Source organism: Hypomesus transpacificus, chromosome 5 (genome assembly GCF_021917145.1).
Source record: "Hypomesus transpacificus isolate Combined female chromosome 5, fHypTra1, whole genome shotgun sequence".
Classification (NCBI taxonomy): domain Eukaryota; kingdom Metazoa; phylum Chordata; class Actinopteri; order Osmeriformes; family Osmeridae; genus Hypomesus; species Hypomesus transpacificus.
In genome coordinates, this window is record NC_061064.1 from 4,438,465 (window position 1) to 4,571,975 (window position 133,511).

A 133,511-nucleotide genomic window follows, 5' to 3' on the forward strand; every position below is an offset into this window, starting at 1 on the left:
GTCCTACAACTAGGTCACTGTAGAATACTCACCACTGCTTTTGTTTACCAAAATAGATTAATAACAGGTTAGTAAAATGAAGTAAAACACTGTAGAAATCCTGAGAACAGAGATGGAACAGCACTGCAGCAGTCTGCATGTACAGTAGGCTTACTCTGGTAGTAAAACTGTCAATCACAAATCCTCATGGATATTTTTTATTTATGTAATTGTATTTATATTCACAGTATGCATATCAAGTATTAATTTACAACTTATTAACTTATTTCAACATCAGGTTTTTTTTACATGAAAACATCAGGCTGTCACACTGTACCAAAAGGACAGAACTTTCACCTTCATCTTTATCAAATATTTTCAGATAAACACTAATGTGTCTTCATAATACTATAAATAAATAAATACATGAATAAATAATATTCTATATAAAAATACCAATAACATTATCAACATTACTGAGTTTAAATATGACATTCAATGTCATCCTTTATCCCTCTAGCAATTCCAGTTCTCATCGTCTGAGAGGAGGAGCGTCAATACTGACGTCAGCAGCACTTCCAGTAAACTCCTAGCCCCATTATGATGGACCCAGCAGGCAGGGCCCTGGTCACCACGGTGATGAGAAAGTCCACATTGGCAGGGGAGGGGAGGGGGGGGGGGGGGGGGGGGGGGGCATGTAGTTGAAGGATAGAGTAAATCCTTTAACAAGTGCCGGACACAAAAGCCATATCTTGACCCCAATGCTTAGCCCTGAACCAGATGTGCATGCTTCATCTATCGTTTAATGAAAGAACTCCGGACAAAAGAGACTCTAAAAGGGGGGGGGGGGGGGTTGCCAAGAGGATGTTGGGGTGAAAGAAGGGAGAGCCGTCAGGGCACACCCGCTCACGCTGAGGCAGACACCCTCTCCACGTCCCCAGACAGGCTGTGCAGGAGAGACCTCTGGAAGTCCTCCTCGGAAGACTCGGGGATCAGGAACTCCAGCAGCAGGTCACAGACGCAGTAGACAAGGTGCCTGCACAGAACCACAGAGCCGGGCCGACAGATTGACTCGGATCACAACTCGGTGCAGTCGGTGACGGCTCAAACCGACGTCGACCGGTTCCCGCCCGGTCCAGAAGGCCGTGCCGGGAAGGCACACGTCATATCTCACACACGTGTTTGTGACTGGAGAGGGGGGGGGGGGGGGGGGGGGGGGGAGAAGGGACTTACTTGTTGATGTGGGGGTCCTGCAGAGACTCCAGCACTGTCTCCAAGCTCTGTCTGTACTTCTCTGTCCCCAGCATGTCAGTGATGAACTCTGAGCTCAGGCAGGAAACACAGGTTAGGAAAACAGTGTCAACCAAGCAACACAGACCCAATAGGTTTTTTGTGTGCAATGCCCCTGCCTGGATAAACTGACCTGGAAGCAGCTGCAGGAGACAGTTGAGACACTGCTGTTTGGTCTCCTCTCTCTGAGCGGGGCTGCGCTCGGAGCGAGGCTGGGCGGGGAGAGTTCCCCCTGGCCACACTGCCTCCTGCATCACCTGCAGGTAGATCACCCAGCAGGGGGCGCTGGTCAGGTGGGCCACGCCCACATCCAGCCACCTGAGTGATGCACAAGGTCAGAGACGGATGAAACACAATTGTCTGAAACTCCCGGCAACAAAATGTGGCAACTACACTCGTTTGATCAAGCACACATGCGCTGAGTTGAAATAATTTGAAAGCTGAGCTGAAAATGATATGCAGCATAGTAAAACAGATGATTGTGAAAGTAGTGTTGCATCAGACACCAGAAGAAGCGACCTAAGCCCACCACAGGTTGAATAAAGCTAGAAGCAGCATGGCAAGATTTTGCACATAAAGCAATTATTTTTCCTAAACTAGCTAAATGTTTTCAATTTTTCCCTTAATGCTCTATAAACCATGGTGAAAGTGAGGATTTACACTTTTGTGAATACATTAAGTGTACTTCAAGAGTCCCAGAACAATGTGTAAGAGGCTCCTGTCCAAGAATGTGGACGGAAACTACCGGATGCCTGGACTAGAACAAAGACCCAAAAACCACATTAAAGCCATAAATCCAATTTAGTGCCCCAGAATTATAGTTGCATACATAGTACAGTGCAACCATTTAATCCTTGCTCTGTTTCCCCCCCCCCCCCCCCCCCCCCCCCCCCCCCCCCCCTTCAAGGATTATACAAGACCTTAGATTCACAATCCATCATTTCAGATAGAAGGAAGACAAGACCAATGAAAACTAAAGTAACGCATTACAGATGCGGTTATGTAACGCAAAAAATAAATCCACGAAAACCATTTGAGTGTTAAAAAAAAAAAAAAAAAGCTGATGTCTCCTTCAATCACGTTTCCCCCACACTAGCTGCCCTATTGTTCCCGCTCCTTGAATGTCGGATCTAATTACATGTTTCAGCTGTTTTGACTCTCTGGTCTTTGGGCCGTAAGAGGGGCTAGGGCTGCAGCTGCTCTGGTGGAAGGGAGCCCATCTCAAACTCCACACTCCACTGTTCTTTCCATGGCCCGTTCTAGAAAGTCGGAGGGGCGTTGAGGCTGGTCCAAGCGGTTACAGTCGAGGCTGTCATCTGGCCGATATGAAGCCACGTTGCCATCGGTCCCAGGAGGAGAAGCGGTTATTCTGCCAGAGCACCTAGGTTTACGAACCTAGACGGCAGTGACAGTAGTAGGTAGGTTCAGAGGCCGACCATGGCAATTGTAGGTAGGTTCAAAAGTCTAGCACAGCATTAGCACAGGTGCCTGACCTAAGGCAGCTGTCATCTACCTTCTACATCATACCCTCGACATCATCAGCAGCACCGTGGGCTCATTAAGACCACATGATAACGGCGACGGTTGATTGGTTGAAGATCAAAACATGACAAGCTGTGAACGACGTGTATAAACTCTTGCAGCTGCAGCTGGGGAGGATGGGTGCATAGGTGGCTGGAATTGTTTCCAGAATAGAAATCGTAGCTAGCATCCCACCATTGGCAGTGAGTGTTTATTTTAGTGACCCAAGAGTTTGGGAGCGGAGCAATTGGGAGCCTGCTGCTTGGGTTGAGGGGAGTGTGGTAGAGCACAGGGCTGGGAAACAGAACACCCTCCGACAGACCAGACACACAGCAAGCATTTTTACTTCTCCGAAATCAGATTTCTCAGAATGTTCCAGCCCTCACCTGCACATGGCTCTGCTTTCGTAATATTATCACCAGTCCCTCACGGCTACCAACTCATGCTAGCTAGATGTCATCTCGTCAGTGACACTGCATTAAGCTTTATGGGTCGCCTTTTTCATGTTATGTGAGCCCTTCTGTGTCCTGTCCTGTCCAGTCAGTACATACCTGGATAGTACTGGCCATGTATTTGATGCTGTTCTTCTATCTGTACAGTAAGTACAAACACCTGTGCCTAAAGCCCAGAACAAATGTTCTAGTTGACCGTCTTAAGCACAGAAGGCTTCCAAAGGCTGGCTTTGAGTAGCTACTTTCCTGACCGTGTGCAAAAACCTTCAGTCTCCGGTCTTGAACTGATGGAAGGTCTAAATCGTCAGAAAAACACAACTAACACTGAACTGTGTTGCACATTCGTATCGAAACGTAGATTATATTAAATGTGTTTTACATGACAAGGTTCTTGGGTTTCTATACCAATGCAGGCCATAAATTGAGAGGCCCTTAGATACCAGCAATAACCTTTTTATTTATTTTGGCCCATAGACACATTTCAATGCCAATCATATAAAAGAAGAATGTCTTTCCCAACTTTCTTTCTAGAAAAATATCAGTTATATAAGACTGATTTTAAGGAATCCTTACAAACAGTAGTCAAATATTATGTATCCTCATCATTGGTTTAGATGTGACATTTTCATTTATCAGTTAACTGAATTTCAGACAAAATTCTGTGATCTAACTTATTATGTAATATTGCGAGTTCAGTATGCTAAAGTGTAACCTTTTACAAAACGTTATTTTTATTTTCTTAATAATAAAATAATAAAAGTTTTTCATTGTGTAAATAAGATCTGCTCCTCAGGCCAGGAAGAAAAACATTCACATACATCACTAGAATCTAAATGAAACTCACCAAGCCGAGGCTTATCACACTGTTACATCAGCCGGTACAGTGAAGATGGAAACTATTATTGCAGCGGTGTGTGTGTGTATGTGTGTGTGTGTGCGTGTGTATGTGTGTGTGTGTGTGTGTTGGCAGCGCCGATTCCTCTGCCTCCCTCCTGCTGGGAGAGTGAATAGACACAGGCCTGTGTTACGGATCACAGCTTTTTCCCAACAGCACTGGTCTGGCCTCAAGGTGGTGTCTGGCCCCGACCCGGGCTGCCCGCACACAGCGGAACAGGCCCGAGACTTACACACAATCTATGAAAGAGTCCAAGCGATGCAAGTGTCCGTTTGTGTGGTCTGGCTTTTGGCACCAAAGGATCAGGTCAATGACGCAAAGGCCTCATTCCCAACCTTATCAAAGGGGCCCTGCGGGTTCCTATTACGCTGCTGCTGACTGACTCAAACCACCTGCTCATCTCACACAACTACAACCAAATGCTAAACCCTGTTCTCCCGTCTGAGAACAATAGTGCAATGGTGCCTTTGTATATTTTAACTAATGTGATACATAAACACAAGTCAATGAATAAAGAAAACATTTAAAGTATGAAATTAAAATGTCTCCATGTGCCTTATATTCCGTGTCCAGGGGCCTTCTATTCTAGAAAAGTCCATCCTACCTGTCCTGTGAAATCTGAGCTTGGTGCTAGTATAGGCATATGCTGCCTCCTGGTGGTAGGAAATGACACCGCAGGCAGGACACTGCGGGGGGGAACAGCAGCTGCTCTGATGATGACAGCTCATCCAACCAAAGCCGCCCATCCAAATACTCTGTATCTAATAAAACACCCTCCTACAGGACACACAACTCCAAACAAACCTTCTTGGGTTTTATGGGTGATTTACAGGCAGCAGTATAAGAGATTTTCCAGAGAGAATCTCCCAACATCTTTACAACCTATCCAGCCCAGTCTAGTTACTACTATTGGCAGAACAGCAAGGCCAGGAGATCTGAGGCAGCACTCTCCCGCACACAACAACAGCTCAGGCGGCCTGGTTAACAGGCTGTGCTGGAGCCCACTTTCACACGGCCGCCATCATCATATTCACCTCCTAATAGCTGAGCCCCTTGGACACGAGGCCTAGCCTAGCGTGCCTCCAGCTAACAGACATCTTTGCCTCCGAGCAGCTGATCACCTTCACAACATCCAGAACAGAACTCCCGACCCCCAGACAATGGAGCACCTGCTTGCCACATGTCAGTGTGTACGGAATAAACACAGGCTTCCTGTTCCAGCGGTGAGTCCAGCCCACGGGCCTTTCGACTCCCCGCCGTCCACGGCTTCTGTCCGAACAGAACCGCAGGGTGATTAGAGAGAGGACAATCACTCACTCACTCGGCTGAAAAATGTCTGGTCATTAAGCACAGGCCAAAACCGCAAGGCCAAACAGCAAAGCACGCCACTGCTACCATTTTAGGAGAAAAAGAACCTGACCGTGCCCTTGGGGTCTCTCGTCAAACTGCTCTCTGGGAGACAGGGGTCAAGGCAGAAATAAACCGTCATTTGGTTGTGGTCTGGTGATGAGAGAGAGAGGCAACAGAGAGGTGAGAGAGAGAGAGAGAGAGAGAGAGAGAGAGAGAGAGAGAGAGAGAGAGAGAGAGAGAGAGAGACTACACGTACACTACAGCTGGGGCAGCTCTCAGTTCCGGGGGTAGCTGATAGGGGTGCATTTCAAAAGACACATTTACTGACTTCACGTCATTGACAGTTTATGGTGTGAGCGTTTACTGCAAAAGTTCCTAATAGTACCCTGCCCGAGTCCGGTTTCTGTACCACATTTTTTCGGGAACATAACCATACTAACCGTGGACTGCTGTCAACTAGGAATCTGACATCATGTGTCTGGTGTTTACTATCATGGCCTGAGGTGGGGTCACATTGGGGCATGTATAGACACTTAACACCACACCGAGCTCATCTAGATGAGGTCTTAAAGAGGAACACCTAAGATAAAAGCTGAGGTCACATTAATAATATAACCCTCTGAGGCCACTGTGTATCTCACATGACCACGCTGAGCTTGTCTTATGTCTTCTTCGCCAAGTCTAGTTAGGAAGGAGGGGAGGGAGGTGGGGAGAGGGAGGGAGGGAGGGAGGCCACGTGCGCTGCCCATGCTGGGTCAGTAGCTTGTTCCATTTAGGCAAAGCACAGTGTGTACACACAGGGATGAAACACCGCAGTGTGTGTGTGTGCAGACATTAAACAGATCGGAGGCATTGTGTAACATGTCTCCTTAGAACTGTTCCACAGACGCAATGCCAAAGTATGCATCGCCGTGTAGCAGTGCCCTGGCTGCGCTCGCTCCCAGCACCTGCTAGGCCTTGTGCAGAGTCTAGGCTTGAGTGTCCTGGAATCACATAAATCTGCACACTAAAGGTGAAAAATCTCTGTTTTGGGAGCGGTAATTTGATAGGGGTGTAAGAGAGAGAAATATTTTCAAACCGATACAGCATTCCACAACCAGGAGTATTGTCCATAGCAAAAGGTTTCCAATGCGTAAAAGCACTTAAATAACTCAGTAACTAAGGTCATCCGTTAACCTGGGTCCAGCATACAGCAAGTCAACATGGAACACTCATCCCTTCCCCATCCCCTCATCACTCACTCATCAAAGATGTTTTTATTGATAGTATTTATTGAAAATAAAGTGGGGGAGCCTTTGAAATGATTTAACATGTCATTCCATTGATTCAGTATTTCTGGCCAGTAAGTGTGTCTCAACTGTAAACACGGCAGGAAGAGGAGGTAAGAGCTGGACATATCACTAAATATGTCCACAATCTTTCAGACTTTGACGTCATTCTTTAGCTCTATATGACTGAATGTTGAGAAACTTCCCAGACAGTAAATCCTCAGTGGAGGTGGAGCCAAGGAGTACTAATTCCCCTGTGGATCTAGACAAATCATGTACCGTCTTTTACACGGATGACAGGCATGCTGCACTAGACAGAGCGCGTGGAAACAAGTCCCTATTAGGGAAAAGTGCTCCCTTTAACAAAGGCAGCCTGTTAATCTGTTAATCAATTCAAAGCATCAGCTATGGTATTTACTGTGGTTCTCCAGTGTAACACACGGGGTCCTCATGGTTGTTGAGTTTATTCGATGTCGAGATACGACAGGGTCACATCAGGCCGCACACCCTTGGTGAATCCTGCCAAATGGAATTACACAAACCAATTCCCTTCCCAGTGGTCATTCACAGAGAGAGGTTGACCTCATGACCCAGTCCAAACCCAAGCACTGTGTAAGGATAAATACAGATTCAGAACATTCTGTGCCCAGACACATTTTAATAAGCAAAACCTGGGAGGCTTTTTAAAGACCAGGTCATCATCTCACTATCAATTACGACCATAACTTTGCGTTATAAGATCCTTCCCCAGACAGAGTACACACAAAATAGGTTTTCTATAATTATTCTACTCAGAAAACAAACAACTACATCACACAGAGGAAATAGAGTAACCCCCATTTTGTCAGGCTTATGTTTTGAGCCTACTGTCAACATTGTAACCCCAGTGAATGAACCATGGAGAGGGCTGTAGCCACAGCCGTGGAGATGGCCTCTTTCTCAGCTCTCACCCAGGGCACCAGAGGGTCTACCCAGGGCACCAGAGGGTCTACCCAGGGCACCAGAGGGCCTACCCAGGGCACCAGAGGGTCTACCCAGGGCACCAGAGGGCCTACCCAGGGCACCAGAGGGTCTACCCAGGGCACCAGAGGGTCTACCCAGGGCACCAGAGGGCCTACCCAGGGCACCAGAGGGTCTACCCAGGGCACCAGAGGGCCTACCCAGGGCACCAGAGGGTCTATCCAGGGCACCAGAGGGCCTACCCAGGGCACCAGAGGGTCTACCCAGGGCACCAGAGGGCCTACCCAGGGCACCAGAAGGTCTACCCAGGGCACCAGAGGATCTACCCAGGGCACCAGAAGGTCTACCCAGGGCACCAGAGGCTGAAACCCCAACAGCACCTCTCCAGGGTAGATGTTTTGTTAACACGTGGGGCCCCAAAAAACTGTTTACAATTATGATCTTTAAAACGCTGCCGGCTAAAAGGTAGACGGATTACACACAAACATAAAAAATATCACATTATTTTGTTTTTATGATGCATATAGTTCTTAAATCATTAAAACAACACATTTCACTACTAACCAGGGTAACTAAGCACATAAAATATGTATGTTCCTCAATCAAAATACCAGGTTTTACAGCTTCTCGGGCAAAAAAAAAATACAAGATTAAGAGTATCCATGTAACAAAGAGGCTTTAACCGGGGGGACCACTTTACTATATGAAGCCGAACCGTAGGCCTCGGTGAGAGAGGAGCCATAGCGTCAGGGTATAGAGTGTGAGAGTGTGGCTGAGTGAAAAATTGCTCACTGTGCGTGCAAACAAATATTAGCGTTGGCGAGTTTAGTGGGGTAGGAACAAAGGCCCCAACACATGCTGGTCTGGTATGACTACCTGCATTATACAAGGAGACACCCTTTACTGATGAGAGGCCCTAAGGGAGGCACTCTCCCTCTGGACTGGCAGGTTATGTCTCTGAGGGGAGAGCTGTCCTACTGGAAGTATTATGCTGTATGACATGCAGAAATACATCATTGAGGCCTCTGTGAACAATGTTGGAAAGCAGGTTCATAAGGCTCTCCATTCAGCTGTAAGGTTTGTAAAACACATCTTTCTTGGCAAACACTTGGCTGTCCCTTCTTCTCATAATGCAATCTGTGATGACTTCATAAACAGATTATATTTTCACTGGCACGGCCAAGCCATTCAACTCTTCAATAATTGCAGGCAACTTGACAAGTTATTTAGAAAGCTCCGGAATCAAATTAAAAAAGGAACATTTCATAACAGCAACCAAATTTTTACTAAATCATGTTCTAAAACAAAACATGCCTATATAATTAATGTACAGAACACTGTGTCCAAACACATTTGTTGTGAAACAAAACTAAAAGATCAAATCCATTGTTTAATCACTTCCATTCAATGGGATCCTTTTAGTTTTTGGACAGAATCTTATGGAATTCTAGATACTTATCATGCAATACTCTACTGCTGAAAACCTCTTACTTGTCATCTCACGAAACCATTCCGGGAAATACGTCAAAGGCCCACTGTATGTCTTGAAGGGAAATAACAGAAGACCTGTCAGGGTGCATGAGGAGACAGGACCTCAGTCCACACTGGATCCATTAGGAAACCAACTAGTCCCAACTGACAAGACTTGTCCGGTCACGACAGAGAGCTAAGTCGTTTGAAACTACTTCTTTCACACAATCTATAGTTCGCTTTCATGTATGTTATTTTACTGACTGCATAGACAACAAAAAAATCACAAAGTCACTAAACGTATTGGCCTCAGAACACGAGAGGAAGTGCACACTGACCCCCAACTGTTCATCTAGCCTGTATGGAAGGGTGGAGGAGATGCCCTCTGAAGTGTGTTACCTCTCGATGAAGGTTCCAAACAGCAGCCGGATGGTCTTCTGGATGTTCTCAGTGCACAGCCAGCTCCACTGCTCCCTCATCAGAAGGCACAGGATGTTCAGGGCCACATCTGCCACGGCTGTGTCTGGAACACACACACACACAGGTGTGCACGCTACATTCCCATTTGATTCGTTTTATGCAAAGCGACGTACAAATGGTTCATGTCGAAAGTACGGCACAGTGCAAAGTAACCACACCTCAGCTGCCAGGGACTGTGCAACAATAGCAATATATCAGATGATCGATAAAAACCACGAGGCATCAACCAAAACCCAGTTGAGAGCTGTAGCATGGAACAGTGAGGCACTACTGCCATCCAGTGGAAAAGCGGCATCTTCTCACACCCCAATTGCACCCCGCACACTCTAACAACACGATCGAGAGACGACCGTTGTGAATGCATGATGCTCCACAGACTCATTGTCCTGCAGGGTGCAGCAAACCTCTCTGAGTAGGTGAGCCTTACCTGTCCCACGAGGTTTCCTCTCCCAGGTCCCACCTCCCCTCCGGTCAGGCCCGGGCGGCTGGCTGGCCCTCTTGCCCTCCCCGGGTGCTGTCCCAGGAGGCCAGCGCAGAAGCCTCTCCTGCTCTCCAACAAAGCTCTCCAGGCCAGACAGGGATAAGCCGTTGAACACCTGCAATGACCCAGCACAGACACAGGGATAAGGAGGGCTGTTGAACAAAACAGCTCTAAAAATAGGTGATATTCAATACAGATGATGGCATATGAGGAGCAATTGTCCTCGAGGTAAATGCATATTGTCTGGGATATCATAATATGTTTAGTGCCCGCCGTTCATAAATTGCATTAACTTAATAACTTACAGTGCTGTCTTCGCTGAAGGAGTAGGTCACTTTGGGCTGCAGGTCAGGTATGTTGAGAGAAGGAGCGATCTTACTGGAGAACCTGAGCCGTGACCTGACACATCAAACAAAACAAACACTGTAGGCTGAACGCTCAAACTCAGACAAACACTCTCTTCACTGTAATGTCGTGCCGGCAGCTTACATTCAATGGGAGACGTTTACATTCTACATGCAGTTGCTCTGGCAGTTACTGAGCCATCTTCTCACCTGGGTTTCCTGCTGTCTGGGGGGACTCTGCTCTCAGAGCTGCTGTCACCATCCAGGTCTTCAGAGGGGCTCAGGGGGTCAGAGCGAGGGAAAGCTGTCTTCAAGGTGTCTAAAGCATTCCCCACCATCTACAACAGCAACCATGCCACAGAGGGTTTCTTACAAAGCATATCCTGTCATTGACCTGTTCAACTGTAGTGCCTAGTTGTAGCTCACCTTATCAAGTCTTGACATAACAAAGGGCTTCTTCTCAAAAGCTGTGCTGGCATCTGTATTGAGAGCCAGGAACTCCTGCATCTCCTCGCTGTTGGCCGTCTCTGGGATGGTGCTCAGTTGCTGTAAACCCAAACGAGGATTAGACATCTTACAGTCAAATTATATTGTAACAAATGAAGCCTTTAATACTCTTGCTGGTGAAAAAAAAAATGGTTACATCCTACTTTAAGAAATGTATCCAGCTGGCTCTTCCGAACTTCCACCTTGTCAAGATCTGCGTTTCCAAATGAGAGGTCTGGAAAAAGCTTCTTGGGGCCTTTGATATCTGAAATGTAAAGGTTAGTGAGATTTAAATCCATAGGCTGCATCTCAATTACTTTGTACATCAATGGTATCCATGTAGAAGGTAGGACCTTTGCTCTTTATCATCTTCCTGAGGTCAGGCTTCACCTCCAGCCGAGTTTGCAGGTTGAGGAATTCACTGTAGCGCCTATTCACGGTGTGGTAGGCAACAGGCTGCAAAGCGCCCAGGCATTCGGCATCAACAAGGGTTTCATACTGAGGAACACAACAGAATCATTGTTAACATTTAAATGCTTACGTTGTATACTGTAACGGTACACTTAGTCCAACTGTCCAAGTCAAACAGTTAAAAGCCTATTTTAAACAGACTGTATGTGGGTGTAAATGCGTTTGTGCGTTAATTGAAATGTTACCTTCACAGTGTAGAGGGTATAGGGGTGGTCACCAGTACCACGGTGCTCCTTGGCAGTGACAGTACCAGTGATGCGCAGGTTCTGGATGGTGGCAGGTCCATCTAGGCTGATTGGGGGCTCGAAGCTAAAGGGGGTCAGGCCCAGGCCCCCTGCAGCACAGACCGCAGGTAGATCCTCCGCCATGCCGGCCGGCCAGTGAGGCTCCTCGGGCACTGGCGCCCTGGTCCCAAGGGCCCTTAGGGGACCAAAACATCCAGACAGGTCATCCTCGAAACCCAGCACACTGCAGAAGTTTGTTGACGAAGTGCACTCGCAGTAGCTGTCTGCCTGGTCCTCCTCAGAGTCCGTGCGGAGAAGGGAGTCGAAGGAGTGCTTCTTGGAATCCAGTAAGTGGGATTCCTGGTCTGAGTCTGTCCGTTGATAAAAGCAGTTGGCTTGGCAGGGACTGAGGAGCCCCGCGGAGCAGCTGTCTCCTCGACCAGAGCTGACCAGACTCACCATGCTGTCCTGCCGAGCCTCTTCTTTCAAACCTTGCGACATATAGAATGACTTGTGAGGATTGGCGTCATATGAAATGCCTGCCAGGTCAAAATGATTCTTGCTGGGGGTGTCTTGTTCATCTAAGGTTGACGAGTCTGAGCAACAGGTGTCCCAGGACTCGTGCCGGGTCTGGCTTTTATACAGAGACCCAAGGAGCTCTTCTGCGTCGTCCGCTGGCCGCTCTCGTGACTTGGTGAAGATGTCCACAATGGTCAGGTTGAGCCAGTCTGGATCCGACACCCTGCTGACAAGGGGCAGCAACACGTTGCAGGTGATGAGCTCCCCCACCATGTAGCGTCCCGTCCTGGTCTCCAGGTGAGGGGACGGGACTAGAACATGGAGGAGGAGGTTCACCACAGCCCTGGCGTAGCTGAGCTCTGTAGCCGGACTGCTCAGGGCAGGGTGGGGGGCGTCCGCCTTGCTGTAGAGCTCCCACAGGCTGCTACGTTCTCTCTGGAGCTTGTTAGCCTCCGCCTGCGTTTCCCTGGCTGTCATGTAGCTCTGCAGGTGGCAGCCACATAGCTCCAGGGCCCTCTGTACCAGGGCTTTCCTGTCCACGCGCAGAGCTCGTCCCTTCAGCTCCATCACAGACTCCAGCATGGCGTCCTGCACCTCCTGCTCAAACTCCCCCCCCTCCTCAAACACCAGGGTGCGGTACCACGAGGAGACAAAGTCCCGAACCGCCTTGTGGACCGCGTTGTGGATCTCGTGGTCCAGCCTCCACTCGCTCTCAGGGGAGTGCAGGGCCGGTTGGAGCCCTCCCATGGGGACAAAGTGTTCCAGGTGGAGCAGGCTGTTTGCATCGAGCGCAGCACGGATCCCTAGCCAACCTCCAAGAACCACCAAGAGACTGGTGAAGATGCAGAGCAGCCACACATTCACCAGCAGATGGAAAAGGACAAGCCATGCCAGCAGAATGGTAAACCCTAACAGCTTCCGCTGACCAAGGAGCTCAGACAGGGGCCAATGGTAAGAACCTGAAGCATCTGGAGGATACATTACTGACTTGGTGTCTGACTCTACTGACTCCCCTTAATACCAATGGAATAGGTGAACTTGATAGAAATGACTCAATACCTGCATCCTATCCAACATACAGTTGACCACCAGTTGATTATGGAATGTTGAAAAACTAAATAACTGCATTCAAAAAGGTCTTAACAGGCATTTCAACCAGCTTAGCATGTTACAGTCTTGTAGCTCGCCAGGTTAATCCAATTAGTAAAATAGCAAGCTGTCCCTGGTGTCTGTAGTATAATGATATAAGCTTTGTAACTAGACAAGTACTGTTTCAATTAGATAAACTGTGTAACATGAGTTTTGACACTTTACACTATCGCTGGTTGAGCATAATCTAGACATAATGCTGTACCGTCAATATGATCTCTAAATTAAGGTTAAATTCCAACCATCTTAATTTAACATATCTGCTGCTACACACAGCTAGTTAGCTGCCTCTTCAGCTGGTCCTGATAGATCTCCCTCTGATATTTATTTACTTCCTGTGTCCCATGGTAACTTCTTCTTCGTTAGTCAATATCACGACAAAGCGCTTACTAGCACCCCCCTGTGGTGAAAGAAAATGTGTACAGGCCGCCTCATCACACACACAGATCCGTCAACGCAGCTCCGGGTATTTATTTGGTTGGACTAGCTAGCTTCTTGTCATAAATGACATCATTTTGATGTAGATTGGCATTTCGAGAAATATAATTGGCTGAGTGAAGTATATGGATGGTTACTTAGGAAATCTGTTCCTGATTATTCGAACGGCCCAGGGTGGAAGGGGCAGGAGTTGCTGAGATCAGCCAGGTTATTGTTTTCTTTCAGGCTTGCTAGTAAAGTGGTAACGCACCGTACCAGTGGCTTTTTGGAACGAGCTAAATTGCATCAGTGGCATTTAACAACGGGACCTTCTAGTGACACATGAGAATGACCAAAACGCCAGTAGCGACAGCTTCGAGGAGCATGGGAGAGAATGAAGTCAGTTGCTCCGGCGCATTTGCGGATCCGTCAGTTTGGTCGACAGAGGAAAAACCAGACTCAAACAACTATAATGGCGCTATCACCTGTGTTTGCGAAAACGCACGTGAACATGTTCCACAGTTAGTTGTCACTCGTGAGTTGAACCCGTGCCGTATTGAACTGAAGGCCATGAGAGTTGGCGGACTCTCCGTTGGCTCCCATCCCGAGGAAGAATCGGTGTGCTCGGACAGTGGGTTCGGGGGCTCGCCTGCCTCGTCACTACTCAGGAAACTGTCGAACGCGTCCTCATCTATACTGTCACCCACCTCGTCATTCGAGGATTACGAAGAGGATGGTGCAAGCAGTAACTATGAAAATCACATTCACGTGACACATGTATCTGCTTGTTTAGATGAACCCCATCGGGTGAGTTAATTATGTGGGAGAATGTTGGGCTACTGGGCCCATACCATATGACCTGATCCTGTTAGATACGAACGCAATGGTGAAATCGTGTCCAAACCCGTCTAGACCAGTGTATAGTGTCATCCTGAAATGCTGATGCACAGATGCTGGACACGTGACAGTGTAATGTTTTACTTCCCTTCACTAAATATCCATCATTCATGAAGAAAAAAATCATGCTTGACTCCCAAGGTCTGTCAGATCTTAATTTAGAAATATTAAGTGTGTATCACATCCTATTTAACTGGGATAGATATGTTATCTTTGTACTGGGACTGGATCTCATAACTGCCCACTGCATGACTTTGAGGTTTGGTGGGCGTTGTCCAAGCTTTTCACAACTGCTTTTGTGCAAAACAAGCCCAGCCTGTAAATGTTTGATGAATATGAGCAGCTGTTGCACAAGACTAGAGCCCGACCTCTCCCCGACATGTCTCTGCTCGATCTGCTAGTCTATAGCCGTCTCCATGGAGACGCTCACCTACAGGTCGCAAGTTGTGTGACGGAGTCTGAAGTCTGAGATTCTGTCTATTGGGTATGTCCCAGGAGAGCAGCCGAGGAACATGACAAAAGTGTGTGTGAGAGAGAGCGAGAGAGAGGGTATGTTATGTATGTATGTTTTAGAATGGGGCTCTGTGGTGTAATGTTCGGCACCTTTGCTCTCTCTCTTTCTCTTCATGCAGAACACCACATGGAAGAAACCCAAAACCCCAGGGAACCTGCATGCCCTCTCAGTGCAGCACAAAAAACCACAACAATGGGTCCAAGTGGTTGGACATGCAGGTGGGTTGTCTTACTCTGCTCGACTCAATGGCTTCCCTCAAACAGCAGGTGTTGTGCCGCAAATGTCATGTGTGGTCTCATAAAAGACGGACACGCGCTTGGAAAATGTCGAACGTCCCTTTTTTTTTTTTTAAATGTGTCTTTATACTTCCTGTGTGGCAGGAAGCTTCCATGCAGGGGACTGTGGCATGCTGCTGAAACGCTTCTGTGAGGGGGAGCAGCGCTGCCTGCAGAGGCTGATGGAGGACGCCCTGAGGCCCTTCGTGCCAGCCTACCACGGGGTGGTTCAGCGGGCCGAGCAGGACTACAACATGATGGACGACCTGCTGACGCATTTCAACTCGCCCTCCATCATGGACTGCAAGATGGGCAGCCGGTGAGTGAGCGAGCGTGGGCGTGACAGAGGAGCCCCGCACGCGTTGAAGCAGCAGCGTTGTCGTGCGTGTGTGTAGAGTGTGTGGGGTCAGATGGCTGAGCGGTAGTCGGGCTATTAATCATAAGGTTGTTGGTTCGATTCCTAGCCATGCCAAATGACATTGTGTCCTTGGGCAAGGCACTTCACCCTACTTGCCTCGGGGAGAATGTCCCTGTACTTAATGTAAGTCGCTCTGGATAAGAGCGTCTGCTAAATGACTAAATGTAATGTAAAGGTGTGAAATGTAACTGTGTGATCTCCCAGGACGTACCTGGAGGAAGAGCTGTTGAAGGCGCGGGAGCGCCCGCAGCCCCGTAAGGACATGTTTGAGAAGATGGTGGCTGTGGACCCGGAGGCCCCCACGGCCCAGGAGCGAGCCCAGCAGGCCGTGCTGAAGACCAGGTACATGCAGTGGAGGGAGACCCTGAGTTCCACAACTACCCTGGGCTTCCGCATCGAAGGGGTCAAGGTATGACCTACGACATGCACTCTTGCATGCAAAATGAATAGACACACAAATAGTGGGAAGAGATGTACTCGGGTGTCCTTCAATCCACTCTGATTCTTTGGCTCAAGTACTATAAGAGAGGAGCCAAAGTGGATGAACTTGGAACAAAACTCTAATTGAGAAAGTGATTTCAAGTAAACTTTGAAGCACCTTATTTCGTCTTATAAAAAAAAAAGGATATATAAAATAAGGAGCATAATTAAATGAGTAATTAAAGTGCTGCAGTGTTGTGGCTCTAAGGCAGAGGCAGTCACAGTATAATTGACCATAAACCATTTCACATCCGTTTGAAGAAAACAGAGGGGATGTGCAACACAAACTTCAAAAGGACCAAGAGCAGGGAACAGGTGATGGAAGCGCTGAAGGACTTCGTAGACTGTAATATCCAAATCCTGGTGAGTCTGATTTCTGTCCCCAAAAGAATCTACATCAAATGCTCCTCCTTGTTTTCAAGTCTCCCTTTTCTCACATAAATCCTTGTAATTCCTTCCTCCTTTCTGCTTCCTCCCCTCTGTCTACTGTCAGAGGGGTTATCTGAAACGGCTGAAGGAGCTTCGTATGGTTTTGGAGACCTCAGACTTCTTCAGAACCTATGAAGTAAGACGTTTGTCGTTTGCGAATGATGCTGCTTTAAAAATGTACTGTAGCTTAAAGCGCTAACACGAGTGTGTCTCCAGGTTGTGGGCAGCTCCCTGCTGTTTGTGCATGATGGCACGGGGAAGGTGGGGGTCTGGATGATTGATTTTGGAAAGACTGTTCCACTGCCACCTCCCCTGACCCTGGACCACCGCACCCCCTGGGTGGAGGGGAACCGTGAGGACGGCTACCTGTGGGGGCTGGACAACCTCATCGATATCCTGTCCAGCTTGCTCCCTGTCACCTGAATCCCAGTCTCAGTACAGAAGGACCCTTCTGTGCCAACCACGCCTCCCCACCAGCACCGTGTGTGAAACGCTCTGGCCCTGTTCTACTGGGTGCATGTTTAATGTGCAGACCATGGGACTTCACTTCTGTGGCGACCTTTGGGAATACTTGAACCGCTGTAAATAACTGTTTAGGTGTAAGGAAAATGCAGACAGCCCTACAGTACAGTATGTGACGGTCAAAGTCGACTATGAGCACAGCTAACTGGGAGATTAACCATGATGAAGACAAATGAAACACTGCCTTTTTTTATTTTTCTGTGCAGAAAGAAACGTAGCTGACATGTTTTGATAATGGAACGCTGTGTCTGTGCTCCTCTATGTGAGCGAGACAGGAGTTTGTGTAGCTGTAGAGACAAAACCTCATGGTTCCCTGAGTCATCTTGCAAGTTTTACTCATCGTGTATCATCTGACTAAAGATATGGCACAGTGCTTTAACCCATGTAATTTTTCATACAGAAATCGAATGGCTTTAAATGTAAATACATTTTTATTTAAGAATCAGCTCTTCTTTTCTTCCACTAAGAGTATTTTTTTCCCTTCCAATTTATCATACAACAAAGATGCGGCAATGTGATAACTACCATGTACAACCATACTTGTGTTAATACTCATAGCATTGAGAGTGAAAGTTGATCAGTTTTGAAGAGCCTGGATCAAAGGACTTTTCTGGATTCAAATTGTACTGTTGAGAGCAGTTAATTTATTCATTTCTTGGATCAGACTGTTAAAGTGGATGCCATTAAAATGTGGACCAACTCAATTCTTTCTCCAGACAGTTGTTCTTATGCCATGTTTCACACCAGAATGAACCACATGCAGTGACATAGGCAGAATAATGAGCAAACCAGGATTTATTAATTGGAAACTGGTAATACAGCAAGGACTGTAGTGGTAACAAAAGTAATCTCTGTAAAAATGCATATATATTTTCTTTCTGTAGTGTAAAAAATATAATATTCCAAGTAATTATATTGTCTTCACTTCCATTGGTGTTTACGGCTGTGGTCCTCAAAGTGCTTGGCAGGCAGGCGTCAGACAAGGGAAGGCTGGTATGTGTCGTGCTGGGACGTCTCCCTCCGGGCTCCGGACCCAGTCTAGCTCCAGCCTCCCGTACCTGCTCTTCCCCTGCGCACACAGGGTGTAGCTGCTCAGCTGCCAGGGGAGAGGGACCTCATGCTGGAACTGAGTTGGTGTCTTCTCCCACGTCTCCCTCAGCTGGGTCCTGTGGAGTACCCGCTGACCGAGCGCACTTTGTCCAGCCGGCTTGGAGGGGGCCTCGGGCGTTGTGGGGACTGGGGGCATGGCCTCCGAGGGAACAAGGGAGACGGGGGGCGCTTGATAACGTGTGGAAGAAGGCGGGGCACCCTTGGAGCGGAAGCCGTAGAGCGAGACTAACTTGTGGAGGCTCTCCCTCCAGTTGGCGTCCCCCTCGCCACAGCTGGGCTGAATGCGGCAGTATTCAGGGTGACGTGAGGGAGCGAGCGGGGTCTGGAGGGAGGAGGAGGACGCTTGCTGGATCACGGGGCAACCCAGATCCATGTCACTTGGCAGCAATGGACTCATAGACCCAGCGACGGCAGTAGAGCAAGCAGGGGCTTCAGAAAGCCTTCGGGACTTACTGTAAAGGTACATCAGAGGATCATCACGTACCAGCGCCCCCTGGTTCTTAATCTTAACCTCAACTACGCTCCTCTGTGTCGCCTGCAGATTAAAGGACTTTGAGTGGACGTGTTGTCTGGCTTCACTGGGAGGACACACAGGTGGAAGGAAAGAGGGTTTCTTCTTCACTTGTACTTCTGGTTTAGTGACCAGAACTTTGCTCCTCTTCATCTCCACGTGAGGTAATTCCTTGACAGATGGCTGTCTGACACTGGGCAAGTCTGCCTTCTTCTGTGGTTTTTCTGGAGGGAATGATATTGACAGAACTATATAAACGATCATGAGCAAAGACTATGTACTGCTTTGCACTGCTGCTTTCACTGCTAAAATTGTTCATACTTTGTTTTAGTATAGTGGATAAGGTACCTTGATCTTCAACCGGCATGCTGATAACTGATAAAACTGATATCTCTTGAGTAATGAGTGTCATACCTGCAAAATATTTGAAAGGAATAGAGTCCAGGATTTTAGATGTGGGAAGTCCATTTGTTGGATCTTTTTTATATAACTTAAATATATATACACATATTGTTTTATTATACTTACATGTGATTGAAGTGGCAGGGGGCAGGGGGAGGGCCAGGGGCAGGGGCTGGGGCTGGGGCTGGGGGAGGGCCAGGGGCTGGGGCTGGGGCTGGGGGAGGGCCTGGGGCTGGGGGAGGGCCAGGGGCTGGGGCTGGGGCTGGGGCTGGGGGAGGGCCAGGGGCAGGGGCTGGGGGAGGGCCAGGGGCAGGGGGAGGGGCTGGGGGAGGTACAGGGGCTGGGGGAGGGGCTGGGGGAGGGCCAGGGGGAGTGGCAGGGGCAGAGGCAGGTTTTCTTTAGTTTTTTTGGCCTCTGACTTCCTATCCACGTCCACTATAACCTCCAAGTCCTCATTCAGCTGGTCCAGCAGTTCCTTTACCTGTTTCTGACTGCAAAGACAGAGGAACAAATTAATTAATTTCAGAGAATATCAAGAGCCACATGGAACAGAATTCAGAACGGTGACCTATGCACAGGAAGAAAGGACTCTCACGTCATGTGCTTTTGAAGCTCCGTTTGGAGTGTCGTCTTGTCTGTGATGTTGAAGACTGTTTTTAGTGCGTCTTGGGCCAGGTCACGCATCTCAGGATCTGGGTTGAGAAGTGGGAACGCCAGCAAGCTCTGGTCCCCTTCACAGATGAGATTGAGGGTCACCAGGTTCTTCCAGTTCTGCAGCTGCTTCCACTGGGGCACCTCACTGTGAGCTTGGTCCAGTAACAACTTCTTGACATGCTGCTTCAGTCCTGGGTTCAAACTGTTAGATTGGAACAACTCCTGCAGGTCCTGACTGTGCTGATCAAAGGTGTCAATGTCTGCCTGCAGCAGGTTTTCTGTAAGGGTCTGGAGCGTTGTCTTTAGGTTCTCGTGCATGTCCATCACATCCGCCTCAGCCTCAGCCTTAGCCTCATCCTTAGCCTCAGCATCGGCCTCAGCATCGGCCTTAGCCTTAGCTTCAGCCTCAGCATTAGCCTCAGCATCGGCCTCAGCATCGGCCTTAGCCTTAGCTTCAGCCTCAGCATTAGCCTCAGCATCGGCCTTAGCCTTAGCTTCAGCCTCAGCATTAGCCTCAGCATCGGCCTTAGCCTTAGTCTTAGCCTCAGCCTCAGCCTCAGCCTCAGCATTAGCCTCAGCCTCAGCCTCCAACTCCGCCATAACTGGGTCATTCCAAATAATTTTTGGCAACGGGAAATTAAGATACTCTATGCTTTCTGCAGCTTGGGGCAAATATAGAATGTCTGATGTCTGAGATGACGTTTTGACATCGTTTTCCTCCCTGAGCTTCAACTGAAAAGCTTGAACATTAGGTTCTACCAGCGCAGACTCCTCCTGCTTCTGACCTTGACCCCGAAGAACTGAGTTAGGAAGATATCCATCTGGAGCGACAAGCCACACCAAGATATTGTGTTCTGTTTCTGTAGCCTGAGCCATGGGTGGGGTATCATCCCAGACATCAGCCTGTTGTTTGGGTTTACGTTCAGCTACATGATCCTGCACCACCACCTCTCTTCCTCTGGCAGGAGCAGTCCACTCCACCACTATCAACCAAAATAAACGTGAAATAAATGTTAAATTAGAAACTTAAATGAACCGTGTTTTGTATTTAATGTAGAATATCACATACACAAAAAGCACTTATTTAACCTACATACTTTACTATATGTTCTTGTTCTGAACCTTAAATGTTAGTCTTTGTGGCTATGAGGCTACAGTAACACTTACCTCTGAGTGTTGCACTTTTGGGTGTGAGGTTTAAGTTTGTGACCAGAGACGGTTTCCTCTTCAACGTTAGGGGAGGTGGCTCTGCCTCCTCACTCCCTGTCTTCACCAAAGGGATGGCGACGGACACGTTTCCCTCAGACCCAGGGTGGATTCTGGGCACCCTGGAGACATCGTAGGTCTCTGGGGCTTTGGGCAGGAAGGGTATGGGGTACTCTGGGATCTCATCATCTGAGCCCTGCTCCAGCAAAGTCTGCAGTAGCCTGACAGGCAGGAAGTGCAGGCTGGAGATGAGGTAGATGCTGCCTCGGAAACAGACTAGAATGTCCCCCCTTGTGTTAGCAAAGCACACCTGGCTCACAGCCAAGCCCAGCTTCATCTCACTCAGCATGTTGCCTGTACAGTCCCATATCTCCACATTTCCACCAGGACCACACAAGGCCAGGAGACCCAGAAGGGGACAGTAGTCGAGACAGCAGACTGGCTCCGCAGGGTTCCTCTCCCTCTCAACATCCACCCCTCCAGACAGGGAGAGCAGCAGCAGGTTATGGTGGGGAGAGATGGCACACACCCAGCCAGGAAGCAGGCGGGAGAGCAGTGGGGTGAAACAACAGCTCACTCTGCTGTTTAGGATCAGCCTCACCCCTTCTGTGTCCAGCCTGACCGACCACACGCTAAACTGTTTGTCGGTGCCATAGCAGCACAGAACAGGGACAAGCCCTGGGAGGCTGCTGCTCTGGGTTATGGCTCCCGCGTGTGCTTGATCAACCTGGCAGTGCAGCTCACCCGGGGACAGCAATTGCAGCTTCCCACTGCGGTGGCCGCTGAACACCAGGCAGCTGACCCCAGGCCACCCCGCCCCGTCGACCTGCACTCCCTCTACGCACATCACCCTGTCGTCGTAGTCCGTGGAGGTGCAGATGAGGTGCTTCGCTGAACAGGGACTCTGAGACGTGTCCAGCACGAGGACCTCCGATGCCCCGTAGGCAACAAATAGCTCCTCCCTGCTGGGGTTGTAAGCAAAGCCCAGGGCGTTTTCTAGGTGTGCGAGGGGCCAGGACAGCATCAGCAGCTGCCCGCTGACTGGGCACATGAGTGTTGCCACTCCGTAATCAGTCACCGATAGCAACCGGGCCCTTTCGCGTCCACACTCCACCCTCTGGATCGTCTGCAAGTCACAGCCAGTGTCGGTGTAGAGGCGGTACAGGCTGCGCAGCTGCCAGACGACCATGGACGAGGGAGACTGACACAGGAGGCAGTCCTTCCCCAGTAGTAGCAGGCTCAGAACCCCTCCAGGCTCATCCACATACAGTTGAAACAGCAGGTCTCCCACAGAGCTCCACTCTTTCACCCAGCCGCCCGTGCAGGCCGTCAGAAAGCTGCCGGTGTTCAGGCGCAGTAGCAGGGAGCTCACGGGGTGGGTGTGGGCCCGGAACTCATGCAGCAGCCCGGCGATGTCCCTGCTCCATATCTGCACGTAGCCGCAAGCGCCCCCCGTGTAGATGTACCTCTGCACCCTGTCGGTGGCGATGCACCGCAGTTGGCCTCGGCTGCAGCCCTTGAACTGCAGCAGCTCCCTCTGGCCCGTGTGTTCGAATGCCTTGATGCGGTTGCTGCAGAGGGCGTAGACGGAAGAGGTCTGGGGCTCGGTCACCAGGGCCCCCACCAGGGTGTTCCTGTTCAGGGAGCAACAGTTCCAGTCCAGCACCCTCACCAGCCCCAGAGGAATGTCCGGGGAGATCCTGAAGCCCCAGAAGGCAATGAGGCCCATGCTGCCAGTCAGCAGCTGGTTGGTCTCCGGGCAGAAGTGCATGCAGATCACGATGGCAGGACAGGACGCTTGGTAAAGCACCCTGATCTTCTGGGTGATGTCAGTGAAGACCCTCAGACACATGTCATTGCAGGCCCCCACCAGTACACGCTGGGTTGGAACAAACACGAGGTGCTCGACTCTGTACTTCTTCTCCATGGGAACACTCAGGTAGTGCCTCAACTGGCCCTTCCCATTGTCTGCCCACATGTCCATCTACAGACAGAAAGGGAGGTTCAGAGAAGATTCCACCCAGAGGGTAGCGAAATACAAGTCTTCAGTGTCACCACTCTGCGTGTCTGATTTCTGGGTTTCTATCAATTCCCTAGGGCTACATACCTTGCTCCTAATCAGGGCGTGTCCCCATTGGAAGCCAACCACAGTTGTGCCGCTGCTGCCTGAGAAAACAGTCACACTCTGAAGGTAGTTGGGGGCGCAGGTGTAGTGGAACTGTGTGCTTGGAGAGGCATCCAAGTAGGTTGGAGCTTCTTGTTCCTCATCTACACAAGTCTCGATGGACTTGGTTTGGACCTTCTGATTCTCATTTTCCTGTAGAATAAAAGTATAATTTAATCACACACTCAAGCAGACTATAGTAACTATTAGTGAAAATATATTATAACAATATACCTGTATTGTTTGTTTCAGCTGTGGTAAAAATGTTGTCCAGTCTGGTATAATTCGTCTTATGGGTCCCATGTTTACAGAAAATAAAACCGTTTTATACAGGAGCAACAAGACAGTTCATCTTCTCTGAAGTGTTCCTTTGAATTACACTTTTATAAATGTAATTGAACAATCGAATATTGGTGACGAACAACGATGGAACGCTATTGTTGTTTATTGAACGACACCATTCTTTATATGGAAAAAAAGGCTGGGATCAAAATAAAAAACGTATTCAGGCTTTTTATTTGCAGAATCAATACAACAAATAATAGAAAGTAGACATTACCCTACTTTAAATAATATATATATGTATATATATATATATAGAATCCCGAAACTATTGGTCCGGCGATGCCAGGCTGAGTTTGAATATTTCGTTCATTTGAATGAATACGGGCTTCTGCGTATATCCAGTTTTCGAGTCAGATGAGTTATTCACCATTCAGCGCGCACACAAACAAACTCGAGCGCGCGCAGACACACAAGTCAGCTAATTGTAGAGGCATTGAGGCAGAGCACTGTGTCATTCCTGAACTTATGTGTGATAAGGAGGGTTAATGTTGACTTGTATTGGTAAGTAGTGGTGTGTATTTGCAGAATGGTATGCAGAGCATGTGCAGTAAAATATGAGAATATTGAGGTCTCTTGTCTTTTCAGCAATAATTAATGTACTTTTGAGGATGTAAATGGAGACTCAATCATTTGTATCACCCCTCTATCCCAGTTATGATTTGTGCTTGGAGTTGTATGAAAAATTTTGATTTTGTATTTAGCAGCACTACTACTAACGATTATTAGTATATTCTTTTTTCATTGTCATGTAGGTGATTTGTGATTTGTGTTTAGAGTTTTACGGAAATTTAGAATTGACATTTATATTGGCAACAGTTAATTTGAAAAAATACTTTCGCTCATGCTTGCTTTGTGGACGCATGCTTCCTCCTACCAGGTACCAAGGTGATATTTTACAAATTAATAGTTTTAGTCTGATTTTAACAAATCAATTGCTGGTTCAGCACAATGCAGCTTGGTGTTGACAAGGAGAGCACTGACTGCACACAGGCGCTCAGAGTGAACAAACCCTCCTCTATTCTACATGGCGTATAGCCTGTCTCTGTTCTAGACTAGTCAGGGACAGTTGACCCTCTCACATGGAGCCATCAGAGTAGCTGAACTCTACTTTGTGACAAGATAACTAGACTGCACAAGGTTACAGCTGGATGTGCCTGGTTTTCCAACATACACAATTACTGTGTTAGACACACCCAACATTCTTGTCTTTTTTGGTTTATCACTCTCTCTCTGGCTGTGTCACATTGTCATGATGCTCTGGGGAACGTGCCAGTTATCTATTTACCAATCTCTCTCTTTCTCTCTCTCTCTCTCTCTCTCTCTCTTTCTCTCTCTCTCTCTCTCTCTCTCTCTCTCTCTCTCTCTCTCTCTCTCTCTCTCTCTCTCTCTCTCTCTCTCTCTCTCTCTCTCTCTCTCTCTCTCTCTCTCTCTCTCTCTCTCTCTCTCTCTCTCTCAGGTCAAGGTGTTGTTTTGTCTCCCCTCCTACAGGGAAACATTCCATATCATGGCCTCCTCTCGTCCCACTCAGGAGGGTTGGTTCCTTGAGAAGGGTGTTGACCATGGACTTGACTCAATCTTTTTTAGTAACCGGGCTTTTGTCAATCCTGCTGTCCATGTCCCCAGTGGAGCTCAACAACAGGACACATCTCACTATGCCTGTCCCAGAACCCCCCCTAGATCCCTGCATAGCTGGGGCACGTACAGCCCCCCTCCTCAGAGATCCGGCCTAAACCCTAGAGACCCCAACCCTGGAGATGTGAGTTCAGCTGGAGCCGTCCCTGTCAAGCCTCCGAGGCCGGGTTACCATGCTCACACCCTGCCCTTGCCCCGAAGGGGGCTGGCTGTCTTTCGACCTTGGTGAGTGAGATCTAGGAGAGAGGGAGGGGGGAGAGAGAGGGGGAGAGAAAGGGATTGAATGAATGTGTGGATAACATGATGTGTTGTGTGTGAAGATTCCGGGTCAGCTGAGAGTCAGGGGCTCCCACGGGGGGAGGAGGGGGAGGGGTTTAGTGGGAATGTGGGACACTCTCCTCTGGAACTCTGTGTGACAAACACAAACACAATGGGTGGGGCTTTGTGGAACCAGTAAGGACCATAGCTAATTGGGTTAATACTTGGGTAAGTCTCAATGGACTTTACATGTCATAGAAGGTGGATCCTGACTGCATGCAATGTATGATTTTGTGTGCCTGCTCTGTGTGTGGACGTCTTTGGTGTTTGCCTGTCTGTGCTTTTATGTGTTTGCTTGTAGTGTGTGTTTGTTTGTGCTGAGTGTATTTGTGTTTGTGCCATACCTGTGGCTCTGCTATGTGTGTGTTTGTTTTGTCTGCAGGGTCCACAGTTTTCCTCAGGGATATAACACCTCCAATGTGGACAAACCTCGCATGCTCAGGGCCACCATCACTTCAAGCTCCTCTGCTTCAAGCCAGGGCAGTCGGAACCAGACTCTTCAGATCCCCAAAGACCAGGACCTGGACGAGGGTCAGCCTAGAGAAAACCACCAGGATCCATCCACCCAGAACCAGACCAGCCCACAGCCTGTCCACCCCAAGACGATTCCTGTGTTGCAGTCCAGAGACAAGACCAGGAGAGACAGCAAAACCACTGAGACCGACAACCACTCTGTCAGCAACAGCATCAAAAGGTTCAGTGTCTCTATGAATTTAAGAATTTATTGTAAAAGTAAGAACAGTGTATTGTCTAGTTTGATTATTTGTTAATATCCATGTTTTCTGCCACAGTATGGTGTGGTATTATGGTTAGAGAGAGTAACTTTTGAGTGTAAAGCTGGAGTTTATATGGGAATTAATTCCGTCATGACAGATTGAGCTGACTACTATGTTGGATTAAGTTGAGCATAAGCAGGACCGATGCATCTAAGGGATTTTGCGGAATTTCTTGGCAGGCAGGTGGACATGACCTCCCAGAATGTATTTGGTCAGCCCAGGCTCCAAGCCTCTTTGCGAGAGCCCCTCTCTCCTCAGCAGAGCCACAAGAGCAACCTGGAGGAGGAGCTGAGGAGACTCATCATTCTGGACACACCAGATAACTCAAGTGGCGACCCTGAGAGTAACACAGTGAGCTATTGTTCTCCAACAGTTATGCTTCAAAGTTGATGAAAAGTAACATTTTTCAATTCAGCTGGAGTTTGCACAATCAAGGGCCTATTTTTACTCACATTTAATTGGCTTTCGTTTCTGCCTCAACCTCTTCTAATCGTACGGTCAGAGCCTTCGAAGCCCATCCATTGGGAACAGTCTAGGCAGTGGCACACTGGACTCCAGCCTAGCCTGCTCCCCCGTGTCTGACTGCCCTGAGCTGGACAACCTGTCTGCCTCTGACCTCTCCCTGATAGCGGACTGGGAACCTGAACTTCTGCCCCAGCCAGACCCAGCCTGGGGCCTAGAGTGGAGCAACCTGGTCAATGCTGCCAAAGCCTGTGATAGTAAGGAAGTGTTTTCTTGTGTGTGTGTGTGTGTGAGTGTGTGTGTGTGTGTTTGTTTGGTGTGTCCATGTCTTTTGCTGAAACGGAATATCAACATGAATTTTGATACCTTAGTTTTATGTTGTGTTTCTTATTTATTGCTAAAGTGCGGAGGAATATAAACCAGCTGTCTCACAACAAGCCTCATACACATGGATCATTGGATAATACTGCCTCCTGCTTGTCCAATCACTGCCCTCCTCACCACAGAAACCTGGGAAGGTACTGTATCCATAGCCTCTCTCTCCCTCACACACGCACACATTTGAAATAATTGTATCTTAACACGTTCATCTTATCCTGTAGGGAGGTTTCCAGTGATCTCTCCAAACGACTCCACTACCTTGAGGCACTACTGAGACACTTGGAAAGCAACCTGGAAAAGGTGAGGAAAAAACCTGGATCAATGTTCCATAACTACATTTACCTGACTCTCCTGTCTCCCATTCCCCCTAAACTGTGATTAACTGCCATCTTGCTCTCTGGTCTGTTAGGAGAGGCAGGACAAGATGGCCCTTCTGGAGGAGGTGACTGTTCTGCGGGATACCAACCAGCGTCTGTGGGAGGAGTCTCTCGCAGCCAATGAGCAGCTCCGGAAGCTTACCCTGTTGTTCAATGTGGCACCGGGTACACTGACCCAAACAGACAGGAAGTAATGAAGAGACGGTTTCAAGCATGGACAAAGTGGACCCAGGTCTGCTGGGGTTTAAAAGCTGAGGAAAAGCTGCAGTTCAGGCTTCTGCTACTTCTCAATATCACACACAGTTTGATCACAATGATGAACCTTTTGGTGGTTTTTATGGTTGTTTGTCATGTTTTCTATTTTAATTGCTGTATTTTAATTTGTGGTGTGCATTTTGTTGTGAAGCACTTTGTGATTTTTATCTGAGTGAGATGCTAGACAAATACATTTTACTTACTCACTAACCTGCAAATGAGTCGTCTGCTCTCTGAGCTGATGAATGGCTTCTATAAACCTTAAATATAAAACTACAGTGGAAACATTTCATATTTCTGTTCTTTTCCGCTATTCTTTAAATGGTTATCTTATCTTTTTCTGATTTTATTAAATGTTAGGTATTACGTAAATGACATATTTTCCTGTCTTTCTGTCACAGATATACAGTTGGACCTAAACCTTCTGTACAAGTTGGAGGTCTTTGCTTGAATCAATATGTGATCGATTTTTCAGACTTTGTGGCAACAAATTTAACTTTATTTTCAAAACAAACGTCACATACAGTATAAGATAATAAAAAGTTATAGTAATATAATATAATAACACAATTAACACACATTTCACAATTGGTTTAACTTTAAAAACATGTTGCACTCAGTTCCTGCCTACAGGACAGCGAAGGTATAAATGTTAAATATACTGTAAATGTACTGTAAGAACATGTATAAATAGACAATACATTTGACTTTCAGTCAATGGTGTAAGTTGTTATGCTATAAACGGTGTACTTCCTTTAGTGTTTTGCATTATAAAATACAGACATTAATTACAAACCCAGATAGCAAATAAAAAACAGGCTTGGCATTGTAACCAACAAAACCTACAGAAAAATTGCATTTAATGATAACTTATCATTAAAGATATCTATCAAAGATTTGAACATTAGAGGAACTATATTTAGAAAAACAACTGCAACCTTTAAAAATGTGTTGTTAGTTTATGTGTGCTGAATCTTCTGCAGAGTAAGGTTGATTAATGTCTTCACAAAGAACTCATAATTAACTATGTGGCTCATGAATAAACCAGTGTCGTTGATTTGAATATGCCCATAATAAATATAAACTTCCAGTGCAGGATGCATATGGTCATAAACACATGGTCTTTTGGATACCACTGCAAAATGCACTCATGCCCAGCAACAAGTATGGTACTGAAGTGTCATCATCGCTGACATAAAGTCGCTTTCATATCGGTGAGTGTTTTGGTCCTTTATAACACGTGCTGTGGCCTGAGTGTGTGTGTGTGGAGAATGATCTAGATCCCTCCCCTGGTAGCGGCACACAGGTCTCTGTGAGCCAGCAGCATGTGGAGGGGACTGGGCACACAGCCCTCCTCCTCCTCCTCCTCCATACCCTCGATCCTTACGTTGCGGTTCTGCTGGCGGCTGAACGTGCGAGCTTTCAGACTGAAGGGAAGAGAGAGAGAGAGAGAGAGAGAGAGAGAGAGAGAGAGAGAGAGAACACAGATCAGAACCGAACTCCCACTTATATTCCTCCATCAGACACCTACAGTGATATACAAACGTGCGGTAAAGGCTGCAGGTAATCAAGGACTAGAAATGCAGTTCTAACCGCATTACAGTTGTTGATGGCAAGGAAACTCCTTCCTACAACTCATCCAGTAGCATGTGACTCCTGTTCACTTATGGTGATACTGACCAGTATACTCTCTTCTCCTGCTTGGGCATCATGTGCCACAAGCTGGCCAGCTCCTTGGTGACCACGGTGGAGGGGGTTCCAGGATGGGAGCTGTCACCGAACACAGCAGGCATGTTAGCGTACACACACAGAGGTGGGTTCCTCTCTGGCTGGAGGTCAGAGGGCAAAAGGTCACTCACCGGAGGTAAGTCTTCCTGTTGACGCGACAGAACATGATGAAGCCATTGACGCATTTCTTCTTCAGATTTGGAGGGGCGCGCTGAGGCCCCCTGGTGGCTGCCTTGGCTCTGCGGCGGCGGCGGCGTCCTTTGCTTGTCTTCTTCGTGGGGCCTTGGAGCTTGGGGGTCCAGGTGGCGTCCCCCTCCTCCCCCTCGCTCTGGGACTCCAACCACGCTTCAGGAGGCACGACAGCTTCTTCCTCCTCTACCTAGGGGGCGGCAGCGACTGCGTGACCATGCTGAGCTGACACCTAACACACTGCATACATGTGTAATAGGCAGTGCGTGCAGTAACATGCTGGTAGATTGATCTTGATGTTGGATAATGGGCCTTACCGAGTCAATGGGGTCATGGCGTGGGCGGATGGATACTCGAGTGTGGCTGGTTTTGGGGGTGACCCAAACATCCTCAAATAGGGCTGCGAATAGATTCAGCAGTTTGTTTTTCGAGAGTTTGGCCCACGTCCCAAAACACCGGTGCTGGTGTTGATGATACAGCGTTAACCTATGTGGTCTAAAATGCACCATTCTGAGCTTTATGTACTAAATTCACACTAAACAGCCTCCCGTCAGATGATCTACTGTAACCCTGAACTGCAACACCACATCAGAGGGCCAGATGTTGGCTGTGAGAGAGCGCTGGTGTGTGTGTGTGTGTTACCCTGGAGTTCCTCTTGGCCCTCTGGCAGCAGGCAGTGGTTGAGGCCCCGGGCTGGGGAGGTGAGGAGGGAGGGGCTGAGGTTCAGACAGTCCCCCGCTCCTAAGAGAGGGAGCAGGGGGAACAGTGGGGGGGGCTGCCTGGACATGGCAGCGGGGCTGAGGAGGGGGAACCTTCGCACTCCCACAGGCACAACTACTCCGAACATGCGGTCCTTCACAAGGAGCGATCCTGGCCTGGAAACACACACACACACACTCTCATAAGGATGGACAACACACACACACACACACATGTACAACTGTCTTGTGTATGAAACTCACCCTGTTGGGGGCGTGTCGAAGACCACGCTGCCTGGGCTGCTCTCACTGACAGTGAGATCCTGACACACTGAGCAGTCCCCTCCCAGTGGAGACCAGAGCACAGCACTGTTCCCTAAAAGACAAAACCATTGATTTTGGAAAGAGATCGCCTACACACAGACACAGCTATAGCTAAACAGCTAAATGTAGGATCCCTTCAGGCCCACCTGTAACAGACGCGGTCTTGCAAGCTCCGTCAGAGGCATACGGGCAACTGTCCGCTCCGACCAGGAGTCGAACCTACCACCTCTGACTTCCCAAGCGCCACAACTACCAACTACGCCAACGAAAAGCTAGCAATTCATCGACGCGGGTGGCCTGTTACATACTTGAGGAGTGAGTTTCACCACACACCGGCTGCACACGCACCTTCCAGAGGCGTGGGCAAGGGAAGAGTCTCACTGAGGCTGAAGGCTGAATCCATGGAGCTCGGAACAGAGTCGCTGTCACCCACAGACCACTGCTCATAGCTGCTGCTGGGCTGGAGGTCTGACCAATCAGAGAACATGCTCCACATGGGAGGAGACTGCCCATCATCCTCATAGGTGTAGGATCTACTTCCACTGGCACTCCTCTCTCTCTTCTGTCTTTTTCTCTCATCCTGAACCTCCAACTTGATTTCTGTAAGGGGCAAAAATATGAGGGTTTTTTGCGGGCAAACCTGGACCTGTGGTCACACTCGCAGATTTCTTTTGTTTTCAGATCATCTAACAACGGTCTAGGAAAGTCGGGGGGAGGGGAACCAGAGTCCTACCTGTGGACTTCTTCCGGGCACGGCTACAGAGATATTTGCGCTTTGCCCTCAGAGTTTGTGGAGGGCTGCAGGGCTCTGAGGGGGTATTCTCTTCGCTTTCGGACCCTGAACCTAGATGGACACACATATGGACTAAACAACTAGAAGCGTAAACATCTCAGAGTAAATCACCAGTCCAGTAGATGGGCGAGACATGATTGTTTTGATGTACCTGTGCCCGGCTCCTGGGGGACGCAGTGGGGAGGCAGACAACTCTGAAGGTTCTGGATCTTATCGTGAAGGAAGTCAAAGTAGCGTAGCATGTTGATCAGTGTATCTTTCTAAAGAGGGGAAGGGAAGAGGTGACCAACTGGAAACACAGATTGCACATTTAATGTTACTGCATCACTACTTACTAGTTACTAAGTAGGTTAATACCAATTCAAATGTGTACCAAAATACATATATACACATTAAAATACATCAAAACATGAAACTAGACCTTTGTAAGAGCTCTGCCACGTCTGGGTTCAGTCATAGGCAGCAGACCAGCCACCTCTTTCAGACTGTTGCTCCAGCACGTGCTCCAATCAAGTTTTGTCTTTCTGTGGGGCATAATCCAAATACGGAACAGTATAAATCATAGTATTGTACAAATACTGCTGCACATCTGTTTTTCTTTCATTAGTTTGACACACACGTTATGTCACAACTTCTTCAACGCCAGTTTACCTTCTCCTCCGAGTTGTCTCTCTGGCCTTGGGTCCAGGTGCCATTACTCAAATCTCCCGCAAGGAGGCGTCACAAATATCTGCAGAATGGACAAATATATAAATAAATAAAAATAAGGCCCTCTCGAATCGAATCTAAAGTAGATCAGGCTAGCTAGCGCCCTTTATTTGAACGGGATGGCAAACAGTAGTACAAACGTCCCTCCTCTTCACCTGATCCTACTCTATGTGCAATTATTTTGTTGGTTGACCAGTATTTTTTCCATTTAAAATACAATTGTAGCTAGGCTGGCTTTAATCATACTTAGTCCACTGGCTAGCTTGTATAGGCCTACAAAGAAAGTTAGAGGCGAGTTTGACGAACCTAGTAAGCTATCTAACTAGCTAGCGAGTAGCTACCTACAGTGCAGTAGAGTACTTGGTAAAATAGAGCAATAGGGACCATTACAATAAAAGTAGCTACAGATATTGTTCGGTAGGTGTATTATTAGTAAGATTATGCTCACGTAGTTCCTTACCTATGGGGGAAGTTATAGCAGTTTAAATTAACTAGGTTAGCTTGAATTCCTCTTGTATCAAGGACAATGACTTTAGACAACTGGCCGATCCCCAAAAATATTTTTTTTATGGAAACCCCGACCAATCTCCTGTAAGCACGAGTTTTGAATGGATAAAATTGAGCGTTCTATTGAAAGATCATTGGACACCAACGTAACTACAGGGTTGCATGGCGGAAATGTTTCGAAATATACATTTACAAATTCTAAAATATATAATAGCTTATATAATAGCTTATAAGCTATTATATATTGTGTATATATTGTGTATTTGAATGTGTATTGTTGTAACACGTGCACGTATTGTTTATATTTACTGATATTTTACTGTTGTGTGTTCTCTAATTACCACTCCTCGGGTCTTTACTCATTTTGTGTAATTATTTAAAATAATCTAACGAGAAAAACTAAAAATATTTAAATTAAGGATAGCTAGCTGTCAGTCTCTTAACACGCAGCACGCGCATTTTCGCCAGTCATCAATGCAAGACAATTCTGTGCTGTAGCCTACAGTAGCTCAGCTCCTATCTCCGGCACATTTCAGTAGGTTTGCGTTTCGATAGGAAGGCTATTCTGAAGAGACAGCTGGGTGATTTAGGCAGACCGGGAGATCAACAATTATAGGCTACGGCACATTCCATATTTCAGCATGACGGTGCGCTTGCTCGATTCAGGTAGTTAAAAGCAACAACTCAATACGATTATTGTGGTATTTTTATTTGAAATATGAATCGAATTGAATTTTGCCAATTGAATGGACTGTTCATATTTTATTTCTAGTTTCATACGCAGGCAAAGGGCGTCCAGTCGTTTTGTGACATGAATCCCCCACTCTCTCTGTGTGTTGCCCACACACACAGCATTTAGGGCATGGAGGTCTACGATGTATGAAAGCGCTGCAAGAAGATGTTGAGTACCGTTCGAAGGAACAGACCAGCGGGAGGCTGTCAATGCAGCGTGGGACGCTGTAACGGGCTCCGGATGTCCCGTGTTCGACTGCTTCTCATCTGTTTATGCGGGATGCTGGCCATGGCTCTAGCCCTTGGGGTTTCCCTCTCATCGTTTGAACAGAGCGACGATGATCTTATTCATGGTGACGACAGTATACATTTTCGTGAGCCAGACCTTTTAAGGGACAAGGTAAGTGGTTGAGAAGATGTTTAAATATAGGAAAATTCAAAACTAGGCCGAATTATGATTAAAACCTACTTACATGCTGCTTCTTATCTTCCAACGCAGTTGAGTCATAAACCCAGTAGACCCACCATCGCCCAAGTCAAGCGGCTGGTGGCTCTGGTGAAAGGAGGAAGGCTGTGGTATTTTCATCTGAGACCAATGTTGGTTGAGAGATTGCCAGGCACTAAAGGCAGCCGCATGGTGCGAGAGGTAAAAAGGCCTTTATTTCAATATAGGCACCTTAGTTTCCCAAGTGTACTTCACATATAATCACAGATAATAATGACAGCACCATAATAAGTGACATTTAACCTATGTCTATTTATTTCGGTGTTTCATAGAGTTGGTATTACTGGTATGGTTATTGCAGTGTTATTATGCTATTTTACTGTCTGCTTTCAGCACATCTATTCCCATCTGGAGTCGCTCTCAGCCGGTTGGTCATTGGAGATTGACACTTTCAACTCACCCACCCCGAAGGGACCAATCAACTTCTCCAACGTGCTGGCAGTTCTGGACCCCTCAGCCCCTCGCCGCCTGCTGCTGGCCTGCCACTATGACTCCAAAGACATCCCTGCCAACTCGAAAACCCCCGACGGTCCTCTCAGGAGATTTCTAGGGGCCAGTGACGCTGCTGTTCCGTGTGCTATGATACTGGAGATGGTCACCGCTCTGGATATACACCTCAGAGGGCTTAAACAACAGGTAAGACGTATTCTTGTCCGTTGGGAATGTGAGCAAACTTTGAAGGCTGCAAAGAAAGTGATGACTGTCCAGATCCTCTAAAGTTCCTGTCTGCAGCAGGATATCGGATGTCAGTTTTGCAGAAAGCTGCGGGAAAACTGATGACTGGGTGAAGTTTCACAGTGTCCACTGCCTGGCCTGCTGAAGTGTCTACCTTTCTTCAGGGTTGTCAGTCTATTCATAGAAAATCTGACCCAAGGTCACAGATGATTAATGTATTCTTATTTGATAATGAACACTAAGGGATTAGTCTCAAATATTACGAATACTTACTCATATTCTGGCTGGACTACACCATATCATCACCAGCTCTAGAATATTGTTGAGACAGAATGGTTTACAGACTCAAGAAATGTCCATTCTTCCGTTTTGTGTTTCTGTTTGCTAAAGATGTCACAGGTGACCTTGCAGTTGGTGTTCTTTGATGGGGAGGAGGCGTTTGGGGAGTGGACCCCGGCAGACTCTCTTTACGGCTCACGTTACCTCGCTGACCAAATGTCCCGCAACCCACACCCATCTGGAGCTAAAGACGCCAACCTCCTACAGGCCCTGGTAAGGGTTAGATGATGAGAGGCTTGCATCTTTCTACCCTTTCTGAGCCTCATGATGGGTGCTAAATTGTCATTCTAATTCTCAGGATCTATTTATTCTGTTCAATCTCATTGGTGCCCCGGACCCAACGTTCATCAGCCATTTCGACGACACAGTCCGCTGGTTTGATCGACTCATATTTATTGGTACGAAGACCCTCCAGACCTTCCTGCTCTTCTAGCATTTGCGTTTAATAGGCGGAATGTCACTGAAATCGTAGACCATGGCTCATGTGGAAAATACCTTTCTCCCTTTTCTGTTCCTGTCTCTGGTGGTCCCCCTCCCTCGTGCCTGCTCTCTGATGCGATGCGATGTCGCTACTGACAGAGAAGAAGCTCCACAAGCTGGGTTTACTGGCCTCCCACCCCAGAGAGCAGAGCTACTTCAGGAAGGACATTCAGATGGGTCCGGTCGACGACGACCACCTGCCCTTTCTGAAAAAGGGTAAGGGAGCACTACATGTATACCAGTCCATATAACCATGGATAGGTTAGACATGGGAAGCAGAGTTAGATTTAAGAACCTGTTCTTTCCCCTTGATTATCCTGAGTGCCCTCTGGCTTCCACTCTGTCTCATTAGTCTACTCCCCTCTTCCCTGTCTCGTTACCCTTTCCACGTCCACCTTCCATGCCTGCAGGTGTTCCCGTGCTGCATATGATCGCAACGCCCTTCCCTTCCTTTCTGCACACTCTGGAGGACACAACGCAGCACATCCATTCTGCGACTGTGGAGAACTCATCAAGGTAGTGGTGGTGTTCCTGGCTGAATACCTGGGGCTCTGATCCATTAGGAATAATGTCCAAGGACTGTTTAGAACTTATGTTATATTCATTCCAATTGGTTTGGTATAGATCAGAAACATTCTCAAACAACAGCTACTGTAATGTTATTTATATGGTTAAACCATACCAGTAAGTATGTGGTGTTAAAGTGCGAACTGTAACATGATGTTGAAGACGTTCAAGATAATGATGTATGTAGTTGGTGAAAATACTTTAAATTATGTAATATCCCTTTTCCAACCACTCAGACTTTAAAATAGAAAACACATTGAGTGTAACCAAATGTATTGATGTCAGTGCATCTATTAGTGCACATATAAAGTAAAGATAATGCATTTTATCTTAGTGCCAATCTCTTATGAAAGAGTCCTAGAAACTCCAATCAACTTAAAACCTTAGCCCTATACTTAGTAAATAGAGTGGATTACTGGCTAAAGTTACTGCTAATTAAAATGCAATTTATATTCTACTGTACATCATAGCTTCTAACGGTGATACATATGCTTTGACATAAGAAGGTCTGCAACACAGATAGCCTAAGGGTCAACACTTCATTCAGATACTACAAATCGAATTCAATCCATTGACTGACTGCTTTGCTAATGAGTGAAATAACAATTTCGCACGTCCATATAAGGTATACTGTACTGTACCTTAAGCCTATTGAATTGCACTTACTAAGCTGGTATCTACTGTAATGTTTATATTACTGTGCATTGGTTTTATGCAAAGTTAACGGTGGCTGTGCAAAATATATTTTGTTAAATAAAGATGACCTGCCAACCGAATAGGTTTGATCTATTGTTTTTCGGTGCAGGGATTGGCACCGTTTCATATTCGTGTAAGTAAAACAGCCAAGTCACTAGAGGGCAGTGTAACCCCGTTGTAACAGAGTCGTTGTCTTTAGCTTTCGCAACAACAAACATGTTCACTGAGGTCGAGCAGCAGTGGTGCTAGAAGAGGATAAAAAATATATAATTGACAAAGTCCCCCCTAGAATTTATGAGTGAAAGATCCTCTACGTATATCAGCCTTCCAGGATAACTGAACCATCTTTCTAGGTTGACATTGAGTGGTACAGGGTAAGTAGCGAATGCTTAGGTTAGCTAGCTAACTTAAACTTCAAACACAGAGCTAGCAGATACCTTGAAAGCTGTTGCAATATGTACCAGTTACATTTATTCATTTAGCAGACGCTTTTCACCTATGTGAACTTACAAATAGGCCTAGGGCATTTGAGATATTTGTATAATCTAAATGAGTAGCTTAGGAAAAACAGGCGATTTTCATTACATGATCATCTAAGGTTATTATAATAACCTTAATTATTCTGTTGATAAGCCTCCAATGTCATCTAACATGCAAATTAATTTTACCCATTTTCTTAGGTGGCTCTTGCACTGATGCTTGACTTTTGACAGACGTCAGTAGATTCCTCCCCCAGACCAAATCTCTGGTTGGTGCTTCTCTAACATCGGCAGCAGCCATTCTCAGACCCCAGTGCCTGACACTATGGTTCGTCACAGTAAACTGCAGAAGCAGGTGTTGTCTCTTTACCGACAGTTCCTCCGAGCTGGCCAGGACAAGCCAGGCTTCTTACCCAGAATACGGGATGAATTTCGAGAAAACTCCCGCCTCAAAAAGACTGATGTCATGCACATCGAATACCTTTACAGGCGTGGGGAACGGCAGCTGGAACAACTGAAAGATGTGAACACAAAGCAGCTAGGCACTTTCTCCAAATCAAGAGAGAGCTGACCGATATATTTATTTTACTCTCTATGATACGTCTATATTGTTTGTAAGCAATTGTCAGTGCTGTATAAATTAATGATGACTTGTGAAGAGTAGTTGGGGTAGAGCATATTGGATGCTCTTATCGTTCAGATACACTTTGTCAAACTTAAATTGCATTAATTTTCACAATAAACATGAAATATGATTACTGTGTTAATGAATATCCTGTCATATTATTTGTAATAATTTAACGCATCCTAGAGGTCATTCTTTTTGGAATACCCTTCTCCTAGCAATGTGTAAATTGCATCCTGTTACCGCATTAACCAGTAGGTGGCAGTAGGGAGTAAAATGACTTCAACGTAAACCAGAATACACAAAGAAGAAAATGTAAACAGGAAGTTGGTCTTCAAGGGGTGTGGTGCATTATTGGCTGGCAAGATTGTCGCGTTAACGTTGTTCTGGATTATTGTAATTAGCTACCTATATTTATAGTGTGCTACCAATTACAAAGTTAGCAACGTTACCTAGTAAAACAGTTAATTACGAATATGTCAACGCCAACCAGCTCAGGGGGTGAAATGTCAAATTCGCAGTTAGTTCAACAGGTAAACAATTGCGGCTTCAGTAGAGGTGGTTTTCAACCTCTAGAAATTACATTTACATTAAACGCTATTCATTTAGCAAATGCTTTTTCCAAATTACATGAGAATAGTTCTATGATAATTTAACTGGTTAGCTAGTTGAAGCTGTTAAAATACATCAGGGCTTTTAGTCTAGCTGGACTAAGATGGGCCTAGTGTTAAATCGTACACCTCTTACGTTGGTCCTCATATCTGTCCTCGTTCTTTTTAATTTCTCAGTTGGCTTTTCTGGGTTGGCTCCGTTCTGACGACGAAAAGGATAAGGGGTTTTTGACGGCTGTCACAGGTATTCAGGTGGCACGAGAGCTCATGAACCGTATTACTGGACAAGGGAAAGTGGATGCCTATAAGGTTTGTGTATTTTAAAATGGACAAGATGGGATGCACGTGATCCTATGTTTACATATTGCCACACAGTAATTAGTTTGAATTTGATTATTTAATATACGTTTTTTATATTAGTTAATATACAGTAAAAGTCTAGACTCACAGTTTTTCCCTTCACACAGGGAGAATGTATCCAAAGCATTGTTGACTTTTTGCAGAAGAATCCAAATGCTTCACAGCAGGAAATCAACACAGAAGTGGAAAAGCATGTGCTGATATTTGCTGCTCGAGTACAAGCTTTTCAATCTTCCCCACTACTCTGAGACTGTGTCTTAGCAGTCTGTCTCTTCCTGTCTGTGTCGGGTATATTTGTGTTTTTTTCTGTGTCATTATTTTTGTGTGTATATGTCTACAGTGCCTTCTGAAAATGTCAGCACTGTCTGTTGGCCACAAAGAGACCAACTGGGTTACATAATCCCATCACATTTCCACTGTATGTTTTAATTGAAAATAATCATGCTTTTAAATATATGTCCATTTTATCCTTCCTTATAATTCCATGCCACTGTGAATTGTCAGTTGTATCATAATAACCATGTCACTGTGTTGACTCTTATTATTCTTTAATTATATGTAAAATAAAAGATGCTTAAATGAAGAGGTTAAATAAAAAAAAATGCAAAATGTAACAAAACTCTTCATATTCACTGTATATAGGAAATACAAAAAATAAATTATGATTAAAATATAGCATGTCAGATGATAGGAAAAACATGATTCACGCAGATAGCGTCCGAGGATATGTTCCAGGTGTTACTAAAGCAAGTGTCATTACGTTGACATATGTGGTCTCTTTCTTCTACACCTGGGCACTTATTCCTGCAGAAAACAGAATCCAAAAAAGGAGGAGGCCCTGGCCTCTCCCTCACCCTACATCCAAGATTAAAGGAAGGGACAGACACAGACAACAATCAGGGTGAACAAAGCAGATCCACCCACTCTGTCTACAGAGCAGATGAGACAAAACTTTCCAATAGCAGTGTACAACTTACTATATTTGATTTAATCATGAACCGGCTTACAGGTGGCATTAAAAATATGTTAATGGTCAATGAAAGCATGGCAAAAACAACAACCCGTTGTTTGATTACAGCATAATATATTGAAAATGAAGAAAGTCAGAAGGAAACTAAAGTGAACATTGATTAGGCTGGAGGACCGCTCCTAAAATCAAGAAATGATTACACCAATCAAGGTGGCCAATGTGGCTCTCTCTTTTTCTCTCTCTTTTTCTCTCTAACTCTCTCTCTGTGTCTCTCTCTCCCTCTCTCTCTCTTCTCAATCGTTCTCTCTATTATCTATCGCTCCCCCCGCACACACAAACATATACCGTCCGGAGGATTGTGTTTAATGAATATATGATGTCAACATTGAGTCATAGTGCCGTTCACTTTTCAACAAAAAATATGAATCCCCAAGTCTTACTTGATCACTTCTTACCGTGCAAGCAGTCTACTCTCAAAAGAACGTGGAACTCGACGCACGGTGAGTTGTCTTACAAAATTGCGGATGTAAGGATTCTGATTCTTTTAAACGAAAAGTATTACGTCGTAAGTAAAATCGAGTTTAAATTTGCTTTATTTTAAAGACAACAATCGTTTTTTAATATTAGTCAATTTGAGTTATTAGTTCTGTTACTATGATGCATAATCCAAAATCGTAAATAATTTTAAAACGGTCGAATCAATTTACTGTTTATACTGCTTTACTATTTAGGCACGTTAAAGAATATTGTTTAACATCTACTAGGAGTTTTTTGGAGTCTATGTTTATGCATCTTCATTGGTCTAATTTATTTCAGGTCAGAAAATAGACCAACTTATATTAAGAATATAAATTGGTCAGAATATTAAGAATGCTGAACAATTTGTTGGAGGACGGAAAATTCCAGAGCAGTTGTATGGCTATTCAGCTGAATGGACATCAATTCACTGTGAAAGGCTCAGTGGTACCAACCCATAATACCCTCCGGTCCAGATATTCTGGCTCTTCCCTACCAGCCTATAGGACTACTCCTTGTGTGTATGGAACTATCCTTGTCTTATTCTGTCAACCTGGACACTTCCTGGACGCTTTTTACATTTACATTTAGTCATTTACATTTAGTCATTTTTCTTATATCATAGAAAGGCATTTGGACAAACCTGCAGCTCTGTGATTTAAGCTTCCAACGAATATCTTTATACGTATTGTAGTCAGTGCATTATGTGTTGTTGGTGGCTTGCTGTGTGTAGTGTATTAACAGGGAACAAACAGATCGGTGTGGGAGGTGCATGTTAGTGCAGTGGTGTTTCTCTGCTGGGCCAACCACAGTTATGGCTCGTAGGCGCGGTGGCTGCTGCTCTCGGCTGCCACTAAACGAGGACAATGCACGTTTCTGTCTCCTGGCTGGGCTCATCCTGTTCTACCTGATGTGTGGAGCGGCCATCTTCTCCGCTCTGGAGCGCCCCTCCGAGCTGCTCGCCCACCTTCTCTGGGACCAACAGCTGGCCAACTTCACGCGGCACCACAGGGTGAGCAGGAAAGACCTCCACATGCTGCTGCGTCAGTATGAAGAGGCCAACGGGGCAGGCATTAGAGTGGACGCACTCCGGCCCAGATGGGACTTCTCCGGAGCCTTCTACTTTGTAGGCACAGTGGTCTCCACAATCGGTGAGCTGGGCAACTGCTCTTTCTTCTCTCCCCCCCCCCCTGTAGACTGTAACAGGTTGAGAACGTGTGGTTTTAGGTTTGTCTCTGGCAGAAGAGGATGTTTTAGGAGGATCAGAGTATTCAGAGTAGTGAGAGAGCATTGAGGCTAAGGTGAGCTTCAGGAGAGTTTGGTGCTGTTTTCCTCCAGTAGGTCTATTCTGAGGCATGAGGTCAATATGTGTCTCACTGTGATACCACTGCAATCTTTACTTGTGACGGAACAAACATCTGTCTTTCTCTTTTTCTTAATTCCCCTCCTCTGTTCTCTTCTCTACTCCAACAATCTTTCAAATTGTATGACACGGTTTTCCCCACCTTCCAGGCTTTGGAATGACGACTCCAGCTACCATAGCTGGTAAAATATTCCTTATCTTCTATGGTCTCATCGGCTGTGCCGCTACCATCCTGTTCTTCAACCTCTTTCTGGAGAGAATCATCACCATGCTCGCCTATATCATGCGCTGGTGTCACGAGCGGCGACTGAGGCGAGCTGGTGTCGGGGGCTCGTCGGGCGGGGAGGAGCCCCACAGTGAGGAGGACAGTCTGGAAGGCTGGAAGCCGTCGGTCTACTACGTGATGCTGATCCTGGGGGTGGCCTCGGTGCTGATCGCCTGCAGCGCCTCCACCCTCTACTGCACCATGGAGGACTGGAGCTACGTGGACTCCCTCTACTTCTGCTTCGTGGCCTTCAGCACCATCGGCTTCGGGGACCTGGTGAGCAGCCAGAGGGAGCGCTACGAGGCCCAGGAAGCCTACCGCCTCGGGAACTGCCTCTTCATCCTCATGGGCGTGTGCTGCATCTACTCGCTCTTCAACGTCATCTCCATCATCATCAAGCAGACGCTGAACTGGATCCTGGCCAAGCTGGCGTGCCCGGGCCACTGCTGCTCCTGCCCGTGTCCCTCGCTGAGGGGCTGCTGGAGGCTGTGCTGCCCCTGCCTCCCTAACAAGCACCCCACCCTCAGGCCCCCGCCCGCCAGGCTCCGCCAGCAGCGGCTCAAACGCAACGCGGTGCAGCCTGCGCCGTCCCACTGCCCGGCGGGCCGGCATCGCTACACGGACGCCTCGGTGGAGACGGTGTGCGACAGCGAGACGGACGCCGGAGCGGGGCCCGACGGGGCCTACGGCGTGGGGCGCCGGCTCTCTGGGGAGATGATCTCGGTGAACGACTTCACGGCCTCTAATAAGGTGTCCCTGGCCCTGCTGCAGAAGCAGCTGTGCGAGACGGCCCACCAGGGCCCACGCCAAAGCCAGGCCCGCCACAACGGCTTCTCCGGAGGGGTGGGCGCCTTCGCAATCATGAACAACCGCCTTCAGGAGACCAGTGTAGACAGGTAGACCCTTCTCCCCCCCCAGCCTGCCTCTGCTCCCGTCTAGCCATGGCGGACAACAAACGCTTTATTTAAATGTAGACATGCACTGAAGAAATGAGTGCACATGACTTTGGAATATCCTTCGGAGATTGTATTCTGGACCTGGATGGTCAATTCCCGTAACTAGCTCATTCTTGATAAATCATGACGAAAACACGTTTTAGCGAACCACAGTAACTTGCTGCCAAAGACCATACATTTACACCAGAGGTACATTCAGAGATTATTGGAGATATACGGCACTTATATTGAAATAGAGGCTTCTGAGTCAGACCCAACTCTGACATGAATTCCAGACATTCATCAATATCACTGAACTCCAGACTATACTTGAATATCCCCATTTTCTTGTGTGGAGATAAGCGTTGGACAGATGCGTGTCATTCAGAGAACATCAGTCTGGAGAGGGGTCTGACACGCTCAAGTGATTGGCTCGTGCAAAAGGCAATCAGACAGTAGAAGATTCTGAGGGCTTCTTGAGAGGAAGGCCTGATTCATGAGAGCACTGCAGATGTCCCCTGGGATCCTTAAAACAGCACAATGGTTGTGCGTTAGGGTCTGTCCACGATCAGCGAATAATAAGAAGTGGCTGTATTCTGTATTTGCATTCTCGGCCCATCTGAAGTCTGCAGGAGCACCTGATGAATATGTATCGCTGTTTGAATGATGTGGCTTAATTACATATCCCTCAGAAGAGTAGTATGGAAGCTGTAAGGACAGCATTCATTATTCTGCAGATGGATCAAGGAGGGACAGTACGTTTTAATGCAGTGTCTCATTGAAGTTCACTGCAATCATGATGAATGTAAGACATCATATTTTAAAAGGTAATGTAGTCTAGTGAGGCTTGGGACAAATGTCCTTATGTTAAAGAGTGCACCAGGGAGTGGGATACAAGCACAGTCAAGAAACCAGCATGTAGAAAAAGACCAGGACAGAGTCTAATCGCATCATGTGTGCAGGTGTGTGTTAATAAGAAAAGCCATTTATCATATGCTAGTTTTTTTATTGCAGTACTATTATTCATATTGTAGTTATTATTAATATGTAGCTGTTATGTGTTGACTCAATGCCTATCAAAGCATCACTTTATACAGAAGTGTCAGGGCACAGAAGACTAGATTGGATGTCTTGCACACACTGAAAACCAGGTTGCAGCTAGAAGAGAGACATCTCCACCTAGTGGATATATTATGAACTAAACTGATTCAAGAATATCATTTCAACTGTTAACAAATTTGAATATTTTAAATAATAACAATGAAAATTGAGTTTGATTGGAATCTGAGTTTGTTTTGTGTGTTATTTTGAAGAATCTACTGAGTGCGCTGTCAGTCAAATAATATTTATTTAGGCTGAAAACAGTAATTACTTTAAACATTAAATAGCTTTACACAGTATATCATTGAAGTACATATTCATGGAAATCTTGTATGATAAACGATAACATTTGACTGAGTCTACTGACTGCTTATGGACTGTTCATGGCTGGTCATGTAACATGTTAAATCTACTGTGAACGAGGTCAGTAAGGCAGCACAGTACAGATCATGCAAACCAGACCAAACAAAGGACTGAGAGAGAGGTTTGGGAACTTATGGATAACAATAATCGCAAAACATCAATCTGAAATACAACCCCAAATATCACATCGTCAATTGTACTTCCATGACCTGTATTTTCCTGAAGTACATTTATAAATCCAATTTTAAAAACATCAGCCATCATGGTTTTATTAATTAAGACTGTAGTTCATAATGAATGATTATGAGGCAGACATTTGGTTGCTGTAACTACTGAGTCATGCTGATGCTGATACATGTCCAGAATCTTACAAAATATCCCCCTTGTAGAAATATATTACATCTGTGGTTTCTTCAGTTTACATTGTACCTGTTACTGTAAGATGTTCTGAATTGATGAGACAAAATAATTCCTTCGACAATTCCTCTTGTGTGATTGGTCAGATTGCCACAAACAGTTTGGTCACACTCCAAAACCAAGATGGGCTTCTCAGGACCACGTACTCCCTAGATGAAATAAGACCGCTGTCAAACCATGGAAGATTCACTATTTGTTTGAAATTCAGATGGTTTCTAGACCATCCGTGATGTAGTTAAACAACAGTTAGATGATGTTGATTACTCACTTTGGGTAGGGAAGGTTAGTGAGCCTCTTTCAGTTGATAATACGCAGAGATAATACAGTTTCTCCTGAAACAAAACCAGGACATTGGTAAGAGAACAAGCAGGTAATAACGTTTCCTGTTATACAAATAAATCCTGTTTCTCTTTTTTCTACATCCATCACATGCCCCTACCACATTGCAATTGATTATTTGTTTCACACACACACGCTCACACACACACGCACGCACACGCACACACTCTTGCCGTCTTACTTGCTCTGCAGGCCTCCTCCTGGTGGTAAACCAGGGATGGCTGTGGACGCCAGCACCGTGAGGACAGACAGCAGATCAGGCTCCTCCCCTCGGCCACTCAGCTCCTCAAAGATCTCTGTAGAAGAGAGAACCCGTGTCAGCGCCCAGATTACAGTAAGTTCTCAGACAGATATAGCTGTTGATGTGGAGACTCTAGTGGATGTGCATCCCACTGCACTTGTTATTTTTAAATGGGATTTGTACTGGATTGCCAGTATGAATACTCTTCAAGCTCGATAGAACGATTACATCACAGCTGTGGTGTTTTGAATGGCTGGGGAGCGTGTGTGTGTGTGTGTGTCATCTCTGCACCTGCCACTTTGGACTCCAGCAGGTCCTCCAGTTCGGCCTCTTGGTGAAGTGCCTCAGCTGACAGCTGGGGGGCGCCAGGGAAGCAGAGCAGCATGATGCTGATGTTGTCCAGACTTCCCTACAAAGGTAAGCATTGTTCTATCATGGTGAGGACATGCTGTTTGCATAAGAGTGCACATGTAACATATAAACAAACATGTTGAACAATAGTTTGATCTTGCACAGCCTTGAATTACACAGCAAAGTGGACAGCAAATCAAATAACCTGCTGGAAATGTTTGTCCCAAAGGACAATAGTAATCATGTCTCTCTTAATCAAAGCTGCGTGCTATTTGTCCATCTCTGGAGTGCTAGTGAAAGGCTTAGTATCTGAAAGGCACAAGAAGGATAATTGGTTCAGGTGGTAAGTAGGGCCCACTGCCCTCCCATTCTCTCTTGTAGACTTCTTTTTCCATGTTGTCATCTCCAGAAGCTCAATCCCTCTGTTTACCAGCTTTAGCCACCGGTGGCTTTGTTTAGGGTCAGGTGTGAATTGTGTTAGTGTTGGCTGTAGTTTGTGAGTCTCTAAAGCTGTGCCTGTGTATGCATGAAGAACAAGTTGCCCAGAGTAAAAGGCTTGGGTAAGCTAAAAAAAAGCTGCTAACTCAAGCGGAAGGCTGACGGCCAAATTAACCTTTGTCTAACGTACACCCTGCTAATCTAAAACCACTTTGGTTGCTCTCCCACAACACGGACAGTTGCCGTTACGCCCAGCTAAACTAGATGCGCCATGAACTGTCGCGGTAAAGCGCGGCCGTGGGTTTGAGAGCGAGAGAAACGGTGACATTTTCAGGTCGTTGGGCAGGTCTAAGCTCGAGGGCTGTTATGCAACATTGAGGCCACGCTAAGACGATGACACGACAACCAAAACCAGAGCAGCTCAATCACCCCGCGTGCACAAGGTTGCCAACTTGTCCCTCTCTGGCCTTCTTGTGGCCTCTGCATTGTATAAAGAGATTATGTGTGTGTGTGTGTGTGTTTTGACCGATGTGGCCAAAAAAAGTCCCTGTTAGAGGTATTGGATGTGTTCCCAATGAATTTTTGCACCAAAAGATTAATCTTGGGGATTATGCTATTACATAATGGAACATTCTAAGGTAAAAGTGTAACTGCAGGCTTTTTTGAAACTGCGTAAAAATTGTAATGTGTGTCTTTGACTCAGGACATATATTTGTCAATCTCAGATTTGTTGTAATTTAGTAAATGTGGTAAATACTTTTTCATGTTCACCAATGCTTCTCTGTTTATATCGTGTATCTCTTTCTCTATTTACCAAGCACATTGTCCCAGTTACCAACCTTATAGAGGCAGAGGTCGATGACTTGTGAGCAGACTTCCCTGAGGTCAGTGCAGACGCACAGCCGACTGCGGATGAAGGCGCACAGCTCCTCGTTGGTGATAGTGTCCCACACCCCGTCGCAGGCCAGCACCAGGAACTCGTCTGCCAGGGACCGCTCCAGCACACACACCTCCGGCTCCGGGGACACCATCTGCTGGGTGGGCTCCCGGTTCTCCGCCCCCTTGTAGTTGAAGTCTCCCAGGGCTCGGGACACGGCCAGGGAGCCGTTGATGCGCTGCAGGGACACAGAGCCGCCGGCGCTCTCGATGCGCTCCCTCTCCAGAGGGCTGAAGGGCTTGTGGTCCTCTGTGGAGAAGCCCACCTGCCCTCTCCGGCACAGCATGGCCCTCGAGTCGCCACAGTTGGCGAAGTAGATGTAGCGCGGCGAGATGAGCGTGGCCACCACGGTGGTGCCGCCGCGCTCCCAGCCCTCGCGCCGGGTCACTGTGTGCAGCTGCTTGTCTGTCTGCAGGAAGCCTTCGATGAGGCCTCCTCTCACCTTCTCGGCATCATCCTCAGGCCCGATGGCTCCTACACAAACAAGCACGCGGGCACACGCATGGAAAAATTACACTAAAAAGACATTACACATTTTCAGAGCATCACCACTAAATATAAGCTACATCAAACACTTGTAAATAATAAGTTATTGCTATTATAAATAATAGCAATAACTTAATAATTCAATCTCAATAGGACAGGATCAATTTAATATATAGAGGTCCAAATTTTCAAGATGTTTCTGATGATGAGAAATGACGATGATGAAAGATGACGTGGCAAGAGGTACAGATCATTCTCAATCAGCGTCACCTGTGGTCAGGATCTGAGTCAGCAGATGTTGGGAGCAGTAATGGGCCACACAGTCGCCCGCATGACCATCAAAGACAGCGAAGAAGCTCCAGTCAGCCATTTGTCCGCCGAGCTGTGGCACACAGTTGTGGAAGTCCTCCATGTTGGCCCTCCAGCCCTGCATGCTGCCCAGGGCGTAGTTAAGACCCCATCTGGAGCAGCCCTCCTCAGTTAGCTTATCCAGAACAGGGCGGTCTAAGTAGGGACTGGGGATCACCTCTTCTGCCTCCCCTTCCGTTGGCTCGGCTCCCCCACGGCCTCCTTTGAAGAAGGAGCTGACCCTCTTCTCTGTCTCCTTCACCAGCTGCCGCACGAAAGCAGGCATCTCCACGTTGCCCTTCCTGGCCGTCCTCATGGCTGCTCTGTGCAGTGGACCAATGGGGATCTTCTTTCTCGTCGAGGGCTTGGCCTGCTGCTGGGAGCTGAGGCCAGCAGGCCCGGGTGCCTGGTGCTGGGCCTGAGCCGTGTTTGCGGAGTCCTGCAGCTCCAGGCCTCAGTGCATGGCTGCCCGGACGGATGCTGTTTGTCTGGCTGATTGATTTTCTCCCTGACGGCTGCGAATCCTTCTCTCCCCGCCCATCTCCGCTCTGTCCTCTCCTCTCCCCAGCCTGTGTTCTCTCAGTGGTTCTTTATCACTCCGCTTCTCATCATTGATCCACGCTAGGTTATTCCCCTCGACTGTAGTCCTGTGATCTCACCGTCTCCCTCTCTTTTTCATAGCTCTTCCCTCTTTCTCCAGCTCTCCCTTAGTCTTGTTATTTTCCCTTCCTTCCATCCAATTGGCTGGCTATTTCTGTGCACCAATCCGTAAGCAGAAAAGCTTGCCCCTGTCATGCGTGCGCTATCACTCTCCCTCCCTCTTGTTCCCTCCCTCCCTCTCTCCCTCCCTCTCCTCCTATCTGCAGCTCTGCTTCTCATCCCTCCCCTTCCAGGTTGGTTAATCTCGACCTTTGATGAGGCTGGATTACCCGGCCTCTACTCCTGGGGATTACAGGCGCGTCAGCCCTCTATATACAGCAGCACATAGTACTGCATGTGGGAGAGGGGGAGGAGGGGGAGGAGGGGGAGAGACACAGGGAGGGTAGGAGATAAAACAGAGAGGGGGGGATGGACGGGAGGAGAGTGAGAGTGAAAAGCGAGAGGAATGGAGAGGAGACTCATTTTATGCACAATGATGCTCCCTTTAGAAGATATGAGTCGTGTGTTTGTTGTACGTGCCTCGAGCGAAAGCTGTGAATGATGCACTTCGGGGTGGTCGCAGTCATTCATTCAGAACAATTAGACTTATTTATTTATGTATTTCATATACAAATTCAAAACCATATTTTGACATTTTTATATTGTGTTTGTCTATTTATCAATGGTTTGAGAAGTGTCTTCACATTACTCTAAAATCATGTATACATGTAGCAAGTCTGATATGTTATGTTTAGGGTATGGGTAGTAAGTAGTAGTAGTAGTAGTAGTAGCAGTAGTTCTTACCAACCTTTCCCTCTGTCTGACTGGGGAAGACTGCTTATTTAGGATAATCAACCAATAACACTAAACCTGGGCTCTCTCCTGAGACCACGGAACAGTCTGCGCCCATGCACATGGTGACGTCTCAGGTTCCTCAAGTTGTGTGTGTATGTGTGTGTAAGAGGGGAGAGAGACAGCAGGAGAGAGCGTGTGAACGAGAGAGAGGGTGTGTGTATGCGAACGAGAGAGAAGAGACAGAGAGAGAGAGAGAGAGAGAGAGAGACAGACAGAGAAAGAGAGAGAGAGAGAGAGAGAGAGAGAGAGAGAGAGAGAGAGAGAGAGAGAGAGAGAGAGAGAGAGAGAGAGAGAGACAGAGAGAGAGACCTCAAACAGGGTATCCAATACAGGATAAAATTAGGCCAGCCAGACCTTATACTGCTGACAGGGCTGGGGTGGCCAAAAAAAGCCTGGGGACCGGACTCATACAGTGGGAGTGCAGGGGGCTTAAGGAGAGGGCTAAGCAGCAAGACAACAGCTGCTGAGATGGCCACCAAAGGTAAGCTGGCAAAGGGTGTGTGAATCCAGGTAGAGTGGACTATAGAGGGGGGGGGGGGGGGGGGGGGGGGGGGGCTGGCTGGAGGAGTGTAGTTGGGGGTGAGGAATCTAAAGAGGGGACCTCCTAGGGCCAGGTCAGTTGGAGCCAGACTGACCATTGAAGAATCTGTAGCTAGATAAGCTCAAGATCGCTACTGTAACATCACACCGAGTTACAATTGATGGTCAGACATACAATGAACGGGAAAAGCAGAAATGTTTTAACAGAATTGCACAGTAGGAGCCTTCACCCCCTGATTTGGCTCCGTAGATTGATGACTGCTCTGAGATTTAATCTGGCCTGGCCATGTTGAATCACCCCGTTGAATCAGCTGTTGTGGATACAGTACAGGGCTAAGTGTTAGGGACCGAGGAGGAGCTGTGATTCCTTGATGTTAGTTTTAATGAGATAATGACCTCTCTAGATTTACACTGGGGTTAGGGAGCTCATTTGAAGCTTCAGCTGTTGTGGACAGTGCTATACCAGCTCTAACAGGGCTGAACAAATCTGATAGCACATGTCTCTCACTGATTGAGTGTGTGTGTGTGCTTGCCTGTGCGTATGCTTGTGTGTGAACATGTCTGTGCTCTCCTTTCCTCTCCCTCTGATGGGAAATATAAACCATTGACATACTGCACACATCAAGCCTGGGAAAGGTAGTTATGTGGAAGTAGGTGTTATAAGTAGTGATTCTGGTGGTGAACATCTGTATCTGTGGCTGCTTCTGTCAACACAGTATTTTACTTTGGTTGCTACGGAAGCAAGCTCTGGTTGTCACCCTCAATATACAGTATCATCAATGAGGGATCACACAGTATCCATATCTGGATTGCTGTCCTCGATTGATATATATTAAACTGGTTTATATCAATCACTCTTTATTGAATCTTGATTCTAAATCATCTTAATCATTTAAATCATAACAGTAGTATGTTTAGCTGGAATAATATCATCATTCCAACCATCAGTGTAGAAGAAAAATGGGTTTGACTCTCTCACACAAACAAAAACAAAAGCATTCCGTGCTAAATCCTTAAACTGTGCCTACTAGACAGTACATCAGTCTGTCTCCCCTGGATCATTCATTCAAAACAGTTAGGGCCACTTTTTATTTGCGTGCTCATTCATAAACCCATATTGCCTGTGGCCAGTTGTGGAGCTGGTGTACTGGAAGAACATGGGGAAGACAGGAGTGGTGTTCACTGGGCTGGTGGTGGGCCTGGCCAGCCTGTTCCAGCTCAGTGCCCTCACGGTGCTGTCCTACCTGGGCCTGGGCATCCTGTGTGTCACCTTCCCCCTGCGCTTCTACTACAAGTTGTTGGAGCTCCTTCGCTGGAACCCTGAGAAGGAACAGCCCTTCCAGTGAGTCCAGACCTCTGTCCTTGAGGAGAAACCACCATGCTGTTGTTTAGAGTGTCGTCTCAGTCATTTAGAGGAAATACTTGAGTGTGTTGTGTTTCCCTCAGGACCTACCTGGATGAGGACAGCTCTCTGACGAATGAAGATACAGTGGTGTTGGTGGAGAAGGCGGTGCTGCTGATTGCGTTTGCTCTTACGGAGCTCAAACGCCTGCTGTTCATTGGCAGCATCACAGATTCTGTGAAGGTCAGAGGTCACCGATCACATCTTCTACTTTAGTACCTTAAAAGGATTTGGATGTTTGGTGTTTCAGGAGCGTGTTAGGCTCAGTGGTCCACAAGTCTGTTCCACATATGAAATCAAACTATCTTCCCCTCTTTGTTGTTGTTCAGTTTGCAGTGTTGTTGTACCTGTTGTCCCATGTGGGAATACTGACCAATGGACTGACCCTGGTGATTGCTGGTAAGACTCTACTGGTCCACATCTACATATGATCTTCCTTTCCTCACAGATGACTTACACAGATGACTCATCAATTAATTCTCTTTTCTCAGGTGTCATCTGCCTCTTCTCTTTTCCGCTACTTTACAAAAAGCAGCAGGTAAGGCAACAAATGGTCATCGTCGACCCTGGAAGCCATGACTGGGACACATCTAAGAAGGACTGTTTGACTGCATCCACTGGGGAGCTTGCTAACTAGCTCTTGTTTTGGGTAACAGGGACGGATAAAGAGGCTGGTGAGAGCGGTCAAGGGTTTCCTGAGGAGAATCAAAAACATGTGAGCCCTATTTGACTGTGATGATGTTCTAGTTTCCCTCCTGTTTATTTTTAGGCGCACACCCTATAGGGACATTAAATATTCTGTTTTTCAGAATTCAGGTCAAAACTGTCCAACAATTCTAGATGCCATTGATGAAAGACTACTAATCTCATGACATTAACTGTCATTTTCAGGCCTATATTTCTGGTTTACTGTCTTCACAGGTTTAAGAGGATGTACAGAAAGATCAGACCCGTTTCTGTCCCTGCTCCTGACTCTGACCCTGCCCCTGCCCTTGCCCCTGTGCCAGCCCCTGCCCCCAAACCGAAGTCCAAGTGATGAGTAGAAGGTGCTGCAGCAGAGGAGGGGGGTCACTCACATGTCTTATTGGGCCACCTGGACTGTCCTGGACTGCTCTGGATGAGGCTATAGGGACCTAATGGGGGAGGGGGGGGGGGGTGCTGATGGAAGTGCTTTTATTACCATTTTCCCATATTTGTCTGTTAACGGGAGCAAGAATGAAAACTCAGATTTTGGTCTCGGCACATACTTGCGCTACAAGAAGATGCAATATTTGGAGTGGAAGGCACTTGGTCAAATGGGTTAGGGGGATTTTTATTTCACAAATCAATCGCCATCACAAAATACTGAATGGCTGGACTAAATCTGATTGTGTGGTTACCGTAAGTGAAACAAACGAGTGTTAAACTGCATTTGTTCACGTTTCTTCCATTTGTGCATACCATTCTGATTGAATAAATATCTGAACATGTCTTGCATACCGTTTTACTGAATATCTGGTGCTGAGCTGCTGAACAGGTGAACACAGAGCAACAAATGTAATTTAGCATTAGCTCATCCACAGGAAGATGATACCTCATTTAACACTTCTTTAAAAGGTTGTAGGTAAAATAGACTCATGCAACGTCGCAATATCGTCATCACGTCCCATCAAGCCTACGCTAACTCCTGTCCTCCTGGCCAATGTAATGTAGCTATTCAGCTAGCCAGCCAGGGATGTATGAGTCCCACAGAATAAACGCCAAATAATATCAAACACGGTTGCTATCGAGCTAACTATACATCGTTTTTGCTCTTCACAAATAACGTTTCAGCCACTGGTGAACTTGAATCCGGCAAGGATAATGACAGAGACATATGGTAAGGAAAGTATTAGCGTGCAGCCCGATTCGAGCTTGTTTATTTAGCGATAGCCCAAGCTAGCTAGCAAAATAGACACGTCTTGGCAGTCAATTATTTTTACGCCAACGTCTGAAGATTAACCGTTATAGCCGAGCAAAGTTAACTTGCAATGTTTTCGTGTTTGTTATTTGTCGCGTCGTCATTGTGTCATTGGAGTTCTTTTACAGTGAATGAAATTCGACTTCAGCTGCCAATATTGCCTATCCTCTCTTCAATTGGTACCCAGCTTGCTAGCTAGTTAAAGCTTTCGAATACGAAGCTAAATCTACTTTGCTAGTTTGCCATCTTAGAGTGTTAGCAGGGCTCAGTAGAGTAATAGTTCATGTAAAGGAAGAGGCCTTGACTCTGGAAATAAGAAAAGACTCTCATTTAGAGAGCCCATCTAGCCTGATCCCTAGCCACATGCTAATGTCTGCCTTTCATGTTTAATTAATCTTTCCCTCCTCTTCAGATTTCCTTTTCAAGTTCTTGGTGATTGGAAGTGCTGGATCAGGGAAATCATGTATACTCCACCAGTTCATAGAGAACAAGTGTAAGATCCCAGCACTAGCTGTAGAATTCTGAATCACACACTCCACACGCCTCTCTAACCCCTTCATCAAGGCAAACACACCCAGAACATTTACAGTAAACAAGCAACCTTGCATCACCCATGAAAGCCTCCCTGAGCCTTATCTCCTCAAGGCGGTCCACACTGACCTGTTGTTTGCATTGTTGTCCATGTAGTCAAGCAGGACTCCAGCCACACCATCGGGGTGGAGTTTGGCTCCCGTGTGGTGATGGTGGCTGGCAAGACGGTCAAACTGCAGATCTGGGACACAGCTGGGCAGGAGCGATTCAGGTAGTGTGTGATGATGTGTACCATAGAGGGTCTCGCAACCTTGGTTGTTACGTGTTGGCAGAGTGTTCTGAGTCGTGGTCTGCTCTTGGCCTCCCAGGTCTGTGACGCGCAGCTACTACAGAGGAGCAGCAGGGGCTCTCCTGGTTTATGACATCACCAGGTAAGACATGGCTCGAGTTCAAATGTCGTGTGCCCTGCTATGAACCTACTATCCAGCCCGAATCTATCTATCCAGCCATCCTAATCTCTGGTCTGTCTGTCTGTTTGTCGCCAAGTCGGGAAACCTACAACGCGCTAACGAACTGGCTGACGGACGCTCGGACGCTGGCCAGTCCCAACATCGTCATCATCCTCTGCGGGAACAAGAAGGACCTGGAGGCCGAGCGAGAGGTCACTTTCCTGGAGGCGTCCCGCTTCGCCCAGGAGAACGGTAACGTAGCGTGGCCCCCGACACCAGGCAGGCTGGACGGGCTGAGGCCCGGGCTGAGAGCAGACGGGTGACGGCGCATGCCTGTGCCTTGTTGTCTCCACAGAGCTGATGTTCCTGGAGACGAGCGCGCTCACCGGGGAGAACGTGGAGGAGGCCTTCCTCAAATGCGCCCGCACCATCCTCAACAAGATCGAATCAGGTAACCCGCAGAGCTGCACTCGCGCAGACCTTTTTCCCCCCGACGTGCGAGGGAGGGGAGGGGGTCAGTTTTGGGGGCGTTCTCACCCGCGCGTGGATGTGTCCCTGCCGTAGGTGAGCTGGACCCAGAGAGGATGGGCTCGGGGATCCAGTATGGAGACACGACGGTGAGACACCTGCGCCAGTCGCCGCAGGGAGCCTCGGCACAGGCCAGGGAGCAGTGCAACTGTTAGGAAGGTTAACAGTCCCCCTCCCCAAGATACACACTGCCTCAGTTTTCAGGTAACATGCCTAGCTCCTCCTCACGGCTGGATTGTGTCTGTGGGATGGATCTCCTGTTGTTAACTGAGACTTCCTGTTCCCCGGTTTTAGACTCCCGCAGAGCCTGGTGTGCAGCTCTGCTACCGTTGTCTCCTCGCGCTCCGGCCTAAGGAGGATTGCCTCCGTAACCTTTGACCCCCCCTGCCACTGAACGACGGTTGGGGAAACCCCGTGTGGGCCTGTTGGCTAGATAAGCATGGTGATCGGGAGCTGTGGTGGACATGGCGCCTGGGTCAGGTCACTGAGGCACTCTCCTCCTGGCCCTTTCTCACTCTGCTCTGGGTTGCCCTGGGGACGACAAATGACATAAACGCCCAGCCAATTAGAGCTCGGCCCACAGACACTTACAGTACATCAGGAGTTTGATTTGTTGTTTTTGCTCCCTGCGCTCACCTCATAGGCCCCGGTGAGGAGGGTTGGTACTGGAGAGATGGGGATCGTCTCTGAAGGCAGAGGCAGGGAGCACTAAGTCTATCACAGGATGTGACCCGAGAGTGCAGTCTATTTATTGATCCTGCTGAGAAAACTGTGCGATAATGTAGATATAAATCCAACAGAAGTATACAGTAACATATGTGATATTGATGTCAGATATTTTAAAAAGGCTTCATAGAGAAGCAGACTTGTGTAGCTAATATAGTCCCAAGAAACATAATCCAGAGGGCCTACTACCACTACAGCGTGGTATGAATATATGTGTCAACTGACTGAGATCAGTTTGGGTCATGCTTAAATCATATGAATCTGTGTTTACTGACTGAACATTTTCATTGTAAGCAATGTCTATTATATATAAAGTACAAAGTGTGCAATCGATTTGATGGCCATTGCTAAACTGATATTAGGGCAAGCGCGTGCTGTACTGTGTCTTCACGTGGAGGGTATTGTTCAGTGACTGTTGAAGCATTATTAAGGCCATGTGTGTAAATTATACAATAGATGCATATTGAATGATGGTATAGTGATGCACTCCAATGGTTGAGTTGACTACAGTGTGTAGTCACTGTAAAGCACAATAATGAATAATTCATATTTAAGACATTTCATATAATAACATTTTTCAAATGTGTTTGTGAGTATGTTTTTGTTAGATGCATATATCTGGACTATGATCTAACATGTGACCTGCCTATCTGTGAAATGCATCAGTGTGTGTAGTAGATGTAACTTCATGATGCTGAACTGGTAAACTGCCACTGAAAGTCTGTGATATAGAATTAAATATAATAATAAAAAAATACTTTTTACGATAACGTTTGTCCTCAATGGCAATTTTTGGTTCAATAATAGTTCAGTGGAATGACGATTGGCTTGTCTGCGCTGCTGTTCCCTCGCTACCACTAGAGGGCGCAGTAAGACCAGTACAATCAACCACACATGGTTTACTGACTATTTTTGTTGCATCTTACACCTACAGGCCTGGCAGTGTTGCAGTTGAGGGTTAAAGGTCAACTGAAACAAGTAATTGTGTAGCGTTAAAATGTTTTGATGTTATAAACCTGATTGGCAGCGTTAATATTGCTCCAAAGGCCAGAGTTTACGTTGTAAAAGTTGACCATACAATGTTGATCGTAGCAACATTCCATTACTTTACCACAGGTAGGTGTGGCTGTTGCAGTTAGGCCATCATTGATACAGGTAGCACTGTGAAATCATAAGCATGGATACACTGCTGGACATTTCAGAACTTTGACTGTTAAGTTGATTCACATTTGAGTCTTCCTATCTTTCCTAGCCTTCCATTTAGATGCAATTTAGATCAGATAAGATGGAGCTATTTCCATCACATGATCGTCTTCATTGATATCTGATCCCCTGAAGTGTAAATGGAAGCAGAAATCACTAGAGCAATAATCACACTCAGTAACTGAGCCCTAATGGGTTTGGATCATTGGTGTGTGACGTTACAAACATAATTACCATTCTAGTGTGTGTGTGTGTGTGTGTGTGTGTGTCCTTGAGAGGGAGCCCAGCAGGACTCGCATCATGACCTCTGACCTGTGGAGATCCAAAGGGACGGGTGCTGAATGCGACTAGACGACAGCTGGGCCGCAGCTCTGCTGAGTCAGCCTTCGCTGATCGCACATGCACAAGAACACACACCCACACACAGACACACACACAGACACACACACGAGGAGGGGCCACTAACGGTCGTAAGGATGCAGTAGGTGAACAAAATCTAGGAGATTCATTCATCTGATCCCCAGTGTATCCTCATGTGGCAATGACACGCTGCTTAGAATTAGAAACCAATGTTCATTAGAATTATCCAAAACTTAAATGGAAAAATGGAAAAACAATCACTTCATTGAGGCATTGTAGCATTTTACAGTGAGGAATGCCTTCACATCAAATATTCATTAATGGCATGTTAAAACCATGTGAAAAACTAAATTGTGTGACCAGTAAGTTTGTCTTATTCCCAGCTTTTTGTGTCCTTCATCCTGTCAACGTTGCCTCATTGCTGTTCAGTTTAAACACACACACACACACACACACACACACACACACACAATGATTCATTCCTGCCGAGGTTTGATACCTAGTGAACACACTGCACAGGATGGCTGGCTAAAGATGAGACGTGGATGCCTGATGTTTCTGCCAACAGACACTCAAACTTAGTCTTTGTTTAAAAGTTTTTTTTTTGTTTCGTTTTTTTTTACAAAGGCTCAAAATTTTGGTTGTCCTACTTTTGTAGTTATGCGTCTAGGCCTGAATTTTTCTGATTCATGTGTTTGGGCTGTTGACAGATTTTGATCTCTTCAACGTTTGCCAAAACTCATCAACCTTCGCCTGATCTCTTCTAGAAACGTTGGCTGGATCACTGATGACCTTGGAACATCTTGTAAAATAACACAAATTGTCATGAAAACTGTCAAAAATGCTGTCTGCAGTTTCATGAAAAACCTCAAATCTGACACGGAACCAGAAAAATACAAATAGCTCACATTCAGTATTACATACTGCAACTGGAAACTCTCATAAATCACATCCAACCGCATGGAAATACACAGAAACACACACACACACTCATAAACACACACACACAGAGTGACATATGAGACGGAAAGAAGATGGTCCAGTCTCATGGCTGGCATCTCAGCCAGAGATGAGGCTCCAGCAGGAGGGAGAGAATCGCTGCTCTCTCCCCCGCTGATGTATGGAGCCGTCTGAGCAGAGCCACACCAATCCTGCTCTGATCACGCCGCCGCCACCGCCACGTCACCGGGGAAGAGAAATGACACCCTGCGGCTGGGCGGCTCAGCGGCTCAGGCCTTGGTCTGTGCGGTTGTCCGCTTAACACCCAGACGAAGAGTTCAGCTCAGCTGTCATAAATACATGATGAGGCCTCGGGGAGGAACGATGGGTTGGGGAGGTAGATTTCCACATCTCATGTACTCCCTCAAGGGGCTGTGACGGACTGACCGAGTGGGACACTGAGTGGGTCAGCCGGCACCGAACAGCGGCAGAGAATTGTACTGCGAGCAAGAACAAGCATAAACGTTGCTCTGTGGTTTTGTAGCTCGGAGTAACAGAGGTGAATGAGTGTGGCGGGCTATCACAGACGGGAGCTGGGGGGTGGGGGGTGGGGGGGGACATGAAAGGATATGAAAAGAGACAGAGAGGGAGGAAGAAGGGAGCATGAGATAACGGGGTTAAGGGAGACATGGAGGTATGACGAAAGTGATGGATGGTCCAACTACACAGAATCAATCCTCTGACAAATATACACACACGCACATACAATCATACACGCACACACACACAAACACATGCACACTGGGCCTCAATAAGATGTTGTGTAGATCTTGCAAATGTCTAGACACACACTAACAAAGAATAATGGCAGCTATTTTTGTACTCCTGTGAAAAGGCACTTTTTTCCTCACTGTACAACATGAGTCTGGGCCTAGACTCATAAATAATGATTTGGGAAAAGCCAGGGCAACATGTCTCATTGCTTAACTGGAAGGTTCTCAGACACCTCTCTGTGCACTCATATTCCTGTTACTAGCATGTCCTTAAAAAACCAACATGACCTCTCAGAAGGTTAACGGTTGGTAGCATACTCCAGTAAATGTGTTGTTGTATTTAAACGTTTATTTTCCTCCCTCTTTCCATTTTCTAAGCATTGTATAATTGTAGACGAGGAACCTAGACCCAATGGAATGCCATACACACAGTACATTTCCAAGCCTGGTTGAATGACTTTCCTATCACCCAATTGAGCTTTCGCAGCTGTTATGTTTTGGTATGCGCCTGTGGTGTCTAGATAAGCCGTCGTAAACAACGTCCTCCTCCACAGAGATGTCCTGAGCTGGACTTGGCTAGCGGCGCTAGCGGCGTTAGCGTCCCTGCTGTGGCGTTGTCCGTGCAAAGTCCTCTAGCTCCTGCTGAACGATACGTCACTGGGTAACTGGCGGAGATCAATACTGAGATGGATTCATAATTGATGTGACTTTGGTGCGTCGCTGTGGTCTTCCTAGCCCTTCCCTGACGCGGCCCGGCTGACGGAGGAGTGGGGCTGGCTCTCAGCGTGGCTGATTGAGTCATCCAGAGGGTGCCATGTGAGTACAACCAGCTCAATGCATCAGGCAACCACACTCCCATACGAACACATGCTATCACCCGCAGACCAACGCACACACATGCTCACTCACTCTTACACACACACAAACACACACACACACACCCACACACACACTCTTTCTCTCTCTCACACACACACACACCCACACACCCACACACTCTCTTTCTCTCTCACACACACACACACACACACACACACACACACCCAACAGATGGCACATCACAAACTATGTTGCCCATGATCACCACTGAATTGCAGACAAGCCATTGAAGCCATGCCCCTCTCCATCCCCTCCTTTCTGTCTGCCTCGCCACATTTCCACAGAGCCATCTATTATTCCAGAGCCCAGCCCCATCTCCATGGCACTGTAGTTCTTTATCCACCTTCAGACGTAAAGCAAACAATGTGACAAACTGCTCGGGGGGGGGGGGGGGGGGGGGGGGGGGGAAGAAAGGGGGCCAGCCCCTCCCCTTTGGGGCAGTAAATCTGCCTGTGCTTAGCCCCCTTGTCCACCATCCTATCCCACCCCACCCCCAACCCAACCCCTCCCCCCTTCCCCTCCTCTCCCCACAGTACTCTAAATCCCCTCCCCCCACCCTCACCCACTGGCCTGCACGCACACTAAGAGTCTGACAGGAGGAAAGGATGGCAGGTGGCCAGTGCAGCCACTAAGGACAATGTCTCGGCCAAGAGACAGACAGAGCCTGAAAGACAGAGAGAGCAACAAAGGGAAAGAGACGTCGACCATCTGAAAGAGAGAGAAAGGGGGGGAGCAAGAGAGAGAGAGAGAGAGAGCAAGAGAGAGACAAAGAGAGAGAGAAAGAGGTGTTTTTCAAAACAGGGATAAACTTTTAAAGGCCAGAGTCATAATGAAGTTAAGCAGACAGTCATTTGCTGGCTGTCCAGCACCACGTTAACTTCTCAGGTTGAGTCATCTGCACGGAAATATGTCGACAGTTAGTTTTACAGCCTTTCAAAGATCCGGTGCTGTGGGCCACATATTTCATCATCACCATCACCTTTTTACCGCCGCGTGTCTTACACTGCTGGAATCTTCCGTGGCCCCAGACTGACGTGGGCGGGTGTGATGAGAGGCTTTCACTGACCTGATCCAGGGAGGTTATCTCGCTCCCAGACAGGGAGCCGGCCGCCTGTCATTCGCCCGGCTCCCCTCGGCGTCTCTGCAGACGTGGAGCTCTTAATGATGCCTCTCCATACACCAGCTGTATCACCAGTCTGGAGGAAAGTCGCAGCCCTCCCAGGTCTTCCTATCATTAGATGAAGCTCCTAGGTGGCCCACTGTGATAAGGCAGTCGTTCTGTGCTGTGTCTTGTGCACACTGGATCGTGGGTTCACCCCAGAAATTCCATCCTGCGACGCTGCGACAGTGCGTCCAGTCTATCGTGGGTTGTTCCTCACGCTGCCTGGAGATTCTCTGCAGTTTGTAAGTGGCTTCGGATAAATGAATAAATAAAAATCCGAAGCTGTAGCCTGGAGGATGACATCATCCACCACAGAGGGTTCCTGAAACCCAGAGCGCAGGGGTCAGTGCTGGTGTTGGGAGGGCTGGAGATGTACATGACTACATACACTACATGGATAGTCATCCACTTCTATTGGTATGTTACATTCCTGAAGGATCTCGTTGCCCTTTAAGGCCAGCCTGAATGAAACATTAGGTTTAACTATTCATAAGATGCCTCGAGCAGGATGTGCTCTAATCTGCTGAGGCTAGAAACCCCTAACGCAAAACCTTTACACACACACACACATAAGCACGCATGCACACACACACGCACACACAGGTGAGCTACATGAAAAATGTTTCGCCACCCAAAACCGTTCTCCTGATTAAATAACCCAGTGCTCCACTCTCCAACAGTCCGCAAACCCATTAGGTCAGAGTGCTGAACTCCCTCCAACACAGACACACACAGACACAAACAACTCCATACTTCCCCCATGGAGCCCCAGAGTTAGTTCACTGGTGGAAACAGGGGGACATTGGCCAGGAACTGACACATTTTTATATTTCAATAGTTAACACATTCCTGAGAGCTTATTCACCAGAGACAGGGAAACAAACAATGGCCTGATTGTGGTTTGGAGCCAGGCTGGTTCCCTAGTAGGCTAGCCAGGAGAGTCCTGGAGTTCCCTAGTGAGGCCTTGCTCATTAACACTGTTGTGATGGACTGGGTCCATCCTAGTAGGCTAAGCAGATGCCTGGTTGGAATTCAGTGTCACCTTGTTATTATGGGTTGGCAGGATGAGCTTGCTGACACTCAAAGCTACCACATGCAAACATGCTTTACAAGAGGCGGAAACGCTCACCGTATGTATAATTTACAGTCTATTTAATATAAAAATCAAACAAGAAAATATCTACAGTGCACGCAATGGAAAAATAATATAAAAGACGATCGTATCTACACCAAAGGAACCCCACTAATATAAATATGGCACGTAATCAGTTGAAAGAAATTCTATATTATCACAGTAAAATAACATTTGAATAACAAAAACAACAATTCACATTTCAATTTCCAGTGCAGGAGTTTTCTTTTTCTATCACTCAGTTTAGACTTTTCAAGCACGTCGGCTACAGTATATATACAGTACATGCAGGCAGATTTTCACATTTTAGAGATAACAGTGAATACATTTTGCTTCTGTGCTAATCCAAACACTGCCTTGTTTGACTCTCAGATACAGTAACACTTGTTTTAGCTCCTTCAGACAATGTTACCATGTCTGATAGAATTACAGCAAAGAACATAACACCACAACCACAACAGCTTTCCTCACTGCTGATGGGCATTACAGAGCTCAAAGTGGGCCATTTCAAAGTGCCCAGAAAGAGTGGCTCGTTTTTTTTTCCCGCCGCTACGGCATTCCTCTGCTCTCTGCTGAGGCGGAGGAGAGGCGAGGACCAGGTGTGTGAAGGTTAAAGAGAGAGGCTGTCCTGTCATGGCACCTGCTGGTTGGCTGCTCGTGCTCAACACAGTGGAGAGAGTGGCCTCGACAAGCTTGGTATTGGTCGGGCTGGATGATTGACAGGTCACATGGTGGGAGGGGCTTGCGACGGCGTCCGTCACACGTAGTGCTCCCGGTGGTTGATGTACACGCGGTCGGCGCCGTTCTGATGACACACCCACTCCTGATAGGACAGTGGCTGGCGGGGGGGGCTCCTGGGATGCGGGCGGGGTGCGGCCGGCCGGGCTGCTGACCTCTCGGACGTCTCCAGCCTGTGCTCGGACCGGCGAGCCTGAAACACACATCAAGCTCGGCGTAAACATTTGTTGAAGAAGGTTGCGGCAGGACAGGAATGGAGCTAGCAGGGGATTGGTCGATCTTGGTTCGGTGACGAGTGTCTCTGAGGAGAGCTGCTAATTGGATGAAAAAGACAATTTTCCCGGAAGCAAAGAAAGGCAGTCACTGTGGAGGAGCCGTGCCCTGAGGGCCTGATGCACAGGTTCTGTTTTCTTCTGTAATAAAAGTGAGATTTATGCACAATCAAAAGTGCGTGTGCGCGTACGCCTTCATGTGTGCGTGTATGTGTGTGTGTGAGTGTGTGTGAGTGTCTGTGAGTATGTGTGTGTGGGTTCTGTCTGAGTATGTGTTGCATACGTGTGCGGGGGAGGGGGGGAGGCAAAGGAGTATAAAGGGCCAAAGCTGCTCCAATCCTTTTATGAACCTGAATACTAATTAACTCTCTTAAATGAGGCGGCAAATGAGATGAAACGCCAACAGGAGAGACGGGTGGGTGGTGAAGGAAGGGAGGGGGGGGAGGGGCGGGGAGGGAGGGGCAGGGAGGGAGGGAGGGAGATGGACTGCATGGGTGGGGATCACAAGTAAAGATAAATCATCTAACCTTTTAAAACTGGAAGTCTGTGTTTCTACTAACTGAATAATGGCCGCTGTCGGTTATCCCAGCCACTGCTTCTTACCTCCACATGCCACATCCGACATGCCAGCAGTGTTACTGATGCACTGTGGGTTGGGGGATGGGGCTGGTTGAGGGAAGGGGGATGAGGGGGGGGGGTTTACCTGTGATAGCGATGCCACCTGGGTGGCGTGGACAGCCAGAGGGATGGCGGGGGGTCTCTCTGTGTAGGGAGGAGGGGGCTTGTGGGTCGGGGGGAGGTCAATCCTGGAGGACAGAAGAGAGGTCAGGTTTCCTCCACAAGTGACAAGTGGAGCTCTTCTAAACTGACCATGGCACAATTGTGTTGTGTGTCCCGGAGCCGTGTAATTACAAGGTGGTTAAACCAGATTAATAGTATTATGTTAGGAATGGCTGCTGCGGCGAACCAAATCCATTCTGCACTCAGATCGACAGGGTCTAAGCTGCAGTAAATGGAGTGATTAACTTAATGGCCGGCCCTTCATCGTGCCTCACCTCACGCTTGACTTGCCAGTCGGCCTAATCTCCACTCATTTTCCTCCAAAACACCTCACAAGCCCTCCTCCTACCCAAACGCAGACCGTGAGCACAAACCGTTTTCACTCTGGACCACAAGGCCCTCGACCCTCGCTCCACAGAAGGCTCCTAGTCTACACGGCCTCCTGCGGACCTCCTCAGCTCTTTCTTCATTCTCGCTTCGCTGCCTCTCTGCGGGCGTCCTTCGCTCGCCCTCTCTCCGTCCACGTCCCCGTCTCCCGGGAGACCGTGCACATGTGGAGACGCGAGTTCTGGATGGATGAGTCTCCCATCACGATGAGGGAAGTTTCTTGCTCTCCAGAGACAGAGACTGCAGCCAAGGTCACAGACCCTACTCACGCTGGCCCGAACCCACATTTCTCGACGACAAAAGAAAAGAAAAAAAATGTCTACACCCTGACCTATATCCATTTATAAGAGGATGTCATAGTCATTGATTTCCTGAACTCTACCCGTCAGCTGTTAAGGAACTTCAGAGCGGTATCCTCTGCGTCGGAGCCAAGAAAACCCCCAAAGTCAGAGTCTCTCTCGCTCCGGGAGTCGGGATGGGGAGAGAGGTTCCTGGAGGCTGATGTATTGTTAATGACCTCGAGTGTGTTTCCCACAGTAGGCTGAGGGACAGAGTGCACCTGATCCATTAGGAGATGGCCTTTCATGTCTGTGTGATGACAGAGCAGGATGAGGCCCCACCGCCCCCCCTCCCTCCGGGACACACAGCCAGGGTCACTCCCAGGACGACAGCGTTTGACTTGGCATCGGACGGCACATACACCAGGCCGGACCAAACACACCCCTCTGAACCTGTGTGTTTGTACTGTATTTATAAGTGTGTGTGTGTGTGTGGGTGTGTGTTGGAAGCACTCAATATGGCTCGCAGATGCATAGACGCATGGAAAATGTTCTTTCCTTTGACACACAGCTGTTTGATTCAGAGTTTCAGATCAGGCTTGTGTTGCTCTTGGCCAGATCTCGAAGGCCTCCTGTTTTCTCTCCCAGCCTGTCTGAGAGGGAGCTCCCTAACAGGCCCCAAGGCTGCCTGGACCAGCGTCTACAGAGTCCAAGTGTAAAACTCCGGTCAAAGACGGACGGAGCGAAGGTCAAGGATTTTTTCTAAAAGCCACGAGACGGCCCTGTTACCTGAGTGTCTGAATAAGGAAGAAAGGAATCAAATCATTGTGAATCTTATTGATCACCGGAGGTTATGTCTCGGGCTGGAACAGCAGGAGCCAGTCATTTATAGATACTATCGGTGCACATGCTCAAATGTGGGCATCCAATTACACACCCGCACGCACGCACACAGTACCAACCGCAGGAACTACCACAGCCCCAGCAATCAGTCTCCTGGGATTCATTCTAACCTGCCTATGTGACAGTTGATCAGCTTTATTATGATACATGTGCCTCAGCAAAGCTTATCCTGTCTGTCCGTAATGGACGACTCCTCCTAAGCAGTGTGGATGTACTGTTGGTATGGTAATAAACCCTAGAACACCCAGGACTGTTCCACCGTTTAGACGTTCTCCCTGTGTCTTCGGCATGAGGAAACCATTTACGAGCAACGCTCTGCGTGCAGCCACCCACTGGCTCCGAGGAAGACAGCAGCTGATTGGCCGGCTCATCTCGAGTTCAGAAACCGAGCCTGCGAGTGGCTGGTGAGGGAAATGAAGACAGACAGGCGAGGTGTGGGACTGGAGAGGGCCTTCGGAGAACAAAAGGAAAAGAGTGATGTAATCCCTCGGAGGAATAAAGACGCCGGATGGAGCTTCATATCTAAAGTGTAATTGGAGGACGGGCCGAGGAGAAACAGATGCTGTTGTTATGCTTTATGTCCTGTTATAGGAAATGCCTTTTCAACTGATAAAAGATCTGTTTTCATCTGGAGCATGCCGGGTGTGTATTATTATCGTGTGTGTGTGTGTGTGTGTTGGTGTGTGTGTGTGTCACAGGAAACCACATCTCAAAGTGAGAAGAGGAAGACTGGGACATGGGAGCCATTTGCTTAGGTGCACCAGAATCACGGAAGTGCACCCACGCACACCCACCTACCCACCCACGCACACCCACCTACCCACCCACGCACACCCACCTACCCACCCACGCACACCCACCTACCCACCCACGCACACCCACCTACCCACCCACGCACACCCACCTACCCACCCACGCACACCCACCTACCCACCCACGCACACCCACCTACCCACCCACGCACACCCACCTACCCACCCACGCACACCCACCTACCCACCCACGCACACCCATTCCATGTCAGTCATACTCTAGGCCAGGACTGTGACCGGACTCTCATGTAAATAATTGAATGGAAAAGTTACTTCTCTCCTCCACAACAGGCAGTTGAACATGAGTTCACGTATGCCTCTAGAAACACACTCAGCGAAACAGACTGAGGGACTGCTGCCAAGACTGCAATTACCTGTCACCTCGAAACCTTGTACCTTCTCACCCCCGCCACCCTCCCCCACCCGGACACCACCCTCCAGGTCCTGAGACGAATACTGCAGCAGCCCTCCGCAGGATCCAGGACTCCCTCCCACCTCAGGGTGGAGAGAAGGAGGGCGTTTCGGGCATTGAAGGAACATATGTATGGCAATACCTTTCATTCGGATGGTTCATTCTGCTACCCGTTCTAAAGATGAACATTCATAAACAGATTGGTATACGGATCCAAAACTGCCGTGGGACAAAAAGGTCTTGGACTTACACTTTGTCGGTGTAGGCTGGCGGGGGGACCCTGCGCGCGGTGAAGATGACGATGATCACCACGGCGATGAGGAAGAGAGCGAGGACCGCCCCCAGGGCGGCTCCCGCCACGGCGATGGAGTTGTACCTCTGCTCCTGTGACTGGTCTGGGACACAACACAGACAGGACTAGAACATCTGGACCGACGTAGCACAGCACTGCACATACACACACACAGAGCCGAGTACAGCACCGCACTGCACACACACACACAGAGCAGAGTACAGCACCGCACAGCACTGCACACACACAGAGCACAGCACCGCACAGCACTGCACACACACACAGAGCAAAGTACAGCACCGCACAGCACACACACAGAGCAGAGTACAGCACCGCACAGCCCTGCACACACACAGAGCAGAGTACAGCACCGCACAGCACTGCACACACACAGAGCACAGCACCGCACAGCACTGCACACACACACAGAGCAAAGTACAGCACCGCACAGCACACACACAGAGCAGAGTACAGCACCGCACAGCCCTGCACACACACAGAGCAGAGTACAGCACCGCACAGCACTGCACACACACACAGAGCAGAGTACAGCACAGCACACTATTGCACGACACGACACAGCGTAACACAGCATGGCACAGCCTAACATACCCCAGATATCCACTGTGTTATTGATAGCATTGTGTCTGTTTGAGTGTGTGTGTGTGTGTTTAAGGAGGCATATGTATACTGCGGGCTGTAAAGCGTGTCAGCTGGCTGGGTCTCGCAGCCCTGACTCGGTGTAATTAGGGGCTCCATGCTGCTGGAGGCTCCACTGGGCTCCAGTCACTCTTCACCTTCACCTTCCCAACCCTCCATCCTCCCATTCTTCTCTCTCTCTCTCTCTCTCTCTCTGTCTCTCTCTGTCTCTCTCTCTCTATTACTCCTCTGAGGTGAGCAGTCCTGGTGCCTTGGCAACGTCTCTGCGGACTGTTCGTTAGATCACATGCTCGTTATCCACGACATCGGGGGGTCCACAGAGGGGATTAACATTGATCAAGATTAATTAAGATTAATCAAACTCACAGAAAGCTAGCCTATGGCCAGTTAGAGCCAATTACAGACCACCCTTGAGGGTCTATGTGGGATGTTGGTAATATGGTGTGAGAGAGGGATTGGAAAGAAGCATGTTTTAGAAGGAGGGGGAGCGGGTGGGGGTAAAAACAGAACAGTGAGTGTGACAGCCAAGTCCAGTTGCTTAGCTCCCTGAGCGCTGGCAAAATCAATAATGTGCTGAGACGAGAATCCAAAGTAACATCTCAATTACGATGCAGAACAAACAAGCTGGGACCTTGGGCCGACCCCTGAACGCTGCTCTCCTCTTCACGCCTCTCCCTCCCTCCTTCCCCCTCCTTATCCCTTCCTCCTTCCAGCCCCCTCCCCGTGACCAACAGGAGCAGGTATTGGATCTATCTGTAGAGCGGAGGGCGAGTACACTGTACTAAAGCGCGGTTTGGAAAAAAAACAAGCCCTTGAGCTCTCAAGTGAGACAGGAGAGGCGAACCGTGGACTGTTACTCATAGAATAACCTTTTCCTTTGATAACCATGACAACAAGCTCTTGGGGATGAGTCAAGCACGACGACCTTAACTAAAGCGTGAGCACTTTGCCTGACAACAAAGGCCCTCTCGGAGACACCTGAGCTAATGGCTTTCCCCGCCGTGCACCCTTGGGGAGTCGAGATCCCAAACACAAACAAGATAGAGCCCTCCATCCAGGCGATACCTCTTAAAACGGGATTGTGGACACAGGTGGAGGTTTAATCCACTGCCAGGGTCTCTAAAGCTCCTTCCCTTTCACTGTCCGTCCACTGGTCTCAGCCCACTGCTAACAGACAAGGCCTAACTCGGATCCCCATGAATGGGCAGGGGGAAGCAGAGGTCTGTGTCTCAGCGAGGGTCGGGGCCACGGTTAACCCCTCGGAGGTGACAACACACACACCTCCCTGACACGAGCGTCACACCGAGGGAGGGAGGGGTCACACGCTTCCCCTCTCGAGACAATCGTCATCCCCAAACCTCTGCAGCAAAGGTCAAGGGTCGCCGCAGCACCACGCCCCTGAGGGAGCAGATGTTCATGTTGTGGGCGGCTCGGGTGAAATCCTAGGGTGGAGCCGTGGTGCATGGGTGGTCTGACGCACTGTCAAGCATCTGTCACTTCACACAATCCTGGCGGTCTCTTGTAATCCAGCTCCATTTTAACAGTGACTGGTGTTGCCTATAGACTATCCTAGACTATTTATCTTTCATTTTAACGATCATCGAACAACACACTGCTGTCGTCACGGAGTGGTTTTTCCACCTCCCTCTGCGTTCAATTAGAAAGTCTTAGTGTGGGCAGAACAATAAGATAAGATCAGTCAGATCAATTAATTGATTTCTAAATGGAGGTTTTACAGTAATTCATGCATGTCTGACTGGAAATCATTACAGCAGGAGAGCTCGATTTCTCCTTCTTTTCCAGAGCAAATCTGCAGAAGAGTCGTCCCCACACGGAACTGAGCGCGCTCCACTTCAAGGTCGATGAAACCTTGAAAGACATTGTCTCAATGAGAGTGACTGCATGTCTGGACTGGCACAGAAATGGAGACTTTCTGAACGGAGCTTGTCACGGTGACACGGGCCAAGGTCACCAGTGATTTCTGCTCCCTGCCGTGTCCTGTTAGGAGCAGCAGGTTATAATGAGCCATTTGAAACCCCAATGGCTTATTCTCTCACTCTCCTCTGTCCTTCAGCAACCCCTTTTACCTTGCTCCTCCAGCCCCCTCCCCCTGCCTGTCTCCACCTTTCTCCCTACCTGCCTGTCTCTCTCTTCCTCTCTCTCTCTCTCGCTCTCTGTCTCTCTCTCTCTCTCTCTCTCAGAGCAGGTAGAGGCGGTGCGATGGAGTACTGAGGGAGACAGCCTCTGTCACCAGCTCCAGATGAGGCTGTTGCCATGGGGACAGAGTCAATGGCCTGGAGAGAAGGCCTCGGGGGCAGACATAAACACAGAGCGTTTGATTTCACCAGCTGGGAGACGCCGGGGGAGAGACGTGGGGGGGGGGGGAGGGGCACGCAGAAAGGAGCCGAGCCGTAGAGGAGAGCGAGGGCAATTTCTGTTCTGTCACTAAGCCAGTCGAGAGGACAACTGAACCACAAGAGAGGTGGGGGGGGGTAAAAAAACAGAGTAGAGCTCCTTGATCTCTGCTGACTCTTTAGAAAAGCAGGTGGGGAGAAGGTTGGAAGAGTTGAAATTATCCAATCAATTCCTTAGATGGAACGTCGGAAGGCAGAGAAGTGGTGGAGCAGAGAGGATGTGCAAGAGACCGTTCGGGCGTGTGTGTGTGCCGTGGGCTCGGAGCGTGTGTGTTTGGAGTGTGTGTGTGTGCGCGCACTGATTGAGGGGTGCTCAGTCTGTGCGGGGAGCGAGGGGAGCAACAGATGACGTCACCTGCGGAGGCACACAGACACTGATCAGTCTGAGGAGCTGTCTGCGAGCACGCGTTCTCTCAGTCTACCAGCTGCCAATCAGTCCAGGAAGAAAACTCACAGAAAAAAAGGTGCTTTATTGAAAACAAAAGTATCTCGAAAGATTTACAAAACAATGTTCGTCGTCATTGATACAGCATATGATTTTTTTTGTACTCTTTTTTTGTATTTTTTGAACGTTTATTTGTATTAATTTTTTGAACGTCTCGCTTTAAATCATTTGAACTTACAGTACCCCGTCTCTTCTTTATGTACAATACAAACGTGAACACACGGGAAGGTGCTTGCGAGGACATAAGTGAAAAGTCTCCTTCAGAGGCCTCGTGAGAGGGTGCGGCGCCCTGGCGCTCCCCTGTCCGAAGGCGGACTGGACACAGGCGCTCCGTGGGACCTGTGCGTGATCGCTAGTCTAGTCAAGCACAGCTTTCTCTGGGTGCTTTGCCACTCGCACGTCGCGAGCGTCGTCATGCGAGCAAAAATAATGCCGTCGTCAAACTTCATGCTGTAGAGAGAAGACAGAACAGAGGATATGGCACAAGAGACAGTCCCTCAGAAGCCAAATGGAGTAAACAGAAGAAGGAAGTCGGCAAACAAAGCCGCCTCCCGCAGCGGGGGACCGAAGAGGTCGCTTCTTCATCTGTGAAAAGGTTAACAGCAATAAATAATAGCATCTTATTACTTTCTAACTCCTGTTTCTCTGGGATAAGGCACCAGTCACATTACTGAACCCAGAAGAGTGACAGAAAGCTTTCAAAGCCAGGAAGATGGATTCCCATTCCTCCCTCTACTTAACATAACAGATGAACCCCACCAAACTGACAGCCCGCTTTCCCCCCTCACCGACTCCCACAGAATTCATGAGTCTCGCGTCTCGCGTCTCGCTGTGAGCAGTGCTGCCTGGTAATACAACAAAAAGCACTTCTAACTACAGTAAGTGTGTGTGGAGTGTCTGTACTTGTGGAGCTGGTTTCACAGTCGTCCTACCGTTTCAGGAAGGTCTAGCATTACATCCATTGAACTCTACTTAGGGCTGCACATCCCTGTACGATAAGGTGATACACAAAGTGATTCATATCAACAAATAATCAAGTGCTATTGATTCGTCAACACCGTTATCTGAGAGAGTGTAACCGCACCCACATACATTGCTGAGATCCTGCTGCAAAGACAGATTCTACTTTAATACCTGACAAGACTCAAGAGGTTGGCACTTACGCATGGGTACAAAAACAAAAAAAAAAGTACTAACTGACGTCAAAGTGTTCACTATCCACACAATCTGCTCACTGCCACGTGTGTGTGTGTGTGTGTGCCACGAGCCTGTACTTTGCTCTCTATCTCTGAGTACCAGGCCAGAGATACACTGAAATGAAATCTGGAATGAATATTGAAATCATTCAGAGAAACAAGTTCTCTCTCTCTCTCGTGGCCTCACCCTGCTTTTTCTCCTCCCTCCCTCCCTCCCTCCCTCCCTCCCTCCCTCCCTCCCTCCCTCCCTCCCTCCCTCCCTCCCTCCCTCCATCCCTGGGGATGATTCATCCCTCTCTCTGTTCTCCAATGGTGGTAAGAAGGCCCTCTCAGGAACTGAGACGCGTGGGTGACTTCATGGTGTACCAGCTCTCCCTTCTACTCTCACATTATACCCCCTTGATGCCATGATCAGACATACGCCTCAAATCCTCCCGACATGGGAACAGATGATCAACTCATGTAAAAAGGTCTTCAGTTGAACTTGAGCATTTTTTTCTTTCAAAAAGACCCACTGAAGTGGCACGGGGTTGCTTTGACCGAGCCAAGACCGTGATTTAGTTTACAAACGTCAATTGGCGTGGCGTTCGACCTCAAAAACCCCACCGGGCAGAGACAGTAGTGCATGAGAAATCAGGCTCCGAACACACATGAAAACAAACGCAACTTTTGCCCTCCAGTGCAGAATACAGGCATGCCCACACCACCGACCAGTGTGGCTAGGCAATCCACACAGTCCACGACGGGGCTCAAACGTCAAGAAAAAGATGCTCTCAGACTAAAGAGTCTTCTTGGGAAAGGAAGGACGAAAACGCTCAACGTGAGAGAGAGTGAGAGTAAGAGAGAGGGAGAGAAAGAGAGAGAGTTGTCCTTTCTTAAATAACGCACGAGACCCTCTGAGACGTTTCTCCCGTGGCGTCTCGTCTCCCTGGCGGAGGAGTCTGACGTGGGAGGGGTCATGGGTCACACGTACCACTCCCTACGAGAGATGACGGAGCCGTCCGTGTGAGACACGTAGTCCCCCTCCGGCCCGCTGTCGTAGCAGTCATCCGACAGGTAGGGGGAGCCGTTGGCCGCGGGGGCGGCGGGGGGGACGTATCTGGCGTGGCCAGGCTGCTGGGGGCTGGAGTAGCGCGGGTGCTCCTGGTGCTGGTGAGCTTCCCTCATGGCCCTGGTGTGGCCGTTGGCCTTCCCCCCCATCTCGTGGCAGTGGCTTTGGTCGTTCAGGTGACGGCGGTCGTGGTTCCGCTCGCGGTCCCCCCACTCCTCGCGGTCGCGGTCCTGGTGGTTGGAGCCGTAGTTGTTACCCGTCTTGGTGGGCTGCAGCTCGTGCTGTGCCGGGGCCTTCTGCATGTCCAAGGGCCCCAGGTACTGCTTTGTGTAATAGTTGCCGCGGAAGGTCTGCTGTTGCCGCAGGTAACAGACCCCGCCCAGCGACAGCAGCAGGAGGAGGAAGAGCGCCCCGCCCACCGCCCCGCCCACAATGCTGCCCAGGTTGCTGCTAGGCAGGGCTGCCAGGGTGGGGGAGGTGAAGAGAACCTGCCGCTTATCCCCCCCCGAGGAGGAGGAGGAGGCTGCAGGGAGGACGGGCGCAGGGGTTGTGGAGGGCATGGAGGTGGTGGGAGGATCTAATGGAGGGAGGAAGGAGAGGGGCCGGGGAGGAGGGGGAGGGGGGGAGGGAGGGAGAGGGGGGCGGGGGGAAAAGGAGAGGTTCAGGGCAGGAGGGAGGGATGGACAGACAGAAAAGTAGAGAATGTCAATGCCAACTACATTAGCATTTTACTACAAAAGGGACATGACAAAACAAACATCAGTTAAATCTAAATTAGATTGCAGCAGCCTCTGGTTTGTTCAGTTCATCAAAATAAAGTATCTGTTGTGGGAAGGTATTTTAAAAGGGTATGGAAGTCACATTAAGAGATGGGAAATTGTCATTTTAGATTATAAATGAGATTGTGGCGATTTCCTTAGTCTATAGCTCACTAGATAGGCTATAGAGAGTAATAGCAAACCAGTGACTGCTGGGAGGAGAAGGCTGTAGATAAAATCACAAAACTATGGAGAAGCAGGGGTGGAGGGGAACTGATGTCACTGTTCTAGAAGGGACCAGGGATGGGGAGGGAGGGTCAGTAGCTATGTCGTCCGGGACCTAAATGTCAGAGCAGAACCTGTTGCTATGTCCTTATTTGAAGTGATGCAGCTTTTCTAATGCCCACATAATGCCCAGGGCAGAGGTCTCTCATGACCTCAGCCCATTCTGTGCAGACCAACAGTTTCCAAACACAGGCTTATATGAGCTTTATGAAGAGCTTACTGTATGTACTGTACATCAGATCAAAACAGGGAGGCACAGATGTCCAAGTCAATGAGAATGTGAAGGTCTACAGGGGACTGATGGAGGAGGGGGGAGAGGGAGGGTTTTTAATAGGTTAGGATCTACCGGGAAGGACCGGAGAGATGGGAGGGATTTACAACAAAGCCAATCAGCAAGCTTGGAGCCCCCTTTTTAGACCCCGTCAATGGAGAGACGGTGACTTCCTGTTTGTGGATCCAGGACGTCCCCATGCGGCTGGCATGCGGACCATGACCAAGCATGGCCTCGTCTCAGCAGCTTGCCATCGCGTCATGGGAGTCGGGATCTGAGCCGCCCCGGCCAATCGGCTCTCCCTCCAGCCTGCTGCTCACACGTCTCACCACATATGCCCGGGCTAACCACCCGGCTCATGTTGGGATTAAACTGAGGCGGGGGAGGAGTTTTATCTCGAAATGTCTTCGTCCTGTGGGCTCACAGATGCTCTTGAGAGCGTTTTGGGCGTGCGGGAGGGAGGGAGGGGGGGGTGTTCAGCCCCTGTGGCAGGACAGATGGACAGAGGGATGTCTGCGCCAACACCAGATTCCCACATTCACATGGTTGACACCATGGCCCCCCAAGGACTCCAGTCAGGTGACGGTACAGTGTGTGAATGAACACGGCACCATGCGGAGACGGGGTACAGATGTGCGGGCGCACACACACACAAACACACGGCGAAACACACACCCGGGGGGGGGGGGGGGGGGGGGGGGGGGGGGGCGCACGAGGAACACACACCCGGGGGGCGCGCACATGGAACACACGCGCGCACGAAAACACGAGCTCCTCTCAAAGGGGAAAAGGAGAGGAGAAGAAAAAAGAAAAAAAAAGGTTCATAAATAATGAAGAGGAGTTGAGAAGAACCAGTGAATGTTTCATGAATCTGGGACAACCTCAGCATCATCATCCTCATCGTATTCTCTCAGTCAAGGCTTGCACGCGTTCACGGCATGACACGCAGACAGGAAGACAGGCACGGGGTGATGCAGTCAACGTGGTAGCGTGGCAGACAGGTAGACACAAGTAGACAGGCATGAGGAGAGGTGCGGTAGTCGACCTGGCAGTGAGAGACCCAGTCAGGGAGAAGGAGGTGACACCAAACCCCAGCGGGGGGCATGCTCATGTTCCACCGCCCACACACAGCATGCGGGTGGGAGGACGGAGGGACGGATGGGTGGAGGGAGGGGTGGAGGGTGCTGGGACGTAGGGTCCGAGGACGGGGGGACGAGCAGATGGGGCTGTCCAGGCAGGGAGCTGCTCTCCTGGTGAACATCTGGAGCCTTAATCCAGGCTAATCAGCCTGTAATTAAGACTCTTAAATCTGAGCACCGGAAATAATCGGGCAGTAATGCAGCGTGCCGTATCCCACGGTGACACACCCTGGGCTCACACACACTGGGGTCTGACATGATGAAATGCTGGATAGACTGTGCATTTGTGTGTGTGTGTGTTTGCTCTCCTCAGTGTGATTTATAGCACATGTAGCCTCATTGTCTTTCAAGCAAAGAAGTAAGAAAGAGTTAGGTTTTGGGTGTTACAGAACAGGGTATTAGAAGCCTTAGAAATAGAGCACACTGGGTGATCCTGCACACTGCCTGAAGCACAGAGAGCAGGAAAGGCTGTGTGTGTGAGACCCTGTGACGCTGTGTGTGAGACCCTGTGACGCTGTGTGTGAGACCCTGTGACGCTGTGTAAGAGGCCCTGTGAGGCTGTGTGTGAGAGGCCCTGTGAGGCTGTGTGTGTGAGGCTGAGTGTGTGAGACCCTGTGAGGGTGTGCGTGTGAGGACCTGTGACGCTGTGTGTGAGACCCTGTGACGCTGTGTGTGAGACCCTGTGACGCTGTGTGAGAGACCCTGTGACGCTGTGTGTGAGAGGCCCTGTGAGGCTGTGTGTGTGAGGCTGAGTGTGTGAGACCCTGTGAGGCTGTGTGTGTGAGGCCCTGAGAGGCTGTGTGTGTGAGGCCCTGAGAGGCTGTGTGTGTGAGGCCCTGAGAGGCTGTGTGTGTGAGGCCCTGTGAGGCTGTGTGTATGTGAGGCCCTGTGAGGCTGTGTGTGTGAGGCCCTGTGAGGCTGTGTGTGTGAGGCCCTGTGAGGCTGTGTGTGTGAGACCCTGTGAGGCTGTGTGTGTGAGGCTGAATGTGTGAGACCCTTTGAGGCTGTGTGTGTGAGGCCCTGAGAGGCTGTGTGTGTGAGGCCCTGTGAGGCTGTATGTGTGTGAGAGGCCCCTGTGAGGCTGTGTGTATGTGAGGCCCTGAGAGCCTGTGTGTGTGAGGCCCTGTGAGGCTGTGTGTATGTGAGGCCCTGAGAGGCTGTGTGTGTGAGGCCCTGTGAGGCTGTGCGAGGGGCGCCCGGCTCCTCCCCTCACCTTGTACGAGGATACGCAGGTCTCGGCTGCGGAGGCTGATGTCGTTGGCCACCTCGCACCTGTAGACGCCCGAGTCGTTCTTCTGCAGGGAGCGCAGGAACAGCAGGGTGTTGTTCACCACCTCTACGCCCTCGGGCATATCTCCGTCCAGCCTGAGGAACACACACACACACAGTTAAATAACAAGAAAAGAAACAGAACAGAAGTGTCTCATTTGTCTGTCATTTGGGTCCGTAGCACAAACACGCACCTGATCCACCTGAAGTGGTGGGCTGGAGGGTTGGAGTTGGCCTTGCAGGTCAGCTGGACGTTCTCCCGGCCCACGTACCAGTCCCCGTCGTAGCCCACCACAGAGATGTCGGGAGCATCTGCAGACAGAGCAGGAGAACGTCTGGTGAAACGCGACAGGGTGGACGTGACCCCGGCCCGCGCCGTGGGCCTCGGGCCCCCCGCTCCGCACACTCACACTGCACGTTGAGCTGGTAGGGGATCCTGAAGTCGGCCTGGAGGGCGGGGTGGCGCACCACGCAGGCGAGGGCCAGGCCCTGGACGTGGCGCGTGGGCTGCCACACGTAGCGCACCTGGGTGCTGGTGGTGCCGTTGGCCTCGTCCAGCAGCTGCGCCTCCGATTGGCCGAACAGGTTGGACTCCCAGGAGACCTGGGCGGGGGGGCGGGCCCGCTCGGCGATGCAGGTGGCCACCACCGTCTCGTTGCCGCCGTCGATCAGCGGCGAGGAGCCGGCCGACACGTACACCTTGGGCTCCACTGAGACACACACACACGCACACACACGCGCGTGCAAACACAAAGGTGGCAGTGTTAGTCAACTCAGCAGCCTTGATGGATCTGGGGCAGAGTTGATCCTGAGCTGGCTGAGGTACAGGCACCCAAAGCCCCCCCATCTTTCATTCATTACCCTCTTTTTCCCCTCCTTTCCACCCCTTTCTTTCCACTTATGCCACTCTCTCCATCTTCCACACCCCTCCCCTCCCTTCTCCCCTCTCCTCTCTTTTCCAGCTCTATAGTAGCAGCTCAGGAGCTTCAAGTAACCTTTCAAACACTACATCAATGTAACCCCCACCCTCACTCCTCAGGGACCCCTTAAAATAGAGGTCCGACTAAACTGTGTGACCCAAACACACTCACACCCCTGCTGCCCACACACACACACACACACACACTACCCTTACAGCTCACCGCATTCCTCCTGTTCTAATTATAGTAGGCTGGTTCCTCTACGAGCCTTCATCGCTGCTCCCATTCCCCATCCCCAGAACTCCCCGCCCCGCGTCTGACTGGAAACACTACATGATTGTGAAGTCACTTCTATGCTCTGTCCGTCGGCCCCTCTCTCCACCTCGTCCTCTTCAAACTTCCATCCTTCACCATCCTCCACCTCCCTCTCCCCTCCCTCCGGCCCAGTGACGTGGGCAGAGGCTTCCTGCTCACCAGCCACATGCATTATTAATTCATTTTACAAGGGGCTCTTTACAAAGATACAGCATTACATTCAGACTCTTACAAGCGCACAGCCACCCCCGCGTAAACACACAGTCGACACGCACACTCGCTCGCACGCGTGCACACAAACACAGTTAGGGGTGAAGCACGCTGTTGAAAGTTGTCACAACACTCTTTTTCCCCTCCTTCTCTCCCTCACTTTCTCTCATCCGCTCACTACCCCTCCTCCCCCCCCCCTCACCTTCTCTCCTCCGCTCACTACCCCCCCCCCCCCCCCCCCCCCCCAGTCCCGCCCTCTCTTACCCAGCACGCTGACGGTGGTTGAGGCCTGTGTGTTGCCCAGGGGGAAGGTGGCCACCTTGCAGGTGTAGACGCCAATGTCGGCGAAGCCCACGTCCTCCAGGATGATGGTGGCATCCAGGGAGGAGGGCGAGCGGAAGGACAGGCGGCGGGCGTAGTCGGGGGGGATGGAGATGCCGAACACGGGGTTGTACACGGCCACGGTGACGGAGCCGGAGGGGAGCCTGCGCTCCCAGGTGCTCTGGGTCAGGCTCAGGTTGCTGCCCACCTCCACCCGGCAGCCCAGGGTCACGTTCTTCCCCAGCACGGCGTTGACCTTGTGGGGCACCACCACCTGGCTGGTCCACACACCTGAGAAACACACACACACACACAGGAAGGCAGGGAGAGAGAGGGAGAGAATATCCGTCACAATAGGAATTTGTATCAACACAACGGATCTCCGTGTCCTGTACGACCCAGTGAGCTAACTGAGATGCTCGTTTGAAACACGGTTCGTTATTTGCACAGGAAACGTGTCCCTGCTGTCTCATGCTGTGCAAGAGGGGCCTGGTGTCTGTGAGTGCTGGGGACACCGAGAGCCGCGTGGCGTTCTCCGTGCGAGGACGATCATCGCCGCCTGTCCGTGAAACGTGTGCCACGCGCAAGTGGCTGCGCTCGCACGGCAGCCCGGGTCTGGAGACCGCTGATGTCAGCTTCACTAAGAGTTTCTGAAACCAAACACGAGCTTAGAGCCATAAACCCAAGCAGTCCCACGGCAACTGATCATTTGGTTTTTTCCATCAAATCATACCCCGCTGAGCGTGCGTGTTTTCTGAAGATGAGTGTAGCGTAGAGGGACTATTGTACAATAGCCTGTCCTATCCCTGACCTGAATCCAGGAATTAAAACCATCCCTTTGTGAAAGCACTTTGTCCAATCAGGACGAGCTTGAAAGCTTGGTCATCCCCTCCAGTCACTACCATGGCCTGGCTACACAGCATTAACATCAGCAGGACAGGGGGAAGGGGGGGGGCAGAGAGAGACAGAGGAGAGAGTCTGAGACAGAAAGAGAGAGAACGAGACAGAAATAATTAGAGAGAGAGAAGGGCGGAAGAGAAAGGAGAAATATGCTGACCCGATGAAGGGACCAGTGAGACAAGAAGAGAGAGCAGAGGAAGAGGAAGGAGTGGCTAATATGAAACACAGATGAGGGGAAACATATCACCCAGAATGTGGTGGGGAAAAAAAAGAATCTTGTGGAAGGAATGATAGGAGTCACAGATAAATAAACCCCAAAACATAATACTAGAGTCACCCCGCCAAACCCCTCGACTACATCACTAATTGCATCAAGCTGCAAGGGGGAAGACGTCATCGTAAATCAAAACCCGCCGCATTGCTTGGCAACTGTCCCCAAAAATTCTGTTGTTGTCTTGCCAACAACAACAAAGGCCAAATCCCCCACTCTGCCAATCAGAAAAGGCAGACGTTTACGGAGTATTACCTCCAACAAGGGCCCACCCATCAGTTATCAGGCCTCGACATTGTAACAGAGAGAGACACCCCATGTTTGACAGTGAGGGAGGTCCATTCTAATCCAAGTGTTAAACACTGGGGTCCGACCTACAGGGCTTTCACTGCAGACAGGTGATGTTTTAAAAGGCCAGACTGCATCCCGGACCATGCTTATTGTAGAGGTGTTAGGTTAGGAGGTCAGAGTCTGTGGAGGTTAGAGTCTGTGGAGGTCAGAGTCTGTGGAGGTTAGAGTCTGTGGAGGTCAGAGTCTGTGGAGGTCAGAGTCTGTGGAGGTCAGAGTCTGTGGAGGTCAGAGTCTGTGGAGGTTGGGGTATTTGAAAAGGTGGTCAGGGAAAGCCCTCCATCCTTGTACAGAAGGGGGTGGGGCCAGCATCTGGAAGCTCATAGGCTTACCGGAGTTAAAATGACAGGTCGTGATTTCCTTTCTATAATGCAGGGGTTTTAAATTGCAATAGATGGGTGGATATTAATAACTCCACCACTAGAGAAATGTTCAGTCTGAGCTTTCATCTCCTCTGCCTGTTCAGCTTGGCCTAAAAATAACAACAGCAGCAGGAGAGAAAAGAGAGTTGCCTTCAATTCAAAAATCGCCTTTCAGTTAGGGGGACAAGGAAGGGATGACACACTGTCTCCACTACCTCTCCCTTGATGCAAATGACAAACCAGAAGAACAAAACCGCTCTTTGGTGCCTACAGAGGTGGACCTAAACGTCCTTCTGTGCTGTATCAAAGGGGATTCTCCTTGAGGAGCATCTATAGGCATACACAAAGCTCAAAAGATGAGTAGCTTCTGTGATTCTGTCGGGGTGGTTGGCAAATGAGATGTGCGCACACACACACAGACACACGCACACAGAAACACACTCACACAATAGCATAGAGGAGTCTGGGTGTCCTGGCAGCAAGGACACAGCGTTCCCAGAGGAGGCTCCTCTGCCTGTTCCCCTCCGTCAGCGCTCCCTTCACACGCACAGCTCACGTGGAAGCAGGTGTGTGACGGCGAGCTGGGCCCATACGCCACGTGTGTGTGTGTGTGTGTGTGTGTGAGAGTGTGTGTGTGTGTGTGAGTGTGTGAGTGTGTGAGTGAGTGTGAGTGTGTGTGTGTGAGTGTGTGTGAGTGTGTGTTAGTGGGAAAAGAATCACCCCTCATCCTGACTAACAGGGCATTCTGTGGTCTGTCAGACACGGAAGAATCTGATGTTGGGTCCTACTACATAGGTACTTCAGTCCGTGCAGTCTACTGTGACATGCACAGGATCTGAGAAAGTCTGCTTAGGCACATCTGTGGAAACTATGCGAGCGTGCGGAAGGAACTGTCGGCTGTCGCGATGCACGTGGCGCGTGTGGCGTTTGAAGGAAGGCGACATGGTTGGAGAGCCACTTCAGCAAGCCGAGAGCTGTGTTCCAAACAGTGAAAACAGACTGGGACTTTACAACGACTGAATCTGTGCATGTCAAACATAAACACGCACGGCACGCACACACACACACACACACACACACAAACAGACAGTTTAGTCATTACAGTGCTTGGGGAGTGTGCACTGCACATGGGCTTGCTTTCACACACAACGCGAGGGCAAAGGTTATATCATTACGGCAGGGGCACTTGCACAGTAGCTGCTAGAGGAGCATCAAGTTTCACGGTAGCGGAGCCAAAGCCCCCTATCATTCATGTTTACACACACACACACACAGCTGCCCCTGGACCGAGGTCTGGGTAATGGAATGCACAGGGGACTTAAAATAACAAGCCCCCCCCCCCACACCCAGCCCCTAAAAACAAAAAACGGACAAATGTCCCGGCTCCGGACGGCCGATTCTCTGGGGGTGGGTCCCGGTGTCTGGGGTCTGGACGAGGGCCTGAGGAAGAAGGGCATCCTCCCCCCTCCCTTCCTCCGACAGTGATGGAGGCACCAGACCAGCTGAAGTCCTGCTCAGGCCTGAGGTTGTGGTGGCTCTTCTGTTGGTGGAGACGTAATGCCTTTATGAAATGTCGTCGTGACGCCATGGCAACGCCTTCGCTCGCGTCCGTCCGGGCCGGGCCTGTGGGCTGGGCGGCAGCCTGGGGAGAGGGACTCATAGATCCATCACCACAGTCAAACGCTGCGCGGAGGGGACACAGGTGTGGTTCGGCTCAGCTCTCACGAGGAGGAGGGAACTGGAGCAGAGTCAGGGGTCAACAGAAGCCCAGGCGCCTCAAACAGCCTACAGTCTGATACAGTGCTAATGCAGTCCAAATGGTCTTCCATGGTCAACAAGGGATGACAGAGTGTCGAGGAGCCCAGCACTACTTTTCCAAGCAGGGGTGCAGTAGTGGGCCCTATGGAGCTGGTGGGAGACACACCCTCGCGTGTGAACTGAGAAGCAGTGATGAATTCACACAGCCCCGCTCACAGCGAGAATGTCAGGACCGAGCCAAACTTGTCGGCCTAAAAACACACGGGCGGCCAGCTCGCATCACACACAGGACCCCGAAGACGGAAAGCTGTCTCGGATATCTGGGCCCGGTACGGAGGGAAAGCCCCTTTCCCGGACCAGTCCCACAGCGCTCCCACACACACAAACACAGAAAGTTATATCTGCTTAATCTAAGCGCAGGGATACTCCAGTAAGACACAGTGCTTGTTCAGTAAAGACAGCTGAAGGATGAGGGAAAACTGAGTCGGGGCTCATGAGGGAAGAGAGGAAGGAGAGGAAGAAAACAGAGCTGTTTTGATGACTCAATGCCAGGCAAAAAGGCTTCACTAATGAGGCAGGCCTTTTCTCAGTTATTCCTGCATCTCATTCATGCATCAGACATCAGTAGGTGGGTGCATAATGTTACAGCTTTGTGTGTGTGTGTGTGTTTATGCACTGGAGGGTTGGATGCCCCTTGTGGATAATTATGATTTCCCCCTTCTCTTCCGCTTCCACTTTTTCAGATCTGTACTTTCATCTAACACAATGTCTGTTCTCACAAACAGAAGCGAGACACACACACACACACATACCTATTTCTGACTAAATTCCTGTTTACAGTGTGTGCCAAGCAAAACTCAACATTTTTAATTAAAGAGTTGAGCTCCGGAGGACGGAGTGGATTCGCTTCAGACAAAAACAGTGTGTGGGGGGGGGGGGGGGAGTTTGAGTCAAGCAAGCAGGAAAGTAGACGACGGAAGTTGAGGTCACGACCCTCAGGTGCTGAGAGCGGCTGGTAGTTGATTGGTGTTGATGAATATCCTGTTCTGACAGGCTGTGTTTTAAGCATGTTAAAATATAGAGGCAGAAACACGCCTGTCGCCAGGACAACCACAGCTATTGCTATTGTGAAAATAAGAGAGAATGTTTGTTTGTATGGCAAGAAAAGTAGAAAAGTTAGAGAGAAAGAGAGAGTGAGGGAGAGAGATAGTGTGAAAGGAAGGAAGTAAAAGAGAGAGAGAGAATCAAAAGGCAGAGACAGAGGGAGACGGAGGGAGACAGAGGGAGACAGAGGGAGACCGAGGGAGACCGAGGGAGACAGAGGGAGACAGAGGGACAGAGGGACATAGAGAGAGAGAGAAGGACAGACAACAGGCATCACAAGTTGTATGAGGCTATGCGTAGCACTGAGGGATTCAGCACATCACCAGAAATGTGTGGGTCACCGGGAGGTTCTTCCTCCCACAACCCTCCCAGTCTCTTTGTCTCCACGCTGCAGACAGTTCTGCAACAAGCTTTGAGCCATCTGATCTTGACTAAGGGAATAACCAGAGGAAAATAACTTTGGCTCTCCCCATCTGAGCCTTGGACCCGTCTGCGGTCACAGTGTGATATACCACCCACCTCGTCACTAGATCATGCGCCAATGGTTTATTTAGGCCCTAAACAATACGGCTTGGGGAGCTTGAAATAAAAGGACGCCCGGCGCCAACAGATGAAGCTACAGCTTCCTCCTTCTTCTGTAACAAGCAATAAACAACCCTGATGTCTCACCCTCCTCGCCCACCAACAACACAGGCTTCACCTACGACAGAGCAGGCTTGCTATAGGCTTACACGGCAAAAGTCCATGTCAAACAGCCATCCCTAAGCCTGTGATATTGGCTGATGGGATTACCAGGTCTGGCTGGCTTCCCTCTGAGCCACCTCCAGGTAGAGGTTTAAACTACTCATGTCAGGACCGGCCCTCTGTGATGCAGTCCACACATCCTTGCAGCAGACCAGCACAGATAAACACACCCCTTAAACCTTTGGCCAGAACCTCAGGATCATGGAGCTCATTAAAGCCTTCCAGGGCCATGGGCAGACACAAAGACAGGCTGGGTGAGGGCTGACACCAAGCCTCAAATATACTACAGCTTTTCCCTGTCCCAGAGCTCATGACTGGAGGGGGACACCCACTGCCACAGACAGGATATGACATCACAGATCCCATCTATGGGCCATGAAGCGCACAGCAGCCGGCTGCGGAAGAAGTGTGCTTTTATGATTGTCATTCAAAAACTAAACAAATGTTACAACACAGTGTGGTGTATGCATTATTTAGGACCTGCCGATAGGGAACACCATGTTCACCCTCTCATCACGTACACGCATTCAGCCTCAGGTTCAAATACAAACACTCTTCTTACGTAGCCACATTTGTGTCATGTGTCATGAAAGTTCTCAAATCTGAGAGATTCGATTCTGAGAATCGAAAAAAGCCCAAAGAAAAAGATGCACAGGCTGTGCACAGCTTCACATTCACAGACTCTTTCAGAAAGAATGCAAGCTCATTCACTGATACAAAGAATGTGCCGGAGCCCACCCATCCCTTTGGACACATGAGGCAGTGAGTGTCCTACTTTCTCACATCACCCCTAATGTAGCTGCACCATGTATACGTGGGTGGGAGTTAGGCTGAACACAAGCTCTACAACAACCTCACTAGATGAGGTTATGTCATAACACTTTGGGGAAGGATGGATAGGGCAAGAACCTGCGCAGGGGGACTCAGTCCTCTGGTGAACAGTTCTCGTTCCCACACACTAGCTTCACACCTAGTGTAGACAAGAGAGTTTAGTATGTAACATTCAAGACTGCAGTAGAGTATGCACCCCCCACCCCCCTTTCCTCCCCACCGGCCCTGACACACACACTCCTAGCACACACATCAGCTCTACCTAAACACCTCAGAGGCATTTTAACCCCTATATCTGACAGTACGGAAATATAAATAATTCAGCACACAATTATACTTTAATGTGGGCCTATTGAAATGCGATTTAATGAAAAAAGGTCTATGAAATGGGCTGAAGGTTGTCTGAACATGGGGCCTTCTACAGTACACCCCCCACCCCCCATCCCAGGGGACGTTAACTGGGTGCTGGGCCCTGCCTCTTCCCCTTCATACCTCCACCATGGGTGGAGACCAGGGTGAAGAAGTCAGTGCCTTCACAGCTCTGCATCCGCCCCAACCACCAGTGATGAATAATAGATAAGAGTGCTGCTATCTGCCATCGGCACTGCAGGTCACACGGAAAGACGGGGGTTGAAGAAAATACATGCAGGTGGGGGTTAAAGGGAGATGGACAGAGGAGTTAGGAGGTGAGGTGAGCAGTTAGTTATGAAGAGGAAGGGGCAGGATTGAGCGATTTGTCACAAGATTGGTTTTCTGGTCAAATTACATGAAGAAAAAAGAAAAAACTATCTGGGTCCTGTATTTCCTCTGAGGTTAAGGATGTCATTTTCCAAGGCTGCTTTTCCCATTAAAAATAGGAAAGGTTGACATGGTCAACATGAAAAACTGTTTGGCCGACTGTATTCTCCCTCAAAAAAAAATCCAGACAGCCTGGCCATCCATACTTCCACTAAGACAAGACCAAACCTCAGACACAAAGTGCTAAAGAGCTGAAAATGATAGAAACCTCTCATTAGAATTCAACTGTGCGCTTCCACCACCACCCATAACACTTAATCCACACTTCAGCCTGAATAGACCATCACGATCACATGCCACAACAACAGCTTTTTTTACCCAAACATTCACTTCAGATTCTTCTAAAGAACCTTTTTCAAATTCAAACTCCCAGACTGTGGGAATGGAGGAGCGGGCCTACACTGTTCCAACACAGGCTGTCAAGCCTCAGTTAAACAGTTCCAGTTTGTCATTACACGACTGAGCTTCGCTAAAGCATTGCATTTTTGACTCAGAGCCTAATTATCAACAGCCCCTATCCACATAGCGAGGGGCGCTCTCCAACAAGCAGATAGGAGGCATTAAACTCATAAGCCACATGTTCCAGAATGTTCGAGAGATTTAAGAGCCATGATGACATGCTGTATGTGTGTACGCCTGTGCGTGTGCGTGTGTAAAACAGTGGTTGGGAGTCAGATGGATATTCCCGCGACTGTAGTCGTCTTATTGAGACCTCCAAAGGCAGACAGGGAGCATGCTAGAACTGCTCTGCTCTTCTCTTCAGGCCCCCTCTGTCCGTCCCCCTGGGTTGGGCCAGAAGCATCATCTCTGAGTGACAAATGAACAGAAGGAAGATGCTGAGGGGGGGAGAACCAGTAGCCTACGTGCTTGCTGAGTTTACATTTCATTCAATCTTTCCATGACATTGTGGTGGCACTGAGCATTGACCTGCAGGGTGTCCCAGAGAATACCAATGTGTCAGTCAGGTGTGTGTTCCTAGTGTGTGCCTACGTCAATGCACACTTAACAGACCGTTCCCAGGCCTCCTGCAACGCAGCATTGGGTGGTGAATATGTTCTCACTCAGCCAGAAGGTCAAACAACACAAAATCAAGGACATGCTTTACAAACCTACGCTTTCATATCTGCAGATTTCGCCAGTAAACTACCTGGATCTCACAATCTCATTCAATGTGTTTCACTGAGGGACCAATCTGGGACTCGTATATGCCATATGCCATAGTGTCGAGTGGTAGGGATATACTATAGGTCATGTGATTTGCTGTGCTGATTGATTGCAGATTGATTCCCAGGGCGCAAGTTAATTTTGGCAGAAGCCAGTGAGAACACCCAAACTGTTAACTGGAGAGATGCCAGTCTGGTAAGTGAAGGGATGTCAAACTAAAAAGGAGTGAATGCAGCCATCACGCAGCTACCGTCAGTTAGTTCCTTGATTAATGAGAGGATTGGATCCCATCCTCCCATCTTAAGACCAGTCACATCTAGATTTACCACAGCAGTTGGGACTTTGATAGATTTAACACAGGTAAAGAGCATTGGTGGAGTGTAATGAGTTTAACACAGCCGACAAGAATGAATCTCTCTCTCTCTCTCATTCTCTTCTCCGGGTCGACCGCGCTCCCATATTCTCTGGCTTTGATGTTGTGAAGCAGGAGGGGAGCTGCACCAGGAGACTGGGGGAGTGAGGCTTGTGGTGGGGAAGTGGGTGGGTAGAAGGGAGGTTTTAACTTCACATCAAAGTGAGGCTGAGTTTTGGATTGATACGGTCCCACCCCTTGTCACGACCACCCTGATCCCCAAGCCCAGCCTTTGGAACATTAACAGGCAACAACTGCAGCATATGGCCAGAGCAGACCTGTCCGTTACAGCCAGGTCACCAAGCAACAAATGGACACTGACAGCTCTGAGTGGAACACTCTTCCCTCAATGATACAACACATTACAACAATCACAAAGCCTGTCTCCTGCTTGAGTGCCTGTTTAGTAATGGCATGCACAAACGTCAAGAAAACACGATCCTTTAGTCAGTTTACTTAGCAGCTTCTGCACTACACTCACAACGGCACATGTGCGGTCTAATAAACAATCTGGATTTACCATTGAATAGGCCTACCATTACAATAAGTATCCTCTGCATTCCAGTATATACATGTATGTGTATAGAGATAGATAGATAGATAGATAGATAGATAGATAGATAGATAGATAGATAGAGATAGAGAGAGAGAGAGAGAGAGAGAGAGAGAGAGAGAGAGAGAGAGAGAGAGAGAGAGAGAGAGAGAGAGAGAGGGGTCAGTAAAAGGATTGAACTACTAATGTTTAAATTCCCAAGTCACATCAGTACATCACATCGATCCAAGGGATGCAGCAGGCCGTGCACAGAAGGGTCATGAGCAGTAGGACAACGCAGCTAACTACATCTACACAGAGAGAGAGAGAGAGAGAGAGAGAGAGAGAGAGAGAGAGAGAGAGAGAGAGAGAGACAAGGTGGGCAGGAGGCAACCGCACCAGAGTGAACAGAGACACAGAAGACACCAGTGACGGAGGAATGCCCAGGGTAATCCTCCCGCTATCCTGTGGTATTTCAACTGTTCCTTGTTGTCTTCCCCTCTCCCCCTGTTGCAATCAGTCAGGCACAACATGCCGGCCAGCTAATGGACATGCCTGAACCACCTTGGGGGAGGGAGAAGGGGGGACAGGACACCTCACCGAACCCAAGGTCACAATACACAGATGTGTTGGTGAATTGGCGTGTTTTTTTTTCACCTCTCCCCTCATAAGCCTGACAAACAAACACCTAATTGTTAAGTTTACCTTTGTGATTTCAAAGATGCGTTTTTTATAAAGCACACGTTTAAAAGGGAAAAAACACAGGTGAAGGTAAATGACATTCCTAGCTACACAGTCCTGTGCTCTCGTCATGACTGCAAATAGCTTTATCACAAGCGAGACAGCCAATGTCCATTAGTCATTTCCCTGAACAATTGGAAAGCAAATCTTACAAACGGATCTTATAAACAATTCTCTGGGTCCTTTTTCAGACCTCATTAGAATGTTTCCTTAAAAATAAGTAACTTAGTAACTACCCTTGGTCCAATAAAGTTTTGCGGTTCACTGAGCTTTGTAAATATGCATTGTGTGTACTTTTATAGCTGCTGGTGACCACAATACTGTTGTTGTGATAACTTGAAGAGCAACAATGTTCGTTTCCAAAAGAAGAGAATCCCTTGCTAATGGTTTCGCGAAAGGTTTCCATGGCAGCCGTGGATCACACCATCATCCGAAGCACCATTCCAGCACTGAAGCGAAGTGAACAACTTCTTAACAATAGTTACTTTTGACAAGCTCAGCCTTAAGATAACATACAACTTAATATTACTTAAAGAGTCTTTGAGTGAAAGATAAGCGATTTTTGTTTTGGGTAGCTAAAGGTTGCTAGACAGCTCGGTTAGTCGCACGAGACCCGATTCAACTGCTTCCAAGAGCAAATTCGAAACTTTGATTATTCCTACTGTACATAGATAACTACGTATGAATTGAACAAACAACTTACCTGTCATACAACATAGAAGGATAAAGAATAAGACAGTATGTCTTTGTTGGTGCGGGTAATTCCTGTGTTCAGGCAGCAACATTTTCAAAGTAGAGCGGTCTTCTATTGAACACGTTTGTCTAGTATCCGCCGAACTGCAACCCTCCTCAGCAACAACTCCAAACTGCGTTTGGACTGTACCACTGCAGCATTCAGAACAGTAAGAGGGGAGCTCACCCCTCTCAAGCCATTCAAACAAACGAACTGTCATCTATTACCACCCCCTGAAATATGGTCGAATATATAAATTACGTCATCTTTATTGCGCTCTTATCTGTAGAACATATATTCAAACGCCTGATTGGATTAATGGTCCACAGAGAAAAAATAAGTATCAAAGGCACAGTCCATTTGTTCTTAACATACTTCATACAATTCAGCTAATAAAACCACTAATATTAGTCATACAAACGACACACTTTAATGCGTTTCAACAGTTGATGGGTTATATTAAACATGATGCAAAGATAAGTCAATTTATTCGACCTGAGAAAAATGTGATTGCTATTGTTCGTCCTGTACACTTATGTGGGTCTGCTGTTTGCCCCTGCCAAAATGCCCCCCTCTAGCAGTTTACGTTTTGGTCACCGCAGACATGTCTTCTGAGTGTTAACTTAGACCCTGTATCAGCGGTACCCCTCCACCAGTAATCCCCACATAACCCCTCTCCAAAAACAATCTGTCTCTCAGCCTGCTCCTGCTGTTCTTTAACAACTAGAACAGCACCCCCATACCACCTAAAGTCTAATTGGGCCGTGCGCAAATTAACAAACTAATCCTTGCAAACAGCAAATGTGGGGGGCACCCTCCTGTTGGCTAGAAGCTAACCAGGTCAGCGCTTTAATTTGAGTTTTATAGTCTGTATTATGGAGATCCATCAGAGACACAAGTTATCTCCTCTTCTACCCTCATTCATCCTATCCTGACAGTGTGAGGTGGGACTGCCTGTGCATGTGCGTTTGTGAGTGAGGGAGGGAGCGAGTGTGTGTAAATGTGTGTCCTTGTGCATGCATTCCACAGGCTGTACCAGGCAGGCCTTTACAGCATGCATGCACCAACATTAGCATAGCGCATTAATGAGGGTGTGGCTGGGGACTGTGGTATTAAAAAGAGAATCAGACTGGTATGTTTTTGTGATTGTGCAACCTGGGTTTGTCCCACACTCCTGGTAACGATTTAAAAGTTGAAGAACTCTCCCACAACCCCTTACCATGGGACAGTGAGCTTGAGTCATCACAGGAGATTCCTCTCAGTGGCCCAAACAAACCAAGGGGAGTTCGATCTGCCTGAGAGCAGAGGCACTCATTCAGCTCAAGAAGAGCTCCCCATTGTGTGCCAAGGATTATACCAACAGACCTGATGCAACAGTCCTGTCTTCTCAGTTTTATTTAAAACAATTTTCCCTTTGTCCCCCCCCCCCCCCAAAGCTGCATTTATAGAGAAATGACAAGTGACACACGTTTATAAACGATATAACCTAAATTGGTAAATTGGGTTAAGGATGTTGTATTTTCTCACTGCTTCCTCAACCAAAAAGACATGCTTAGTAAGACTCACTCCATTATAAGCCTGTGGAACTTGTTTATGTGTGACTGAAAATCAATGTTGTGTCGTATTTCTGCTTGCCTGCACTGCTGGATCATCTTAGAGATAAATAAATCTTTGATAAAGTGAATAAATTGGGATCATACCTAGCAAAGGCCTGCAACCATCTCCCCATTTGTCATGCCCACTAACTACACTAAAACCATGGCTGAATTTTTTCTTTTCATCTTTTGCCTTCACACAAGTACATGTGCATAAACCCGTACCCCATGTGAATACAATTTACAAGAAACATGTAGGACTTATATGTGTTGTCTAATATTGCAAGTTTGACTAAAAGATACATTGATTCTTATTATGATAACTAAACTCCCCTGGTTTGCAAAGGAAAGGAACAACATATACTGCATGCGTATCTTTAGCTGAACCTTTCAGAGGCAGTGCCATTAATGAAAGGAAGAGCAAAATAACTAAAGGCGAGCCCATCCTCTATAGGATATCTCAGAAGATGACAAATGTGAAGGAGTAGAAAAGGCTGTAACTTATGTAAGTAACTCCTGATTGGTTAGATTGACCACAAACCCTAACCCTTGGGTGGATTGATCATGACAACAACAGGTATCAATGTTTTGACATGGAACTGTTGTAAATATCTGTTCTTCTGACTGTGACCATGACAACATCTTCCCCCGCTTACACGTTAGGTTATTTTTCTTTCCTGCAAGCAATTTTCCTCCTCGAGAATGTTGTGCAAGTCCTCAAGTGTTCTTCAGTGAGGGCCATGCGGGACTTGAGAGGGGTTAGTGAATGGTGGCAATGTGAAGCTCAGTCAAATCTGTCCCACCCCCGCTCATTTTCATTCTGCCTGCCTCTTATTTTTTCCAGTTCCCTACTTGGTTTACGGCCGTACATCTGTCTCTTTCTAGCTCGTACATAAATGTCCATCTGGGATGGAGCGTAGGACGTGTCAATCCATTTTCTCTTTTTTTTTTTGAAGACAGCCCTGGTGATTAACTTTATACAGAGATTCAGCTGTAAGTACTATGGCTCATATGGCTGAGCGGTTAGGGAGTCAGGCTATTAATTAGAAGATTGTTGGTTTGATTCCTGGCTGTGCCAATTGACAACGTGTCCTTGGGCAAGGCACTTTACCCTTTTTGCCTTGAGGAGAATGTCCCTGTACTTACTGTAAATCGCTCTGGATTAGGGCGTCTGCTACATTACTAAATGTAGTATTGAGTAAGGTGTATTCCTTTAGGGCTAATCAGTGACGGGCAATTCCTCTTTTCAAGCAATGTCTAACTCAAGTATTTCACTTTTCCAACAAACATTTTTTTTTTTTTTTTTATCACCCCTATTTGTTGCCCATGACGTTATTTGCTTCATTTCTTTGTAGACAAGTGTTTCTCCCCATCACTGAGTCAAAGAGAGTGATGAACTAATCATGAACCTAAAGTGCCACCTGGTGGCCAATAATATCTCAGTGTTTCCCACAGATTAGAAAGCTATATGTGGCGGGGGGGGGGGGGGGGGGGGGGGGGGGGGGGGGGGGTGTTGTTTCATGTCAGACCGGGGGGGGGGGTCGAAATAATTCACAAAATCAATCAACAACAACAAACAAATAATTTCTGCATATGCAGGTAGCGACGCTGCATACAGGGTGCTAAATAACTATTTAACTGGTCGGCTCCATGACGCCGGGTAAGTAGCTAGCTCTTGAAACTTCTCACCAAAACAACGAAGGGGAACCTTCGATTAAGACATGTCCGTCGGTACCTAGCGAAAAGTAGCCTCAACTTTCCTAGACCTTTAGCTACGGCACTAATGCTGAAGGCTCGCTGATGTAGCTGTCGGTCTCACTAGAACGGCGTATGCATCGTTGCTAACGTGTGCTGACGTAGTGACTGTGTGTGTATGTGAGAAAGACGCGTGCGTGAAAGAGACGGAGGGAGAGCAGGGAAAGGAAATGCAGCTGAACGAATACGCTGCGTGTTTTTACCTAAATAGCGATAAAAAAAAATGTTTACGAAACGCAATGTGTGGCGGCCGGTGTTGATTCTGTGGCGCACCGCCACAAATTAGTCTATGTGTGGGAAACACTGTATCTTGACTTTGGCACTCAACTGCAGGCAAATTTGAAACTACAGCCATTATGACTTTGTATTCATATTACATTTTAATGTGTTAAAGAACATCAGAACATCATCAGATGTTGCAACTTGTCAAAATATAACATGATACCAAAGCAACATATGAATAAAGAATTTATTCTAAAATGTTTAAATTACCTCAAGATATTCTGATATAAACTGGCGCAAAATAGGGCCTTCACAATCAGGACCTTGAGTACAATACCATTATACTAAAATGTTGTCACTACATAAGTGAAACATGGATATAAAACACTTTACAGATTGTAACACCTTTCTGGAGTCATACTCTTTTTACTTTGAGTTTAGATGAAACCCTTTGTGTAAAAAAAAAAAAAAAAAAAAAAAAAAAGAGAAAAAGTTTACTTTCACCCAATAATCTCATAAACACAGCATTAAAGCTGCCATTTTAAATTGCACTTATCACCTGGAATTCACATAACCAAAAACAGAAACATTTATTTTGCAGTGCAAGCGCTACATTGATTACCATGACTCTGTGAGATCTAGTTCTTCTCCACAATGTCATTCTTCTAGTTTTTTTTTCATCAGACTTCCAGAAAGACAGGACCTTTATCCATCCTTAAATTAACAGAAGGAGAAGGATTATAGAAGAGGCAAGGGGACAAACAACACACACTAGTCTTCTCGCAGATACGCATCTGGGATATCATCGTCCTCTCCAGTTTCCATGGCAGCGGGCAACGTGACCCTTTCACTGTTGTCTGCGTTGGATTCCTTTAAGTTCTCCTCCGCTTCCAGAGAAAGCTGTCTGGTCTGCTCAACATGAGCCATGGCTACCTGGAGACTGCTTTTTGCCGTCACACATGCCTGGTCGGCACCTGTACAAGCACACAGACACCAATCACTAGGTGCAATAATTAACAGCTCTTTGATTATAAAACAGATGCCTGGTACCTAACAGAAAACAAAAATGGACCCAAAAAAGGTAGTGGAACCTTCTGGTTAAGATTGATAGGTGCACAATTTCCACTTCCACTTTTAGTCTTAGGTCTGAGGCCTTTACTGTTTGACATTGTGACTAAGATGGCCTTACAATACCAGATGTCAGAGTAGACAGAAGCACTCTACATGGACATCTACCCCAAATTCCATCCACCCCAAAACATAACCAGTGGAATTGTATCTTTCACAATGAGGGATCAAGAGCATATTACTGTACCTGCGTTGAATGCCGTTTCAGCTGCCAGCTCTGACAGAGCTTTGGCCATCATCCAGTTTGACTCAAACTTCTTACAGTCCTCAAATAGGTCCTTTATCTTTTAGAAATAGGATCACACAGAACGTGTGAGAAAGATGGTTATTGAAATATGAAACATAAGGAGATGTAAGGGCAAGATGATTTTTTTTTTACTGTCCTTTGAGACTTGGCACCTACCTCCTGTCGTTGGCGAATAATCACTTGCCAGACTGCCTCCTCTTCTGCTGGAGTCAGTCTGCTGGCTGATGACACATAGTTTCTATGTAGGGTCACAATTGTATTTATGGCCTAAAGAGACAAAATAAAACAACATTGGCAAACTGCATGAACAAAAATATGTAGCAAGTATCCCAAATGACAAAGATCAACCATTGATGAATGTGTATGCCATCTGCAAGCCAGTTCTAATCACCCATCCTCAGTGCCCAACCTTCCTAATGCTCTCCTGGCTGAATGGAACAAATCCTGCATCGACGTTCCAATTTCTATTTATAAGCCTTGAAAGGTGAAGGCAGTATAGAAACAAAGTGGGAACAACTCTATATTAATGCCCACAATTTTGGAATGAGAGGTTCAACATGCAGATGCTGTGTACTGAGTGGCGTTCACAATACTTTTGGCCATATTGTGGACCTTGTTATACTGGTGGGAACATGTATGTTTGGATGTACACAGATAAACTGGATTTGAAAATGTCCTTGCCATTTTCAAATATGATATATAACTGCTATACTCTTCTGACATCACACCATTTTTGCAAATTGGAGATGACTTACCTTGATATACTGTGTCAAGGAATCCACCAGGGCTAGGGTGGTCTGAGAGAGGAAGGTATTTGTGCTGTCTGTGACCAGTGACGAGGCCCGACGGATTAGCGACTCGTGAGACAGGCCTTCTTGTCTCTACAAAGACAGCAATAGATACAGGATAATAAGTTTAGCAACTGTGTATGGTTTAAGCACATTAATCAAATGTTGACCTATGGGCATTACGTACCACGGCAAATGGAACCGCGCACAGACCGCCAGTAGCAGCAGTTAGGGAGAACCAGTTCTTCCTTATTGCAACAGGCAATTTGACAACTCGTCGGGGTATCAAGGAAAGGCTGACTTTCATCAAATTCAAAGCGCAGTGTCTAGGAGGAATAGAGAAATTTGGTAGAGTGACACTTATGGTAAACTGCGGAAATGTTTGAATAAGTGTATGTTGAGCGAACCACGGTCATATTCAACATTATAAACATCGATCATAACAGTGTTGATGGGATCAACAGTCATTTGGAAACCCCCGTGTTGCACAAGTACTACGTTACACTACCCGTCTTTACTCCCAGCTAGCTAGGTATGATATTGTCCTCGATGAAGATCTCATTCGGTCTTCTGTAACGCCGCACATTTCTGGTGTCGATAAGATGAGTAAAACATCTCACTGTCACTGTATATCAAAGAACTACAAATGTATTTAAAGACATGTAGTTGTATATCTTACCTCAAACCAACACAAACAATCCCTGCTCTGAACGCCGCCATATTGGTCTGTCTGGGTTACTTGGTACGGAAGTTGGTCCAACCGTTCTGAATGTTCCCCAAAAGCAATTTCTTAGGCCGCACTCAAACAATTCATACCACTGCAAACCCCACGAACATTATGACCACAACTTCATTTTATCAGTGTTTTTCATTGTTATTTATTTATTCTTTTAATTTTACAGTAGCTTATTGGTTCAGACTTAAAACACAAATAAACAAGACTATATCAGCGTTCCAAGAAAAGTATTGTTTTAAACTTTTTGTTAAACGTTCAAAAGCACGTAAAAGAGGTGTTGTCTTATAAAGTGACAAAGGCAACAAAAGACAAATATCTCCTTCAAGAAATGCTGACAAAATAATTATAATAATAATAAAAAATATGCCAGTGCCTTGTTTTTCTTATGTTGTGTTACTGTCACCCTAAGGAATCACTTGGTCCCAAGGATATATTGCAGTTAGTGCAATCGCATGTTATGATGTGAATTATTGATTAACCTTAATGATGTGTTTTTGTGTCATCATCAAGGATAATAATCAAATGGTTCATTGTAATATGGGCCTAGTATAGGTCTATTCTTCTAATAAAAGGGCCTAGCAGACATATCTTTTACAGTGAAATTCGATTTGACTAATGAATCACAAGTTTTTTTTAAGACTTGAGTAAATGCTTAATAATTTTACAACATTAGTGATGTGGCTGATGAGTAGCTGTGTTTTGTTTGGGATAGGGATCAAATAAGCTTGGGAAAACAGAAATAAACGAATCTTAACAATTTAAAACCAATATCCAAGACTCTTCAAGCATGTCCATAGAGTATAGTTCATACTGCATCAACCAATCAAATTTGTCAATGAAGGGGTTGTCTGACATCACTCTATGTTGTTCTGTGATTGGTGACTTGACTAACACACAAGGGTGTCATGAGACAAGAGTATCTGATATTATGAGGAGGATGAATAATCCTTCAGACAACTGTCTCCTACCGTTCCACCTCAACTTCAGAAACAGCATGAGCCTCTGAATCACTGTGTGTATGTCTTTCCACAAAACTAGCATTCAATTATTACTTCCAGTCTCATAATTGAACTCTTATTGAACTGTCATTACTTGTATAACTTACCTGTGTGCCATATCTTTACAGACTCTTTTTCAGGGAGGTCATGAGTAATACAACGGGATGGAACCAACAGTTGAATGAGCTGCAGGTGAAGGCTGTCCTGTCCATGGCACCTTGCTTCCTTTTTCTTTATGTCAACCTGGTCATGCTTTTCACTTTACTGAAGAAGTCTGTCTTTCAGATCCCCCGTTACATCCTGTTTGGTCACTTGCTCTTCTCAGATTCTCTCCAACTTGTGTTTTGTATGGTGATGTACATGCTTGCAGCTACCCGGCTGTCCATTAATAATTATGTTTGTTTGATCATTTGTGTTTGGATGGGAACAAATGCACTTATTTCACCTCTCAACCTAGCATTTATGTCACTGGAGCGGTATCTAGCTATTTGCTTCCCACTCAGGTACCCTCAGATTGCCACCATCAGACGGACTGAGGTGACCATTGCTGTGGTATGGATAATGGGCTCTATTAATTCCCTAATTGAACTCTTTGTTTTTGTTAGTTACAAGGTCCCATCTCTACAAATGCAGGTGTTCTGCTCAAGATACACTCTCTTACAAGGGGCGCTTTATGTAACTTTAAGCAAAGCCTTTACTAGTGTCTACATTGTGATGGTTGGCATTGTCATTATCTACACATACATAGCTATCATGATTGCTGCCAAGTCTGCCTCCTCGAACAAAACGAATGCCAATAAAGCCCTTCAGACTATATTGCTTCACATGATTCAGCTGGGCTTGTGTCTCACCTCCACCCTTTTTAATATAATCAACGTAATGGTTCGCTGGACTTTGGACCCACAAATAGTTATACAGATCCAGTATGTTTTGTTTTTAGGACTCATTATCTTTCCCAAGTGTCTGAGTCCTCTCATATATGGTCTCAGAGACAAGGTATTCAGCGATGTCTTTAAATACTACTTATTCTTTGGTACTAAAAACAAAGTGAGGACAGCCCCCATGGCACTGTAGTGTACACAAATACATTGTACACTTTGTCAGTGGCTTTGAAGTTCTGTTGCATGTGGTGTGATTAAAAAAATGTCTGAATTACTGTGCAGTTTTCAGGGATTTAGACATGAAAATATACATGTTTTGTGTCAACACAATAATGTTTAATGTTTTAATTGACCATTGTTTTGGAGTGAAAGAATCGGTTTGCATAATTTGTTGACACAGAACTTTTGTTGAATCTTTCGCAGTTTCACTCACCTTTCCTACAGAATGAGGTGCAGCAGCATCAACTTAAAGGATCGATTCAGTGATATACTTTTCCAAACCCTTCCTGGTCGATACACACAATATTTATGTATGTTGACTCTAAACTTTTGATATTTAATATGAATCATATGTCCTATGCTTGAAGTGGCTCAAAATGTATAAAATGAAAAAAGAAAATCAAGAACATTTTGTGTTTGTCATGTCTAAAAATGCTTAATACACAAACTCATTTTAGGGGTGGGGTACATGAAATGGAAGATGTAATTATTTTAGAGAGGATTATAAATGTAGAAGGGGCCTAATGGTTTGTACTTTACAAAAGAAGTCTGTCTGAAAACGTTTGGGGAGCATTACACTTAATTACCCATAAATGTTATATTTTATTGTGGATTAGAACACAAATCAAGCCCTGGTACAGTGCCATGTAAGGGTATTGTGCAGTCAATTTGAAGCCCCACCCAATCACCTGTCTAATATGTCTATAGCCAGCAGCAGTAGAAGCCAACTAGGTTTGAAAATTAGTAAAAGCACCACCCCCTCTTCTGAGAGTCTACTGGCTCCCCAGTAAACACAATAGCTTGTGACACTCAAAGCGTAAATATTGAATGAGAGTTTTAATGATGGCAAAACAAAGTTCAACAATCCCATTAAATATTAATCCTTTGTTTATGTGGAAGCGAGGGACATAGTCAAAAGGGACATTTCTCAGCCTGTGCTGTTCCATCCTTTCATAGTAGTAGTACATGTAAACACACACATACAGCAGAAACTAAGACCTGATGCAATACACCCCTTACAGTCACGTCAGAATTAAACCACTCTGTCTTATGTTTAATGCAGTAAACATAGGTTCCAATAGCAATGATCAAGGTCCAAGGACAGTCCCTCCACTTGTTAAAGAGTATGTTAAAAGAAGATCTACTTCAACCCTTTCATCAAAACAAACCAACCTCAAAGCCAACAATATACTTAGAAAACAGTAGGCTACTGCAGCCAGGGTTAGGAGTTGTGTCGTGCACTTTAGCAGGTGAAGAGTCACAAGTGCACAGTTCAAGAGAATGGAACATGTCAACTATATTGCATCAGGCACCAGTTATGGTTCTGGTGCCATGAGAGGATTGAGCCGTGGCAGCTGTTAAGTTCAGGGAGCTGATCAGAGGCACTTCCTCTCCATCTCTTCCTTAACTAAATCCCTGATTATGCAATAAAGGGTCTATCACAAAGTGTTTGCCACAGTAGGCCAGGCTAGAGTTTGTAATAGTTTAGCAAATCATTGTCCTATAGTAGCACACAGTAAAATGCACACGAAGAAGCAAAGAAGGAATATAGATTAAGGTTTACCAATACCTGTGCCTGTTATCGAGAGGAGATTGTGTCTCATGCATGACAGAAAATCAAATGACAACTTTGACCTTCATTCATTTTTAATCATCATTCTTAAAAGCCAACAATGTTAAACACGGCACAACATGATGCAATCACCCAAAGTAGGACACAAAACAGGCAAGGCATCGCAAGAAATGAAAAGAAAAAAAGATTCAAAAAGGATAAGTGAAATCATGTTTCAACTTAATAAACAAAACAAAAACTATCAAAAGGCAAAGCCATATGTGGCACAAGCTCATGTACAGTAATAATAACCATAATAATAACGTTATAAAAACTCAATATTTGAAGAACTGTCGTACAGTGAATGTTTTGCAGCTGTATAGTCCTGTTTGTTTAATACAGATCTATTTTCGAGTTGATAGGCAAAATATGTCCATGAATCTCCACACAATACCTCCATGACTGCCAGTAGAAGACCAGAGTCAAACTGGGACTTGTCTGAAATGATGCAAAACAAAAACCCGTTAAATACACGTCATTTTTGGTGATCCAATTGCAGTTTTATTTTGGTCCAGAGTACAAGTAAATACAATGTATAATTGTAAATATATGTATCCATACATGGTTTGGAGATTATTGTCGATCATTACAAAATGTCTTACCACAGGAACCCTTCCTGGAATTCAGTGAACTTATGGCGGACCATGAACGTGGCCAGAGCATCTGCTACCTGAGAGAATGGGGCAAAACACAACACAACACCTCGTCAAAATCAAGAACAATGGCACACTACAGCAACGCATACTACAAGGGAGCAGAAAGTGGGTCTCGTTGTTGAGCCACAACTCACTTTTTCAGGGGCATCTTCGTGGACAGCATGGCCACACTGAGGAAGCACCTGCATTTGGAACTTCCCTGCATAGAAAGTGGAGATCATATGTGAGTTATGACATATATACACACATTTCAACACAACAACCTAGCTGTACCACCGACTAAAGGTGAACCAGCAGAGTGTTACTTGTGAGGCCTCACCTTGCATCTGTCCAATTGTGAGATCTTTATCAAGCCTGTCCACTCCTGTAGTGGGGAGGAACATGTAATACAACAGTTAAGAGATTCCATTCTGGATCGCTGGGTTTAAAAAGGTCAGGATCATAAAAATGAATCAAGGGAAAACAACTACTGTCCCTTACTTAACCCCTGAATTCACTGGGTACTAAACAGTTGGCATGTAGAGGGTCTCACCTGCTAGCAGCAGTAATTTAGGCACAGGGCATGTGAGAAAGAGGACAGACAGGCCCTTGAACCATCCCTCCCAGTATTTCTCTGTCTTTGACAGGTCCACACGCCAAGTGAAAAGGCTCTCCTTCACCTGGACAGAAGGGCATGCCACCTAAGAATACATTTCAAAACCCCCTGCAAACATGTAGGGGTTTATGTCAAATGCACCTCTTCCCTTACCTCCTGGTCGTCTTCCTTCTTTCTTTTATGGTGCGATTCTCCTCCCTCTTCCTCCTCCTCCTCCTCCTCCTCCTCTTCAATAATGCCTTCACCGATGCTCTTAGAGACACCAGGGCTACTCAGGGGTTCGTCACATCTGCACAGACCAGGAACGACATGCTAAAGACCACCAGTACTGTACAAAAACTTGTAGGGGAACTTTCAGGTTCCCCTGAAGGTCCAAAACATACTTTTTCACCTGGCCTCCCATGGACACCCGGGCTGACTCTATGTTTCTGATCTGTCCACTCTTCACGCTGAAGGAGAATAGACCAACACAGATGATTGACACGACTGGAGGTTTGCTAATACAACGTTGATACAATATGCACCTCAACAATTCTACATGGTGATTCCAGTTTATTAGGATCAGGGCTTTACCTCCACTCTATGGCATTTTCAACTGACTTAAAGGTCTTTGGTCGACTCCTGAGGAAATTCTGCATACTGTTCAACGCATCCATGGCTGTGCCTTAAAAACACCAAGATATACACAAAGTAATGACAAACATCCATTCATAGTAGTACCAACCATCATCATTACACAACTATCAAAAACACCAAAAATTGGAAAATGTCCAGGTGGAGCAGAATATAATTTTTTAATTTTTATAAGTAAAGTGTAAAAAGACCCACCTTCTACAACATCAATGACACATAGGCCAAGTAACGACGGCAAATGATTGGCTGCTGCAGTATGAACTGCTATTGCTCCACCCATGCTATGTCCAATCATCATGATGGGAGGTGGGTTCTCACCATAAAGAACTTCCACCACTTTGCCAATATCTCTAGCAGAGAGATAGAAAAGACCAAATTAGCACGTACCATATTCTAGAACACTTGTCACCCACACAGCAATCACACCTAGCAGTGGCCATTTGACAGGACTACCACTCCGACATCAGAGCTGAGATTCAAGGTGATCCATGAAGGTGAACCATTCTTTCAGCATCAAATCCCAGATCCTGGTGTCAGTGGGACGGGACTTCAGCAGATTGCCCTCCTGACTCTGTCCTCCTCCCATACAACTCTCTCCACCAGCACTTCACTACCTACAACCAATCTCTCTCTTTCACGGGGGGATATCTACAATACCCATATAGGCCTACATGTAACGCTCAATCAAAGGGGATTTTAAATATATGCATTTAGAAGATGCTTTTTTCCAAAGCCATGTACAGTACAAAAAGTGCATTAGTAAGTGCAGTAGATAATCAAGGAAAAGAAGTGCAGGTTTAGGAGTAGTGGTTAGTTTGAAGGAACAGTCTGTTTTCAAGTCCTACATCAATATAGGACTCATGGGTCATTCATTCTGATTATCATCCACATCCACATATTGTACCCAATAGCACATCAGACATTAACTAGACTCACTTGGCCATAGTCTCCGCTGAAAGGTCATCAGGATTCTTGACTTTGGTGTCACCTGTGTGTGTCACAGATAACACACATTTATTTGTATTGCTTTCAAGACTGAGGTCACAAGATGGTGTCACAATGTAACATCCTTGGGGTAATCAGTCCCTTACCGTGACCTCTGAGGTCCATAGCCACCACTCTGCAATGAATCCTGCTGCAAATCACCGCCTAATACGAACACACACAGACACGCATGGACGCACAAGCACATACACACAGGCCGACGAAGGCCATTTTAAAGTATTGGCGAGCATATCTTGTGTTTTCGAATGCCTGTGCTCAACTTCAAGACGACCTTGCAATACATCTAAAGCAGTGTGGCTATGCTGAATGTTCTCTGACCCAGCCTACTGAGTTAATTTACATTTACATTACATTTAGTCATTTAGCAGACGCTCTTATCCAGAGCGACTTACAGTAAGTACTCGAGGCAAGTAGGGTGAAGTGCCTTGCCCAAGGACACAACGTCATGTGCACCAGCCGGGAATCGAACTGGCAACCTTCAGATTACTAGCCCGATGCTCTACCCGCTCAGCCACCTGACACCTGACTCCCTGACTAATGAAGGAGACTCACGGTGAACACAGCCCAGGAGAGGGCAGAGTGGCCTCCTCCATGGAGCAGGAGCAGCACAGGCCCGTGGGAGCCACTGCAGTAGATTCTGAATGTGTGCAGGGAAGTCAAGGAATGGATGATGCCTTTTCTGAGCCAGTGGCACTCTGCAATAGCATTTTACGCGGTTAACAACAGTCTAAACAGAAGATATAATGTGTTTACAAAACCTGTTATTTTCTAGTTATCCTGTTGATACCAGCATTTGCTGTGTCACTTTTTGTTTTACTGTGAAGTATAAGGGTGTGTGTAAAGCTGTGTTTCGTGAAAAGACGTCAAGGATATGTCTTTGCTGCTATTGTTGTCCACCTCCACATCTTCCAGTGTTTCAAAATATTGACTCCAAGGGAGAGAGGTGAAGTCTCTCTTTCGTCCGGGCCTGCAAGGTTGTGAAAGATGACAGTGATGAATGACCAGTCCAAAACCATCTATTGATAGCAAAAAAAAAGTCAGAGCATACAATATTCATGTATTTTTATGTTGCTGACACTTTTATCCAAAAATGATCAGGTCATTTGTATCTACAACCACATGGTCTGCATTCAAATCCTCTACCACTGAGATATAACCAACAACATAGATGTTGTTATTGTCTTGTTAAAATAACCATACTCTTTAGTCAACACAAAAAAAGGGATACAAAATCGAGAAAATTGTATTCGTGACTATGATTGAGTGGGCGTGGACATTGATGCTTAGTTACTGGTGAGGAGGGGGGGTCCTGTAGCTAATGACGTTTTTACACCCACTGACCTGACCAAATAGGAGGAGTTCTCCCGGTGCTAAAAGCTATGTACAGTACGCATACGATACACTTCACCTCCCGTAGTCTGCGTAGAGTCCTACTGTTTTCGCACACTCAGAAGAAGGCCTGATTAATTTGTCAACCAGCGAAAGTGATCCGCTCGCTCACTTTGTAAGGCTTAACTTCGTCGACTTAGAGCTAAACAGCAAAAGCTAGCTTGGTAGCCCAAGCTTGTCGCCACATCTCTTGCCACCAAATAACTGCAACCATACAGTCAGTTAGGGGAAGTCTGATGATGATAGCAAAGCTAACAACTAGCTATCAAACTACGCAGTGCGCACTCGCTATCAGCAATAATAACAACTAAACTCACCCCATTCTCATTTTGGACCCCGACTGCAAACCTCCTGGCATAGGAGGTCTGGAACCTAACAAATTCAAATGCAACTGTTTTTCCATGCCTTCAAACAATGGGCCAAGGCTGTTCTCTTTATCAGACGTTCCTCTGAGTTCGCAGCATACGATTTTGATTATCTCTAGCGGCCTTAAAAATAAAAGCAGTAATTTTACCACAAATTTGTTCCTTTACTCTACTCAAGCTGTCAGTGACAGTCTGCCGCGTCTCCTCCCACAATATAAACGCGTTTCGCATTGGATCATGGGATATGTATGCAGTCTGCACTGACTTCTCGTTTAAAAACCTGGACTATAAACTCTTACCAAACTACAGGTCCCAAGAAAAAGTTCACACATGCAAAAAAAACACAACACAAGCAAAAGATTACGTCACCTTTTACCGTGTATGTAGGGTTCAAACATAATTCATTTCAAAACACCAAAATTGCAATTGCTTTTTTACAAAAAAAATAAAATGACATTCTTATTTGTCATGACCTTCATCACCTTCATGTTTATCGTCGTTCCCGACTGTGAGTCCTTAAGTGTACCCAAGTACCCTATGCCAGCCTTCTTTATATACATTAGAAGACATGTATATGCAATGAAACAATTAGATTTGTGGTTAATTTTTAGCCGTGACTGTTTCCTATATTCTGAAACCCTTCCCCCTGAAGCTTAAGGTTTAGTCTGCAGTGACATCACTTGGTAGTTTCCAGTACTACAGTATTGAGATTGTCCTAAGAACATGTCCTCCATTTTTTTACCCAAAGCAGCATTTACTGTAAAATGAATTACAAGGGTTGTGTACTGAATTACGGTTACAATAGTTGTGTGTTTACATAAACATTTGTGTTGGAAAACTGTGTTGGATGCAATGTTTCAGATAAAATTATGTATGTAATGGTGCATGTCAGGGAGGGTCTCAGCATGTTCCTGTTAACAGTTCCTGTTCCCCTTAGGTGAAAAACTGGTTAAAAAACAAACAAACAAACAAATACTATTTAGAGGTGCATTTTGATTGACTTGAAAAGTGTTTTAAGTCAAATAGTTTCCTACTCAGTGCCTCTTTTCACTTTAGTTTTGATTTATAACAAAGTATTGTTTCTTATTTCATGTCAGTTCATGAAAATACTTTCCCATAGCTAGTATAGTCTCAATTTCAGTTGTTAATTATAACCATGCCTCTGTATTTATCACTGACCATACTTCCTGTTTCTTCAACGCTTTCTTCTGAGGAATACAACAGTTTTGCATCCGCTTTGCAGAAATCGGTTTTATTAGAGAAGATACTCGAAGATCTGTTCCAAAATCAGAGGTAGCGACACTCTCAGAGAAATATATTTTATAATGTGATATAATTAATCGACAGGGAATACATAGTATTGATGTATAGCATTGACAATTTTGTGTCTGTGAGGGGTTTTGTATGTAAAAAAGTTACTGAAGCATAGTCCTCTGACTTGCACTGATAAATGACGCACTTTGATGTTCTTAGAGCTGATCATGTTGGGAGAAGACTTCATCAGAGGTCTCAGATACAGAGAAGTGGACTGGGAGTCGCGGAACGTAAAGGTCAGGGGAAGTCCAGCATGTCCTATACCACCAATCAAAGTAATCGGTGAAATAATGACAGGTGAGTGTTGTAAGTTTATTTAACACAATACTTGCTAATTTTTATGCCAGCGGGACACACACACACAAAATTGTAAAACATTTTGTAAAAAGTGCTGATATTATTTCCATAGCAAACTCAGAAGTCTGTGTGCAGTCTGTTCCTGGAGTGACAACTCTAACCAATGAGGCCCTCCCCATCCCCAAAAGCCAGAATAATAATCAGGATCTACAACTTTATCGCTCTTGTTTCTGCACATCCTTCTGCAAAGACTACCCAGATGTACAGCTCAGAGGGGACCATGTAGGAGACTGGAGCTTACTCAGTCTCCCAAAGCAGAGCAGCATATTTCAGGGACACCTGCTACAGCCCCAGTACCTGGATGAGACCCTGGGGCCTGTGGAGCCTGGGCTAAGAGCTGAGTCTATGCAGCCTCTGCATGATGAGGGTTACCTGGTCATGGACGGTAGCATATCTTTGAATAGGGAGCCTTTGTCTAACTCCATGCTGAATAGTTACCTGGAGAGTAAGCTCATAGAGGTGTACAGGCAGCACATGCAGGATAGTCTGGCCAGATGCAGCTCTCCTTTGAGCCTGACCCCTCCACAGGGTCTGGTACCACCAGCAGCTCAGCACCTCAGCCAGCATCTCTGCCAGGACTATGGTGTGGACTCCAGCACAGCCTACAGCATCGCGGTACACTATCTCAGCACATGTACAGTGACCAGCTCCCATTTCAGCTCCCCAGACCTGCGTATCTCCCAGCCTGATCAGAGAATCTGATGAGGAGATGCGTTCTGAGGACGTGACCTCTACCCCTGCTTCACCATGCACCATTCATTTGAATTTGTCTCATGTCTATTTGTGTAATTGTGCTATGAAAGCAATGAAGAATTTAAGTATACTAGTGTGTGAACTTAGTGCTAAGTTTCCAGAGATAGTATTTTGTACAGCAAGAGTCATTATAACCAAGTAGAAATAACTTTAACGACTTTGATATTTTGTCCATGTGCTTCAGTGTTGAGAGTCAACTGTTAGAATCTGCTATTGTCTCTGCTTCTTCTTCTTCTGTTATGGAAAAACAAATCCACCAGGTGGCGATGTAAGTTTGTTTGGATGCTAAGGAAGTGCATCCGAAAGAATGTTACACCAAAGAGAACAAACTGTTCTAAGTTGAAAGAGGTATGTTGTTGATGATGAAAGGGAGACAGAAATAGCGTTTGTAAAATATTGAACAATGGTAATAAAGATGAACACGTTGTTGTTCTGTTATACTCCAATTTATTAAAGACCAGAAAAACTGATGTAGTAGATTTTAAACTTTTAAACATAACAGAACTTTTAAACAGAACATTTAAAGTGAAACTGAATTCCCGCTGACTTGACAGTAGAGATAAGCAGCTACATGAACACACACAAATTTAGCCAGCTTTGCAATTTGGCTATTTGTACAAATGTCCAAACAATCTTTCATTTCAGCACATTCAACTTTTAAGATTATAATTTATTTATTTTTAAGATTAGATTTTAAGTTTCACATAAAGGTCTGACAGCCATTTGCTTTACCATTGTGTCTTCTTACTATATGTATCCAACAAACATGTGCAAGTAGATTTGAGCTGACAAATATTTGCAACATGCTGAGTCACTGCACATCTGGAATCACAAAGGAACATGGGTATGCAATTTTGGCATAGTCAAAAAACCTTATACAATGTACTTCACCCATTCATTTCACAATGCCCCAAATCCTCCCCTTCCACTCCCCCAACAGTACCCACTGAGGAGAGACTAAGAGCTGTTCTATTTTTTGCCTCCCACTTCATCCTTCCCTCGTCTGAAATGTATTCCAGATTGTGTAAGTGTGTGTCTGTATGAACTACTACTACGGACAAGGCAGTGTCTCTGTTAATACTATGCCACTGAAATCTTGTGTGGCTTACACTAGTAAATCCATACAAGGACATGTGACTGTCTCCCCCCACTGGTAATCCCTTTATTAGAAACAGGAGACTCCACTGTAGACAACCTATGGCCCCTGTAGTTTGTTTGAGTGCAACTACCCTAACAACTCCAACAAATGTTCCAGAACAGCATGTTCTACATTGTTTTTTCAATATCAGTTCTTTCTCCTAACTTCTCCTTACTCTCCGGAAAATAACCGATTATGCTGACAAAGTTGACAAACTTCAGTGGTTTTCCTCAGAAAGATGGCAGTGGAGGACTCATTAATTCATTCTGTTCCCATTTATATTGTACTTTTTAGAAGGTTACTGCATCTCTTAACCAATAGCCACAAAAAAAAATTGAACAAGAGGATTATTTGATTTGTAATACATGTTACAGTATTTTTATGTTGTTGCTTTGTTGAGACAGTATGTGACTTCAGCAGTTTGTCAGGGTTAAACCCATTTCAGAAAGTGGGTTCTATTTTCTTTGGGGCCAAACAGAGACAGGAATGAATAGACCTACTTGCCTAAAAGTCAGACAGGTGGGACAGCGGGATTCTACAGTGGTCAACGCTTTCCCAGGATTTGCATCTTGGTGGCATTTGGCAGAGTGCATCTGACCCAGGGTGGTGCCCAGCAAAGCTGTGCCAAGCAAGAGTCCAAATTGAGCACAGAATCACCAACCACTTTCAGTGATTTATTGGAATTCACACTTTTCTCGTAAATGCTGTCAGCTCATGGATTAAAGATTTCAAGTGTGACCGAACTGTCAAATCTCTGACCATGGGAATCCTCCAGGTTATGATACTAAAGCAGTTCACATGACTGTTTATTGTCATAGATTAACCAGGTTCATCTGGGAAGCTCCTGTGTTTCTGGTGCCCCACACTTTGACCTCCTTCAGTTGACCAAGCAGCAAAGACTGGCGGCTAATGGGCGTGGCAAGTACCACAGCACCCGGCACAATTTGGGATCGGGGGGTTTGGACCGTGGACTGCTTACCCTATTTAGTACACTGGCAGGGCGCGAAGGAAGGAGGGGGCTGGGAGGGCTGTTTATTCAGGCAGGTGCAGCTCTGGGCTGTGACTCCACAGAAAGCACACACTGTCTGACGTACTTTAGCGACAATGTCTAGGGAAAATACTTTGGCCACAGCAATAACATGTCCTCTCAAGTCCTGTCCATCCTCTAATGCTGCTGAAAATCATTTGTCCTTACTGGGTCAAACTTGTCTTGTTTTGTTAGAATGACAGACACTCTTCTTTGTCTAACAAATGTGTTGATTTGCTATCCCACAAACACCTCAGCCAAGACAGGATAACAAATATGTATGATCAATTCCAGAAACTGTCTATTTTAGTCAACTCTACCACTTGAAAAGATAGTAATTCAATGATATGGATGGGCATGAGTTTTACTTAGGCATAATTAAACCAATTAGGTTATTTACAAAGTTTATAGATACTGAAATTGTTGCACATTCTCACCATCAATATTGCTAAACGGAATTTCTGTAGTTTTGCTTATAGTGGAGTACAAGTACTACAGAAGTACAGTTCAAACTCAAACATTTGAGTTTGAACTGTCATGTCCTGGAACAGCCTTCCAGCTATTACATGTTCCTGCGAGCTCATTGCTCACCATTACTTGAGGAATGACAAAGTACCCGGCTCAATATTACAGCACAGGTCCGAAGGAAATAAACAACAAGCACACATGCATGGACATCCACATACTGTAACTCAGTTTTCCATTGGGTCAGTCTGCTCTATTAACCTCATAGGGATGTACTGACTGGTGTATTTATAGTGTTAGAGTGTCTATTTGACTGCACTCAGCCAGAGCACATGGCAGTTGGGGTATCTATGTTAGCCTGCCATACCCAGGTTAAGTTTCCTTTTGGGAGGGTGAGAGCAGGATGGGTGGAGCTGAAAGAAGTGGTTGTTTACCGGAGGGAGAGACACTGTGTATGAAGGTTATAGATTGAGGAAACCGGTTTTAGCTGGAGGTGAGACAAGCAGGTGGGATCAGCTGTGCCTGGTTCCTTCGTCAGTAAACGTGTCACAGTGTGTCATATCTACACGATTTATATTTTGTAAGCTGTCGCCTGTGGCTCTAACAGAAAAACAAGGCTTAAGGTGTGCTTCTGCCAGTGAATGACATACCTATGGAACATTGAGTTCCATATTGTAGTGGAATTTCTCAGATTCTTAAAGTATGTTGCATAGCATTCACTGGCTACAGGCCAAATCTACTGGACAGGTAAGACTGGAGTAAAGGCTTAGTTAGGGTATAACTGTGCAGTAGTAGTGGAAGGGTAGGAGGTCAACTGAACAACACTACTGCAGCTGAAAGGTTGAAGGACCAGAGGACAGTATTTACTTCAGCTTCTTCAGCTTCAGCCAGATGCTGAGTCGGCTGATTGATTACATACAGATGCCCTGATTATCCACCCACCTCCCCCCAAGGCATGGATTGGCTGAGAGGCATGGCGGTTCCCTTTTTCAGAACGTTTCATAGGTTTATTGGGATGCGTGTGTGTGAGGTGTGCAGAATTGGGGAAGGGATGGCAGGGGGCTGGGGGCAGTGACTGTGGGGAACCGTCCCATAACATTTTGTTAAAATAGTTTACAAGGCATCTGTAATGATCCGTGGACTTTTCTGAGGCTGGATTGATACAGATTGAAATGGCTCCAACACGAGCCAGGTAAAGACAAACCTCATCACGCATGCATGGGACAGTGATAATCCGGATAATCCTTGCCCTGTCAAGTTGTTGTCTGACCTGACCTCCTTCACATGGCTGTTTCGATCAATAATTGTTGATTCATTGTCATTTGAGTTTTGGGGTAGTTACAGTAGACAGTAAGGTAAAAGCCATTCTAAAACATAAGCCACAACCTCAGTCAGGGTTTAAAACTGAGCTGCTCTGAAGTTCAAGTTGTTAACATGTTTGATGTACATGGAATGGCACTTATGGAATCTAGACCAGCCCCTTCGTCTGATTGGCTATATACACAGACCAATAGGAGAATGACAAAGAAACTTGCAGTGTTCTTGTTGTGCATAAGTGATGTGATCATTTGCAGCATCACCTCACGTAATATTGAATGTGTGATTTGTGGAAATTGAAACAAAAACAAGAAAGCAAGCAAGAAACAACAGAACATACATTTTTGTTGTGTAAATTCAGGTTGAAACACTGTTGAATTTAGTTAACATGCTAAATACTGTCTTTATGTTGCATAAATATAGTTTCATAAATATCGTTCATCAAGAAAGTCACTACAGTTAAAAAGATCTGTAGAACAATGAGAGGAGTGTCCCATATGATTCATTATACAATGTTTATTATCTCAGATCACACCCCTCACACATGCTGAAAATATTGGCTGAAGTACAGCCAACCTTAAAGAAAGAATCAAAATAATGTTGTAATGTATTTGTAATCTATTATAAAAATGGACATTTCGTTTGACCTGATATAGAGAAATACTGTTATCTTGCGCAGATCAACACGCTGCCTTGACGTAAACACGTAAACACCAGAGATAAAGAACAGTCTTGATACTCTAGTGCATTCTGTGGCAAGAAGTAACTTGACAGCGCGCAAGAGGAGTCTATAAATTGAGGAGCCCATGAGCGCTCCTCAGTCAGAGCGGGAAGTATATCTAATGCCTGAGGATCTAACTTTTTGCCATCATAAAACGGATTACATTTTGCGAAAAAAGATCCAAACAGGTATAACTGCATTGAATTGAGTGATGAATGACTATCGGATGGACTGTTATGTCATTATGCGTAAGAAATGACACAATATTTGATAGGGAAATATGAATGGTAATGTGTGCACCTGAAATAATTAGTGTTTCAACAAAAATCATTTTAGATATCCAGAATGATGCACACCTATTTAATTACAGTAACTGAAAGGGGGCAATGGTGAGAGTTAAAGTGTGGCTAGATGTACGATAATGACAGTAGTGTGAGCGTGTAACGTCAGTAATAAACTTTGTAAGGTCATTAAAGTAAAACACAGATAATGATATTCTGCTCTGCTTGTCTGAGTGGATACATTCAAAAGGAATTCACAAATAGTACACCAGTGGGAAATACTTCTAGTCTTTTTACTTACACAGGTAAAGAGGGAAGCTATTCTCAAGCTGTCATTATCATATAACTGGACCACGTTTTTTTATTAGGAAGAACTTTATATGTGGACCTTTTGTAAAATACATGAGCTGTAATGCATGTCAATCCTATTGTTTTTCCATAGGTAACCACACTTTGTGATCAGAGTGGGACAACTGATTTTGCTCCATTGAGAGACTGAACTTCCCAGTTATCCTTCTGCTCCGATACAGTTATGGTGGGTATTAAACCTACAGACCTAGCACCAACAGCTACGGTCAAATTCTTTGGTGCCGGCATGGCAGGATGCATTGCTGATCTGGTCACATTTCCTTTGGATACAGCTAAAGTCAGACTACAGGTGAGGGTCTCACTGCATGACAGGCTTTCTGGGCTTCCTAAGATTTGATTACATTTGTAACATTGACAGAGTTTACCTGCTAGCCGTCAGCTGTGATCAGTACCACGTGTATCATTACCCAGATTCAAGGAGAGTCGGTAGTGCAGGGGGCCCATGTGGTGAAATATCAGGGGGTGTTTGGCACCATCACCACCATGGTGCGCACTGAAGGGGCCAGGAGCCTCTACAACGGCCTGGTGGCCGGACTACAGAGACAGATGAGCTTTGCCTCTGTCCGCATCGGCCTCTATGACTCGATGAAGCAGTTCTACAGCCGCGGCTCTGAGAGTGAGTTTTACACAGCCTCCTTTGTTTCACGTTAACAACATAAGTATCTTGTGAAAACACAATGCATGGTCAGCTGTTTAGATTTTCTTTCATAACTACTTGGCTGCGAATCCTTGACTAAAGATCAACGCCTCTCTCCAGATGCTAGTATAGTTGCTCGGCTCATGGCCGGCTGCACCACTGGAGCCATGGCTGTGGCGTTCGCTCAGCCCACCGATGTGGTCAAAGTACGGTTTCAGGCTGAGGTTCGCATGGCCGACGGTGTGAGGAGGTACAATGGCACCATGGATGCCTACCGGACCATCGCCCGCGATGAAGGAGTGCGTGGCCTTTGGAAAGGTGAGTTAGCAATTTTCCAGTTATCATGTAGTCCTGTAGGAAAAGCGGAAATCCAATTGGGACACTTTTCACATGTTTATTTCCTGTTTCAGGTTGCATGCCTAACATCACACGCAATGCTCTTGTGAACTGTACGGAGCTGGTAACCTATGACCTTATCAAGGAACTTATACTGAAGTATGACCTAATGACAGGTGAGATAATAGCTAAATGAATGGTGACAGCACAGAATGCAATATCAAATCAACATGTCAAAACTTTGACTTGACTATCTTGTTTTTCAATGACTACAGATAACCTACCATGTCACTTCACGGCTGCGATCGGAGCAGGTTTCTGCACGACTATTGTGGCGTCCCCAGTAGATGTGGTCAAGACCCGGTTCATGAATTCAGCTGCAGGACAGTATAACAGCGCCATGAAGTGTGCGATCACCATGATGACCAAGGAGGGGCCCAAAGCCTTCTATAAAGGGTAGGCACAAGAGCCGCATGCCAGCACATTTTGTGTGAAACTCTCCAAAATGACTACATCTGTTAAGACAGAATTAAATAGCATTTCACTGTCTTCTCTCATCCAGATTCGTGCCTTCCTTCCTGCGACTGGGGTCCTGGAACATTGTGATGTTTGTGTCGTATGAGCAGATTAAACGGGCTATGATGAGAGCACATCAATCCTGGGAGTCACCATTCTGATCCATGTCCTCAGTTTTAGCTGATGTTTCTATGTTTCTATTGGACAAAGTCGTGCCGGCATGGCTGAATAAGTTGTCTCACAAGGTTTACAATGCCTCCGGTACTCCTTAATGCCTCCTTTAAAAATCCAGCAGTGGTCTTTGCCTAGCCTGAGATGGAACGGATTATGAAGTACGTAACGTGGAAATGCAAAGGGCCTCAGGATGGTATTTAGCACCTGACTGCAGTTCCAGGGCCTGCACACACAGGATGGAGAAAGGAGAAGACATCAGGTCTGGGAACAAATGGCTCTTTTTAGTGTCCGAAAGTGTTTCTTATATTCTTCCATTTATTTCCAATGACTGTGTAAAAGCAATGTTTACAGGTATTTGTGCTGCTTCAATTTTGTAGCTTATCTTTTTATGTATCTCTTTGTTTACATGAAATGTTCTCATTAAGATGAGAGCGCTTGGTGCATCACTGGTTGATCATCACAGGGCTGAAATCTATTTTGTAATGCCATACATTGTCTTTACCCAAAACAAATATTGTATATGCCAAAAGCTGCAACTTTTCAACTCTGTTGTCATGTTTCTGTTAAACAAAAAAGGACTAAAAACAAACGAGAAGGAGTGTGTTGCTGATTTGTTTTAAGGCCTAATGATTACCGATGTGCTGGAGAGGTGGTCAGAGATTACTAGTTCAATTGCATTTTCCATCAGAGTTATTTGTTTCACCAGCTTCTACTATATCTTCTACTAAAACGACTTTTCAAAGATGGATCGTCCCAAAATCTTTGGCCCAAGGGCATCTGAACTAGTTAGGGCACAGGCACAGTACCATCTACAGGCCAGTTGACCATGCTCAAAAACCTTAACCTGAAATATTAACATATTTTGCTGGGATGTACACATAGGGATCTCAACTGATCCTAATAGGTGTTTTATCTCGTCGGATATCTAGCTAAGCAAACTGATCACATTATTAATCAACTTGGTGAAGACAGCCTACCGGCATGTTCAGAGATAAGCCATACCACGGCACATTAGAACAATTCCATGCTGGAACTTTACATACACCACCTGATTCGTTTATACAATATAAACCGAAACCACCACCATTATTTGAGAATGTCAATGAATAATCATAAAAAGTACGACGATCACAAGTGTCCCGGTGGCAAATGAGGAAGTGTTATTTGCACAACCACGCTGCATGTATTGCGAGAACAAACACAGCTGCTTTGTCATGACGTATCATGGTTTCCGGGGGGTATAAAACACAGCTGTTTGCTTTCCTTGCAACTGTAGTTTGCCAGCAGAAGCATTGACTCCAGGCAAGTTACATAGGCCTATAAAACTCAGCATCTATACCGTCGACCGTAGTTCTTGTGTAAAACCCTTTCACGCTTTGATTGAAGGTAAAGTTCCAAAATTGTGTTTTATGTGTCTTCGATGTAGCAAATGTGCGCAGGCTATTGTCTATGTTGAAGTCTAACCAAACTTTTACTCGTTTTCAGAATTTTTGATATGTTTTTGGGGTATACCGTTTTTGAAGTTTGTTCTATGGAAGAAGAAGGCAAGCAAATTATAGGTGAAAGTAATTTCGACCAGAGGGACACCTTTAGAGAATCCTGATCTCTGATATCCGTCCTGGGTCGCTTTAACAAAGGTTAGTTTTGAGTGTTTTAAACGTTCAGTGGGAATTGTAACTCCAAATGTAAGCTACATCATTGTTTCGACACAAATCTGATAATCCTTTTAAAATTGGTTCATGTGCCTTTGTTCTACTGTGGGCTCATATTCCGTGTAGCCTGAATAGCCACCTGATAACAGCACTGCAAAAACAACCGGGTACAGTACTTCCTTTGTACTGTGCTCAGTCACTATACTGACCTAGCAACAAGCAGATCCGCCAATGCAAAAGCAGGGGGTGGGGTGGATGTGGTGGTGGGGGGTGCCAATTGTTCACTTAAGCTACTTTTGACCATAATACCGTTTACATGTACAGATGCTGTAGAGAATTACATTATAGTACAGTTGCTATTTAAGCTTACTAGGCATTGTTGTAACATGTATTTTGATGTGATCTTTTTATTTAATAAACACTGCCTGACTACCAATTTTCTCTTCCCTACAGTACCGGGCAGAGTTCCTTATCTTGTGTTCACCTCTTGTCTTCGTACCACCTTCAAATTTCACTGATCTAAAGAAAATGGTTGGATTCAGACCCACTGATGTGCCTCCAACTGCAGCAGTCAAGTTTATAGGAGCTGGAACTGCGGCCTGCATTGCTGACCTGTTCACCTTTCCCTTGGACACAGCCAAAGTTCGACTCCAGGTATGGGTAATTCTATTAACTGTCCAAAAGTCCTTAGCTATTCGAATTTTAAATTGGATAGAATTGACATGTCAACACTGCCACCAAGTGGTTAGAAGTGGTACATCCACCAGCCACTTGCTTGTGTAGCCAAAGGGTTGACTCAAGTCTACCTGGTTGTCACATTAATAGCTGACGTGTTCCTTTCTGTTTCTCCTCTGCCTTGCTTTCTCCCAAACGAGTAGGGTGAGCCCCTAGGATTTGGTGGATACTGGACCTTGCATCATGGCCACTGTTTTCTGGACCCCCTATCTAACTTATCCAGTGCCCCTCCCCCCAACCTCTTACCGAGAGTCTAAGTGTCTCCATGCCCCTTTTTTATCCTGCACAGATCCAGGGGGAGGCCAAAGGCACTGCTGTGTCTAGTAATGGAACAGCAGTCAAGTATCGCGGCGTGTTTGGCACCATCACCACCATGGTGCGCACTGAAGGGGCCAGGAGCCTCTACAACGGCCTGGCGGCCGGACTGCAGAGACAGATGAGCTTTGCCTCTGTCCGCATCGGCCTCTATGACTCTGTCAAGCAGTTCTACACCAAAGGCTCAGACCGTAAGTGCATCCCACTCCAGCGTCCCCCCCCCCCCCTCATGGATGTTTGCAGCTCGTCTAATCATATTCAACGCTTCCCCTTTTGTTCAGATGTTGGGATTGGTAGCCGCCTACTGGCGGGGTGTACCACCGGTGCTATGGCTGTGGCTCTCGCCCAGCCTACAGATGTGGTGAAGGTGCGCTTCCAGGCCCGGACGAGCACTTCTGGGCCGAGCCGGCACTACCAGGGAACCATGGATGCCTACAAGACCATCGCCAAGGAGGAAGGCATTCGTGGCCTGTGGAGAGGTAACATTTGCTTAAAAGGGGTCGGTCAATTCTTCAGTTTGTGCATTGCTTATGTTTTACTGTCCACTTGCAGGTACGGGCCCAAACATTGCACGCAATGCAATCGTGACCTGCACCGAGCTGGTGACGTATGACCTCATCAAAGATTCCCTGCTGAAATCAACACCTTTGACTGGTGAGTCATTGTCATGCAGTATGATACTGTTCAACTGTTTTTGATCTTTTCATTTGTCCTTATTAATATTCATTTACCCTACAGATGACCTACCCTGCCACTTCACATCAGCATTTGGTGCTGGTTTCTGTACTACTGTAATAGCCTCCCCTGTTGATGTAGTGAAGACAAGATATATGAACTCTGCCCTGGGCCAGTATAAAGGTGCCCTCAACTGTGCTTTTGCTATGGTAACCAAGGAGGGGCCCCTTTCCTTCTATAAGGGGTAAGTCTGGAAACGCATGTTGAATTGCATTGTCAAGTTTATGGAGGAAGGGTAGTATAGACCTAACTCGACATGGCTTTGTCATCCACACACTTTAGGTTCATGCCTTCTTTCCTCCGGCTGGGATCCTGGAACGTTGTGATGTTCGTGACATATGAGCAGTTGAAGCGTGCCATGATGGCAGCCCACCAGAACTGGTCTACTCCTCTGTAGACTGGGCCACTGGCTAGATGCTGTGTTTACTCTCATTCCTTTTTATAACCAACTATCCTATTTTGCACCACCTTCTCTTCCTTTGACATTTGACTGAAAAGCTGGTCCTTTCTGTATTTTTAAAGCTTCGTAACATAAAATACATTTTTAACAAGTCTATTTTATTTCTTATGTCTCAAGGTCCCCTTGCAGTGACTAGTTTTAGGTGTCAAGTCAAAGGGAGGCAATACAGGTTAGACTTCTTGCATCAGACAGCCAAGGCTTGCTTGATCAGGCGTTTCTTCTCAGCAGAAAGTTTCTGGGGGAATTCAGTGTCAAACTGGATGATGAGGCTTCCCCTCTGAGCAGGATGTTGGGACAGAGGCATGCCTTCTCCAGTCACCACTTTGCTGTAGTTCTGGCTGGGTAGAGGTGACCAATGTTAAACTTGTACCCTCAGCCCAGTTAACCATGTCTGTTGAATGGCTACAGCCAAGACTCCAATTTTTCCCTTTGTTACTAGCAATCAAACTCTTGGGAGACTACAATATTAACCATGACTGGAACAGTACAATGATCACTCACTGAACAATGTCGTTGACAGGGATGTTGAGAAGTCTGCCATCCAATGTCTCCACATCAATAGAAAAGCCAGTCAGGGCCTGAGGAGTTAAAGTAGACTTGTCATGGGTGGTAAAAGTAGTCTTAAAGAACATTCGTATCGATGGAGGTTCTTACCATTTCCAGAGAGATCTGAGCCGTATAGACAAGAGCATTGTGAGCCCGTACAAACCGGGGATGATTTTTCTGACGCACAACAAACACAATGTCTGCAGGAATACTGTTGGGTCCCTGTGGGGAAAGCCTGATTATAAAAGTTCAACATGGTGGGCTTGTACCTCGTTATTCACCATTATGAATATGCATGGGTTTCATTCCCACTTGGGCCAATTATGGTTACATTTCTAGAGGTCAGCTCATATTACTTGGATGTTTGATGAAGGCTTATATATCATGCAACACCATTTATAGGAATATTCCATATATATGGAATAGCGTAGTGTATATGTGATGTGTGAGCAAAATATAGTGGTTAGCCTCTCACCTGATCACCCTCCTCTGGGAAAGTTATCTTTGTGCCTTCATCCCATCCAGGCTTTACAATGATCGTAAGTATTTTGTCTTTGATGCTAGATGTGTGCCCATCGTCATTCATGACCTGGGTAAAAAGTACTGCATGTATGTTTTTTTAAAGTAGACATGCAAGAACGAAGCACGGTAGTCCTATGGCTCTTACCCTACGGTAGTCCTATGGCTCTTACCCTACGGTAGTCCTATGGCTCTTACCCTACGGGATATCTTGATCTTTTTGGTGCATCCAAAGAAGAGATCCTCAAGGGCCAAGTGAAGATCTCTTTCAATGGGGAAGTCTTGCGTTTTCACTCCCCTTCCTCGCAGGCCACCAAACCCGTAGGCAACTTCATTCCCATCTTTTGTGTGGAAGTCTGAAATATTAAGCCATGCCTTTACTATGGGTGCGATTGAACTGAAACAAGATACTTAAAGTGTATCTCCTTTGCTTACCTGCAAATGGATTGTCACCTCCAAAGAACTGTCTGAATACTTTGTCAGGGTTCCCATGATAGACGTATCCAGAAGACCAAGCACCATTCTCTCCAAACTCAGGTGGGATACCACCTTTCAGACCTTCTTCCCCAAATTTGTCATACGTTGCCTTTTTTCGAGCTGCAATAGGCTATTATTAATATTATTATAGGGACCACAGCTACCTAAGACATTTGTGTAAACGCTTAGCTAAATAACTAAAAGTCCACCTCCCTTACAGAAAGAATACATCTAACACTCGCCATCTGGACTGGAGATCATATGGCTATATTGTCGGACAGTCAGTATGCTCCACCAAACAACCATGGCTTACTTACGGTCGCTCAAAACGTCATAGGCCTCTGCAAGTTGATTGAATTTTTCCTTAGCACCCGGTTTATGATTTGTGTGAGGGTGGTACTTCAAAGCAAGTTGTCGGTATCTACAAAAATGCATAAACAATCACCGACCCGTCATAATTTAGCTCAAGTCTTACTAACATTCTGCTCATCGTGCAGACTTGATACTGTAGTCTAGTACTGTACAGTACCAGTACTGTAGTGGTAGCTTAGGCCTAAACTTACGCTTTCTTGATGTCTGCGTCTGCGGCACTTCTACATATTTCCAATGCGGTATAGTAATCTCTACCCATTTTTTACTGTATCTAACAACAACAAAATGAAAATGAAACGTTGTGTGTTGTTGCGTTTTCAGCTAGTACTATCAACAGACTTCCAACTTCTCCGTTGCTGTGTCTAGATTTGGTTGCTATGGACACACCGAAATGAATACTGGGAAAAAAAGGTTTTGCAAGCAGGGGCGGCCTTGGATCAAGTTATCCAATTAAAACAATTTCACAAGTCCCGTGCAATACGTAATATATTAAAATGTGTTACATGTAAATAAATACCCATATGAAACATGTTCAGAGAGAAAAAGAAAACATCATTGCCACTTCCCATCCCTTTTATTCAATAGCATGACCAAAATAATATTCATTATAGACAATAGGATCAACATTTAACAAGTTGACCAAAGTAATGTACATCCATTCTTCCAAAGGTGAAATAAAGCTGTCCAGCCTGTTAATAGTGGAATTGTCTTTAGTTCATCTTTGCTAGAAGCCCTTCCAGCTCTGGACGTGCCTTGAAACGTAACTGGAAATCTGCCTCTGTGTGCTGGGTAAAAAAATGAGAGGACAATATGAGTATCTACTGAAGAATGAAGATGAAGCAGCTACAATGGAAAACATTCATTAAGATTTTGTACACTTCTATGCTTACCTGCTTTACAGAGAGTTGAACCCCCTCGGGCTGATTCTTCAAAAGAACCTCCATAAAGATGGGGCACAGAGCAGCATTCAGTTGGCTCAGCTGTAAATAAAACAAAATAAATGTAAATTATTAGTTGGAATGGGACACCAAAACAGCTATTCTCTGAGAACAAACATGTCCTGAAAACCTTTCAATGTTTTATCTCTAGGTAAAATGCAATAGCCCATAAGTGAAAAGTGTTTTACTTATTCACTTTTACCTGAATAACTCGCTCATGGGTCTTGAGGATGGCGTCGACATACATCTTGGTGCCTTGTTCCGGCATAAGCATGACTTCTGTGCTCTTTGTGGGTAAAGCGTAGCTGCGTGGATCAGAGTTAGAACATACCACCTCATTAACTTAAATAAGTTAACTAAAATACTTCTGTGATAATGTAATTATACTTCTTTAGACTCTATATATAGAGACATATATATATATCTTTCAAGAGCATAATGGACAATTAACATTTTGTTATTTAAATAATGACTTTTACCATATTCATTGTCACATCGTCTCCTACCTTTCATCCACTTTGACCTTTAGCCGATTGCAGAGGTTGTGGACGTACTGCATGTAGTGCTCCACAAGGACCATGTCATAGCCAGACACTTTTACATTCAGGGTCCCATACTCTGTATCTGTTGGATTTTTGATCTTCTTCATCTGTTTCCTCTCCTTCTTCTTTTTCGGCTACAAGCAACAGATCAGTGGTAATTATCCTTAAGCCTTAGATACATATTATATAACACACAATACCACTATACAACCAAAAGTTCTGACCCAGTCTCTGAGAATGAGACGAGATGTTTCTACTTACTGCTTCTCTTGGCAACAGGTACTTGTATCTGCCTATTCCATGAGTAGGCATGCTTCTGTATAGTCTCACATTTGCTGATGCCAGGCTGCCTGTGAACAATAGTTAATTGATTAACTATCAATTGTTACACTTGACAAAACAACTATTTACTGCTGATGTTTTAACTTACCCTGAGAAGGCTGCTGTGCTGAAATGTTTAATCTGAAAATAAGAAAAACAACTGTGTCCATTAACACATTCAGAACAGCCTCCAACTTACTTGAGGGAAAGGGGAAATGGGAAAGGAACTGCACCAATACATTCACAGCAGCCAAAGGAAAAGCTACTCAAATTGGCAATTATAAACATTGTGGTGGTTGATAAAAGGACTATCTTACTGTACCGGCGTATCAAAGATGTTGCTTGGTCCAGTGCACGTGAATGTTGAACGACAGAAATCTGTAGCTGAAAAAAAAGCATTCTAAACCAAAAGACAACTGAAAGTAAACGTTTTTCTTGGGTCTACTTGGCTGTTTTGGTTTGACCTTTCTATCAAGTAGCCTTCTACAGTAGTACAACAGTAGCGTTAGTCAGTACTGGGTACGCTTGCTAACAAGCTAGCTAGCTATATCAAAGTATCAAGTGGCAAAATACGTTTGGACTACAGATACAATACCTTTCGAATGACAGGATTCATTGCTTCACTATTTGACAAAACTAGTTACAAACAGAAAAGGCAAATTGCACAGCATAAACCTTCACTAAGTTAGTAGATACACAGCTACATTTGCACATGCCGTCATCCAAGATCACATACGCAATATCCGTTTAGTCCACCTTACTAAACTGTATCTAACCTGTGGAAAAATTATAATAGTTCCGCACTTTTTTGATTTATCACAGTGGCTCCACAGCATAAATCTACTCAGTTGATTATTTTACATTTCATATTTATGTTTGTAAGTTGTATGTGCATCCCATAAATATGTGTCATACAGAAAAAGTGACACGATGTAATTAATCTACAATTATAGTACAAAACGAATATCAAAACAAGTCCATGTTTTTATATAATTGTCACACATCAAGTTCACGTGTACGCTATTTCTGTGTTGTAGCATGATTCACCACACGATAATATAAAAGTTTTCAAGTCAAATCTTGCTTTCACCACAAAATAATCTCATACAACCCATGATCTATTTGGAAAAAAACTCTTAAAGTAATTTAATTCTGACAAACAAGAATTAGTACTACTGTAAGCACGTCGATTTTTTTAAAGTATCCCCTATTTTGTACGTATTAATGGGCCAGGTTTATGCATCGGAATGCCAGAGTCCACTTGGATTGGTCAAAGTTGTGTCAGTCAAATTGTTGTGTGGGTTATGTTCGCAGCAGCTGACAGCTAGCCTAGCCATGTCAATAGAGTAGGAGCACGGACAGAATTAGCATTGCAATGAGTCTCTAAAATCTCTCTACTACTCTACTACGACCCTTAGATCTACGAGTTCATATTATTTCATAAAAAAGGTTCACCAACTGCCTGCTAGATACTTGTTATAATTTTATTAGCACTAGCTAACTAGCTGGGTGACAACGTGTTACGAACACTCAACTTGAAAACTAGTCTACTGTAGCTTAGTAGCTTGCTAGCTCTACTAAACTAGTTAGCTAAGCTAGCGACTCAGAGTCTCTAGCCTATTAAACAGTAGGATAGCCAACTGGCTTACTAGCTACTGTAACCTAACTGTGCACGACTGGCATAGGTACACCATTGCAGCCATGTCGGCGGCCGGAGACTTCGGAAACCCGCTAAGGAAATTTAAATTGGTGTTTCTCGGCGAACAGAGCGGTAAGTGTAGCTACAGTTACTTGCTTCAGCTGGTGAAGTAGAACGCATACGTTGACGACAATAGCTAATGTTAGCTAGTTGGCTAGCGACTCTAGCTAAGTAAGCTAGCGTTAGCAAGCTAGGCTAAGGTCTGCCTCCTAGACACGTCAACAGCTCTAGTTACAACATCAGCAGCTAGTTTAACTACGATAGTTTGAGTGGCAAGCGGTGAAACCTCTCATTTGAACGTAATATTTCCATGTATCTTTCACTTAGTATGAGTTCAGATTAGTTTACCCCAAACTTTATCTGGCAGATGTAGTGATTAGTTAGGCCAATGGAAGGGCTGTGGTCATCGGGGCCTTTCGGTTTAGGTCATACATAGCCATCTAAGCCGTCTTGATTTAATCTAAATACAGATGTTGAATGCTAAACGGACAGTGTACAATTCGAGATTATATCCAATTGTTAACTAGTTTTCTACCACTAATAAAATGCCTTGCCTACCTATGTGCCCTACTATGAAACAGTAGAGCTACTATTGGATGGATATCCGCTGTTGGGCAATATGTTCTCATTGCAGGCTAAGTCATAAACATGCTTACACACACAATTGGCAGCAAACATACAGCCATTCATCACAGCCAGTCAAGATTTTTGGTTTTGTTAGTGCTCCTGCAATCCCTATGTGCTATGTTTTGTTTTTCTGTTAGCTTCAGTACTGTTTTGATTTACTTGATGTTGCATCCAGAGGAATACAACAACCTTTCCTCTTTAGGTGCAATTATGAGTAGGAACAATTCCTGACAGTGTAGCCTAGAGACAGGCAACAGATGAATTTATTTTTGACAGTAAAAAACATTCTCTGAATGTCACAGAGCCATTACCTTAGTCTTTTTTCCAGGCTGCTGTGTGAAACAATGTGCTTTAGGCTCATTGCAACCCCCCAAAATTGCCATGGATATTCAAAATGTTTTAAATGGTAGTTACACTGGAGTTATTTTATATATATATATATAGTGTGGGAGTTGAACTTTGCCTCTGGGTGTTCAAGATATGCTTAATAATGGGTTTGAGAAGTTAGCCTAACCTGAAACACTAACTCTACCTAAGCCCTGTAATTAGGAATATCGAAAAGACAGATTTTCTTCTGTTGTCATGGCCTTAGCAGCTGCTTTTGAAATAGAGGGGGGAGTCACAACCTCCTAAGACTCATGTTCAGGGGGCAAGAGATCTGAAAGATATGGTCTGTGAAAATAGGTCTTCAGATGTTAGAGAGGGTGTTTTGGATCAGGATAACATTTGTTTAAGAAGTAAGAGTTTGAAACAACCAGCCGATCAAGCATGTGTGACTTGTTTAGCAAGATGTAGGAAATGCATTCAAGCACAGCCAATCGCTGAGGTAGGATACGGTCAATAGCCACCGTTTGAAGAACTAGACTTACACGTAAAACAATCAAATAGTTAAAGGGAAATCATCTTAAAGGCTAAGGCACATTGACACCCACCCTCACAGCACCTCTCCATCTCCTCTGTCGTTTTTCCTCTCTTACCCTTGGTTTATTATCTGCAATTGACTAACATGGACAGCACTCTGAAGCCAACATATTGTTCTAAACTGGGTTGGAGGAGTAGCTCATACACTGTGGTTCGATGACAGAAAATTGACTTTACATTGAGTCATTTAGCCGACGCTCTTATCCAGAGCGACTCACAGTAAGTACAGGCAAGTAGGGGGAAGTGCCTTGCCCAAGGACACAACGTCATTTGGCACAGCCGGGAATCGAACTGACAACCTTCTGATTACTAGCCCAATTCCCTAACCGCTCAGCCATCAGACTCCTAAATTAAATGTGTGTCTCAGCTGTCTAACACTCCCAGTGTCTGCCTGTGACCCCATCTGGCTCTGAACACAGCCTGTGTCACAGACTGCCTGTTACAAAGGCCTAAAGTCATGGCTCTGTTGAAAAGACACGCTCTATACTCCTACCCTTCTGAACATGTCGGAGCAGATTGTGTCACAAGGGCACTCACGTTTATTCGTCGATCCTCGGGCGTGTGCTGTGCTCATGATGTACTCTGCGTCGATGTTGCTTCACTTGTCGTCACACTGCTCTGTTTGGAAGCAGGAGTGTTCATCAGACTTCCTCTACGTTAACTTGATTTCTCCTGATGGGATGGGAGCAGATATTCCTATAAAGATTTAGGACATCTTCTGGCTAAACTCAATCCAGTTAAGGTCTCAACTGTGGGACCAGCTGCCCCACTGTCCTTCCCTGCACCCCTCCACTGTCCACATAGATGCAGAGAAAGAAAGATGAGGAAAGGGCCCAAATGTCACATTGAGGACAGAACAGGAAGGAAGGGCAAGTGGAGTTCAATAAAGGCCATGTGGGCTCCTGGATAAGCTCAACACCCTATATCTTTGAGAATATTGTTTCCTGGTCCAAACTCCTCTTTCTTGCTCAGGGTTAAGGCAAGAACATACAACACATGTTTATCAATACACAAGGTTTGACTGTTTCATTTACATCAATTCATTTGGAGATGCTTTTATCCCAAGCAGTAGTCATCTATCAGATCTGTCCAGCCATCAACAGCAGGTCAACAACAAACCCCATCTCAGTGCCATTGGTGCACATTCACTGATGGTGGGGACGTTCAGATTGCACTTGCATTTAGATGAGGTTGTTTGCCTACACTCTGGTGATCAGGTTCCGGGCCTCAACAGTAGCTACAGTGACACAGCTGTAATAGGAGAGATTTAAAGGAGGGTGGGGGTGGAAATGAATGCTAGCTCACACATTCTCTGGAGTGGAGGAAGTCATTAAAGGAGCTAGTGGCTTTCTACTTCTTTTATCTTGTGTAGTTTGTCACTCCCCAGTTTTAATCTCCCAAATATTCTGTATTTCGTGTAGGCTTGTGGGGTCACATACTTCTTGAGTGTGAGAGGGGGTGTGGCAGGGTGGTGAATAGCCAGGCTGGGCCTTCCAACTTCCAGGCCTGCACCAGTAAAGGGAGAGTCCCCCAGCATTCCTCTTGAGGGTGGGCCTGGCCTGGGGATGCTGAGGGGGTGGGGGGCATTACATGACCCTGACATGTGGCCAGATGATGACGCCTACGTTGAATAAAAGTTCTGAGAGCCAACAACTGACTCCCTATGAGGTGGCAGAGGTCATTCTTATAGTTTACTGAATTGTTGGCAACTGGATTGGCCTAACTGACAAGGCCTTCCATGTCAGTGTTAACTACTCATCTACTACTCATTGACACCTAAAGACACCTTGATTATATTAGGAAAAGTGTATGAACTTGCTTTGAAAAGTAATTGAACGGTTATGTATGTTTGTGTGTCTTTTGTCTTTTCAGTGGGGAAGACTTCACTGATCACCCGGTTCATGTACGACAGCTTTGACAACACTTATCAGGTGAGCCCCAAGTGTGCAAAGTACAAACATTTCAAGCTTTTTGCAAGAGTGGTTCTTTAAAATGTTTTCCTACTATATTCTCAATCTCTTGTCATCTCATTTTCCCTCAGGCAACAATAGGAATAGACTTCTTGTCAAAAACGATGTACCTTGAAGACAGAACAGTAAGTTTTATTCTTTATCCTTAGTCCATTCATTTTGGTCGTTTCCTGTTTGTGGGTAGATGTGGAAAGCGGATCAAAAACATGGAACATTACTTGCCCTTAACGTTTTCAGTTTTAGTTTCAAATAGGATGTTGACTATATGACACTTAGCTTAGATATCAAATTGTGGGCTTGCTTCTCCACTGTGATTTCAGGTTAATCATATAAGCTGTTAATGACATAAGCCATATCAATCTGTTGTATGTGTGTGCTTCAACTGCGTCACCTGTAGCAGATGTAACAAAACCTTTTATTTGATGACCTTCACACGCTGACGAGCTGTCCAATCCTGCTGGAAATGGGTTCCAGCTTGGCGTCTTCCTCCCTAATCAGTTATTCCCTCCTTAAGACCCCCTCGACCCTTCTGTTCTCCTTCTACCTCCCTCTCCTTATCCTGTTGTTCATTCTCAAGTTGAAGCTTGATTAAGCACAGGCTGCTAATCAACTCTTGATTTCACGGGCCTAGACCGCTCCCTGTCTGGTCATACAGACATGACACACCCGCCTGCATGCAACCTTCTGTCTCTCTCACTCTTTGGTTTGCTCTCAGTTTTTTCTCTCTCTCTCTCTTTCAATTCTCTCTCTTTATCTCGGTTAAGAAACTCAGATTTTTGGATCCAAGAGTTCCACTTTCAGCCAAGTTTGGTTTCTTTTAATTGTTCTCGTTCTTGCCTCACGTTTTCTCTTTTATTTCCGAGCGTTTTCTTTCCTCATTTTTCTTCATCCCTTTTTTTTTTTCTTGTTTTTTTTCTGCTTTCCCTTTTCTTTGATTTCTCCTCCCGTCCTCCCCCAGATCAGGTTGCAGCTGTGGGATACGGCTGGGCAGGAGCGCTTCCGTAGCCTCATCCCCAGCTACATCCGCGACTCAGCCGCTGCTGTCGTAGTATACGACATCACAAGTAGGTACCCCCCACCCCACTGGCTCACCCGCCGTGCGTGCGTGTGTGCCCCCCCCCCCTCCCCCCCGTCAACCCCCGTCCAGTTCTCCCTCCTCTTACCACCACCTCTTCCTCTCCCTCTCTCTCCTCCATCTCTCCCCCACCTCCCTCCCGCCCGCCCGCCCTGTGTGCTGGTGCTAACGTGGCTGCTCAGGTGAGGCTCCAGTTGTGGGACACAGCGGGCCAGGAGAGGTTCCGGAGTCTGATCCCTAGCTACATACGCGACTCCACCGTGGCCGTGGTAGTCTTTGACATCACAAGTGAGTGGGCGGTCCCTGTTGATGGAGAGAAGGCCAAGAAAGATGTCCCATCTTTTTCTTTTTTCTCTTTTTTTCTCTCGCCACTGGCTCCATGTTCTTCTTTCTGTCGTCCCATTGGTTCTTTTTGTTCCTATTCCTGAAGCCCTCTCCCCTGTTTTCCTTTGTCCCGTTTCTACTTCTTAGTTGTTCACGTGGTCCTCACACTCTGTATGTGTTTCCACTCTGAAAATGGTTAATTTCTGATTCTACTTTTTGCATGATTACTGTTTAAGTTTCTGTGTTTTGCACTAGATCTGTGTTTTTTAAGATTTGAAAACTGTGTATGCATGCATGATGACTATGAAACTGTTTTTTAGCATGGCTCGTTTGAATGATCATTAACATTGTATGTACAAACAGCTATAATACAATGCAGTTACTTTTATGTAAGACCTTTGACACCTTTATATTCCTCCAAATTCTGTTTTTTTAATACAATGTCAAGAGTTAATAATGAGGATTTGCGATCATAAGGACATGGCACATTTACAAGCTTGTTTAGTCAAGCAGCATGAGCTCTCATTCCTTGTCAGACATCAGTTGTTATTTTTCTAGGTCTGCCTTTTCAAGAGTATTTAGTCTGTTATGGCTTTTAAGTTCCCACTAATATCGGTTTCATTTACACAGCTAGGATGTGCAGAGATGAGAAGGATATATTTCAGTGTAAAAATGACTGGGCTGCTGTTGATAAATATAGAGTAATGGTGCTCAATGGTGAAGTAACAATTAGAAAGGCGTGTTATAGGTACAGGAAATGACCACCCAGTGTTGGTGTCCCCGGCTCTCCCTGCCCTCAGGTCCTACTTGTCTGATGAACACAGACTCAGACCCAGACTAACAGCAGTCCTCTCCTCCTCCCTCCCTCCCTCCCTCCCTCTCTCCAACCAGACGTCAACTCCTTCCAGCAAACCACAAAATGGATCGACGATGTCAGGACGGAGAGGGGAAGTGACGTCATCATCATGTTGGTGGGCAACAAGACGGACCTGGCAGACAAAAGGTAGGCGGGCCGGCTCAGCGCTCCGCTCCCCCAGGCCCCGTGGGGAGCCGTGGAGGGAAGGCCTCCGTAAGTGCATACTGATGAAGCTACTGATTGTTACTGCTGGCTGATTAAGAGTACGCCCGCAGTGAAGCCCTCCCAACAATGGCTCCCTCAGGGGGTGTCTGAGCGGTGACTTGTGGGGGGAACATTAGACCCTTTTCCCCCCTGATTCAGCCACTGTAGAGATCAATGTGAAACGAGTTGAAAAGATTAACCGCACTCATTTGTAAGCCGGTGAGGACAAGCTGTGCTGTTGTCCAAGTCCTGTGTGATGTGACTGTAATGCAAAAGTGACGGATGACATCAAACTGCCCTCCCTTTTTTAATTGAGTTTCGTCTCTGCTGATGTGCATTGTTAACCTTCTTATCTACCACAGGCAAGTATCTATTGAAGAGGGTGAGAGGAAAGCCAAAGAGCTAAATGTAATGTTTATTGAGACTAGCGCTAAAGCTGGCTACAACGTGAAGCAGGTCAGTGTACCACCAAGACGTGCTCTCCGTCCTGACTGCCTGTGCTGCCGCCCCCTCCGCGCTCCCTCCGAAGGTCACCCCCCAGTCAGAGGTCGAGGGTCACAGCAGAATCTAAGGGTCAAGAGCCCGGTTGAATTCTCATGCTCCTGATGAGAGGTGCTCCGCTAATCTGGGCCTGGGAGAGAGGGGCCCGTGGGGAACACTCGGTCGTAGCCGAGGGGGCAGCAACAGCAGCAGGACGAGACGCACATCATCCTCCACTTCCATGTGTTCACATTCTGTTTTGTTTCTGTCTTGTGTCTTCCTGTTCATCTGTTACGTGGACGTGTGTGTGTGTGTCCTGGGTCGTGGCTCACTACAGACAGATAACCACAGAGGAAGGGGAACAGAGAGCCAAAGAGCTGAATGTTCTATTTATTGAAACGAGTGCAAAGACAGGCTACAATGTCAAACAGGTAGAGCGCATGCGTGTGTGTGTGCCGTGCTTAGGCTTTCCTCACACGTGTGTGTGTGTGTGCGTTTCACGCTGGCTTGCACTGCATCTTGCGGGGATTCTGGATTTCTCTGAAAACTTCCTGAGGGGTCAGAACCTGTATGGGTCAGAACCCATGACCAGATGACTGTATACAGGCCTTCCTCTGGACTCCAGCCCTGAGCTGGTGCTCTAGGTGGGACAGAGTCTTCAGAGTAATCCTCGCCCCACGTTTGATTGGAAGTGATTAGTCTACCTAGTAGCAAATTGTTAAAATTAGAGCCTTGAGATGTGAATGAAGGAGTGAATGAGTTAATTCTGATTGAACATATTAAGTACAATTTGTAAGTGCTTTAGTTAGTTTTTAAGTGTAAACGAAAGGAGTGTGTGTTCAAGTTCATGGTTTATCCCCGAGTTCCTTTTTAATCTAGCTGAGATGCCAAGGACCTGTGAAATCTCATCATATTTCTTGCCTTCAAATTTGGACTTTGGGAGGTGATTTTCTGATGAATGATTAAATGGATTCATTAGATTTGCTCTGTAGCACCTTATTCTTAACGAACTCTGCTCAAATCAGCTGAAACCGTGACTCCTTCTGAACGGCCAATCAGAATTCATAAATCTTCTGTGAAAGCACAAGCTCTGGCCTGTGGTGTTGGGTGGACTGGGATCATTAGAGGTATGAATTAGAGGTCCTCTCCCTCTATGTGTATGTTTATCTCTCTCTCTCCCTCTCTCTCTCTTTCTCTCTCTGTCCAGCTGTTCAGACGGGTGGCGGCCGCCCTCCCTGGCATGGAGAGCACACAGGACAAGAGCAGAGAAGACAGTATCCTTTTTCTGCCAATGGGAGTGTGTGTGTGTGTGCGTGCAGTTGAATTCTTTTTCAGAAGTTCTGTATTTATATATAGAAAGGTCAGTCCGGTCCAAAAGTGAGACTTATTTTAGGTCACATCCCCACAATATACCCCCTGTACTCGAGCACAGGTAAAGTAGGTGCTTCTACCGATATTATTCAACCGTTCATTCTAGAATGAAAACCGTACCTGCTAATGGTGTCTGTTCATGAAGCAGGAGGCTGCTTGGGAAGTTCTGACAGTGTGTGTGTGTGCAGGTCACAGGCCTGCCTGAGCCCTCTCTCTCTCACTTGTCTCGTGTTGATCCTTAACCTCTCTCTCCCCCTCAGTGATTGACATAAAGCTGGAGAAGCCTCCGGAACAGCCCGCCAGTGAAGGGGGGTGCGCCTGCTAATGCCCCCCCCCCTCCTCTGTCATTCCCCTCTCTCTCTCTCTCTCTCACCCACGTGTTGTTGCTCTAGCGCTCTCTCTCACTCACTCACACACAGGCTTATTCACTCTGTACTGCACTCGCCCTATTTCTCTGCCCCCCCCTTTCTCCAACCTGCCCCTGCCCCTTCGTCTGCAGATCCGCCCCCCCCCCCTCCCTAAAGAAGAACACTACCTGTCCATCATCCTTTTTGTTCAAGTGGCAACCTGCTGTCTCACTGAGATGACCTTAAGCTTAACAAGCACAATGTGGACGTGAATGCTATTTTACTTCCGTTATAACTATCGCAAATGAAAAAAGGAAAGTGTTCACCGTTTGTCCCCCAGAAATGTTTATTTTCTAAGCAATGTGTCCAATTACCCTCATGGTCTATGCAGAAGAGTTTGTCAAGTCGTCAAATATGACAGAGACCCGGGAGGAGTGCGTTTTGAAGCAGTTTAGAAAGTCGACAGAATGTTCTCGTCATGATAGCGTGAACAGCCAGTGGCTCGTGTCAGATGTGGTGTGGAAGACCCGGCCCTGGAAGCAGTGAGTGTGTCTGGGGAGGGTGGGTGAGGACCACTCCTGACCACAGCCCTGCTCCTGAACACAGCCCTGCTGCAGGTAGCCCACAGGAAGCCCCCCCCGGATGTGTCACAACAGAACGCCACCATAATACCACCCCGCACCATGGCACGTCCCCACCACTTCCAGATGACAGCATGTATCAGCGTGAATATAAGGGCAGTGGCTCTATCACCGTGGTGACTGTCGTCATCCTTCTGCCCTCGCCGGTCCTCAGAGATGAGGATGAGCTCTCCTCGCCTTGGCTGCCATTTTCTACTTTCATTTTTTTGTTTGTTGGTTAGATCTTTTACTTTTTTTTCTAAAGAGTACACTTATCATAGAGGAAGAATATAGTTCTGAGAACAGTAGCGTTTAAGAGAGGATGCTTTTGTATATGGAGAAACGTATCATAATCAACACAACCCAACTTCAACATTAGAAATCCAGACATGCCTTTAAAAACATGTTAATTATAGAGGGCTTCCATGACTTTGGGTTTTTCTAGATTTGATAGATTTGGTTTCATATAACATTGACACTTTAGAAATTTGTTTCATATTTTGCTTGTTTGGTTTTGATTATTGGTTAATTGTTCCATATGTTCATATAATCTACAGTGACTTGTAATATTTATTTCTACCAGATCATGTTTCTTTTTTATGGCTAATAATGTCTTCATTGATGGGATGATCCCTTAACTGCTAATTACATTATTTTGCACCATCTCAACCACTTCATTTGAAACAATATAGCCCCACTTCTGGTGTCCTCTTCCCTGTCAGTACTGAACAATGCTGGTCAGATTGAATTGATCAACGCAGTGCTGTGGTTTGTTTGTCTCTGGAAGAAATCTATGCGTTCACCTTTGTCCCTAACCTTGTATGTCTGGATTGGTTCTAGTTAGAGGGACAGGTAATCTGTCACTGCTTTGTGCTACAATGTTGCTGTGCTCCAATGCTCATGAATTGCACTGCTAGAATTCATCTGTGTCTTACTGACATCCCTAAGAAAAGTCTACATTTAGTAACTGAAAATACTTTTTGATGGTTGAATAATAAATAAATGCTAGACAAGGCAAGCTGGGAAGAGTGTCATGTCTCATTTTAGAGCTTTTTGTCTTATCTATTTATCTCTTGTATTTTTCAATTATACATACAAGGAGAATTAATACATTATCAGTCCTGGCGTTACATAAACCAAGGAACAGATTGGTGTAGTTTCCTGCATGAACACTAGAGGGCAGATTTATTCAAGGACGGAACCTTGAGCAGCACTGTCCCTGAGACAGTTAATGGTGAGCTTAATGGTTACAAGCACATATGAACCAGAGTTATGCTGGGAGAATGAGAGCCCCAGATGCATCCTTCAGATGTGCTAATGCTGTTGTATCCATGTTGTCAACACTAGCATCACAACAGACCAGCAGCCTATTGGCCAAAGATAGACTGCAGAAATCTTTGGGAATCGATTGGGCTACCAGATTATCACAGGTCACCGCTAGATGAGACAAAAGGGTTATTCTAGACAATAAGACGGTTCAATAGAGTTTTCCCATCCTTTTCAAGAATGAGTTAAGGCAGTGACCTCATCCTGATTTTAAGTCTTATTATGTTGGTGAAGTCAACACGGCTCAATATTCAACACACTTCAACATGCACAGGGGGTTACCCCAGTTTAGAGGAAGAACCAAGGTCATTTAACGATATCGCATATAAACATGGGTGCGCGTTGTCCCTGTGTGTGAATTTATTGCTTGAGTGCATGTGATTCCATCAGCGTGTATATGGGTGCGTGTGCGTGGCAGTGTGTACAGTATGTGTGTTCCCGAATGTGTGTGTGTGTATGCTCGAGCTGGCTGTTCTAGGTCACTAATGACACACCTGCGCCTCGCTTCTCTCGTGTGCCATGCTGCTCTGATGTTTCTCCTCTAAGCCTGGGCGGCCCTGGTTCCAGCTCCAGCCGGCTGACGCCAGGTCTCCAGAGGTCCCAGAACTACCCAGGGCCAGCCTCACACCTCCCAGCCTGTCTCCTCCGCATGACTCCTTCACCATGTGTCCTTGATGGGCCAAACTCCCAAAGCCCCCTTGCTGAAGATGCTGAACTGACACTATTTCTCTGTCTCTCTCTTACGCACACACACACACCCAGCAAAGGAGATCAATCATTGATTCACTGCAGAGGCTGCCGTGTTAGGACTGTGGTTGTGAACATGCTCTCCGCTACTCTGATTGCTTACACCTTGGCTGGTTTTTATATGAGGAAATGCAGTAACACTGACATGACATCACACACAGACACGTGGCCCACTCACCCCTCACAAACCTGTATGTAACCCTGACCCCCTCTCCCCTCCTTCTCACCCTCCCTCCTCACCCCCCCTCCT

The 133,511-nt window shown here is 46.5% G+C and overlaps 19 protein-coding genes and 1 long non-coding RNA gene across 33 annotated transcripts; 11 read left to right on the top strand and 9 right to left on the bottom strand.

The window, feature by feature from the left end:
• Positions 1–207: 207 nt before the first annotated feature.
• On the bottom strand, positions 208–13,651 carry snx19a (sorting nexin 19a). Of its 5 annotated transcripts, XM_047020864.1 has the most exons (11): positions 11,633–13,651; positions 11,330–11,474; positions 11,141–11,241; positions 10,917–11,036; positions 10,701–10,828; positions 10,452–10,545; positions 10,093–10,261; positions 9,585–9,708; positions 1,403–1,587; positions 1,213–1,300; positions 208–1,015 (listed from the first exon to the last, which is right to left on the bottom strand). In XM_047020864.1, exons 1-11 carry the CDS (start codon positions 13,169–13,171, stop codon positions 886–888), a joined length of 2,823 nt encoding a protein of 940 aa, XP_046876820.1. In that variant the 5' UTR covers positions 13,172–13,651; the 3' UTR covers positions 208–885. The 5 variants fall into 5 exon arrangements, with proteins under 5 accessions (XP_046876820.1, XP_046876824.1, XP_046876822.1 ...); XM_047020868.1 differs by lacking the exons at positions 208–1,015; positions 1,213–1,300 and adding an exon at positions 9,207–9,258 and having other exon boundaries at positions 1,502–1,587; XM_047020866.1 differs by lacking the exons at positions 208–1,015; positions 1,213–1,300 and adding an exon at positions 9,207–9,281 and having other exon boundaries at positions 1,502–1,587.
• A 104-nt stretch (positions 13,652–13,755) lies between these two features.
• On the top strand, positions 13,756–17,995 carry itpkca (inositol-trisphosphate 3-kinase Ca). Of its 3 annotated transcripts, none has more exons than XM_047020266.1 (7): positions 13,756–14,563; positions 15,286–15,385; positions 15,548–15,761; positions 16,065–16,269; positions 16,602–16,703; positions 16,834–16,905; positions 16,986–17,995. In XM_047020266.1, the coding sequence occupies exons 1-7, from the start codon at positions 14,099–14,101 to the stop codon at positions 17,190–17,192; spliced, it is 1,365 nt and encodes a 454-aa protein (XP_046876222.1). In that variant the 5' UTR covers positions 13,756–14,098; the 3' UTR covers positions 17,193–17,995. The 3 variants fall into 3 exon arrangements, with proteins under 3 accessions (XP_046876222.1, XP_046876223.1, XP_046876224.1); XM_047020267.1 differs by lacking the exon at positions 13,756–14,563 and adding an exon at positions 14,570–15,174; XM_047020268.1 differs by lacking the exon at positions 13,756–14,563 and adding an exon at positions 14,570–15,137.
• A 6,128-nt stretch (positions 17,996–24,123) lies between these two features.
• Positions 24,124–27,997, top strand: LOC124468275 (signal-induced proliferation-associated 1-like protein 3). The gene is made up of 8 exons (XM_047020934.1): positions 24,124–24,184; positions 25,140–25,540; positions 26,016–26,327; positions 26,589–26,760; positions 26,912–27,128; positions 27,275–27,389; positions 27,474–27,552; positions 27,662–27,997. The coding sequence occupies exons 2-8, from the start codon at positions 25,188–25,190 to the stop codon at positions 27,821–27,823; spliced, it is 1,410 nt and encodes a 469-aa protein (XP_046876890.1). The 5' UTR covers positions 24,124–24,184; positions 25,140–25,187; the 3' UTR covers positions 27,824–27,997.
• Positions 27,998–28,405: 408 nt separating this feature from the next.
• On the bottom strand, positions 28,406–32,893 carry LOC124468039. The gene is made up of 12 exons (XM_047020599.1): positions 32,785–32,893; positions 32,268–32,346; positions 32,038–32,140; positions 31,768–31,876; positions 31,557–31,667; positions 31,157–31,423; positions 30,764–30,875; positions 30,444–30,676; positions 30,119–30,201; positions 29,744–29,991; positions 29,565–29,654; positions 28,406–29,311 (listed from the first exon to the last, which is right to left on the bottom strand). Exons 2-12 carry the CDS (start codon positions 32,309–32,311, stop codon positions 29,161–29,163), a joined length of 1,551 nt encoding a protein of 516 aa, XP_046876555.1. The 5' UTR covers positions 32,312–32,346; positions 32,785–32,893; the 3' UTR covers positions 28,406–29,160.
• A 515-nt stretch (positions 32,894–33,408) lies between these two features.
• qpctlb (glutaminyl-peptide cyclotransferase-like b) lies at positions 33,409–36,537 on the top strand. The gene is made up of 8 exons (XM_047020682.1): positions 33,409–33,497; positions 33,684–33,963; positions 34,063–34,209; positions 34,402–34,704; positions 35,134–35,295; positions 35,381–35,480; positions 35,662–35,778; positions 35,973–36,537. Exons 2-8 carry the CDS (start codon positions 33,730–33,732, stop codon positions 36,080–36,082), a joined length of 1,173 nt encoding a protein of 390 aa, XP_046876638.1. The 5' UTR covers positions 33,409–33,497; positions 33,684–33,729; the 3' UTR covers positions 36,083–36,537.
• Positions 36,538–37,510: 973 nt separating this feature from the next.
• On the top strand, positions 37,511–38,059 carry sdhaf1 (succinate dehydrogenase complex assembly factor 1). The gene has a single exon (XM_047020541.1). The coding sequence runs from the start codon at positions 37,630–37,632 to the stop codon at positions 37,873–37,875; it is 246 nt and encodes an 81-aa protein (XP_046876497.1). The 5' UTR covers positions 37,511–37,629; the 3' UTR covers positions 37,876–38,059.
• Positions 38,060–38,228: 169 nt separating this feature from the next.
• On the top strand, positions 38,229–44,173 carry kcnk12l (potassium channel, subfamily K, member 12 like). 3 transcript variants are annotated; one of them, XM_047020860.1, is made up of 5 exons: positions 38,244–38,462; positions 38,718–38,849; positions 39,008–40,435; positions 40,687–41,537; positions 41,899–44,173. In XM_047020860.1, the coding sequence occupies exons 4-5, from the start codon at positions 41,159–41,161 to the stop codon at positions 42,912–42,914; spliced, it is 1,395 nt and encodes a 464-aa protein (XP_046876816.1). In that variant the 5' UTR covers positions 38,244–38,462; positions 38,718–38,849; positions 39,008–40,435; positions 40,687–41,158; the 3' UTR covers positions 42,915–44,173. The 3 variants fall into 3 exon arrangements, with proteins under 3 accessions (XP_046876817.1, XP_046876816.1, XP_046876815.1); XM_047020859.1 differs by having other exon boundaries at positions 39,008–40,370; XM_047020861.1 differs by having other exon boundaries at positions 38,229–38,462; positions 39,044–41,537.
• A 14-nt stretch (positions 44,174–44,187) lies between these two features.
• On the bottom strand, positions 44,188–48,820 carry ppm1nb (protein phosphatase, Mg2+/Mn2+ dependent, 1Nb (putative)). The gene is made up of 6 exons (XM_047020863.1): positions 47,893–48,820; positions 47,039–47,610; positions 45,702–45,819; positions 45,351–45,465; positions 45,099–45,162; positions 44,188–44,979 (listed from the first exon to the last, which is right to left on the bottom strand). Exons 1-5 carry the CDS (start codon positions 48,284–48,286, stop codon positions 45,114–45,116), a joined length of 1,248 nt encoding a protein of 415 aa, XP_046876819.1. The 5' UTR covers positions 48,287–48,820; the 3' UTR covers positions 44,188–44,979; positions 45,099–45,113.
• A 1,009-nt stretch (positions 48,821–49,829) lies between these two features.
• Positions 49,830–52,876, top strand: rtn2b (reticulon 2b). 2 transcript variants are annotated; one of them, XM_047020452.1, is made up of 7 exons: positions 49,830–49,960; positions 51,136–51,346; positions 51,451–51,589; positions 51,736–51,805; positions 51,898–51,944; positions 52,063–52,121; positions 52,328–52,876. In XM_047020452.1, the coding sequence occupies exons 1-7, from the start codon at positions 49,933–49,935 to the stop codon at positions 52,440–52,442; spliced, it is 669 nt and encodes a 222-aa protein (XP_046876408.1). In that variant the 5' UTR covers positions 49,830–49,932; the 3' UTR covers positions 52,443–52,876. The 2 variants fall into 2 exon arrangements, with proteins under 2 accessions (XP_046876408.1, XP_046876409.1); XM_047020453.1 differs by having other exon boundaries at positions 49,833–49,945.
• A 209-nt stretch (positions 52,877–53,085) lies between these two features.
• LOC124467852 (ras-related protein Rab-4B-like) lies at positions 53,086–56,336 on the top strand. Its single transcript, XM_047020331.1, has 8 exons — positions 53,086–53,264; positions 53,758–53,838; positions 54,033–54,147; positions 54,245–54,307; positions 54,423–54,577; positions 54,681–54,776; positions 54,890–55,057; positions 55,148–56,336. The coding sequence occupies exons 1-7, from the start codon at positions 53,249–53,251 to the stop codon at positions 55,006–55,008; spliced, it is 645 nt and encodes a 214-aa protein (XP_046876287.1). The 5' UTR covers positions 53,086–53,248; the 3' UTR covers positions 55,009–55,057; positions 55,148–56,336.
• Positions 56,337–62,108: 5,772 nt separating this feature from the next.
• On the bottom strand, positions 62,109–67,101 carry LOC124468101. The gene is made up of 3 exons (XR_006956138.1): positions 66,860–67,101; positions 63,741–63,843; positions 62,109–62,958 (listed from the first exon to the last, which is right to left on the bottom strand). It is a non-coding gene; the product is annotated as an uncharacterized LOC124468101 (long non-coding RNA).
• A 4,787-nt stretch (positions 67,102–71,888) lies between these two features.
• On the bottom strand, positions 71,889–88,974 carry nectin3b (nectin cell adhesion molecule 3b). The gene is made up of 6 exons (XM_047020422.1): positions 88,824–88,974; positions 78,099–78,446; positions 76,800–77,099; positions 76,584–76,701; positions 76,334–76,485; positions 71,889–73,244 (listed from the first exon to the last, which is right to left on the bottom strand). The coding sequence occupies exons 1-6, from the start codon at positions 88,903–88,905 to the stop codon at positions 72,580–72,582; spliced, it is 1,665 nt and encodes a 554-aa protein (XP_046876378.1). The 5' UTR covers positions 88,906–88,974; the 3' UTR covers positions 71,889–72,579.
• Positions 88,975–92,882: 3,908 nt separating this feature from the next.
• Positions 92,883–95,362, bottom strand: diablob (diablo, IAP-binding mitochondrial protein b). Its single transcript, XM_047020357.1, has 6 exons — positions 95,268–95,362; positions 94,776–94,914; positions 94,556–94,681; positions 93,957–94,067; positions 93,741–93,837; positions 92,883–93,399 (listed from the first exon to the last, which is right to left on the bottom strand). The coding sequence occupies exons 1-6, from the start codon at positions 95,306–95,308 to the stop codon at positions 93,197–93,199; spliced, it is 717 nt and encodes a 238-aa protein (XP_046876313.1). The 5' UTR covers positions 95,309–95,362; the 3' UTR covers positions 92,883–93,196.
• Positions 95,363–99,051: 3,689 nt separating this feature from the next.
• Positions 99,052–103,892, bottom strand: ppme1 (protein phosphatase methylesterase 1). The gene is made up of 14 exons (XM_047020873.1): positions 103,630–103,892; positions 102,797–102,890; positions 102,476–102,568; positions 102,010–102,067; positions 101,855–101,906; positions 101,114–101,268; positions 100,859–100,949; positions 100,669–100,734; positions 100,439–100,574; positions 100,223–100,349; positions 100,010–100,054; positions 99,825–99,889; positions 99,637–99,704; positions 99,052–99,472 (listed from the first exon to the last, which is right to left on the bottom strand). Coding segments are annotated over exons 1-14 (1,137 nt in total). The 5' UTR covers positions 103,716–103,892; the 3' UTR covers positions 99,052–99,471.
• Positions 103,893–104,887: 995 nt separating this feature from the next.
• LOC124468092 (TLR adapter interacting with SLC15A4 on the lysosome) lies at positions 104,888–106,495 on the top strand. Of its 2 annotated transcripts, none has more exons than XM_047020670.1 (3): positions 104,888–104,970; positions 105,151–105,288; positions 105,401–106,495. In XM_047020670.1, exons 2-3 carry the CDS (start codon positions 105,159–105,161, stop codon positions 106,048–106,050), a joined length of 780 nt encoding a protein of 259 aa, XP_046876626.1. In that variant the 5' UTR covers positions 104,888–104,970; positions 105,151–105,158; the 3' UTR covers positions 106,051–106,495. The 2 variants fall into 2 exon arrangements, with proteins under 2 accessions (XP_046876626.1, XP_046876627.1); XM_047020671.1 differs by having other exon boundaries at positions 105,539–106,495.
• Positions 106,496–110,811: 4,316 nt separating this feature from the next.
• Positions 110,812–114,089, top strand: LOC124467640 (mitochondrial uncoupling protein 2-like). The gene is made up of 7 exons (XM_047019962.1): positions 110,812–110,957; positions 111,493–111,708; positions 111,831–112,035; positions 112,177–112,374; positions 112,467–112,568; positions 112,668–112,848; positions 112,955–114,089. Exons 2-7 carry the CDS (start codon positions 111,583–111,585, stop codon positions 113,067–113,069), a joined length of 927 nt encoding a protein of 308 aa, XP_046875918.1. The 5' UTR covers positions 110,812–110,957; positions 111,493–111,582; the 3' UTR covers positions 113,070–114,089.
• Positions 114,090–114,319: 230 nt separating this feature from the next.
• LOC124467639 (mitochondrial uncoupling protein 2-like) lies at positions 114,320–117,070 on the top strand. Its single transcript, XM_047019961.1, has 8 exons — positions 114,320–114,468; positions 114,568–114,719; positions 115,188–115,388; positions 115,759–115,975; positions 116,066–116,263; positions 116,337–116,438; positions 116,523–116,703; positions 116,802–117,070. Exons 3-8 carry the CDS (start codon positions 115,263–115,265, stop codon positions 116,914–116,916), a joined length of 939 nt encoding a protein of 312 aa, XP_046875917.1. The 5' UTR covers positions 114,320–114,468; positions 114,568–114,719; positions 115,188–115,262; the 3' UTR covers positions 116,917–117,070.
• Positions 117,066–119,306, bottom strand: dnajb13 (DnaJ heat shock protein family (Hsp40) member B13). The gene is made up of 8 exons (XM_047019960.1): positions 119,085–119,306; positions 118,839–118,942; positions 118,480–118,641; positions 118,243–118,400; positions 118,001–118,114; positions 117,634–117,747; positions 117,481–117,557; positions 117,066–117,317 (listed from the first exon to the last, which is right to left on the bottom strand). The coding sequence occupies exons 1-8, from the start codon at positions 119,150–119,152 to the stop codon at positions 117,164–117,166; spliced, it is 951 nt and encodes a 316-aa protein (XP_046875916.1). The 5' UTR covers positions 119,153–119,306; the 3' UTR covers positions 117,066–117,163.
• A 133-nt stretch (positions 119,307–119,439) lies between these two features.
• Positions 119,440–121,461, bottom strand: mrpl48 (mitochondrial ribosomal protein L48). The gene is made up of 8 exons (XM_047019963.1): positions 121,290–121,461; positions 121,017–121,078; positions 120,804–120,835; positions 120,635–120,723; positions 120,338–120,507; positions 120,034–120,136; positions 119,784–119,873; positions 119,440–119,678 (listed from the first exon to the last, which is right to left on the bottom strand). Exons 1-8 carry the CDS (start codon positions 121,308–121,310, stop codon positions 119,604–119,606), a joined length of 642 nt encoding a protein of 213 aa, XP_046875919.1. The 5' UTR covers positions 121,311–121,461; the 3' UTR covers positions 119,440–119,603.
• A 415-nt stretch (positions 121,462–121,876) lies between these two features.
• On the top strand, positions 121,877–130,740 carry rab6a (RAB6A, member RAS oncogene family). 4 transcript variants are annotated; one of them, XM_047019967.1, is made up of 8 exons: positions 121,877–122,465; positions 125,814–125,872; positions 125,983–126,036; positions 126,870–126,975; positions 128,202–128,313; positions 129,188–129,281; positions 130,058–130,124; positions 130,482–130,740. In XM_047019967.1, exons 1-8 carry the CDS (start codon positions 122,396–122,398, stop codon positions 130,544–130,546), a joined length of 627 nt encoding a protein of 208 aa, XP_046875923.1. In that variant the 5' UTR covers positions 121,877–122,395; the 3' UTR covers positions 130,547–130,740. The 4 variants fall into 4 exon arrangements, with proteins under 4 accessions (XP_046875923.1, XP_046875922.1, XP_046875921.1 ...); XM_047019966.1 differs by lacking the exon at positions 126,870–126,975 and adding an exon at positions 127,169–127,274 and having other exon boundaries at positions 121,906–122,465; XM_047019965.1 differs by lacking the exon at positions 129,188–129,281 and adding an exon at positions 128,733–128,826 and having other exon boundaries at positions 121,915–122,465.
• Positions 130,741–133,511: the final 2,771 nt, after the last annotated feature.

Coding starts and splice junctions, on each gene's coding strand:
- diablob (XM_047020357.1), bottom strand. CDS start 95,308: ATGGCGGCGTTCAGAGCAGGGATTGTTTGTGTTGGTTTGAG. Junction 94,682..94,775: donor GCGCGGTTCCATTTGCCGTG/GTACGTAATGCC, acceptor CTGTCTTTGTAG/AGACAAGAAGGCCTGTCTCA. Junction 93,400..93,740: donor TGAAACGGCATTCAACGCAG/GTACAGTAATAT, acceptor GTGCTTGTACAG/GTGCCGACCAGGCATGTGTG.
- nectin3b (XM_047020422.1), bottom strand. CDS start 88,905: ATGTTGCTGCCTGAACACAGGAATTACCCGCACCAACAAAGACATACT. Junction 78,447..88,823: donor CCTTCTATGTTGTATGACAG/GTAAGTTGTTTG, acceptor TGTGTTTCTCAG/GTGTGTGGACCAGCCAGGTG. Junction 77,100..78,098: donor AACCACCGTCAGCGTGCTGG/GTAAGAGAGGGC, acceptor TGTGTGTCTCAG/TGGAGCCCAAGGTGTACGTG.
- dnajb13 (XM_047019960.1), bottom strand. CDS start 119,152: ATGGGTAGAGATTACTATACCGCATTGGAAATATGTAGAAGTGCCGCA. Junction 118,642..118,838: donor CTATGACGTTTTGAGCGACC/GTAAGTAAGCCA, acceptor AGCCTATTGCAG/CTCGAAAAAAGGCAACGTAT. Junction 118,401..118,479: donor AGGTGACAATCCATTTGCAG/GTAAGCAAAGGA, acceptor TTAATATTTCAG/ACTTCCACACAAAAGATGGG.
- kcnk12l (XM_047020861.1), top strand. CDS start 41,159: ATGTTAGTGCAGTGGTGTTTCTCTGCTGGGCCAACCACAGTTATGGCT. Junction 41,538..41,898: donor CACAGTGGTCTCCACAATCG/GTGAGCTGGGCA, acceptor CCCACCTTCCAG/GCTTTGGAATGACGACTCCA.
- sdhaf1 (XM_047020541.1), top strand. CDS start 37,630: ATGGTTCGTCACAGTAAACTGCAGAAGCAGGTGTTGTCTCTTTACCGA.
- LOC124467640 (XM_047019962.1), top strand. CDS start 111,583: ATGGTGGGTATTAAACCTACAGACCTAGCACCAACAGCTACGGTCAAA. Junction 111,709..111,830: donor CAGCTAAAGTCAGACTACAG/GTGAGGGTCTCA, acceptor ATCATTACCCAG/ATTCAAGGAGAGTCGGTAGT. Junction 112,375..112,466: donor AGTGCGTGGCCTTTGGAAAG/GTGAGTTAGCAA, acceptor TTCCTGTTTCAG/GTTGCATGCCTAACATCACA.
- ppme1 (XM_047020873.1), bottom strand. CDS start 103,715: ATGGAAAAACAGTTGCATTTGAATTTGTTAGGTTCCAGACCTCCTATG. Junction 102,891..103,629: donor GGGTCCAAAATGAGAATGGG/GTGAGTTTAGTT, acceptor ACAACCTTGCAG/GCCCGGACGAAAGAGAGACT. Junction 99,705..99,824: donor ACGAAGATGCCCCTGAAAAA/GTGAGTTGTGGC, acceptor CCATTCTCTCAG/GTAGCAGATGCTCTGGCCAC.
- itpkca (XM_047020266.1), top strand. CDS start 14,099: ATGAGAATGACCAAAACGCCAGTAGCGACAGCTTCGAGGAGCATGGGA. Junction 15,386..15,547: donor CCAAGTGGTTGGACATGCAG/GTGGGTTGTCTT, acceptor CCTGTGTGGCAG/GAAGCTTCCATGCAGGGGAC. Junction 16,704..16,833: donor ACTGTAATATCCAAATCCTG/GTGAGTCTGATT, acceptor GTCTACTGTCAG/AGGGGTTATCTGAAACGGCT.
- snx19a (XM_047020864.1), bottom strand. CDS start 13,171: ATGTATCCTCCAGATGCTTCAGGTTCTTACCATTGGCCCCTGTCTGAG. Junction 10,262..10,451: donor CCTTCAGCGAAGACAGCACT/GTAAGTTATTAA, acceptor GGGTCATTGCAG/GTGTTCAACGGCTTATCCCT. Junction 9,709..10,092: donor GAGGAAACCTCGTGGGACAG/GTAAGGCTCACC, acceptor TGTGTGTTCCAG/ACACAGCCGTGGCAGATGTG.
- LOC124467639 (XM_047019961.1), top strand. CDS start 115,263: ATGGTTGGATTCAGACCCACTGATGTGCCTCCAACTGCAGCAGTCAAG. Junction 115,389..115,758: donor CAGCCAAAGTTCGACTCCAG/GTATGGGTAATT, acceptor TATCCTGCACAG/ATCCAGGGGGAGGCCAAAGG. Junction 115,976..116,065: donor CTACACCAAAGGCTCAGACC/GTAAGTGCATCC, acceptor CCTTTTGTTCAG/ATGTTGGGATTGGTAGCCGC.
- LOC124468092 (XM_047020670.1), top strand. CDS start 105,159: ATGTTGGGAGAAGACTTCATCAGAGGTCTCAGATACAGAGAAGTGGAC. Junction 105,289..105,400: donor AATCGGTGAAATAATGACAG/GTGAGTGTTGTA, acceptor TTATTTCCATAG/CAAACTCAGAAGTCTGTGTG.
- LOC124467852 (XM_047020331.1), top strand. Junction 53,839..54,032: donor CCAGTTCATAGAGAACAAGT/GTAAGATCCCAG, acceptor TTGTCCATGTAG/TCAAGCAGGACTCCAGCCAC. Junction 54,777..54,889: donor CCTCAACAAGATCGAATCAG/GTAACCCGCAGA, acceptor TCCCTGCCGTAG/GTGAGCTGGACCCAGAGAGG.
- LOC124468039 (XM_047020599.1), bottom strand. CDS start 32,311: ATGGCACCTGGACCCAAGGCCAGAGAGACAACTCGGAGGAGAAG. Junction 32,141..32,267: donor GAGACAACTCGGAGGAGAAG/GTAAACTGGCGT, acceptor TATGCCCCACAG/AAAGACAAAACTTGATTGGA. Junction 31,877..32,037: donor GTGGCAGAGCTCTTACAAAG/GTCTAGTTTCAT, acceptor TCCCCTCTTTAG/AAAGATACACTGATCAACAT.
- rtn2b (XM_047020452.1), top strand. CDS start 49,933: ATGGCCACCAAAGGTAAGCTGGCAAAGG. Junction 51,945..52,062: donor TACTTTACAAAAAGCAGCAG/GTAAGGCAACAA, acceptor TTTGGGTAACAG/GGACGGATAAAGAGGCTGGT. Junction 52,122..52,327: donor CTGAGGAGAATCAAAAACAT/GTGAGCCCTATT, acceptor CTGTCTTCACAG/GTTTAAGAGGATGTACAGAA.
- qpctlb (XM_047020682.1), top strand. CDS start 33,730: ATGTTGAGTACCGTTCGAAGGAACAGACCAGCGGGAGGCTGTCAATGC. Junction 34,210..34,401: donor GCAGCCGCATGGTGCGAGAG/GTAAAAAGGCCT, acceptor GTCTGCTTTCAG/CACATCTATTCCCATCTGGA. Junction 35,481..35,661: donor TGATCGACTCATATTTATTG/GTACGAAGACCC, acceptor CGCTACTGACAG/AGAAGAAGCTCCACAAGCTG.
- mrpl48 (XM_047019963.1), bottom strand. CDS start 121,310: ATGAATCCTGTCATTCGAAAG. Junction 121,079..121,289: donor TGAATCCTGTCATTCGAAAG/GTATTGTATCTG, acceptor CTTTTTTTTCAG/CTACAGATTTCTGTCGTTCA. Junction 120,836..121,016: donor GCAACATCTTTGATACGCCG/GTACAGTAAGAT, acceptor TCTTATTTTCAG/ATTAAACATTTCAGCACAGC.
- LOC124468275 (XM_047020934.1), top strand. CDS start 25,188: ATGGCCTCCTCTCGTCCCACTCAGGAGGGTTGGTTCCTTGAGAAGGGT. Junction 25,541..26,015: donor CTGGCTGTCTTTCGACCTTG/GTGAGTGAGATC, acceptor TTTTGTCTGCAG/GGTCCACAGTTTTCCTCAGG. Junction 26,761..26,911: donor GCGACCCTGAGAGTAACACA/GTGAGCTATTGT, acceptor TCGTACGGTCAG/AGCCTTCGAAGCCCATCCAT.
- ppm1nb (XM_047020863.1), bottom strand. CDS start 48,286: ATGAGGACGGCCAGGAAGGGCAACGTGGAGATGCCTGCTTTCGTGCGG. Junction 45,466..45,701: donor GCTGGAGTCCAAAGTGGCAG/GTGCAGAGATGA, acceptor TCTCTTCTACAG/AGATCTTTGAGGAGCTGAGT. Junction 45,163..45,350: donor GGAGGAGGCCTGCAGAGCAA/GTAAGACGGCAA, acceptor GTTTTGTTTCAG/GAGAAACTGTATTATCTCTG.
- rab6a (XM_047019967.1), top strand. CDS start 122,396: ATGTCGGCGGCCGGAGACTTCGGAAACCCGCTAAGGAAATTTAAATTG. Junction 126,976..128,201: donor CGTAGTATACGACATCACAA/GTAGGTACCCCC, acceptor CTCTCCAACCAG/ACGTCAACTCCTTCCAGCAA. Junction 129,282..130,057: donor CAGGCTACAATGTCAAACAG/GTAGAGCGCATG, acceptor CTCTCTGTCCAG/CTGTTCAGACGGGTGGCGGC.